At 32.5% G+C, this 144,179-nt stretch overlaps 4 protein-coding genes and 1 long non-coding RNA gene across 17 annotated transcripts; 4 read left to right on the top strand and 1 right to left on the bottom strand.

Moving 5' to 3' along the window:
- Positions 1–11,783: 11,783 nt before the first annotated feature.
- Positions 11,784–18,033, top strand: LOC127735717 (protein NATD1-like). The gene is made up of 3 exons (XM_052245989.1): positions 11,784–12,170; positions 14,562–14,692; positions 17,699–18,033. The coding sequence occupies exons 1-3, from the start codon at positions 11,900–11,902 to the stop codon at positions 17,816–17,818; spliced, it is 522 nt and encodes a 173-aa protein (XP_052101949.1). The 5' UTR covers positions 11,784–11,899; the 3' UTR covers positions 17,819–18,033.
- A 6,120-nt stretch (positions 18,034–24,153) lies between these two features.
- Positions 24,154–32,993, top strand: LOC127735716 (U6 snRNA-associated Sm-like protein LSm7). Its single transcript, XM_052245987.1, has 4 exons — positions 24,154–24,255; positions 30,395–30,503; positions 31,314–31,385; positions 32,064–32,993. The coding sequence occupies exons 1-4, from the start codon at positions 24,232–24,234 to the stop codon at positions 32,201–32,203; spliced, it is 345 nt and encodes a 114-aa protein (XP_052101947.1). The 5' UTR covers positions 24,154–24,231; the 3' UTR covers positions 32,204–32,993.
- A 20,367-nt stretch (positions 32,994–53,360) lies between these two features.
- On the top strand, positions 53,361–104,454 carry LOC127735708 (leucine-rich repeat-containing protein 71-like). Of its 13 annotated transcripts, none has more exons than XM_052245970.1 (19): positions 53,371–53,440; positions 73,309–73,412; positions 77,274–77,483; positions 81,070–81,192; positions 81,867–81,942; positions 86,364–86,438; positions 86,971–87,039; positions 87,760–87,919; positions 89,626–89,709; positions 90,491–90,580; positions 91,958–92,065; positions 92,533–92,620; positions 92,872–92,889; positions 95,388–95,426; positions 98,610–98,639; positions 100,124–100,206; positions 100,590–100,698; positions 102,558–102,673; positions 103,548–104,454. In XM_052245970.1, exons 1-19 carry the CDS (start codon positions 53,403–53,405, stop codon positions 103,662–103,664), a joined length of 1,737 nt encoding a protein of 578 aa, XP_052101930.1. In that variant the 5' UTR covers positions 53,371–53,402; the 3' UTR covers positions 103,665–104,454. The 13 variants fall into 13 exon arrangements, with proteins under 13 accessions (XP_052101941.1, XP_052101940.1, XP_052101930.1 ...); XM_052245978.1 differs by having other exon boundaries at positions 53,372–53,440; positions 77,274–77,417; positions 81,067–81,192; XM_052245969.1 differs by having other exon boundaries at positions 53,372–53,440; positions 81,067–81,192.
- A 4,028-nt stretch (positions 104,455–108,482) lies between these two features.
- On the bottom strand, positions 108,483–112,074 carry LOC127735715 (complement C1q-like protein 4). Its single transcript, XM_052245986.1, has 3 exons — positions 111,939–112,074; positions 110,815–110,829; positions 108,483–108,913 (listed from the first exon to the last, which is right to left on the bottom strand). Exons 1-3 carry the CDS (start codon positions 112,018–112,020, stop codon positions 108,519–108,521), a joined length of 492 nt encoding a protein of 163 aa, XP_052101946.1. The 5' UTR covers positions 112,021–112,074; the 3' UTR covers positions 108,483–108,518.
- Positions 112,075–127,674: 15,600 nt separating this feature from the next.
- Positions 127,675–132,576, top strand: LOC127735719 (uncharacterized). Its single transcript, XR_007998581.1, has 2 exons — positions 127,675–128,079; positions 130,258–132,576. It is a non-coding gene; the product is annotated as an uncharacterized LOC127735719 (long non-coding RNA).
- Positions 132,577–144,179: the final 11,603 nt, after the last annotated feature.

Here is a 144,179-nt window from a genome sequence, read left to right as displayed (position 1 = left end):
TTTTATTTACTGTTGTTTGTCTTTTCGTCGTTTTTCGTGGTTTTTTTGCCATGGCATTGTCAGTTTTTTCGACTCATGAGTTTGAATATCCCTTTGGTATCTTTCGCTTCTCTTTTGTAATATTTTCAAACAAACAATTTGTATTCAAATTGAAAATTTCATTGTTCAATTTATTAAGGTTTTCGTTAATAAAAATTGCATAACAATCAGTGATGATATCCAACATTTGGCAAGAATCATTATGAATTGAAAAGCCAGCAAGGTAATAAAATGGTAACTACATTAGAACGAAAAAGGTGATATAATATATTTTACCTTGATCCTCTATTTTGTCATCTAATGTAGACAAATCTAACTTTAGTTCTTCCTTTAACGCAAGCTGTTTATCATTGATATCTTTTGTTTGAGACTTGCTTCTCTGAAAAATAGAGAAAAATAAAGTGTTATCATGTTCTTTTAGGTCAATCATGATACGGAAATTGAGAGTTTCTTTTTTGAAAAACCACCTCAGTATTTCAACAAGAATAAGATATGCGTTTATTTAAAGTTATTTTGACATTTTGTTTCATCGTGACTTAGGCTACTCAACAGCACACACCAGTACATGTATATCAATATTGAAAAATTTCGTTTCTTCTTTTTTAGAAACAGTTGTACATTACAATATCAATTTAATTTACCTTCAATACTTTTTTGACTATCTGTTGAAGAGATCCTCTCTTACTGGTTACAGTTTCACTAATTACAGCTCTGTCCAGTTCTCCTGAAAAGCACAATAAGAATGTTCCTCAGTTATAAACTTGAAAATAAAATAACACACACTATTGAAACACTAGCAATTAGCAGGTGCCTTCTGACGAAGAACTTGCTATTTTCAGTATTTTTCGAATGACCTGTATTACGCATAAGATCCTTTTTTCGTTTTGTATTTTCAAATATGGTGGCCTTGAAAAACACTGAAGAGACATGAAGAGAAATGCGCATCTGGTGCAGTTTACTTGAATATTACTCGATGAAAACCTTTAGCTTAAATAGACCAGTCAAAAGGGAATCTTTTTTCTTAAAAAGAAGTAAGAATTAATAATTGAATAAAGACAATGTTGAGTAACTAACTGGTTTATGAAAATCATAAATTATTACATTTTATCATTAATAGCAAAAATTACGACAACAGGGTTAACAAAAACCAACTATTTGTTTTATTAAGGGTTTCCATGGAGAACAATCACCATGATTGGTTTGTTGTTTTTTTTCCCTTTAGGACAAGACAGTTGTTTATATTTGCATGTGTGTTCCTTGTCCTTGTTTAAATCCCACATTTTCATACAAGGAGATAATATTTATATGTGCTTACTGTCGGTCTCTGAATTCTTTATGTCTGTGCTTTGGAAGCTTTGATAATTGTAATGCTGGTCTCTCACAAATGATTTTATTCTTTCTTCTTTCACCGGTGAAAGAAAGGGTCCTGGCAGTTCTTTCTCTTCTCGTACTTCTTTAAGATGCAGTTCTTGTTGTGAAGTACAAGTCTTCTCGTTACTGGCACTTGGCTTCTTTAAAAATAAATATATGTAGGCAATAAAATTACGAAAAGTAGACAGTTTTGCTATCAACGCGCAACATCAAAACCGAGCATTTTTTTTATTAAAAAAAACCCTTATGAGCTACTGATAAGGCGCTTGCTTCTAGAAGAGTATGATTGTTCCTAATATTAACACTGATACTATATCATGGTGTACACAAGGATAAACACTGCTGCATTTTAAGTGAAAATACCACGTTCCTAAGCACCCAATAGTGGTAGAAGCGTAGAATTAAAAAAAAAGTAAATACCTCATGAAAAGCATGCCGCAGAGCATCAAGTTCAGTGGCTGGTTTCCAGAATTCTTCAAATTGTTTCTTTATCTTTTCTTGTTCTCTTGTTATCCTACGTCTCTCCTTTTCTTCTTTGATTATCTTTTCTCTGTAGTACGCTTCAACAAATTTATTGTATTCAGCATCTCTGACGGATTTGTAAAAAACAGCACATTCCTCATCGTCTGTCATTTCCTTGGATGATACGAATTCCGGTGCTTCTAAGGACTCTTTTTCTGTATTTATGCTTGCAATGGTACGCAACATGTTACACTCATCGTTATTGGCAGAATTGACCAGCGATATTACCTCAGCCTCAGCAGCTTTTATTTTTGCTAGATTTAACTCTGCGTTTGTTGTTTCATTTTTACCTTCACACAGATTCATTGTGTCAGTAAGCTTGTTACATTCCGTGTCTCTTACATCTTTCAAGAAAGCGAATACCACATGCTCGTTTGCCTCTTTTTCTCCTTCTATAATATTCTGTGGTATCACCATCTCGTTACAATTAACTATTTGTGCACCAGACAACATATTTGCATCTATTTCGCTGAAAATGACACTAAGGATTGATTCAGAATTAATGCAACACCTTTCCGGAAAATTATTCCCAATTTAAGAAAATCACGTTACTATGAAGAGGTCATCCGCAAAAAAGCAGAAAGACACACTGAATGATATACTTTTTTAATTAGAAAAGTTTTTGAAATGTTATAATATTATTAAGTTTATCTGACATTTTTTATTTTTTGAAGTTATACACATCTTTGTAGTAATACATCTTAAATTTCATTATGGCCAATATTCAATAGTTCTTAAATTCCAGAAAATAATATTCATCGAAGTATAACAGCAGTGCGGACATCTATCAAAAGTAATGGTACCTACCTAAAAGCAACGTGCAATAACGACAACAGTAAACTACGGATATTCCGTTCAATACTGCTACTACCGGTCTCCATTTCCATTCTGAAAAAAAAGAAAGGGGATATAATATGGTACAACTGGTTTATCAGTTTTTTTTTATTTTCCCTAATGTATTGTACTCTCTCTGTCTCTCTCTCTCTCTGTCTCTCTCGTGTGTGAACAAATGATCAGATAACACATTATTTGGTTCGTTCACTCAATATCTCTACAAACTTACCAAGTTAGTCTCGATAACTAAATCTTCTTCGATAACTAAATCTCCTAAGTTTTAAATGTTCAAAAAGCGTGTACACTCTCGCAGGCAAGTTAACAAACTGACGATGTTGCCAAAGAAATATCATGATTATGACGTTATGCCGTCAAAGGTCGTGTGACATAGTTTGTATCGGTCGAGGTTGAACGGTTGATGATCCCTGTTCTAAGAGTATTATGCGTGTATCAATAACTAAAAGTATTATTTCAAAAGCAGGTTCCAACTCCCTTCCTACAAAGTTGACATTAGAGAAAAGTTTGCCATTACTTAAGGTCCTTTTGGGTCATGTATCTCAAAACGTGTTCGAGCGGGACTCTGTCAAGGCGAGACAATAACTGATGCATAATTGAACATGACCAGTGCCATATAAATAAACCTGCATTTTTTTTTTGTCAAATATTATGACATTCTGAAGCATACAAAAGTTTTAAAATGTTTGATGATAAAGTTTGATGCTGGAACAGGCCATATGACGTCATACTGGTATGTGCAAAATCAATGATTCGCATAATTTTTAATTTAACACAATGAGAGTGTTCAGACCATAAGAGAAATAGGTTTAACAACTCTTGAGAATTGGATTTCTCTTAATATTACTTCTCGTTATTAAATTTAAATAGTAATAATAAATTCGCCAAAGGCTCGTTTATTATTGTATTGAAATTAAATAACTCGAGTTGATATCAAGCGATATCCAAATCTAACTCGTTATGAAACCTATGACTATAATTGTTGTTGTATTTTACTGTAGATTCATTATATGTGGGGGACTGATATTTGTAGATTTCCTTGGTATATATGAACCTTAAACTTTTAAAGTCTTCAGCAAAATACAAATTTCCTGGTGAATAGGATGTCAAAACCATGATATTCATGAAAACTCTTTATGTTAACCAACAAAAATTAGTTCTCACAAAAATAAATGAATCCATTAATCCACAGTAGTAACCAAATATTTGAAATTAAATGTCGCAGAAATTTTCTGTTAATTTGACAACCTAAAATACTTCCTTTGAATTTTCCAATAATTATATTTCTTAGATGAGAAGTAAAAATGTCGGCACATATGTGTAGAAAGGGTCTTCCTTTTCACAAGAGTTGGTCAGTACTGTTTATTCTTGACTAGCATAACAGTTAGAATATAGTAAACTGTTCATCTTTTACACAAGACTTGAAAATATTTTTTTTTCAAATTGCTATAGATGAATGAAGGTAGTTGACATAAAAATATTGTACTATTTCGTGGGGTCAGTTTTTCTTGGAGGTGGGAGTCAGAGTTCTCTTAGAGAACCACCGACCTTAGGTAGGAAAATTTACATTCATAGTCAATCTGCCCATACATGCCATGTGTGGGATTCTAACTCACATCCTTCTTAGACCACTCTGCCACCGAGGTCCCTGGTTTTAGAAATGCATATTCTATTTTTAAAAAGAGTGTTTTTGTTTACCTTATTTTAGTTTATTCCATTGTATGTAAAAGAAAAAAATGAAATTATATGGCTTTGAGAGACTTTTACACAGGCTTCTTGTACACAACTTCCACTGCTTTGTCACAATAAAGCTTTGTTTCTTTTTGCATTTTAATCATATCCTCTCGTAGCTCTTTTTGTCAAATTATGTTTTTTCTTCCAGAATAAATGAATATATACTGATTTCAGCACACACACTGAATGTTTCTGGAATAACCTTCATCAGGTGCACTCCAGACCAAAATTTTAGGAAAAGAATTGCATAAACATTTGGGAGCTTCAAAACCAAAAGGGCCTACACAGAAAAGTAAACAAAGTCATGGGTCAATTTTGCAACCGAATAATACCCCCACTTTAAAATGGTGTCTCTATTGTATTCCCCCTGTCTGTCTGTCTGTCTGTCTGTCTATTCAACAAATATTTTCGTCACACTTTTATAAGGTTCTGCTGTACAGAATGACTTAATATTTGGTTAGTAGCTTGACAGTGATGAAATGTAACATTGAGTAATTTGTGGATCTGTCAACCATAACTCCTTGTTTGCTGATACTTTGAATTTTCAAAATTTTGAATGAATTTAAAATTTTGTCAATTTTGATGAGGTAAAACTGAACAGAATGACTTTGTATTTAGTCAGCAGCTTGACAGTGAAGAGTTGCAATCTGTGAGCACTTTTCGAACCTTTTGGACACAAACATCCTGTTTGTCGATACTTTGAATATTTCAATATGTTTAATTAAATTTTAAAAAATTTGTCAAACTTTTCTCAAGTACTTTTTGTCTCGCCTTGACGGAGTCAAAAAGCGAGACATAGGTATGCTGTTTCAGGCGGCGGCGGCGTCAACAATGTATTAGTTTGTGATTAGGTCTAGTTCATGGTGAACCACTAGTGGTAGGTCAATGATATTTGGTATGCAGTTGTATTAGCATTGGCACATCTCATTACCATGAAGATTATTTGGCCCCGCCCCCTCAGTCAAGGTCTATTGACTTTGAAACTTTTCATAGTTTACATGTATTAGTTTGTGATTAGGTCAATTTATGGAAACCACTAGTGGTAGGTCAATGATATTTGGTATGCAGTTGTATAAGCATTGGCATATCTCATTTCCATGGAGATTATTTGGCTCCGTCCCCTTAGTCAAGGTCTATATATAGACTTTGAAAATTTTGCTAACTTAACATGTATTAGTTTGTGATTAGTTCAGTTTAGGGGGAACCATTAGTGGTAGGCCAATGTTAATTGGTGTTCAGTTGTATAAGCATTAGCACATCTCATTTCCATGGATAATATTTGGCCCCGCCCCCCTCAGTCATGGTCTATTTACTTTGAAACTTTTGCTTACTTTACATGTATTAGTTTGTGATTAGATCAGTTTAAGATGAACTGCTAATGTTAAGTCAATGATATTTGGTATGCAAATTTATTGGCATTTGCAAGTATCGTTTCCATGGAGATTATATAGCCCCTCCCCTGATCATGGTTCATTGACTTTGAAACTTTTACATAGTTTACAAGTTAATGTTTGTGTTTAGATTTGTTTAAAGGGAACGAATTATAATAAGTCAATGGTATTTGGTATGCAGTTGTATTAACATCCATGGAGATTGTTTAGCCATGTACCTTGAGTCATGGTTCATCGACTTTGAATATTTGCATAACTTACATGTTAAAGTATTGCTATTTTAATTTCAACATTTGCATTATCAAAATTACAAAAAGGCGAGACATATCTCTGTGATAACAGTTTATGAATAAAATGAATTTAAATTTGGTCAGCAGTCTTACTGATGAGTTGTTACCTGTGTGGACCTTTTGGATCTGTTTTACACCTTCTTCCTGTTTTCCTAGTTATGAATAGGGTATGCTTATTACAAAATTTTTAAATTTATATGAATTGTCTTTTATTGGTTTGCTTGTATTTTGGAAATATTTATTTCTTCATAATTTCCTCATAACAGGTGAAGCCAAAACTTCTGTTATAGTGTCTTTTTCTCATTGAAGGATGCATATTTTGGGTGAGCCTGCGTCTCAGAAAGCTTGAATTAGGGATAGTGATCTGGCAGCGGCGTTAACGAACTTCTTAAAAAACCTTAATATTTCAGAAGGTAGAAGACCTGGATGCTTCATACTTTGTATATAGATGCCTTATGATATGAAGTTTCCGTCTGTCATATGTCCATTGTCCTTGACCTCATTTTCATGGTTCAGTGACTACTTGAATAAAAAAGAAGATTTTTTGTAATGTTAATATCTCTCTTATTATGAGTAATAGGATAACTGTATTTGGTATGTGCGTATCTTGCAAGGTCCTCATGCCTGTCAGACAGTTTTCACTTGACCTCGACCTCATTTCATGGGTCAGTGAACATGATTAAGTTTTCGTGGTCAAGTCCATATCTCAGATACTATAGGCAATAGGTCTACTATATTTGGTGTATGTAATGATTGTAAGGTGTACATGTCCAACTGTTAGGTGTCATCTGACCTTGACCTCATTTTCATGGTTCAGTGGTAAAAGTTAATTTTTGTGTTTTGGTCTGTTTTTCTAATACTGTATGCAATATATCAACTATATTTGGTGTATGGAAATATTTTATGATGTTCATGTCAGTCTGGTATGTTTTATTAGACCTTGACCTCATTTTCATGGTTCATTGGTCTATGTTAAGGTTTTGTGTTTTGGTCTGTTTTTCTTAAACTTTAAGCAATAGGTCAACTATATTTGGTGTATGGAATGATTGTAAGGCATATATGTCTGTCTGGCAGGTATCATCAGACCTTTACCTCATTTTCATGGTTCATTGGTCAATGTTCAGTTTTCCTGGTTAACTTTGTTTCTTAGATACTACAAGCAATAGGTCAACTATATTTGATGCATGGAATGATTTTAAATTGTACATGTCTGTCTGACAGGGTTCATATGACATTGACCTCATTTTCATGTTTCATTGGTCAATATAGAATTTCCATGGTTTGGTCTGTTTCTTTTATACTATAAGCAGAATAGTTCATTTATATTCGGTGTATGGAATGATTGTATTAAAGGTGTACATGTATTTCAGGCTTGGTTTATCTGACCTTGACCTCATTTTCTTGGATCATAAATGTTAATGTGATACTTGTAGTAAAACTTTATATTTAGGACTATCAACATATTAAAATCAATGGTCAATATAGTAGGCAAGACATTTCAGCGTGTGCACTTTTGTGTAACATAAGTGCCTTGTCTATATAAGTAAAATTTTAGTATATAGGAATTTGTCATTTTGTGTACCAAATCAGTCAGTCGAAACTGAGTGAGTATAATGAAATTTACAAATAAAAAGAATTGAATAAAAACTATATTTAATAAATCCTTTTGAAGCTCGGATTTTGTGTGGATGATAGATACATTTAGTGGATGATAGATACATTTAAAGATCCATTTGTAGTATTATCTTTTTCAAACCTCCGTAAAATGATACGTAACTTTAACAAAACTCACTGCTATAATATTGTCCAGATGATGTATGTATTTTGTGTAATTGTATTATACAGAGCTTCATTTATGCTAATGATATTATTCAGAATGATGGAAATGCATGGTAAACTATTAATAAGGTGGATGAAATACTAAAATACAACACAAACTAAAATATGATGTTATAACAGTATTAAGTAAGAACAGATTTGTAACAAAATGATTTCTCCAATTCTTTGTCATTTAATTGTTTTTAACAAATTGGATTTTTTGTTATTTTAAAGTGAAACCACATGATTGTCACATAATTGTTCATTTAATCATTCTACCATTTTACCTCGTGAACTATGATATTATAGAAGGGTCATTGCTAATTTTTGGATTTCTGACATGAAAATGTAAATCAACTGATAAGTGGATCGACTTATAAAAGTACATGTATATACTGTAGATGTTATGAATATTTCATCTGAACAAAATCAAACGATGTTCAACTCTACTACTTGACATAGATTTAACAGTAAAAAGTCATCTCTTTTGAATTGTGCTTGGCACAGTCAACTTTATGAACCTTTTCAGTAATTATTTTCTATTATAGATATTGTCTCTAGAACTTAAAGTGTAAACAACATCAATCATTGTCATTGCAATTCCACAATTTTCTAAGCCAGTTTTGGTCATGTACATGTATTAGTAAATTAGTACTGTTGTAATCCTGTTTTGGGATAGTATCCCTATTATAAATATAGAATTATGCATATGGTATATGTGCAAAATGAGGGATGTAAGCCCTTTGGAAGCATTTTTGCTCATAAACATAATAAGTGTAGGGTGACATGGTCCAAAGTATCGGATTCTTAGTATGAAATAAAAGATTTCAAAGAATGATTTCTTTGACATGAGTTTGCCTTAAATGAAAATTATACCAGTAAATATTCTGCATGAACTGACAAAAAAAAAATTAAAAAAGCCAAAGCAGAAAATTGTTAATGTCTTTCATATTTCTTTTTCAGCACCAACAGTTTCTGTCCCTGAATTGTTACAGCTCCCTACTGCAACAGAAGTTATTGTCCCTAGTACACAAGTGAAAATTTCTCATGTTGACACAACTAAATACATTCATATACGTCAACAAAATGGTAAATATACAGGAGTATTTAGGGAGACATCTGTGTGACCAAGAATTCTAATTTATTTCATATTCATAGTAAATCAATCAGTTATTTTTTGAATTAAGATTTGCTGATAAATGTATCTATCAGCACCATGGAAAGGAAATATTCTGTTTGTAATACCACAATAAGACATATTTTACTAATGTGTCATGGTGACATGTTCTACTTTTTTTTTTTGTTAGATCTACGGGTCATGTGAGAGGATCTTGTTGGTGGGTATGTGTAAATTTTAAAGTTAGAGTGAGATGTAGCCAAATGATGTGGTACACAAGACTTTTGTCTGAATTAATCTCTTTATAAACTTGTTTCAGTGTTTCAGTACATAATTAGAACATATATTTGATTTCTAACTGATGCAATATTTGTTATTTGATTGATGCAAAGATTATTATGTTTAATAATCATACAAAATGTGTGCTGCATTATTTTACTCTGTAGACAAGGTTAGCTATAGATCTAGATATTATTGCAGACAAATTAGTTTAATTAGTGTGGTATGATATATGTGCCTCTCTAAGTAATCAACAACTTCATATGATACATACTAAAATGATTACTTTCATATACCATCATTTTTACAAGATATAGAGAAATTAAACTTCATAAAACTTGGTATACTTAATTTTCAAGGTCAGAGGTCTAATTGTCTGTTTAATGGGTAACAAAACCCTGATAACATGATATCAACTGAACTGCTTTGTTACATAGTCAAACATGGGTATGCCACAACTATGAAAAGGGTAATGTCAAAGTTCAAAGGGCAAACTCATAAATGTAAAAAAAAAATGTTCATTACAATTCAGAGTTAAAGGTTTATTCAGAGTCTATAAAACTTGATAAAGATACACAAGAAAAATATGACTTGTATTGATTAAGGTACAAATGTTGTGAAAATATGCTGATTTCAAAAACTTGCCCCAACATTTCATCCAGTCATTTTTGTTTGTTCAGTATGTCTTGGTACAGAAAGTACTGTAAATTTGGTAAGGAAAATGTACATGTATTTTATTTATTTATTTATACTAAAATAGTGTATTTGTTTGTTTCTCAGTTGATATTTTAATAACATCACTTATTAATAGTATAAAAAATGTAGCATCTCTAAATTATAAAATATAACTTCCTATATCATTAATGATGAGTAGTGAGAGTAGATTAATATTAGGTCAACAGGATCACTGAGGATCATGAATTTGTATGTCATTAATAACAATTTTAAAGTGTATGTGCATAGGTTGTGTAGAAAGAATGATTGGTTCACAAGTTTTGTGCAAGCATTAACAAATAAACAGTAGTGTTTGCAAAGTTATTGAAGAAGCGAAAATTTTCAGAATTCAATTCTTAAACGTCTATGTAGTGTATATATTTGAAATCCTAAACTGATTATGAAAAAAAAGGTTTTTATCTTTATCTTAATTTATCTTAAATGGGTACGTAATTTTCAAGTGAAATGGTTCAATCTTAAAATCATCCCAATAACCCTTCAATCATATAATTTCACTGTCAAATAAATGTACTCTAACTTTAGGCATAGACCGCAAATGAAAAAAATGACCTGATTAGTCTGAAAATTCTATCTTTCAAATTTATATTGATTTTGGCAAATTTACATATCCAAACACATTTATAGTGTTTTTTTTAAAAAAAAGAAAGTACTGCCTCTTTTGTAGTGAATATAGGTTCCTGGAGCAGAACAAAATAAGTGTTTTATCTACTAAAATTCTTAATATACAAATTTTTCAAAAATCAAAAACTGTAAAGATGCAACATGTTTGGAAGAATAGAGCTTTCAGTAGAATATACACCAATATTGACACTCATTTTTCCTTTTAAACCAGTTCTTTATAAGAATAAGTTACATTCTATACTGAATATGTCAGATCATTCTTGCATTTACTATGTTTGTTAGTTCATCCATTCCCAGAAATATACTAAATCAGTAGGAAAATTTTGCCAAAAAAGTCTTATAAAAAATTATACATATAATATATATGTTCAGTGTATTTAGTTGTGTGTCTGAATCAATCTCTCAAAATTTTACTTGTAAAACTTGCATTAAAAGTAATATATGTTATGATTATGATTGACCTATTTTAATTTTAGCAATAAATTTTAAAATGGCCGTATACTGTATATCAGGTAGGGAGGAAATGCTTCTAATGTTCACAGAAATGTTTATTTCAATATTAACACAAAAAAATGCAGCTAACAACAATATCAAAGAATAGAAAGCTTTCATTGTAGACCCCCCCCCCCCCCATTAGTGGACGTAACAGACGAACGTTTACCTTATCTGGCTCAGCCAATGGATGAGCATAATGGGTTAATGGATGGCCATTACTAATTTGTAATGGGTTCGATAATAATTATTAACACTTTTACTAATAAAGCTGATTTCGTTCCCTTTTATGCTTTTTATCTATCAAATAGTAAATAAATTTTTAAAAAAAGATAACATAACAGATATGATTTAACTGAAGGTGAAAATATCACAAACGTGTGACATTATAGAATTTAACATATAAAGGAAAGGATAGTTAGTGGTTTGTCATAACAACATTATTTTTGTACGTTGCTTTACTTATTTTGTAATATTTATAATAGGTTTTCGGCTATATTCTTTTTTGCTGTAAAGTACTATTCCTTAAACAGCATAACTTCCGGTGCTATCAGAAACTTCTGTTATCTTATCACAGTTATATTTATATATTAAAAGCTAATGGTGTGGTGTTGTTCTTAGGTCAATAGTGAAGAAATGAAATGAAATCCGTTCACGCTATTAGGAAATGCATTCAAATGACGTTAATTCCACGTAATCATATTCAGTCAATCCAAAAAGGACATTTATCAAATGTTGTCATCATGGAAAATGCAAACAATAATCTGGGAAACGATACGAATAGAATGATTACGAGAAGTTACAGTAAAAAGTTACACGAGAGGAAAGAAGACGTCAAGTCCAAATCTGAAATGCCTTTAAGTATTGGTCATGACAAAGATGGCAAGGAATTCTATATCAGAATGACTACAGGTGCGTTCAATTTTATCTGAATACAAAATACAAAACTCTGCTGTCTCATGGCTGAATTATATTCCTGCTTTTGGCTATATTTGTTTTAAATTTTTGCTACCTGTTTTATGATAATTGTTAACGTTATATATAATTGTTAAAATTACCCTCAAGTTCTGGATCATTTTGAATAATAATTGATATAGATCTAGGATCACTTGGTATACATGTAAGTAGTACGTTACATGTAATTGAACCAGCAATTAAAAAAGACAACATGTCATTAACTAGCCAAATCTTTTAACGATTTCTATAGATGAAAACAAAATTTTATAGTTTATTTTCTAAAGTAAAATAGCGAATGCCTTTTCTAATTTCTCATTAATAATTTGATATTTATTGTGACATATTTAAAACAAACGGATATTAATGAAAAATTATGTAGCTAAGAAAGTTCAGCTGATTGAAGCGAAAATTTATATGACAACTTTACTGAAGGGCGGACATGGCGGAAGGACCTTTTTCGGAACGATTGGGCCTTTATTTATTGCGGGAATTCGGGGTTTACACTTATTTGGACTCAGGAAATAATGATTGATTTTTTTTTCGGGATCAGGGAAATAATGCTTTATAAATTTTTTTTCGGGAATTCGGGATGACAACCCTTCTACTTTACTGAACACCCTCTTACTATTCATCCCTTTTCGGGGGAAATAAATTGAACATATGTAAAACAAAGGAAACAGTACCTTGTCTTTCGGTCAAATGCGAGAAAAGCTGAATAAATGAAACCCCATTCCGACATTGGCAGATAATTGTTAAATGAGCAACTTCCAGTCCCTTTTTTGTGCCATACGTAACCCCTTCCCGTTTTAGCTCACCTGGCCGTCGTCGTCGCCTGTTAACTTTTACAAAAAAAACGTCTCTTCTGAAACTAATGGGCCAAATTTAACCAAACTTGGGAACAATCATCATTGGAGTATCTGGTTTAAAAATGTATCTGATGACCCCGCCTGTCATTCAACATTGCTGATGAGATCTACATATTGTCCACTTACATGACGAATTTTACTATTTTTTTTTCTAAAAAACGATCTATTATAAGTCAACAGGGCTGAAATAGTCTAACGACTTCTCTCATGAGTTATTGCCCTTTAATGACGATTTTTACCCATTTTTTGCGATTTGCCTATTTTCCTGAAAACTATTGAAGATATAGTGTTAAATAAACACTTTAAACAGCAAAAATGATCAGAAAGACAATATCTACAAGTATATCAGCATAATCCAAATCGTCTGAAGACTCCTTATTGGAGTTATTGCTCTTTGTTGACGATTTTACATTTTTTTTGCGTTTTTGTCTAACATCTTAAATACACATGATAATAACTTATATAAGCAAAAAAGATCAGCAAGACAAGTTCATCAAAGACGACTATTGGTCGAAATCGTCAGTAGACTCTTTATTGGAGTAATTGCCCTTTAGTGACAATTTTTTCCCATTTTTTATGTTTTTGCCTAATAGCTTAAAAACTATAATAGAAAGATAAACTGTAATCTTAAAATATGAAAAAATGATAAGCGAGACAAGATCTACAAATAACTTATTATGGCCAAAATCGTCAGTCGACTTCTTATTTGAGTTATTGCTCTTTAATGACAGTTTATTTTGCATTTTTGCCTATTAACTTAAAAACTATAAATTTTTGCAGAAATGGTTGTTTGACTCTTGATAGGAGTGAGTGCCCTTAAATGAAGATTTTTTTACCCTTTTCTATGTTATGGGCAAAAACTAAGGAAGAGAGAGAGAAACTGTAAACAGAAAAATAATATCAGCAATAGAAGATCAATAAAAAAAGAGACTTTTGTCATGAATTCTTTTCTAGTCCACAATGATGGAGAGGGTCCATTGTTGAAGATGGACATAGACCTAGGTGAGTGAGACAGGCTTTTTAGAGCCTCTAGTTTGCATTGCACTGATCTTTCGAAAATATGAACTCTGAGAGTTGATCATGAAGTTGAATCATTAAGTGCTTATTGAGAGCACTTTACAGTTTTTGGTTGTATGGACCATGACCATGTTCGGTAAATGAACAGTTGCTAAAATACAAAACCAAAATAACATGGTGGTGTTTTCGTTAGCTGCAGTTTGTACTTGTAAGTGACATTGACCGATTACATTGTATGTCTATTTTTCATGTTTGATCGTAATCAGAGACATTGTTCCATACAAAGAAATACTGTAAGGAAGTACAGGCAGGCTTAATACTGTCTCCATTTTACTATTCAAATTAGTTGTTAGATTTAATTCCCTTTCTTTTCTTTGGTCTGGATTGAAATGATATCATATAGACTCTTATAGAAGTGAACGCAAGCCGCACAACACGAAGCCAATTTTGTTATGTATTTCAGATGAGCAAAACAAAAGCAACAAGAAAGCAATATTGACATATGAATGGGAGCGCCCGAACTTTGCCGATCTTCAGCATACTTTTGTACCGGAAGAATTTAGAGGTCATGGTGTAGCCAAATTATTAGCCGAGGTATTTTTGATTATATAGTGGGAATGAAATGTAGCAATGCAAGGTTGTGATTATGGTGACACAGGCTCGCTTTGATGTTGTGCTGTACGAGAAGCTACAACTTTTCATAACATGTTAATGAGTCTGTCCCAATTATAGAAATTCTCGTCGATGTGATTGTTGTTTACTTTTATTGGCGTTTTTGTCTTATTGGTGTCAGTTATTCGGCTGATTTTGTTAAATTCATTTACGTCTTGCCTAGACGTTTTAGAACTTTTCATATGTTGTTTAGGTTTTAGCGTTTAAGAACTTACAACTGCTAAGAAATAGAAGTTCCTTTATACTATTAATTCCAAAAGGAAGAAGTATTCTGAAATATTATTTTCACTGGACGATATATTCAACAGCATGTATTTTTTGATGGAATAAAGAATATAGCACAAAGTACACACACAAGTGTTGATATAGTGTTGATTTATGAGGGGCCTGATGGGTTATTTTCGTTCTTCGTGATCGGCGCATTTTCGCTATCGTGATCCGTTTTTCTACAGATTTATTTTTTTTTTATATTTTCGTGATCCGTGATCATGGAAATTTATTTTCTGTGAATCGTGATTGACAAAAAAATCAACTCGTGAATCGTGATGAGACCCCCCCTCCCCCCAATCAGGCCCCTCATTTATAAGGTGGGGGGGGGATTTGTAATTCTATCATATTGAATTGTTTTCATACACATTGGATGCATCTTTCAGCAGTAAAATTAAAAAGATCAACGTTTGTATGAATTGAACAACTATTGTAAATATTATAACGTGATTAGTGTAAAACCAAGACCGGGTTTTTAACTGCACAATAAGTTTCAGTTGTATTTTATTTTAACAATGCATCATGACAGTTCGTGTATCCTTTAAACATGAAGTTCCTAAGTACCGAATCAAATGTGTTTTATAGATATAAGAAGATGTGGTATGAGTGCCAATGAGACAACTCTCCATCCAAGTCAAAATTTATAAAAGTAAACCATTATAGGCCAAAGTACGGTCTTCAACACGGAGCCTTGGCTCACCCCGAACAGCAAGCTATAAAGGGCCCCCAAAATCACTAGTGTAAACAGGGGCGGATTCAGGATTTTGGAAAGGGGGGGGGGGGGGGGCGAAGTATGTAAAGATCGCCGAGCGGAACGAGGCGAACATTTTTTTGGCTAAAAAACATAAAATAAGTGTAAAATGCACTTTTTTAACGGTTCCTGACGTAAGGCATGTATATTTTATAGTTAAAGTGTAAGGGTTGGACATTTTTGATGCCGTATTCTCCCCATTAATTGTCTATTATAAAATGATTGGATGGATCCAAAGCTATGTACTAATATATTTGATGTGGGACTTGTCAGTAAAAAATTGACATGGAAAATTCTCGTTTGTTGTATGTTTAGTTAGCATAACGTCACAGATTTCTTGTTGTAAACAAGATATACGCCGGGCTATTCAATGAAATTTACAATACGACCGACACGAGTTAAGAAAGACAAATAAGCAATTTTTATCCAAATGTTTGATTGAAATGTTTCACCCAACAAGGGAAGTGAGGGATTTCAAATCAACCAAAGGCTACGAATGAGTCTGAAATGACATCGAATATATGAATGACGGTCGACAAATGGAGACATAAAGGCCACACCCAGCAGGCAGGTTGCAGTCGGGCCTTGAAAAAGTATTCATTTTATCAGTTCGACGAAACAGACATTCCGGTCAGATATGGGATTTACATGCAAACCTCTGGCCCCAAAAAAATTACGCCCGTTTTTTTATTCATCATGTTCATTTAATGCTAAATAATTCTGTTGGAAATTTTTGTTTCTAATAGCAAAAAAAGTGGACAAGATTATTGTTTTCAATCCAGATACGGCCAGAATTTTTGTTTAAGGCTAAAATCAGGGTCAGAATTTTTTCTCTCAAACATCTCAGACTGCCCCCTCAAATCAAATGGTCCGTACCTTAGACTTTAAATCTATCTAGAGCTTATTGACTGGGGATCATTATTCAGCTATGTTATTAATAGGCTGGGGCGTGTTGGGTTAAACATGTTTTCGTAGGTAAATAATATTGCTGTGGAACTTTTTTTGCATGAAAGTGTAATAGAGTAAAACTTTCTGTTCGGTGGAATTGTGAAATAGAAGTCAATAAATACGTTCTTGCTCAATCCTTTGTCGCTTTGAAGGTGTCATAGATATAGGAAGATGTGGTATGAGTGCAAATGAGACAACTCTCCATCCAAGCAACAATTTATAAAAGTAAACCATTATAGGTCAAGGTACGGCCTTCAACACGGAGCATTCTTGTCATCCTCAGCCTAAGCAATGTGTTACTGTAATTTGAATTTCAAAATGACTGAGTGACGTTTTATCGACGCACTGGTCAACTCCACCGTAGCGAATCACATGATTTTGACATAATCAATAATATATTACAGTAAATACGAGCGAAACTTATCTTTATAAGTAAAGAATTGCCGCATAAAAATTAAATACGCGGAAAATGGCAAAGTTCACGAAGTCTAGTCTGATTAATCATTTTACAAAAAAAAAAAAAGTGCAAGCAAAGGGGGGGGGGGGGGGGGGGGCGTACGCCCTCTACGCCCCCCTCTGGATCCGCCACTGGTAAAACCATTCAAACGGGAAAACCAACGGTCTAATCTATATAAAAAACGAGAAACGAGAAACACTTATGAACCACATTAACAAACGACAACTACTGAACATCATATTCCTTTGCCTAGTTACCATCATAAATGAAACCCGACTAGGAAGCTCGTGTCTGACCTGTTTTAAATTAAGATTTCATGGTACCCAGACTTTGGGCACAGAAATGAATATTATTGCTTTCATTGTGTAAATCCATTTCATTTGAAATTTGGTGGATAGTTGTCTCGTTAGCAATCAAACCACATCTCCTTATTTTAATATGTAATCTGTCTTACAATACTCAAACTGATATATCAATTTTAAAAAGTTTTTTTTTTATTTTGTAGACGGCTTTTGAGCATTTTGTCTCGGAAGGAGCTACAATGAGACTTTCGTGTACATATCTACAGAAGTACGCCTTAGACAATGAAAATCCAAGACATATGAGTAATATTTGTTGGGACTAACATGTAGCCTGGATGCATTGTATACACAGATCACCAATATAATCAGTTAAACTCTTTGGACATTGCCTTATCTTTTATTGGATTCACTGTTGTTTGAATCTTCATTTATTTTGTAATTCTATATGATCAGATTCTTTGGATTTATTTTATTTTGATTGTCATGTAGCAGTGGAGTATTGACAGAATTAAATTCAAACATTGTTTACCCTATACAATTTCGGCTTTTTCTTTCTTTATTTTTATACCACATACTGAACACTACTAAGCTGATATGACCTTGTTTTAGGTGAATTTATCCGCTCTGAAAATATCCTTTATTTTACTATCCATACTTAAAAACAACGTTGTTTTCAAGCATATTTTGAAATCCATTTCTTGTAGAAACATGTTATGTCCATGCCTAAATACCAATTTATGTATAGCATTTGTAAATTTTGTCCTTTACTCCACATTCCCCTATTTTTCAGATTGAGGGACAAAAACTCATATTAAATGGAAACGGTAGTATTAAGAATAAGCTTACGAATATTTATTATTTCAATTAACGGCCCTTGATGGGCAATATGACATTCACATAAACAAACTATGATATTATAACACAATTTGCACATATTTGATTTTAAACAGCATACATTTTGCAGTCATGACAAAGATTGGTAAAACAACTAGAATGAAAACAATGATAGTGTTGGTATACAAATGAAAGAAGATACCAAGGGGCAATACAAACCACTATGCAAAGAAGGATAGACAACACTGTAACACCATAGTCAAAATATCTCGACTCATATTTAAAGCAAAAATACATTACAGGACACGAAAAATAACTTAATAATACCTATCGGATAGAGGTGAACAAAGAACATTGCCAAACTACTTATGTATAATAAACGGGATTCTTTTATGCAGTATGCTATGAAAGGATTATCGTATCCTTCTCTGCATGCAGCATCCATCAAAGTGTCAATTATTCGGAATGTCAAAGCACTTCTCACGATGGCTACCATCAGTTTTCATATGATGATATGGCTCATCCAGTGTGTATGAAGTCTTCTGTTGAGAGTGTAGTTAATGTGACAGTATCCACGTGCTCCCTGCAATCGTTTTACAACTTTTTATCAATAAATTTAAACAACTAAATATTTATTCCTGTACAATTATTAACACTTACGGTTCTACATCCTGTCGATACTTATATTTTGGCATTGCACATGGTCATGTTTTCCTAAGCTGTTTATGACGTCTTTGCATAAATTGAGATATGTACCGATTGATATTTTTTCTTTGATGCATGATTTTTTTTATTGTTGTAATTTGCTTTGAATTAGCTTTCAGTAACTGCGAGTACTCTCAGGTCGATACTTTATGCCTTTATTGTTTTTATACGACCGCAAAAAATGTTTGCGGTCGTATATTGGTATCACGTCGTCGTCGTCGTCGGCGTCGTCGTCGTCCGAAGACAGTTGGTTTCCGGACAATAACTTTAGTATAAGTGAATAGAAATCCATGAAATTTTAACACAAGGTTTATAACCACAAAAGGAAGGTTGGGATTGATTTTGGGGGTTATGGTCCCAACGGTTTAGGAATTAAGGGCCAAAAAAGGGGCCCAAATAAGCATTTTTGTAGTTTCCAGACAATAACTTGTGTTTTGGTGTATGAATCTCTCTGAAATTATACCACAAGTTTCCATACAACAAAGGAATGGTTAGGATTTACTATTGGGGGTTATGGCTCAAACCATTTAGGAATTAGGAGCAAAAAAGGGGGAAAACAAGGGTTTCCTTGTTAATTGACAATTAATACAATTTTAAAGCAGTGTAAGGGAGGTAATCAAAATACATTAAAAGAACAATATTGTGTATGTTTTAGATTACCTCCCTTACACTGCTTGTAAATTATGTATAAAGAAATAATGTATTGTCTCTAGGTGATTAGCTGTCAATTTATCTTTAGAAGTTACTATTAATTAATATCAATTTTAGCTTTGGTTATGTATGTCATTTTCTATTTTAAGACTTTTATGATGTATTTAAATGGGTAATTATGGTTGCAAACTCCATTAGAAATTTGAAATGACCATATCTTGAGGGAAAGATTTTTTTTTGGAAAAAAGGGAAAGGAGGGAAGTGAAACAAAATGTGGGGTTCTCATTTCAGATTTCAGAAAATAAAAAGATAATTTCTTCAAATATATTTTTTTTTGTTAAAAAAAGGGCCGGGGGTGGGGGTTCAATACGCAACAGCATAGTGTATTGCACAAAAGCAAAAAAAAAGTGGGTAATTTTTTTTTGGGGGGTGGGTCAATTCGCAACAGCAAAGTGTATTGCACAAAAGCAAAAAATTGAATATAAATTCAAAATTATATAACAAATTATAAGTTCTTTGACTACAGTTATTCTGTGTCAGAAACCTATTATGTGTCAAATATTTAATTACAATCCAAATTCAGACATGTATCAAGCGCGAATAGTGTGTCCATTTTTGCCCCAACTGTTCATGGTTGGATCTCTGCGGTCGTATCCAGCTGCGCTCAGCGAAGCAATTTATTGTAAGTTGTTCTTGTTTATTTGTTGCTTTGGTATAGATCTGATGAGTCAAGCCCTTTTCAACTAGTTTTTAAAGTTTGTTCATATGTTGTCCTGTTACACCACTGTCCCATTCAGGTTGGAGTGAGGGTTGGGCGTCCGCAAACATGTTTAACCCCATTATGTATGTGCCTGTCCCAACTCAGGAGCCTGTAATTCAGTGGTCGTTTATTTGTTTTTCGTTTGTTGTTTTGTACGTAAGTCAGGCTTTGGTTTTCTTGTTAACCGGATTTTCGAAAGAAAAATCGGTTATTGATTTGGGGATGTACGGCGGCCGTCGGGTGCCAAACAGTGTCCGTTCATTAACATGAAAACGCTTTGACGAAATTTTTTCAAATTTAGATATGTTATTTCCTGTGACTAAATGAAGGTCAAATTCAATTTTTACGGCTTTAGCTTTTCTCGTTGTTGAGTTATATCCCTTTCCATTAGTCAAAAGTGGTACTTATTATGTGATTGAGTTATTTCCCTTTAAACTGAAATGGTTAATTATATATATATAAAGGTTGATTACACTTACAGATAAGTTTTATAGATTTTTAAAAGACATTGTATTAATGATAAATGACATTTTGGATTTTTTTTTCTTTGGTAAATTGTTTGAAGAATTTTGTGGTAGGTTTGTTTGTTATTCTGTATAAACTAATTTTCTGAATGCTATATATATATATATAATTTTTTTTATGAAGTGAACTCCTTTAAAAACTAAGCTTGTATTGTTTATTAATAAACATATATTTAGATTTCTGTTTTTGGGCCCAGTTTTCAAGTTGGTCCAAATCGGGGTCCAAAATTAAACTGTGTTTGATTTCAACATAAATTGAATATAATTAGGGTTCTTTGAAATGCCGAATATAAACCTGTATTTATTTTCATTATTTTAAAATTAGATAATACCACATTGAGGCCCAAAGGGTCCTAAATTAAAATTTTGTTTAATTTCATCAAAAATTGAATTCTTGGGGTTCTTTGATATGCTAATTCTAACAATGTTTTAGTGGTCAAATCATATCTAATTTTATTGATTATAATGATTTATTCAGTTTGAGTTATTTCCCTTTGAACAGAAAATTAATAAGTATAGGGATAAAATTAAACTGTGTTTCATTTCAACATAAATTAAATATATATAGGGTTCTTTCAAATGCTGAATCTAAACCTGTATTTAAATATTGGATTTTTGGGCCCAGTTTTCAAGTTGGTCCAAATCAGGGTCCAAAATTAAGCTTTGTTTGATTTCAACAAAAATTGAATTCTTGGGGTTCTTTGATATGCTGATTTTAACAATGTACTTAGATTTTGGATATTGGACCATAAAAGGTAAATGTCCAATTTCAAATTTTTCAGTTCTTTGACCACATTCATTTTGTGTCACAAACCTATGCTGTGTCAAATATTCAATCACAATCCAAATTTAGAGCTGTTTTAAGCTTAAATGTAGTGCCCATACTTGCTCAACTGTTCAGGGTTCGACCCCTGCAGGAAATCCGGTTTGCTGTCACTCTGACAGCCTCTTGTTTGGATATTTTTACATTTTCTCATGTCAAGGCTTTTTATAGCTTGTTATGCAGTATTGCTCTAGATTAAGGCCGTACGGAGGCAAACGTTGCTAACATTTATACGTCATTTTGTCTTTGGTGGTTAGTTGTCTCATTGACAATCGATCACAATCAAACCACATCTCCTTATTTTATATTACTTTTTGTTTTAAAGACGACGGTTATCAATTGAGATATGCAAACATGCTAAAACTTTGTTCTTATATAGTCTTTATGAAATTTTAGGGACCACTTCTGATAATAGATAAATCAAGTTAGCTTCTGCTTGAGACTAATGAGTTCAGCTTATTTAGCATAACTTGTAAGTGTCCAATCACTGATATATTAATCTGGTAATCACCCATAAAAACACAAGTCAGTGAAGGTAAATAAACAAAAACACAAAAACAAGTATTTTTTAAACAAGTTTTTAAAATTTTATTGTGCACAAAAAACTCCAAAACGACGAAAAAGAAAATCTGAAAAAAACTTATCAATTTTTTTCTTTTCCATGTTTAAAGAGGCGGATCCAGACAATTTTTCCGGGGTCGTCACAATGCGAATTGTCAAAAAGTTTTAAATGGTTTTATTGGTAGTATTTCATTGAGGTCACGAGGGAAGTTACTATGCAAGTGGTTTCACATGATTTCCGAAATATATTCCTATTTTATTTTCTTGGATTTTTGCAACTGAGCTAAAGTATCAACGATTACATCAATTGTAAATTATAATCAGTGCTTATCCACTGAATCTTTTCTGACCTATTGTTGCGCGAAAAAAAAAATCAGTAACCCGAGCCCACCATTTGAACTTTCACATTTGCAATTGTTTACACGCATCGGTCAGGCCAATCGGATTAACATACATATCCTTTGTCCATGCTTCTCTTACAAGCGGAGTGTGAACACATGATCTGTATTTCAATCAGATTGCGGTCAGACAATTTTAAGAATGACAAAGATGTTAAAATAATCAAGCTTGTCGCATTTCTCAATGTTTTCAGCTGCCGACTTTAGCCATTTTTTGTAGTTTTCCAGAAATGCAACCACCAGTGACAGTCCTTTCTACTTCGAGAGATCATAGTCCACTTGGACTAAGTAACTATGCGTTATAATAATCGGTTTTAGGTTTTCGTTAAACTTTAATTGTGTTTCAAAGTATTAATTGGAAAATCGATACTGAATCAAAACGTACAAGATATAAGGATTTTGCAAAAAAAATCTGCGCTACTTTGATTAAGCCAGATCATGGCACCGGGATACATACATGCCTGATTTTTGTTGAAAATTTGTTAAAAAATTAAAGATTTGGGCTTTATTTAAATAAACATGAGTCAGCTACCAAACGACAGAAAAAAAACAAAACAAAACGATATCTTTAGACTAGTTGATTAGATTGTTTGCCGTAAAAGCCGCGCATATTCATGATACCTGCCCATACCTCAGTGTACCTATAGAGGTGGTTGTGTTGGTTTGTTCATTTTTTTTTAATTTCCGTCAAAACACCTGAAAGATAAAGTGTAGGAAAATTCAGATAAACTTTTTTCTGACCCGGGCATATAATTTTTTCACTTGTAATTCTTTGTCATAAGAAAGGACATTTACAGGTCTTCACTGTGACAACTCTGTTGGCCAAGATGGTTGCCTCATTGGCAATCATACCACATTTCCTGATTTTATATTAACCCATATCTTTATTATTCTTACAAAAAACTCACGATTTCGGGGCCTTTATAGCTTATTATGCTGTATGGGTTTTGCTCATTGTTGAAAGCCGTAAGGTAACCAATATAGTTGTTAACTTTTACATTATTTAGTCTCTGGTGGAGAATTGTCTCATTGGCAATCATCACATCTTCTTATTTTTATATCATCAGGATTGAAATGTTGTATGCCAGACGCACGTTCCGTCTACAACTACAAAAGACTTATCAGTAACGCTCGAATCAAAAAAGTTATAATGAAGATCTGAGACTACAATAACCGACATATATATATAGTAGTCTCAGTAATGGTAAACAAAATTACTAAGTTGAATAGTATTAGGACCCAAAATTCCGAAAAGTTTTGCCAAATACAGCTAGGTGTATGTATCAATATATTGATCAACAACATAAGCATGAATACATGGAAAATTCAATGATGTCATCACGAGAAAGTGTCCGTTCGGTCTATATCTATACCATATTGTTTTCTGGTTTTTAGATTTTCCAACTGTTTCATTTACTTCCCTTGGTCGTATCCGGTTTTAATTTCATTTTGCCGGCAACGAAATTTGCACGTTTTGAAAATGTCACAAAAACCACAACAGCAGGTAATAAATGTTCATTAAGAATCCGAATTCACAGGGCAAAACACGAATGAGACAATTTGAAACCAGTAAGACAGGCATACCAACTTTACTGAATTTCGAAACGTGACGTTTTCACTTTTCGTGAAAAAATAATTATTTTACAAAAAAATATGAAATTCTTCAGGATTTGCGTGCAATATGTAGAGGGAAGGGGTCAATTGATTTATCAAACCATTGTTAGAAGATTGATTTAATAACAGTTAGGGGTAACAAGACACTTCGGCACCAAGACATTTCGGCACCTTTTCGGACATTTCAGAACTAAGACAATTCGACACCTCAATTTTTCTCTCTATATTTTCCTGTTATCATTAAAGGTTAAGAAAAATAAAAGAATTAAAACGAAATATCAAGAATTTTTATATTAATATTAAAATCCTTAAAGGGGCCTTAGCTGTCAAAATCATGCTCACCGATTTGACTGAAATTCTCATATTTGATTTATAACATACTAAAATGTATATCCAAATTATAAAAAGTCTTAAATAAACAATTTACAGTGCATGAATTCCATAATATGTATCAGCATTTCGAGTGTATTTTAGTCTAGACTCCATCTAATTAACTATGGAGGTGACCTCCGATGACTGCAGACGGTAATATAACCCGATATAGATATAAATAGATAGCGAATGTGTGCAATTGGGTTTTTCTAGGTCTGTTTGATTTCATATTATAGGTTAATAAAATATGTTAATCATCGTTTTTACCTGTATAAGAAGAGTTTTTGTGGATTGAATCAGTCAACCAAATGATTTACCCTTGTTTCACTTTCAATGTTGACAGTCTTTTCCTTTTAATAGCTAAACATGCCTAGTTCATGCGTAACCCATCTCTAGCTAAGGGGTTAGATAGAATGTCACATGTATACAGATTCAATGAGGTTGAATTATTCACTTGTAAGTGAATAATTCATCAGCGATGTTTCTTAGCTTATTTTGACAAAATTGAACCAAACTGGCTCCTTAAAGTGAATTATTATTTCACTATTTCACTTTCTGACATTAATGATTGAACAAAAAAAAATCATATCTTTTTTTTTATATCTCGTAGCTAATGCCCCTTTAAAAAAAATTTGCAATACAAAATTTAATGGTGTTTGAATAAACATTATTTAATTAAATCATAATAATTGATTGTAAAATTTGAAGATGCCAGAGTCTATGGACCACCACCAAAGGGACTTTTTTTAAACTTATAGTGCTGCCTGTATATATGTTATATTTACTGTTTACAGTATTTAAAATATTTCACAATTATCATGTGTTCCCCTTTCATGAAAAACTAGTGCTGTTATTGTATCTATAAACTGTTGAATATAATTAAAATAAATATTATAAGTATGATAAATATGCATTATGTGTTTTAATTTAATACTAGAATACCATCGGAATAGAACTATGCATTACATAAAAACTAGTATATGCATAGTGAATTCTATAATCTCTTTGAAATCAATATTCATGCATACACACGAATGAGACAGCAACCCAAATGACTAAGCTGCCATACAGTCCACCAATAAACAACAAAAAGAATAAACAATTTCAAGATATCATATACACTAATTTCGTAAATAGTGCAGGAATAACATTGGTAATTGTAAAAACAGTCCCAAATATTTGCTCTATTTAATATTTTACACTAAACTTGCAAATTGAGGTCATCCATACAAACCTACATTAGTCCCAGGTAATTTAAATTTTTGGTTCAACATATTTTGAACAAGGATTTATTAAGGTCTAAAAGCTAATAAGTGGAATAAACACATGGTTGATTCAATCAAGTGGAATAAACACATGGTTGATTCAATCAAGTGGAATAAACACATGGTTGATTTAATCTTTATGAGGTGCCGATTTGTCTATGTGACCAATCTCAAGATGTTTTTTATGAATGAATTACACTGGTTGACCCAGTCAATGGGCTTAAATTTAGTCTTAGATGCATGATGTTTTTTATTAGTTGTTATTGGCTTTGAACTAGCTGTCAGTAACTGCGAGTACTCTCAGATCTGTACTTAGTGTCTTTTTGTTGTTGGGATGTACAAGTACCCAGCCACGTCCACTCTGTGTTTTTGTTAGATGTATTTCTATTTGTATCCATCTGATGAGTTAAGCCTTTTTCAACTGATTTTTATACGACCGCAAAAAAAATTTTGTGGTCGTATATTGGTATGACGTTGGCGTCGTCCGAAGACACATTGGTTTTCGCACTCTAACTTTAGTTTAAGTGAATGGATCTCTATGAAATTTTACCACAAGGTTCAATACCACAAAAGGAAGGTTGGGATTGATTTTGGGGGTTATGGTACCAACAGTAAAGGAATTAGGGGCCAAAAATAAGCATTTTTGTAACTTCCAGACATAACTTGTGTGTTAGTGTATGGATCTCTCTGACATTGTACCACAAGGTTCCATATCACAAAAGGAATGCTGGGATTGATTTTGGGGGTAATTGCCTCAAAATATTAGGAATTAGGGGCCAAAAAAGGGGCAAAAAAACAAGCATTTTTCTAGTTTCATGACAATAACTTGTGTGTAAGTGCATGGATCTTTCTGAAATTGTACTACAAGGTTCCATATCACAAAGGAAAAGCTGGAATTGAGTTTGGGGGTAATTGCTGAAACGTTTAGGAATTGGGGGCCAAACAGGGGCCAAAAATAAGCATTTTTCTAGTTTCCAGACAATAACTTGTGTTCAAGTGTATGGATCTCTCTGAAATTGTACTGCAAGGTACCATACCACAAAGGGAAGGCTGGGATTGATGATGGGGGTAATTGCCTCAATATTTTAGGAATTAGGGGCCAAAAAGGGGCAAAAAACAAGCATTTTTCTAGTTTTAGGACAATAACTTGTGTGTAAGTGTATGGATCTTTCTGATATTGTACTACAAGGTTCCATATCACAAAGGAAAAGCTGGGTTTGAGTTTGGGGTTAATTGCCCTAATTGTTTAGGAATTTGGGGCCAAAAAACACATTTTTCTAGTTTCCAGACAATAGCTTGTGTTCAAGTGTATGGATCTCTCTGAAATTGTACTGCAAGGTACCATACCAAAAAGGGAAGGCTGGGATTGAGTTTGGGGGTGATGAATCATAAGGGGGTTCAAAAAATTTGGGGGGGGGGATTTATTTTTTTTTTCATTTTTTTTCTTTTTTTTTTCTTTTAAAATTTTCCATTTTAAGTTGGTTATTTCTGATTTATATTTAAAAGCAAATAATAATGATATGGTAGGAGATACACACCAAACAGGATGTGTAAATTATTATATAATAAGTATTGTGCAATAGCAAGAAATTTTCAATTGCACGGTATTGCACAATAGCAAGAAATCTTCAATTGCACAGTATTGCGCAATAGCAAGAAATCTTCAATTGCACAGTATTGCGCAATAGCAAGAAATATCCAATAGCACAATATTGCGCAATAGCAAGAAATTATCAATCGTACAGTATTGCGCAATAGCAAGAAATATTTAATTGCACAGTATTGTGCAAAAGAAGATACTTTGTATAAATTGCTTATTTCTTGACCAATTTCAATGGGGTTTTATTCTTGAATTCTTGGGGTTCTTTAATATGCTGAATCTAACCGTGTATTTAGTTTTTGGATTTTTGGCCCCGTTTTTAAATTGGTCCACATTGAGGTCCAAAGGGTCCAAAATTAAACTTTGTTTGATTTCATCAAAAATTGAATTATTGGGGTTCTTTGATATGCCGAATCTAACCATGTATTTAGATTCTTAATTTTTGGTTCCGTTTTCAAATTGGTCTACATTAAGGTCCAAAGGGTCCAAAATTAAACTTAGTTTGATTTTAACAGAAATTGAATTCTTAGGGTTCTTTGATATGCTGAATCTAAACATGTATTTAGATTTTTGATTATGGGCCCAGTTTTCAAGTTGGTCCAAATCGGGGTCCAAAATTAAACTTTGTTTGATTTCAACAAAAATTGAATATATGGGGTTCTTTGATATGCTGAATCTAACCATGTATTTAGATTTTTGATTTTTGGGCCCCGTTATCAACTTTGTCCACATTGAGGTCAAAAGGGTCCAAAATTAAACTTTGTTTGATTTCATCAAAAATTGAATTCTTGGGGTTCTTTGATATGCTGAATCTAACCATGTATTTAGATTTTGGATATTGGACCATAATAGGTGAATGTCCAATTTAAAATTTTTAAGTTCTTAGACCACATTCATTCTGTGTCAGAAACCTATGTTGTGTCAAATATTTAATCACAATCCAAATGCAAAGCTGTATCAAGCTTGAATGTTGTGTCCATACTTGCCCCAACTGTTCAGGGTTCGACCTCTGCGGTCGTGTCAAGCTGCGCCCTGCGGAGCATTTTATTTTCTTTAAAATTCTCCATTTTAAATTGGTTATTTCTGATTTATATATATAAAAGCAAATAATAATGATATGGTTTGAATAGATAAATTAAAAATTTTTAAGTTCTTAGACCACATTCATTCTGTGTCGGAAACCTATGCTGTGTCAAATATTTAATTACAATCCAAATTCAGTGCTGTATCAAGCTTGAATGTTGTGTCCATACTTGCCCCAACTGTTCAGGGTTCGACCTCTGCGGTCGTATCAAGCTGCGCCCCAGCGGAGCATTTTATTATAGTTCGTTCTTATGTTGTTCCGTTACACCACTGTCCCAGGTTAGGGGAGGGTTGGGATCCCGCTAACATGTTTAACCCCGCCACATTCTGTATGTATGTGCCTGTCCCAAGTCAGGAGCCTGTAATTCAGTGGTTGTCGTTTGTTGATGTGTTACATATTTGTTTTTCGTTCATTTTTTTGTACAAAAATTAGGCTGTTATTTTTCTCATTTGAATTGTTTTACATTTGTCATTTCGGGGCCTTTTATAGCTGACTATGCGGTATGGGCTTTGCTCATTGTTCATTTGTTGAAGGACGTACGGTGACCTATAGTTGTTAATTTCTGTGTCATTTTGTCTCTTGTGAAGAGTTGTCTCATTGGCAATCATACCACATCTTCTTTTTTTATATTAAACAATGTCATAGAACAATCAATTTGTCTAATCCATTTTTCTCTCCATGAAATACACCTTATCCCTATTTGTCTGCCATTACTGGACATCACAAAGGTTCAGGTCAAATTTTGACTTCAAAAACAAAATGTCTGATGCCAGAAAGGAAAAGTGATTGTTGTATGACTCTATAGTTAAAGTGTCGTAAATTCTCGGGTCCAGTGTTGCAGATTCCCAAATAGCGATAAGGTGTATAGCGTAATCATGATAACTACAGGTGTATTTTTTGTCAGGAAATATATATTATGGTATGTTTTTCTGTTATTTAAAAATAAGAAATGGGTGGGGTACTGGTTGTCTCAGCTGCTCATCCCTACCAAAAAACGATTGAAGTGCTATATATAATAAAGAGGAGTTCAGAAAGTAATTACTATATGGATGATCTTAATTCATGTACATGTATGTTTACGTTCTTTTGGTAAACAGTTAAATATATATAATGTTGATACCGGATAAAAAAATTTACTATCATTTCAATTAGTTCAGATAGTGCCATATTATCATAATTGATACTGTTAATCTTAACTAACATATCAGAATAGTATTTCTACAGGTACTATGTTTTTGTAATTATAGATATATGTAATTGAAACACATTACAGCCATTTACAATTATTTACAGGTAGTTAAATTACTCCATCCCTGATTTTGTTACCAAAAGCAAATTCAGTTGACTATTTACTACATATATCTCTTTGACATAAATGCATACAGATTACTTTTACCCAACCCAAAAATCATTATCCCATGTTCACTGTCCTTTTGTTTAGGAGGGATTTTCAGAGTATTGAATTCATATGAGGGATTCCATTAATCAAATTCTTTTAGTTCAATATTAAAAAAAAAAAATGAAATTGGGGATCAAAACAGATAACAAAGAATATGTGTTAGTACAATTATTTTTGAAAATATCTAGTGGTGTTACATTGAGTTGAATCTATAAACAGCATTTGTTATGTTATGGTCAGTATATACGTAGGACTTGTTTTTTATTTTGTTTGATTTATTTCATTGAAGATTTTTTCATTCCCTTATAGCTTACCGATAGAGACAGAGACAGAGAAAAGAAAAAGAAAGAAACTATTCTAGACTTATCTAAATACTTAGATAAACCCATTAGAGTGAAATTTAGTGGAGGAAGAGAAGGTAAAATTGTAAACTATTTTATGCATAAAATGTTTCAAATGCAGATCTATCACTATGAAAAGTGAAAACAACATTTAATACTTTCAATCTTATTTTAACTGTTAAATGTATATGTAAATGAGGAGATGTGGTATGGTTGCTAATGAGACCACTATCCATAAAGACCATAGGACACAGATGTGAACAATTAGTTACAGGTCTCCATACTGCCCTTTAAAATTGTCAAATCCATTGTCATATAGAAGCTATAAAGGCCATTGGATACATAATGTAAATCAATTCAAATTAGAAAACCAAAGGTCTGATTTGTATTAAATATATAACAATAAACGAAAAAAAGTATGGAGGACAGCATCCAACCACAACAACCAGATAACAGGATCCTGGCTTAGGACGGGCACATAAAGAAAATGAAGGGGTAGAACATGTTGTTAGACTTAGCACTCAATCTCTAAAAAAACCTGGGACAGGCATGTATCAGCACATTGTAAGAACAAAATCAGTTGGAAAGGGCTTGACTTATGACATTGGTAATTAGCACAAAATCATATAACAATACAAATGACACAAAATAAGTGAATAAAGTAATAGTGTATAAAAATATGGAAATGAGGTATGCTTGCCAATGAGGCAACTATCCATGAAAATTTAAATGAAGTGGATGTAAGCAATTATAGTCTCTATATGTACCAGACTGTCAAACTAGAGAGAACTATTGCAATTTATATGTACATGATACATGTGTATATATATATATATATATATATATATATATATATATATATATATCCTATATCAAATTTTTTGCAGCAAGTGGAGTTTTGAAAGGTTATGATCCACTGCTAAATTTAGTATTAGATGGTTGTACAGAGTATCTGAGAGGTAAGGACATTGTCAACGTCAAAACAAACAAACAAACAAAAAGATGTTTTCTTAGGGTTTCCTTTGTTAGAAAATAAAGGTAGGAACCATTTTTTTAAGGTTTTGAACCTTGAGTATTTGGGGACCACCTGCAATTTTATCTATTAACTATCAAAAATGCCAATAAAAACTATAGGGTAGGCAATTTGCCTTATTGTATAAGGAACCCATTAACACAAATATTTTTTTAATTTTATTTATACACTTTTGAGACATGCATTATTTTTTTATGTCAACACTTGATGTAAACACTTTTAGAGAAAAACAAATGTTGATAGTTTAATTTTGTATAGGGACTTTAGCTCTAAATCATACTTAATTGAGATACGATAGTTCGAAGAATTTAACAGAGAATATCAATTATTTACACCAATTCCTTGAAAGACGAAAAAACATTTAGATATTACGAAAGACAACAACAAAACTCTTATTTACAAGTACAAGTAACTTCAATTCTAGTTTTCTATACGAAAGAAGCTTAAAATAACCCCTCTTTTATATATTTCATAATTGAAAGGATGAGATGAAATTATAAAGGGGGAGGGCTTTTGTCCTAGACCATTACATCAACCCAATATCTTTATTTTAACTAAGCATTTAAATGGATAACTCAACTTTCAAAACCTATTTCTGTTATAGATCCTGATGATCCATACAAACTTACAGAAGACACCAGGCAGCTAGGTTTAGTGGTATGTCGAGGAACATCTGTAGTTTTAATTTGTCCTGCAGATGGCATGGAAGCCATTGCAAATCCTTTCATTCAGCAAGATGGATGAAAAATTTAGGAATTTTTTTAGCAAATATAATTAACATTTTGACAAGAAGCAGTGCTTAGATGGGGACCTTGAGAATGTACATATAGTGCACTGTGAACTTACTCAGACTCTGATGATCTGATATATAGTTTTTATAACTTGTTTGTTATTGTACAAATAGTACTGTAAATTGTGTTATGAATAATGCCTAGGTAAAACAGAACTGACAGAAAATAAAAGTCCTTTTAGTTATTATTGTATTACAGTAACTGTTAAAAATAAAGGTATCAGTTAAGTTACCAACTGTTTAGTAAATAAGTTTAAATCTGCATTTTTATATAAAAGAGTATCCCGTTATCCATTCTTAACCTTTCTGTTATTACCTCGTTTTTTCTATTTTTAATAGAATTATTTCCCCTTTTGTAACTGAATTTCAAATGACATTTTTTTTATATATTCTATATACTATTCAATTTCACACAAACATCTGATTTCTTCTTTCACTTTAAGATTCATATCAATGAAATACATAATTTTTCTAATACTGCTCTATTTATACCATGTAGAGGATACAAAATAGGGGAGATAACTTTGGAATTTTTTTATATATATATTCCAAAACATTGCTTATAAATGATGATTGCTCAGATACATGTATATAGGTGCAAAGGACAAAATCACATAACCTAAGACATGAAAATTCTGGTATTCATGAAATTGATTGAATCCTGTACTCTTATTCATTTCATACACATATGTTTCATTTCATATTTGGTGTTTTTACATGGATGCTGAATAAACTGAAAAGATATGATAGTTTTATATTACATAACACAGTACAACTCAACAGTTATATTCCCTTATGATTTGTGGTTTCTTTCGATGATTTGTTTGATATTAAACTTTAATACATGTTTCTACAGCCAAACAATATCTTAAACACATATACTTACAATTGACCTATCAATTATGTGTCGGAAAAAAAATCTTTTTAGGTCTCCGATGAGATCATTTCTGCAGGTCTTGCAATCAGTTGTAAGTCTATAGTGAACATGGAGAACATGGAAAATACTGTTGTCAGGTCTTTTAAGATTGCATATTTTGGAATTAATGTTGATTCACTCATAGGGTCTTTGCATCGGAAATAAACACATTAATTTTAAAACCAGTTGTTGGCATGATACGGGTTATGTTCTTCTCATATATTTTATGATGGTATGATACTAAATTCCTAAAGGGAGGGATTGTGCTTGATTTATATATGATGAAGACATCATCTTTCAATCAGTTTAATTGAGGTCTGGAGCTGGCATGTCAGTAACTGCTAGTAGTCCTTTGCTAATTATGTATCATTGTCATTTTGCTTAGTTTCTTCTGTTACCTGTTCTGACATCAGCCTCTGGCCTTTGTTAGTCTTTTATGTTTTTATGCCCCCGCCGTAGCGGTGGGGGCATTAAGTTTTACCCATGTCCGTCTGTACGTCCGTCCTTCCGTACGTCCCAAAATTGGTTTCCGTTCTCTAACTTGAGTTTGCCTCAACCAAATGGTATGAAACTTATACATAATGCTTAATTCCACAAAACACAGATCATTTATTTCAAGTTTGAATTTTGGTGGCGTCACTTTAACCGTTCTAGAGTTATGCCCCTTTATAAATGGAAAAATTGCAAAATTTTGGGTTTCCGTTCTCTAACTTAAGTTTGCCTCAACCAAATGTTATGAAACTTATACACAATGCTTATTACCACAAAACACAGATCAAGTTTGAATTTTGGTGGCGTCACTTTAACCGTTCTAGAGTTATGCCCCTTTATAAATGGAAAAATTGCAAAATTTTTATTTTCTTCTAAATATCAAGTTTTTTAAAATTGGAATTATCTTCCTTTATTCATGATTATAGTTGAATCAACTACAATCAATGCTTTATACAATGCAATGTTTAATTTTGACTTCCACTATTAAAACACAGATCAAGTTGAATTTGGGTAGTGTCACTTTAACCATTGAGTTATGCCCCTTTATAAATCGAAAGATTACTAAATTTTTGGTTTCTATTCTGTAATTTAAATTTGCCCCAACCAAACATTATGAAACCTATACACAATATTCATTACCACAAAACTAAGATCAAGTACAAATTTTTTGTTTCCGTTTTCTAACTTTAGTTTGCCTCAACCAAATGTTATGAAACTTATACACAATGCTTATTACTACATAATACAGATTAAGTACGAAATTTGGTGGCGACACTTTTACCATTCTAGAGTTATGTCCCTTTATAAACATAAAATTGCTGAATTTTTCGTTTCCGTTCTCTAACTTTTAGTTTGTCTCAACCAAATGTTTTAAAACTTATACACAACCGTTCTAGAGTTATTTGTGTTTACAAATAGAAAAATTGCTGATTTTTTAATTTCTGTTCTATACTTAAGTTAGCCTCAACCAAATGTTATGAGACTTACACACAATGCTTATTACCACAAAACTCAGATCAAGTTCAAATTTGGGTAGCGTCACTTTTACCGTTCTTCAGTTATGTTCCTTTATAACTATATGATATACAAGCGGGGGCATCATCTGTGTCCACATGTGGACACTATCCACATTTAATTATATTTAGTTCATTTATATGTTTCGGAGTTAAGTGTGACATCCATTTTCACTGAACTAGTACACATTTTTGTTTAGGGGCCAGCTGAAGCCCTCCTCTAGGTGCGGGATTTTGTCGCTGTGTTGAAGACCCATTAGTCGCCTTGGGTTGTTGTCTCTTTGACACATCCCCATTTCCATTCTCAATTTTACTAGAGCTGCAAATATAGTTTATAATATACCCTTTTATCAGATAAGGTTCTAATTCTGATAAAGAAACAAATATTTTGCAGCATCTTTCTGACCAAGTTGCTACATATAATTTTGTACCAAAAGTTTCATGGAAAAGAATTAGTTTTGTCTACTTTTGGTAATTATGTAAATATTGAGATCTTTGAAATTGCCAAATAGCAATCATTTTTTAAATATTATGTCCGTATATTATTTAGCAATTCACTCTTGTCATATTAGTTTTCAGGTGTCTTCCCGATTGTCCCACTTTTTGAAATTACAGGTAAAAAAGTTATGAAATTTTGTGGGACAATTGGGAAGTTTAAATGTGGGACAATCGGGAATTGTTTTGAAAGTGATTGGTTTGTTTTTAAAGTATGTCGCAGTTAATTATAGGTTACTAATCTATGTAACTTATAAAATATACAAATAACATGAACATATAATAATTTTTACATATCTTATTTTGCACGTAATAGTAGCAATTGAAGTATCATAAAAAAAAGAATATAATATGATGTCATAAAATAACACATATCAAGCAAAATTCGAACTTGATCTGTAACTTGTCATGATAAAACAATACACCAAATATCAAATCAATATCTTCAAGCACTACATTGGTAGGGGACTAAAAAGCACAAAAAGCACAAACTTCATCATTCTGCAAACGATCTTTGAGTTCTTGTAGGTGTTAATTGATGTGTGTGTATTGTCTTCTCAGCCTTAGAAAAACAGCCTTTAATACTGATTCTTGGAAAGGCTGATCTGACAGAATTCTGAATAGCAGCTTCATTATCAATAAAGAAAGTTGTTCGGATCTGGTGAATCTGACGTTGGGTGTAAGCAGACTTCAGAAGTGTAGAGAATGATGTGTTAATGTCCTTTGACCTTCATAGTAAAATTACAAAGACTAGGGGCGACATCTCTCCATCAACATGTGCGTGTAGAGCGTAGAGTGTAAATAATGTTATACTTTTTTTTAAAATGCATGCATTATTTCTAAATTTATTCAATAACTTAAGAGAAAGGTTAAGTAAAATTACGGTATTGACATTTTTTTTCATAAATAAAGGTAACATTGTAGATATATTTCATAAGTCAAAAATATTAATCAAATGATTTAAAAAAAAAAAATGTTTTACTTTTTATTTAAATTAATATTAAATAATAGTTTGAACATGCAATTATAAATTCTTGTTTATTTAGCAAAACAAACAACAGTTACCTTGTTTATCTAAGAACATTTTATTTCATAAAATAATGTGGGACAATCAGAACTTTTCATGTGGGACAATCAGAACTCTAAAATTTAAAAAAGTGGGACAATCGGGAATAAACCAGTTTTCAGGAGAAAAACTACTCAGTTGCACCAGTTTTGTCTCCCTGAAATATTTAAAAAATATTGATTTGCATGTCCTAGGAGTAATATTGAAGGAATTGTAAAAAGCTGGTTGCAATAGTTTCCCTTGTAAGAAAATGTAATTGTGTTGGTTTTTTGTTCATTCAACAAGTTCTAGAAAGAATTGTATATAGGGGGAAAACAATTATATGTACGGAATGAAAACTAAATAATAGAACTTTGAAATAAGATATGAAAAGAAAGCTTTTATTACATGTACAATACACATTAAGAGAATAAAAGAAGAAACAATGGATTTTCAAAACTGTGTTTCTTGCAAAATATGCAAAATATAACTGCATTATAACTTTATTATAATGTTGAATAATCAAGCTTTTCTTCCCTCAATTTAAATTCTTTTAAGTTTAAAATAAATAGAAGACTGCAGGAAATGGCTATCAATTGTATTACCAACCCATTAAGATAGAATTTGTAATTAAAAATGTATCCCCAAAATTTGTGTTTCCATGAAAGAATAGTATATTGAGAGAATAAGTATTACTAGTATACTTTATTTTAATGTGAAGTTATGTACACTGAGTGGCAACCTAATTAACCTACAACTTCAAGACTTAGGAAGAATACAAAAGGTGTGTCATTATGTAACAATTGGTAAAAAAGCGTGAAAGTCTAATAACTCCAGAAAAAATTAGTGTGTCAAAGTTGTGGTATAATGAGATCAACTTCACATGATGAAAAAATAATCCATCTACGGCAGCTAGGTATAAAAGCTTTTGGACATGTGGTCTTAAATGAATACTAATCATATGTGCCATTATTCTTTCACCAAAAATAACCAAAGTTCCATAACTCCTGCAAAAATTGTCACATCAGTATGTCACTGTACTATGGTTAACCTCAGATAATGACATACAATTCTAAAAATTATAAATTAGGCCGTTAGTTTTCTCAATTGAATTTTTTCATATTTTTCATGTCAGGGCCTTTTATAGCTGACCATATGGTATGGGGTTTTCTCATTGTTGAAGGCCGTATGGTTGCCTATAATTGCTTACATCCACTTCATTTGAACTTTGGTGGATAGTTGTCTCATTGGCAATCATACCACATCTTATTTTTATAATGAAAGCTTTTCTGCAAAAGGTCTTGGAAGGGTAGCATACAGAAGATGCCGATTGGCCATTAATAGTCAAAGTCCAATCATGTCAGTCACACAAACTGTGTGTAAGGAATGGTCAGATATACATCTTACCAAGTATGAAAGCTTTCAGGCAAAGGGTCTCAATTTGTTCATTAAGTTTTCATATGCTATAATAGGCAAAAAAAAGTAACTGATGTATGGATTGTGAGGTCAAAATAGTTGTATAGTTTAGTCAAATAAACTTGATGACAAACAATTCTACCAAGCATTAAAGCTTTTCAGCAATTGGTCCTGGAGGAATGAGCCCCTGGAGTAAGTTGTTGCATATCAACTCCGAAGCCCAGTTTTGATTTCTGGTAAAATAAATGTTAATAATAAAGAAAGGGAATTCGCAGAGCATCTTACAGACAAAGCAATTTAACCTTGCTAGTAATGGCACTTATGTAATTTGTGTATTCAGTGTATTGAAGAAAGGAGTAACACAGTGTGTGTCACTATTTGGAGCTTGACCACGGTTTTTGGTGAGTTTCTTGCTCAATCTTTAGTTTTAAGGGCGTTTTTTTCTTTTATTTTGGATTTAGTGACTTATTGTCTGAAATATTCCTTGGTTTCTTCTCCCCCACCCTTTTTTTGTGAACGCACTAAAACAAAATAAGATCTGTTAAGAGTACATACAATCTATCAAAATCACTCCTCTTACAAAAGTATAATATTTGATTTCTCAACCTTATATGCAATTATTTTTCATTCTTAACCTTATATGCAAGTATTTTTCATTCTTAACTTAAAGATAAATTGAAAGAATCAGTCCAACTTTGATTCATAAAAAAGAATGACCAACTTAGTTATAAATATCTTGTTACGGAAATTGACACTTGGTATAAAAAAAGTTATTAAAACAAAAGGTTCTCTGAATTTCACATCAATATGCTTGAATTTTTTATTGAAAATATAATTTTCTATTTGGAAGGCGTTTTACCCAACAGTTAAGTGGCATTCCTACGGGAACCAACTGTGGTCCTCCTGTCGATTTTATGAAGATGGTTTCATCTTACTTAACAAGCCAAAGTTTGGTGACGATGTTGAACCAAATTACCTTTTCGAACTGGAAATTAAGAAAATACCGCATATACCATTAAGTATGCACCATATCGTCACTTACTAGTACAATGAGGGTCTAACCTTGAAGACAAAAGAGATGATTTCGGCATTCCATTTGTGAAATTTCAATTTCCAATTTCTATGTAGCAACATTCCAGCAACGCCTGCTTATGCATGGAATACAAATTTCGAATTGCTCTTATATTCAATAGATTGCGTTTCCTAACATGATATCCTTAATAGAGGATTGCTTTTTACTAGGTTGGTTACCCCCGTAAAAGACTCAGAATGCCAGACTAGCTTAAGCTTTTTCAAGCCATTGAACCAAGTTTTGTTTATGGTATGGGTGACTGTTAATGGAATATCTGTGTCAAAGATTACATTTCGACTCGTCACCGGCTGTGTTTACCATTCCGGAGCACCTTATATCACTCCGGTTGTTTGGTAGTTCGTGTTGCTCAGTCTCAAGTTTTCTCTGTAGTGTTCTGTGTATGCTCTGTTGTTCTTCGGCTTATGACTTCTATTGTCCCTTGGTATATCCGTCTCTTTTTTTAAACACTTTGACAAGTCATTTCCGGAGATTAGGTAAGCTGGTTCTCGCCTGACTTTGAGTGTAACGTAAAAACAAGCGGATTCCAGTTAAGAGATTAGGTATCACTGAAAAGAGGAATGGACACTAAATACCTACATTTTGATCACGGAAGACGGTCAATATTGAAACTTCCTTTGCTAAAGGATTGCAAATTAAGCAGCAATGATATCAACATTTATATAGAAAAGCGCTTGAAAGAATCTACACATCTTTTGCTATCAGTTCTATGCCATGTATGCACCTCTATTTTTAGATTAAATTGTTCATCAAATTTAGTATTCAAGTGCTTTAAGATTTAAAAATAGAAAAGAAGTTTTCACATGGAAATTTTGGTTGTCATAGAAAAGATACATACAATTCCTGTAACGAATAACAACAGTATATAGACTTTGAAATATACTTTTTCACTTTTTTGGTCTTTTGGAAAATGTTGTTTGTGTTGTATTTAGACCCCTCTACCAAGAAATTTGTTTTGCATCCACACGTATACAAATTGCGGTTTTTATCCAACGCAATCATAGGTTTGAACGTTGTTTTCAATTTAGACTTGTTTATATTTTTTCGTTTGGGCTTGTATTATATTTGCCTTCGGGTTTATATGATCCGTTCATCCTATTTCGACTCTTTCAAAATTCAAGAGTCTATCCTAAATTGAGGTAAATTATATGGCCTTCCAAAATCCATTTCGAATCCTTACATCACTGAAGAGACATTAATTGTCGAAATCCGGATATGGTGTACAAATTTTTGCACCTCATGTTTGCGGTATAACATCTTTTCCGCAAGTTTATTGTTTTCTGTTTGGTAATAAATTAATAATAAGATCCATTTTTACATCTGGTGATCCGTTTATTTGGCAATCGCCAATGGCAGTCAGCAGGGTTTAAGAACATCAGTTGTTCGACCTGCTAGTCAAATGCGTTTTGTTAAAATATACTTTTTCACTTTTTGTGTCTTTTGGAAAATGTTGTTTGTGCTGTATTTAGACCCCTCTACCAAGAAATTTGTTTTGCATGCATGTATACATATTTGTTTAGGGGCCAGCTGAAAGACGCCTCCGGGTGCGGGATTTTCTCGATGCATTGAAGACCCATTGGTGGCCTTCGGCTGTTGTCTGCTCTATGGTCGGGTTGTTGTCTCTTTGACACATTCCCCATTTCCATTCTCAATTTTACACGTATAAAAATTGCGGTTTTTATCCAACGCAATCATAGGTTTGAACGTTGTTTTCAATTTAGACTTGTTTAGACTTTGAAATATTACAGCCTTTTCATCAAAATGTACTAAAAATTACAATTTTTCAACATAAGTATATGAAAATAATGAAATATAATTTATGATTGTGCTACCTAACCTTGCGTTCGCTTCTGATGCACTATTCGGGGTCTCGTTCCCGCCCCTTTTAGTGGTTGACCATTTTTGATTAACAGTGGCAAATATTTTATGTATATCCTGAAAGTCCAAAAAAAAATTACGCATTTGCTTTCAGAAAAATTATTTCGATACAGTTCAGTAGGAATCTATAGGTGGCATCATTCTACCATATATGATCACATCTGCCCCAAATAAGTTTAAGAGATGAGTATTTTTTTTATATTCGTAAAAACATATAGAGGATCTGATGACTTCGGTTCAGATTGGTCACATAGTTTCAGAACAACAAAAAAGATGAATGTGATTGCCTATGCGGTTTAATTAAAACCTATGTGGCATCGTTGCCACCATATGTGCCACCCGATCTGTACGAAAATATGATTTTTTTAAGATGGTCTTTAAATCACCGTTCCTACAAAATGTCTCAAAACATGCAAAAGGCTTGGCTTTGAAGAATTGACCATTCAATCAGAAACAACAACGGTTTTTGACGTATTCTCGTGGTCGTGATGATATGATGTTCTAGTTTATCACGAGTCCAGACATTACAGAGGCGGATTTAGGGGGGGGGGGGGGGGGGGGCAGGGGGCACGACCTCCCCTATTTTGGGAAAAATTTTGTTGATTATATAGGGAATCACTGAAGCATGACTGGAACATGCCCCCTCTTAGGCAGTCAGTGGGCCCCCACTTATGAAAATTTCTGGATCCGCCACTGCCATTATACGGCAAGTTTGGTGAAAATTAACAATGTAATAACAAAGTTTAAAGTTCTGCTTTGTTTGTCATCGAATAAACGGGGCCTCGGTGGCCGAGTGGTCTAAGTAGTTACTACTGTAATCACTAGCCAGTCAACACTGAGGTAGTCCGAGATTACTCTGACGTCCAACGGCTGTTTTGCCAGACAGGCCCAGCTTGTCTGGCAAAACAGCCGTTGGACGTCAGAGTAATCTCAGACTACACTGAGGTTGTGAGTTCGAACCCCGCTCGTGTGGGTGCACTCGACTGACTCCAATCAATTGACTAGGATTGTCAGTTTTCCTATCGAAGGTCGGTGGTTTTCTCCGGGCACTCCGGCTTCCTCCACCAATAAAAACTGGCCGCCACGAAATAGCCCAAAAGCGGTGCTTAAAAGTGGCGTTAAAACATCAAAAATAGGAAAATCGGGATTTTTGTTAAAAGGTCTCCCAATAATCAATAACTGCTTCTGGTGACCTTGATTTTTATACATTTGGATTGAAATAGGAAATTGAGAAAAAAAAAGAAATAGTTTATTCTTGACTCTCTTCTTTGCAATTTCACTCAGTAAGTAAAGTTTCACAGAAAATTCAAGCCTCATTAAGCTACCATGGTAGCTTACTGATGCCAAGTGATGATTTCATAGTAGACCGTTTTGGTGAAGTTAAAACTGAATAAAATATTTGTTAATGCCAGTTGAGATAATATTTACACAAATATGGAAAAATATATCAGTGAATGATAAGTTAGGTTTTTTTTAACATGAAGCTCTTTTCGTCTCTTATGAACTCATTTTAATCAGGTTTAGCAAACACATATTATATTTACTTATAGAAAGTGTGGTCCCTAGTGTAGACATACGATCTGTTTTTAAGGACCATATTACCATGACATTACTTAGAGTCTATTTTGATCTATGAATATTCTTATCTGACTCGATTAATTATCTAAAGCTCTTACAAAAGTTCTGTTATTAATTTTTGTTCGTTTGCAATGTTGACTATCTAGAAATAAAACAAACGCACATTACTGATATATCAATTTATCGAATTTCTTATGTACATAATTAGTTTCATTTTTCCGTATTTTATATATTAAACACGTTTAATTAAAATTAAATAGCTTAAGAAAACAAAAATTACAATGCTCTGTTGCGAGACTGGATCAATGAATATTAGTGCAACATTCTATTGTATCCTGGGTGGAACACTGAAAAATGGAAAAATCGATCTGGTATCGTGAAAACTCATTTGAAAATATTGTGGTATTTTTCATTATAAACAAAACACGACAATACAATTTGTACAAATTGGTTAAAAATATTGATCCTTTTAGGGGGAATTTATAAAATTCTATGCTTGTCTGATAGGGGCTCATTGGGAAGATGTCGACCTACTGAAGTTCGTTATGCCAACTTCTGGGAAAGGCAGTTCCGCTAAAACCGGATCCCGTCCAAATTCACATCGACTGACTCCTGCAACTAGAGCAAGTTTTGCCCGGTATGTTAAATTTATTTCTTTTATAAACTTATGATAACGCTATACACTGAGTGTCTCAATTAAAAAAGGGGGTGGGGGTTAAGCCTACTCACAGAATTGAATAATTTGTTACAAAGCCAGTTATTTATCTTTATATTTGATACTGACATTTCAAGTATATTTTGTTTTCTCTTGACATTAAGTTTGTTGGTTGAAAATAGAAATAGGAAAGTTGGTTTTTGTATCTTCGTTTGTTCCGCCGCCCCGTTCTGTTTATCAAAAACGACAGAATGACAAAAGAAAATCATAAATGAAGACGCCAGTGTTCTGTGTGCATTTGTTAGATAAAAAATGAAGACGCCAGTGTTCTGTGTGCATTTGTTAGATAAAAAAGACGAAAGAGTGAACATGTCCTGGAAAATTAAGGCCATTTTGTCTATCGAATCATTTACTCTGAATACCGCGTTTTCTTTTTCAGTTCCAGAGAAAATCAAATAACACTAAGTAAACGTATTTTTTTTCGTTAATTTTTCAAGATATCTTTTTAAAAAGCCAAGAATAAGAATGAGCAAGTGGATATTCATAATTTTATGAATGAAATCGTTGGATGAATCTTTAGAGGATAGCGTTTCATCAAATATTTTAGATTTTTTTATTGGAATTGATTGAAAAAAAGATATTTTTTGGTGGTGATGGATGTGAGGCATTTGGTTTTGCTTACATGATCATTTGAGTAAAAATGGTTTATTTTCAATATTTGCACGCTAGGTAAATGAGAAGGAAAAGTTCCGGTTAGTCATTTCAACCATAAAATGTTTATGTGCATATGGTAGAGACGCTTATTACTGTAACTATTTTGATATCTAAAACGGACAGGAAACATTTATAGAGGACTTTATTAGACTTCTGAATATTGGAACGGGTATAATGGGTATGGAGAGAATTGACAATCACTTCCGGATTGTTCCATTTTTCAGATTTCATGACCGTATAATCATTTATTACATTTTTCTAATATCCTTTCGTCATTGACAGGAAACCGCTATTATTTCTACATTATTAAAACTGTAAAATCATTGTTGTTGTAAATACATAAACTTTATCATGATTGAATTAGTTTGTTACGTAAGTAAAATATGGGCACAGGACCGATTTGAGCGAAAATAAAAAATGCACATAGGGTCTGACATTTGAGCGCTGACATCATGGGACATTTTAGCGCAGAAATATTAACCTTACCTGGATTTTCAAATAGGACGTTTGAGCGCATTTCCTGTGGTATTTTTAAGAAAATAATTTTTGTCAAAACGTACAAACAATGGACCCGAATCATTTCAAGCCCATTATAATGAGCAATTTTATCATAGTCACTCATCAATTTATACTTTTCTTGACACCTTTGTCAAATTACAATCTGTGACTTACATCAAAATTCGGAGTTTGAATATATTGATGCACCTCAGAGTCCAACAGACAAGAAAAAGCAGCATAATCTCCTGGACTTGCATTCGAAGTACTGCCAGCAGGAAATAACGAGGCATTTTTATGTCAGAAGCCTAGGATATAAATTTCAAGCCCGAACTGACTTGTAAATCATGCCATTGCTGAGGTTTAAGTTTTATGACAATGCTTTGGTTTTTTTTTTACAATTAAAAGATGTTTTAAACTTTGTGCTTTATAAACTCCGCATTTTATTAACTATATCCTGCTCGAAATCCTAATTTCATCTCGCCGTGGTGAGCAGGGGTAACAGATAATATCTGGCGAACGGAAGAGGTACTCCTTCATCATTCTTATTGTTTTTCGCTCAAATGTCCTATGCTGATTTATGTTTTCGCCCAAATGTCATAAAATTCCGGCGCTCAAATGTCCTTTACTTCGGCGCTCAAATGTCCTTTATTTATCGCTCAAATGTCCTGCCATTACGGTCAAATGTCCATTGCCGTAAAATTTCACATGCTAAGGGACAATAAACTCATAAGGAGGTAAAAAAGACAAGACAATAACATTACAAAAAGGAAGAAACCGTGACAGTGGAAAACAACAAAAGGCTACATAAAGGAAAGAAAAATTATGCAACACAAACCTCACTAGAAAACAGGTAGTAAACTATAGATAAAACATATTCGGTGTTAATGTATATCTTAAAAGGAAAGGCAACGTTGATTGGTATCATTATACTAAATACATAAACTAGTTAACCATGTTAGTTCTTCTACCCCAATACCGCACTTTATTTCATATAAAAAGTATATTGTTAATACAAACTTTACTTCAAGGGGCATGAGCTATGAGATATAAAAAAATAGAATACGATATTTTTTTGTTCAATCATTAATGAAAGTTATCAAAAGGAAAAGAATGTCAATATTGAAAGTGAAAGAAGGATGAACCATTTGGTTGACTGATTCGATCTACAAATAATAATTCTTATACAGGTAAAAACAATGATAGACATACTATTTAGCCTACCTTATGAAACCAAACACACCTAGAAAAATCCAATTGCACGTGGTCGCTCTCTATTTATATTTATGTTTATATCAGGTTATATGACCGTCGGCAGTCTTCGGAGGTCATCTCGATGGTTAATTAGATGATGTCTAGACAAAAATACACACGAAATGTTGATACACATTATTAAGTCCATGCATTGTTAATTGTTTATTTAAGACGATCACGTTTAGTAGTTTGGACATACATTTTAGTATGTTATAAATCAAATATGTGAATTTGAGTCAAATCGGTGAACATGAATTTGACAGCTATAATACCCCTTTAATTAAGATATTTTTTGTCCGTATTGGATACAATTTTGTTTCTTTTCAATACAGAAATGTTTGCAGTGTATGCGATAAATATGATATACATTTATGATTTAATCACTTTTTGAAGTTAAATTATGAATTTTGGCACGAGAAATATCATTTAGCTATAAACGAAAAAATACGCTTTTTTGAATATTTGTATATAAATAATGATTTCTCCGTAATTACATATCATCAAAAACTGTACACATTGATGAGTTGAACAATAAATCTTTTATCAAAATGGGACCTTAAATAAGTTTTTGACAATGTTAAAAAAAAGGAATTTCTGAGTGTTGAAACATTTTTGACCATAGACGTTGCAAAAATCGGACGAAAAATAAAGAAACAAATATAACTTTGGCCTTATCGATTTTCACAGGATATAAACATAAAAATACAAGTATACATTTAAGCAATAGAAAAACGTCCTTTTATGACTGGCAGACGTACTCTCAATGCAACGATTTAGATTCTTATTTCTTTCATTAGTATATTAGTATTCATTAAACACCAATAACGGTCTTTGCTTTTTGTTGAAGAAAAATACAATTACTTAATATGTATGTTTTCTTAACAGATTTTAATTGAGTACTTAAATCTCTATATCCGGTTATTTTAACTTTTTATGAAAACACGTTTTCAATTAGTTTAATTCTAAACAGTTACACACAAAGGATATTCCTAAATAAATAAAATAAATAGATAAAACTGTTATATCTGCCGTGAGACATCTGAAGAAATGGCCGGGATGTTAAGGTAAGAACCGTATTTGTTTACGAATTCTATGCTATCCTTTTTGAAATATATCTCAGCAATGTGATCAACATCGATGTATAATATCGCATTATATGTCTTTATATTTAAACCTTTTGTAAAGCATCTACCAATATATCTTGCGTTTTTATTTTATTGCAAAACGATTGATTTCTTTTATTTTTAAAAAAAAATATTTTTTTAATTTCCTAGATTTATATTGGATATAAAATCAATTCTATTGTATGTTGTTAATTTAACGAGAATTTATATGTGTGTATGTTTCTGATCAATATAACATAACGAAAAGAAATTAATAGACCAAGGTTGTCCACAAATTATTGCTATTGGTAACGAATAATTTCAATAAATCAAATAATTTGGACACAAAAGAATTTACATGACCCAAAAGATGTTTTTTTTTTTTTCACAGACATTTGATAATTAAACTTCTCTTTGGTGTCCACAGAAATATGAAATTTGTAATAAATCGCAGAAGCATATTCATTCATCCTACATTTCTTTTTATAAAAGGCACACTATTGGAATGCTAATTTAAAAGTATAGAGTCTATATATGGTCGATCAAGCTATTTAATTACGGTCAGATGTACCCCGGTATATGATTCAGAGGACCTATAGGGTGTACATCATTGCAACAATTGAAAGAGGAGAAACAAAAGTAACATTACAACACAATACATGAAAATTCATTTAGAAGTCTACGGTCTTCAACAATTGACTGGTGTCAAATTCTAAACGTTCTGAGTCGTGGCAGTCTGTTAGGAATTAAACAGTAGTCCCCATTGGAATGCCGACATCGCACAAATAAACACGTATATCTTCTGTCAAAAATAATGGCTTTAAATGTTTCTTTGCATTTCAAACTAGAGAAAAAAATGCAAAACAAAAATGACTAGAAATAGTTGCACCAAAGTTTTTAAAGCTCATTTTATCAAAAAGGAAGATTTCTGTTGTAACGATTATGTGTTGGTATAGTACGGAAGCCCATTTAGGACCTCCAATATATATTTGATTTCGAGTTCATATAACAGATTAAATTCGTGATAACGAATTTCCGGAATTAGTTATAACAGTTTTTTTAATTTGTTAATAATTGTATAAATCGTTATAACGGATTGAAATCACATTTTTTTTGTAATTCGTGATAACGGATTAAAATCGTAATAATGATTTTCATAAATAGTTGTAACGAATTAAATTCGTAATCACGAATTCGTAGAAATAGTTATCACGAATTATACAATTTGTTATAACGATTTTAAACCGTTGTCACAAATTACAAAAATCTGTTTTAACGAATTTAATCAGTAATCACGAATTACAAAAAAGAACCTGTGATAACAAATTACACACATTCGTGAGAACGAATTTAATCCGTGATTACGAATTATACAATTTGTTATAACAATTTTAATCCGTTATCGCGAATTACAAACACTGTTATAAATAATTCCATAAATTCGTGATAACGAATTTAACCTGTGATAACGAATTCTACAATTCGCGATAACGATTTTAATTCGTGGTATCGAATTCAAATTATATTTTTGGGAGGTCCTAAATGGGCTTCCGTAGTACATATAAAGATCAGCGCAGCTCGTCCAAGACTTCCATGACTGCTGAAATAGTTGATACCGCTATAATACAAGCCTTTCCACACATTAATCAAGAGCCCTTAAACGGATGTAAGAGCAATAGTCTGCAGAACAAAAATATTGGTAATTGACCATTTATTGGAAGCAACTATAAAGCAAAACTGGCAATGATTCATGGGTAATTTACGGATTCAAGACAAGACAATACTATATTCTTGTATTTTTAAGGTTTTTTCGTTGTAAAGGTGTTTTTATCTACGATCTTTTCGTAGCAGTAGAAGCGATAAGAATTTATTATCTCACTTTTTTTTAAGGTATATCGATACAATCGATCCATGAACTCTGACAAATAACGACGATATTGTTTACTGCCTTGTAAGCTGCCACTTACACACAACGCTTTTCGGGAGTATTCAAGTTTGTTTTCAAGTTTCAGTTGAAATACATTGACTTATCGACAAGTCACCTTCTTTTTCTCTTTTTGAAACCATATCGTGTTTCATCTTTTTTCTGCTAAATGTTGATACATTCATGTGACTGTAAATTCACAAGGAAACGATCTCCTTGGATCAACTTGGCAGAACTTATGAACAAATTTGCTGTACAAAAATAAAAATGCACCTTAGGCGATAGATTGATTGATCAAAATATTTTTTAAATTGACACTGGTTATATCAATTATTTATCAATAATAAAGTAATACACTATTTTTCAAAGTACGCCTTAAAGTCTCAAGTTGAGTTCACAAAACAAGATTATTCACGACCAACAAACATATTTAGAAGTTTTTAATTTACTTCTTAAACCTGTTGTTATTGTACCTTTTATGATATATCCACCCAGCATTAAATTCAATTTTGTACTGTTGATTAGTTACTTTTAATTCTGACTATAAGTATTGTTGGGATTTAAACGTACTTACTGACGTTGATTCATGTAAAATGCCAACAGCTGGAAAATTTTAAACTTTCCTCACAAAATTTTCTGTTCCATTCTTGAATTTGGGTAAAATTGCATGAATTACACTCGTTATACATGCTAATTGGTGGCCTTCGGCTGTTGTCTGCTCTATGGTCGGGTCGTTGTCTCTTTGACACATTCCCCATTTCCATTCTCAATTTTAAATAAGAAATAAAAAGAGATGCGACAATGAGTAATACAATCGTGTATATTTACATAGACAAGTACCGTTAAAAGTAATATGATATGCATTAAAAGGGTATTATATGCATGTCTCTGCTTATAGTATGTAGCGATAAAGAGTTGTTTGTGTTCAAAGTTCCAATTTGATCGCTAGGGGAAATAGCTTACTTTTTATACTGGTGAAAATCATTATCACACAAATGAGAGTCATAAATGGTAAAATTCTCTCCGAGCAATCCGGCTTCCTCCACCAATAAAAACTTAGCGCCACGAAATAGCACAATAGTGTTGAAAGTGGCGTTAAACACCAATCAATCAATCAATTATAAATGGTTAAAAGTTTCTGAGTAATTTTAAATTAACTATATAATTTGCGCATGTTTTGGTTTTGTTCTTCTCAGAGAGTAGTGATAATATATAACGGAGTAGCCTCTGTATCCACAATCATTAGATACTAAGTGAAATGCAGTCATATGATTTTGTTCGCCTTTGCACCGGAGATGAATTTGGCATGTTTTTTTGGACCCCTGTTCATGTCACATTGCTCCTCACGTTTCTACATATTCATACGCCTGACCGTTCTAACAAACAATTAGGACTGAGCATTTCTGATGAATGTAAATCAAGAAAACGTGCTTCGGGCGCACGAAATCCATAATGCGTTATTATCATTTACTACTAGCACTGGGTTGATACCACTGCTAGTGGAATGTTAGTCCCTCATGGAATCATCAGCTTACTAGCCAGTGCTTCGGTACATTTCTGGCATTCAAATGTTTGTGTTTAAGAAAAATCCAGAAAAGTGCTTCAGACGACGATAATTCAATAAGTTGTATTTTCATTAATTAACAGTCATTAGACTTTTGTCTGCAATATCATGTACAATCTTAAATCTATTGTACTAATAGGTGTGCCTCGATGCAGACTATGTGCAAGGCAAGTTATTCTTCTTGTCTAGGTGTTGCCCTCGATATTCTGATCTCGAACAATATATTGGTCTTCCGTTACTCCTCATTGCAGTCAGTAGCCGTGTGGTTTTATATCGTCATCATACTAAGAAGCAATGATTATATCATGGAAGCCTGGCATTTTGTCAAACCTCTTCATGTTAGCAGCTAGCCGGGATCCTCGGCTAATATCAGGTTGTCGCAACGATGTTTTAATGCTAGCATTTGTTCTAATTTTTGTTGTGTATTTTATACTAGCAATTATCTGCGAATAATGGTATTACAAATCGTTAATGGGTTTATTTTAATGTTTAAAATGATAATTTCAACACATAACCGATGCTATCCATACTACCTGAACAATATCGATTAGTTAATACCTTCTTATAATTATCTTACACCAGTCCTCAATCAAAGTTTTCCAATCTTTACTGAAATGTACAGTATCAAGACTTAATATTCATGTATGTATTTTAAGGTTCTAACAATATGATGGTTTATTTCTTAACAGAACACCAGCAAACCGCTTGACGAACAGCAACAATCTTAACAGATTTGTGCGAAATTTGAGTACTAGTTTTTATCAAAAAGATGTAGAACATCTTTAACTGAAAACAAAATTTTGTTGGAAATTGAGCAAAATATTTATTTCTGAAACAACTAAATTCATTTTCGTTAGAGACGTCCTTGGATGCAAAGTTTTACAATAACATATAAAGTTTACCATTTTGTATAAAATGTCTTCAATAGCAATATGTTGCCTTCAATTACATTTTGATTGACGTATGGAAATGTGTAAAATTGTTGAATTTTTTTTTAGGAATATGACATTGACCCTTTAATTTTCTTATTCTAAATGGATTTTACCCAGGGAGTGACTGAAAAAAACACAGATGAAATGGCCCTACTTCTTTGCAGAATAGAATTCACTTATATATATATATATATATATTGTTTCAGATAAGGGTGAATGTTTGGTACCATTAAAACGTTTAAACCCGCTGCAATTGTTTGCACCTGTCCTAAGTCAGGAATCTGATGTTCAGTAGTTTCGTTTGTTGATGTGGTTTATAAGTGTTTCTCGTTTATCGTTTTTTTATATAGATTAGACCGTTGGTTTTCCCGTTTGAATGGTTTTACACTAGTAATTTTTGGGGCCCTTTATAGCTTGCTGTTCGGTGTAAGCCAAGGCTCCGTGTTGAAGACCGTACTTTGACCTATAATGGTTTACTTTTATAAATGTTGACTTGGATGGAGAGTTGTCTCATTGGCACTCATACCACATCTTCTTATATCTATATATGTATACGATCATTTACAATGGTTTTATCAACGATTAATCTAAGGGAGCTACCATTTGATTTTTATGGGGGGGGGGGGGGGGGGGGGGGGGGGCTAGGATGAAATTTGAAAAAAATAGGCAGGACAGGAGTTTTGAGTAAAAAAAAAGGCAGGATGAGATTATTTGCAAAAAAAAAAAGGCAGGATGACAATTTACGTAAAAAAAAAGTCAGGATAAACTAAAAAAAAAAAAGGCAGGACCGAATAGAGTGAAAAATAAAAAGGCAGGACCGAATAGAGGGAAAAATAAAAAGGCAGGACAAAATTTTTCATCCTAGCCCCCCCATAAAAATCAAATGGTAGCTCCCTAACGCGATCTGTACTTTCATCATTGTCATTGAAAACTAACTAACATGTCTGTCTATCAAATTTTTTTTTATTAGTGTATTGTACATACATCAGGCCCTTGTTTTTTGTTTTGTTTTAATTGTTTTGCAATTTGTCATGTCGAGGACTTTTATTGCTTACTATACGTTATACGTGGTTTGCTCATTTTTAATGGCCGTTATTTGCTTACATCTGAGTTATTTGATCTTATTTCGTCTCTTGATAGTTGTCACATTGGCAATCAATTCACATATTCTTATTTTTATATTTTAACCACTGTTATGAAAATCCAACAGGCAAAATGCATGAAATGAAACGTTGCAATTGAATAAGTAGCTTAAAATTGCCGACATTGTTAATTTTCAATTCAGCTGTATATAAATTCAATTTACCAACACTTGAATTGTTTTTCTCTATATATATTGTTTTCAGCCCGTGCTATAGTAAATCACTGTTTTCATTCTATTTCAGTTTTAAATTAAGTAGATTTAATCTTTTCAAACAAATGTTTTGAAAATATTGATGTTGCTTAATTCACAAGAGACAAATTTACTGATTTGTGAAAATGTTATGAAATTGTTTTTAGTTTGACCAAATTACCAAATAATCTGGTTAGCGTTTCCTGGGCCTTCCAGGCTAATTGTTCATTAATTGTAACTTCTGTGATACTAGATTTTCATTGACCGTAGTCGTACATAATTTGCTATATCAATATCAAAACTTACATAAAAATCAAAACTGCACTACACATAAGGATGAATAGTTAGGAAAGAAGATTTTATTTTCAAAAAACAAACATTACTTGGAAGTCATTTGTCTAGTGAACTATTATTGCTCAGCAAGGATGTATACATTATGAACGTTTTTTTTCCCAAAAGACTGACATCATCAAACCGTAGTAGCCTAAAGAAAAATCTATGAATTTCGATAAACTCCTATAATTCTCCAGTGAGATTACGAGGCATTTCTTTACTAATGATCCGTTTGGAATATCATTAAACGGGATGTATTTATAATTAATGTGAACTTAAATTTTAAACAATATTATATTGTCAAGAAAAAGTGTCAAGGGTGTATTGAAGAAACATTATTGGATGTGAGCAAGTTCTAATTATACAATATTACAAAACATTCTGGATACAGTAATTTAGTTCATGCACTTAAAATTGTAATACATTAATAAAACATTCATAAATTGATACGTATGGTGTGAATGGACCGAACAGTATTTCTTGTTATAAATCTAAAATTGTTCATTTGATAACCGACGTGAGCAGCTAAGGAACTAAAGTACATAGCATTTTAACAAGATGGATTTTAAACATTTTGTTGAGACGATTATTTGTAATTGATGATTTTAATTTTAAATCTTTAAATATCATAAGTAGACGATTTTATAAGGACAATTATATTATATAAAAATATATTTATATAAAAACTGTTCTAACTTGTGATATCACAGAGACAGAAAAAATAGCGGACAAAACGCAAATACTGCGCTTTTATGTCCGTCTATCCTGATTTAACAGCTGTCAAATATGATTTGAAATGAGAAGTTTCTAATTGATAGACAAGAGATAGTTATTCATAGACAGTGTTCTGTTTCAAAAATAACATAGCGAAAATTAAATTAAATCTTCCGTTTAATAACAGAATACACTAGAACCATTCAGTCATGAAGGGAATGGCAAACGCCAAGTTGTCATTTCAAAGGTAAGATTTATTTTTTTATAATAATAATTTTGTTCATGAAATATTAACTCTTTTTAACCGTGTCTTCCCCGGTTATTTTGATAGTAAATCAGTCCGAGCTTGTATTAACATTTTTTCGCCAAGCGTGAAAAAGAGATAGGGTTCATTTTTACTGAGAACCCTGAAGATAACTATAGTGACTATTTTTTTAACTATAGTCTATACTGTTAAAACAATTATTAAAACGAACCACAAGGATGCATGTCATCAAACTGTACCTCTTTTTAAAAAGAAATATTAAGGTTGTCCATAATTGCCACTTAAGCAGCTTTTGTAATGTGTATTACGTAATTATGATGTTAAAACGACAAATAGTGTCTCAAACTTTATAACAAAATCTGATTTGAAAATTTATTGAGAAAATTTAGTAGTCTATTATATGGGTCGTTTTCAAACTCCGTCCATGTTTTAGATAGAAATTGAAAAAATATTTTTATCAATTTAGTTCAATTTTAATTAATCAAATAAACTCTGAATTATTTATATGCACAAAATCTTAAAAATGCAGTCTTAATGATCATTTTGAAAGCATAATGAGATTACAGAAATTACGGAATTTGTCAACTGCATACCGATAGCAATTATGTTGATATCTTAATGTTTGGTACTAATGATGACCTGTTGCTTAAATATTATAAGATAAATTAACTTTTTTCTAATTACTTCGGTTACTACAGTGTTCAACGACCGATTTTGACTTTTGCTTTTTGTCACCTACATAACGATATTGTCAACCACACAACAAAAATGTCTACTACATAACAAAATTAGGTCAATAGTTATGTAGTTCACCGTTATGTAGTGGAAGAATTCACATTTTGGGGCATTATTTAATACCACTGATACTTCGACATCATATAAAACGTGATTTTTCTATAAAACACAGAAAATTGATTATAATGATATAGATGTGGACGTGATGTTCCATTGTTATATTGAAAAAATATACCGTTACCAAGTGGACAAGTGAAACAATACAAGTATCTTGTCTTAGGGAGGAATAAATCCTACTTTGTAAAAAATTACTCTGATTCTAACAAAAAATTCTCTGAAACTGACATTATCAAGATGTTTGATTTCTTGAACGTGTTTTTCAACAAACAATCGGCATTCCCATGGGAACCAACTGTGCCCCTCTTCGGGCCGATTTGTTCCTTTATTCATATGAGACTGACTTCATAATGAACTTTTTAGGAAGAAAAAAAGAAGTTAGCAGTATCCTTTAACTTTACTTTCCGCTACATAGATGATGTTCTCTCATTAAATAATTAAAAATTTGGTGACTATGTTGAACGTATCTATCCCATCGAACTTGAGATAAAGGATACAACAGATACAGTTAAGTCTGCCTCATATCTTGACTTACATCTAGAAATTGACAATTAGAGTCGGTTGAAAACAAAACTGTATGACAAAAGAGATGATTTCAGCTTCTCAATTGTGAACTTTCCATTTATATGTAGCGCCTGTGTACGGAGTATATATCTCCCAGTTGATACGATACTCCAAGGCTTGTATTTCCTATCATGATTTCCTTGATAGAGGGTTGCTGCTCACACAGAAGCTATTAAACCAAGAGTTCCAAGCGGTGAGGTTGAAATCATCCCTTCGAAAATTTTACGGACGCCATGCATCACCAGTTGGTTGACCGTTACGGAATATCCATTTCACAGATGATTGCGGATATGTTCCTAATGTCATAACTACAATCCAGTCCCCTTTTCCCGAATGTAACCTACCGAATTAGACTTATTAAGGTTTGTACTAACATGAGCAACACGACGGATGCCACATGTGGCGCAGGATCTGCTTACCCTTCCGGAGCACCTGAGATCACCCCCAGTTTTTGGTGGAGTCCGTGTTGCTCAGTCTTTAGTTTCCTATGTTGTGTTTTGTGTACTATTGTTTGTCTGTTGGTCTTTTTCTTTTTTTGCCCATGGTGTTGTCAGTTTATTTTCGACTTATGAGTTTCAATGTCCCTTTGGTATCTTTCGCCTCTCTTTTAAAAAAATACAGGGCTACCTCTACTTACTTAAATGCCAATAACTGTTGACACCATTTACAGAGTTATCTTTTTATGCTTCTATTGTTATAATGATATATGGAGTTAGTGCTGAGGAACTTTCAAGTTAAAGAGGGGTGTCAGAAGTTATATTATAGGAAGCAAAAACGTTTTCGTTATGTAGTTGACAAAATATCAAGGACATTATGATGAATTAAAATAAATCTGAAACCATAGCCAGTTACTATATAAAGCCTTTATAATATCATTCTGCATTGTATTTTCTATCTTAAAATAGAAAATTGTAAGATTTGTGTAACTATAAAGATGTCTATTTTGATACGATATTTGGTATTTTTGGAGTGGGGACATGTAGATCGGGGTAATTGTATAGCTTTGAGCACGATTTCCAAGAAAATCCATGTACCTATTCCTTATTTTTTTCTGCAAGTAGTAGACCTTACGTTGCACTGTGCAGGACACCAACATTCAAATAATGATAAAGCCATATTTTCCTCACAGGTCAGCCGGACAAGAACTTTGACGAATTTTGAAAATGACCCATATATACGTTAAAGATTTGGGCATATTGTTACATATAGTACACTTAACCCCATGTTTTGATAGTTTCGAAATATTGGTTAACTCTGATCTTGTGCTAATGGTATTGGAATACGCAAAAAGCTTCTGTCATGTTGAAAATAAAAAAAAAATAATCAACAATCCACAATCTCCCTCATCGGAAAGTCTTTTAAAATCACATAAAAATCGACGAAAACTGCTCTGAAACATCATCAAACTCCCCTTTTATAAAAATGTGAGTTAGTTTCTTTGTCTGTTTGAATTCCTTGGTGTTTTCGGACATTGCATATGTTCAACATTACAATTATATACCCATAAACTATACTATTCAATCCTTTCAAAGATATATATGTAAATAAATACAATAATGCATACTTGAACAAAGAGATAATTAACCTTGGGTTTGGGTGTTATTATATATATTTTTAGCCAAAAAGTAGACCTATAGCTATATCACACTATTTTAAAGAGTTAAACATCTTAAGCATTTACGGCTATGGTTTTGATCACATCTGTAATGAATAATAACACATGATTCAGTAGTTTTATATATTAATGATATAATCAATAACCTTTTAAATCTAATTTCACGCCCTTGATAATTAAGAGCGAGAAATGAGCCTTATATAGTATTTAGGTATAAATGGCGACCTGTTCCAGCGGCTCATGCCTACCAGTCCGTAAATAGTAAGTGGTCCCCCGAATAATTAACAAGTAAAACATATGAATTTTCAAGCACATGTTGTATCAATACACTCATTTTAAACGGTCTTGAAGCTTGGTTTGTGAAGACACAGATTCTTGCTAGGGATACTGATAAACAGACAAAATAACCATCATCTACCCTCTTTTACAAGTTGTTAACGTTCATGTTATTTAATAATACAATATCATATTCTAAAAACAAATCCCGGTGTCCATTGATCACCAGGCAAAGTATTACATGTTAGAGTTAAAGAATCTGTAAAGTTTACTATGCTCAATCGACAAACAACCACAAACACGCTACTAAACGGTATTATACATGAATACATGCAGCCTATATACATGTATTAAGAATATCTCCTATTTGAAAATATGAGAATAATGATTTGTTGTCGAATACGTTAGTATTGATTGTTATGTTTGTTTTCATTTAATCTGTCTATTTATATTCGATAGCTTGTAGATAAATATTTACTGTGAAATAGGCACCGTATGGCACATTGTAGTTGTTTGTAGTTCCAATAAAATGTTATGTTTGTTTCATAACAAAACATGTATCCCTGAAATACTATTAAAGGCCATAAATTATAATGTTTGGTTCAACATCTATATTGTCGAAATTGAGTAAAGATGTCGTGGATAAGAAAACATATGCAGGATTCTGAGTGGTCACATTGAAATTTGTAATATTTTTTTGTTTGATATAAGATGTTGGACGTCTAATACCAATACGTTAGAAAAAAATCAGAAAGGGAAATTACTGATGACCGACAGACTAATTAATGTCTTAAAAACATCTGAAGGATATTATTTGGTAATTATAACTTATATCTAGACTATAGGTATCATAGGGCCTAATACTTTTTGATTTTTCACCAGTTATGCTCGTGACCATTTGGAAATCAGATATGACGTCATTCTTTTTGACGTCATTTCAACGACAAGCTTTCCAGAAATTTAGAAAAAAAAAAATAATGAAGACTGCCTTACGTACAGCAGTTTTAGATAGGTATGCTGAATAATTGATTTAGTAATGTGTTTGGTTTTTTCCTTCCTCTTTTCTATTGTTCCATAGAGTACGTAGTATGACCGTGGTCACTATGGTTTTGAAGGGTTTAGTAATACATATCAAAGTACTGAAGTACCGAACATCGGATGACCGCAAGTTCTTGAGTGGGTATTCATATTTTCCCGCAAAACGTTCAATCTCCCATGCAGAGTTATCGGTCCATGAGAGAGCAAGGACCGATAACTCTGCATGGGAGCCATGATTGCAAACTTTCTTCAGATATTCTTCCGCATGCGTTAACATAATTTTTTCTGTACGTGTGCATAGTTATAAATGATTTTTTACTTATATATATATATAACAAAACATTTTCATATTATTAATTTATGTTCTAAAAAAAATATTTTATGAGTATTCATTGCAGAAATGAACTTTTATAACAAGCGATAAGGAATGTTATTTTGCACTCGATGATGTCCGCGTATTTATAGATTATAGATCGGTTACCAGTCAAACACGAAAGTTAGGTAATGGAAATCTCTCTGGCAACAATACATCGGAATGCCCTCACGGTCATCGCGATGTAAAAACCCTAGGGATATAACAGATACCATAACAAAAATAGAGTGACGGCGCACATGTAGTACAAGTTACATACGAGTGTTTCTGATATATTGAAGAATAAAGTATTCAACTAATTAGCGACCCTTTCGATTGAATCAGTATACCGTAATGGAATTTTGCAATGTTTGAAATTAAAGCCGGATAATAAAGCGCCGGATTTTTGTCTGTACATCTACTAATCTGTAGACGGACGATTGCTGTCCCCTTGCTTTATACCTACGTTTAAGGTCTATATTGATTAGATGCGAGACAGATTTATCAGTATACTCTAATTGACAGCAAAGAATAATTACGAGGAAGGCAAATTTTGCAAGCTTTTATTTAAATTAAATTAAAATGGAAAATAAGTATTTTTCCCGCGGAAGTTTCTACCAATATTTCCCCCTTAATGCACGGAACATTCTTTGTGTTTATTCGCCTGAAAAAAAATATATATATAACAAAACACAAAAGATGTAAAAGAAGTACAATACGTTACGCATAACACAATGAGCATCTATTTTGAAGAAATGTTATGAATATCAATGTGTTTGTGTAATTTGTTTATGTTCACAATTCTTCGAAACACGACTTTTGTTTGAAGTCATTTCTATATTCACGTGTTAGAATGTGCATTAAATTGATCAATGCATGGTGTTAAAAGGGTGTCAGATTAAAAGGATTAGGTTAAGTCAAGTTTATCAACAAAAGATCATACAAGCTTCAGAGATATGTAAAGGCCTGATACACTTCATGTAACGAGCGATCTTTTGATCGATAACCCTCAGTCCAGTGATCGCTTCTGACTTAGGTAAATCTGACTATAGATATATCTGAGTGAATGCATGTATGTAAACTTTAAAATACGGAATAATGTCGACAAGCAGAGCAACTTTTAACAGGTTAGTTAATATTTATGCATTGAAAATCAATAGCTTTGGTATTTCACGATGTATTAGCATCCAAGTGTCTATAATATACATACAGTTGCATATAAGGTTGATGTATGTTATAAAAAAAAACCTAAAACAAAACTTGCTAGGCTACATATACTGTATATGTATCTACAATGCACTACGTACCATTTCGGAAGACAAACATTTGATATGCAAGAGCTCATGCAAGAAATAGGAGGGAAAGCTAGGTTCGCCAAGTATTTCTCCTGTTTCTTGTTTCTTCAAGTTTGACTTGAGAGTATGAACGAAAAATTGTAGTTTTATATGTATGATGCTTTTTTTCAAATTTGCCATGAATAGTATGTTGCCGAATTTTTACTACCTGTAGCTTGTTTTACACGCTACAGGTATTGCAAAATTATGAGTATGTTAGGATTCATATACTAGCTTAATTGTTGTTTGCTTGATGTCCAGTGGCCAACACCTCATACATGTTCAGGACAATTACAAATTAGCAATTAATACAATAGGTACAAAAGGGTGGGGTTTGGAATGCCACTGGAAAATGAGGATATATTGGATAGGGACAGAAATAAAGCTTCCGACAGGCCACCTACGGACCCCTCAAAGAGTTGTTGCAAGGGTTCTTAACGTGTAGAGAGCGTAGTACTCTACTCTACACGGTGTTTTTGGATTTAACGTCCCCATTCTGACCGGACAGAGCAAAGCTGCGAATACAACCAAACGGACGCCCACTTTTGCCAGGGTTTCACTACCGGTCGGAAAAGACCAGGGGATGACCACATTTCCAATTCTTTTTAACGTTTAAATTTTGTATAATTAAATCATAGCTTATACGTATATTACTGTCGTAAGATTTATGGAGTGTCGTAAAATTTATGGGTGTTTGTTTAATGTCCATGGGCTAATATTTCATGTATATTTTGAACAAAAGTTACCATAAGATACATTAATATAAGCGGAAGGTAAAGGGTTATTTTCGTGCAACATGATTGCAATTTTATGTGAAGTGTTTTTGTGATAATATCTCGTTATACACCGTGTTTCGTGTAAATTGGTAAAAAGGCAACGTGTAAGCTATTTTGTTTTTCGTTCATCGTGAAATAATTGATTTCCCATTCGTCCGTGCATATAACCACGCCCCTTTTCTACGACCCTCATGATAATATCTTTTCTTAATCGAAATTCATACACATCATATATCTATATTTAAGTTCGTACAAGCAAGAAGAATGTTTAGTTTTAACTGCCAAAACAATCCTGCTAAAATAACATAACTTGAATCTCTGAATATTCGTTCTTATCATAAAACAGAATATGGTCACATTCGAGGCAAAAAGAGAAGGAGAATAATCATCCATCCACTTGCCTTGATATTGTAATCGTTATTAGTAAACAAAATATATAAATATATATATATATATATATATATATATGACGAGGAAAGGTAACACTAGGCCACCGAAAGCTGAATTATATAGTCAGTCTAGGTGTCCGAGTGATCTAGAGCGATGGACACAGAGCAGGTGGTGTTGTCTCGATATTCCAATAGCATGAGTTCGAATCTCGACGAGGGAAGAACAAAAAAATTTGCTTCTGCAAATTTGCAGATTTAACATTGTTGTGCTGATATTTAGAGTAGTTATAAATATAAAATGTGTTTTCAGCCGTGTATCACCTTCACTGGTGATCCAATGGATGGATCTGTCCTAGAATTGTCACTTGTTTAGACGTACCTATATATATAAATAAAAATATAAAATGCCCAAAATTATCCAAGATCTTTCCCAAACCTCCTGTATTAGCTTTTCATACAGTCCGAAAGACTTATTTGTGAGAGCTGATATCTCCTCTAATAAAAGCTCGTCAACTGCAGGATGGTGCAAGCCGTGTGGTAACAGACGATGTCTGACTTGCCAACAAATACTGAATACTCAAACATTTACTTGCCACTCCACTGGGTCAGTATACACTATATATTGCAATGTTACTAGCAAAACCCAGAATGTTGTATACCTTCTTCAGTGTCGATGTCAGTGTGGCATGCAGTATGTTGGAACAGCCATTCAACAAACGCATTAATGGTCATCGAAGTGACTACACCTGCAAGCCCAACCTCCCCGTAAGTCGTCATATGAGATCACCTGGGAACGACCAAGCTGATCTCAAAAACCTTAACATCACTATCATAGACCACAACGAGGGTTGGTCAAGGGCCGACAGACTTGCTCGGGAAAGTTTTTGGATAAGAAAGTTAAGGACAGTTTCCCCAGAGGACATTAATGAAAAAAAGAAAAAAAAAAACAGAATGAGTCCCTACCATCACATGTTTCCTGTAACTCAAGCTTCCATACAAGACTCTCACAGTTTTAAGGAATTAATTCCTCCTCCCAAACATCAATATTGAAAAATTTACCAGCGTATTGATTCGTGATAATTTGTTTAACGAATAAGATAAGAATCATTTGACATCTTACTGATGAAGGATATTAGTTACCCGAAATATTTAACATTTGTTCATGATTTTACTTTTTTGGTGATGTTGTACCCTTTAAGACTTGCTTATTACATATATATAAACAAGCCTAAATTGAAAACAACGTTCAAACCTATGATTGCGTTGGATAAAAACCGCAATTTTTATACGTGTGCATGCAAAAACAAATTTCTTGTTAGAGGGGTCTAAATACAGCACAAACAACATTTTCCAAAAGACCAAAAAAGTGAAAAAGTATATTTTAACAAAACGCATTTGACTAACAGGTCGAACAACAAATGTTCTTAAACCCTGCTGACTGCCATTGGCGATTGCCAAATAAACGGATCACAAGGTGTAATAAATGGATCTAAATTAAAAATTTAATACCAAACAGAAAACAATAAACTTGCGGCAAAGATGGTATACCGCAAACAAAGGTGCAAAGATTTTTGTACACCATATCCGGATTTCGACAATTAATGTCTCTTCAGTGATGTTAGGAATCGAAACAGTATTTGGAAGGCCATGTAATTTACCTCAATTTAGGATATACTCTCGAATTTTGAGGAGTCAAATTAGGATGAACGGATCATATAAACCCGAAGGCAAATATAATACAAGCCCAAACGAAAAAATATAAACAAGCCTAAATTGAAAACAACGTTCAAACCTATGATTGCGTTGGATAAAACCGCAATTTTTATACGTGTGCATGCAAAAACAAATTTCTTGTTAGAGGGGTCTAAATACAGCACAAACAACATTTTCCAAAAGACCAAAAAAGTGAAAAAGTATATTTTAACAAAACGCATTTGACTAACAGGTCGAACAACAAATGTTCTTAAACCCTGCTGACTGCCATTGGCGATTGCCAAATAAACGGATCACAAGGTGTAATAAATGGATCTGAATTAAAAATTTAATACCAAACAGAAAACAATAAACTTGCGGCAAAGATGGTATACCGCAAACAAAGGTGCAAAGATTTTTGTACACCATATCCGGATTTCGACAATTAATGTCTCTTCAGTGATGTTAGGAATCGAAACAGTATTTGGAAGGCCATGTAATTTACCTCAATTTAGGATATACTCTCGAATTTTGAGGAGTCAAATTAGGATGAACGGATCATATAAACCCGAAGGCAAATATAACACAAGCCCAAACGAAAAAATATAAACAAGCCTAAATTGAAAACAACGTTCAAACCTATGATTGCGTTGGATAAAAACCGCAATTTTTATACGTGTGCATGCAAAAACAAATTTCTTGTTAGAGGGGTCTAAATACAGCACAAACAACATTTTCCAAAAGACCAAAAAAGTGAAAAAGTATATTTTAACAAAACGCATTTGACTAACAGGTCGAACAACAAATGTTCTTAAACCCTGCTGACTGCCATTGGCGATTGCCAAATAAACGGATCACAAGGTGTAATAAATGGATGCATATATATATACGCTAAAGTCCAATGGTCCGCGAAAGTATAGACGTATGAAACGTAGTTGGATTATGACGTTAACAGTCGTTTATACAAACCAAAAATGAACATGCCGGAATGTAAATTAAGAATATTTGATTAACAACTTTTAAACCAAATGTCCATGACTTAATTTCAGACCTAACCGTGCTTTGTCGGCTGAAGCAAATGTGTTGTTTTTTCGTGTGCTAGAAGAATGACTTGTGTCCTGCAGTCGACCATTTTACTATATAACTACAAAATAGCATACGCATATGTATCCTGTATCCTACTTCTATTGGAAGCGGACGGATACATTTAAATCATTGTTTACGTTGCAGTTTACTTTGCGGTCCCCGTTAAAATATTGTCGATTTTATTGAAAAGTAGCGTCGGTAGAATTATAAATTGTCGGCTAAAACATTAGTTTGTACATTGTAGGAAAATATAACATGTGTTTGTACTCGCTACGAAAAAGGAGAAAGCTCTGAGAACATCGCCTTTCTCTCTCATTTAAATTAAAGCTTAAACAAATAAATGTTACATATTCCGACAATGAACAAATTTTGTATTTGTAATTTACAACGACGACTGTAAGGGGAGGTGTTCACATTAGTGATAGACGGTGTGAACGGCAAGCTACACCAATTATCCAAATACTTAATACGCCCGAACTGTTAAAAATTCATTTACATGAAATATAGTATTTTGTGACACCTAAATTACCGTTTTAGCAATTTTTACGTGGTCGGTATTCTAAATTTAGAAACACACACTTAAGCCTACCGGTAAATTATAAAGCCTATCACATATGTTATACCATACTAGCTTTTGCAAAAAGAGTATTTTTTAACATCCATGTACTATAACGTGTTAACCCCTCTAACCTTACCCTTTTGGTCCATCGCACTTTAGCGTGATATACCATCGTTCTTTAGAAAACAATTAACCATCGTACTTTAGCGTGAGACACCATCGTAATTTAGCGTAGACCATCGCACTTTAGCGTGACCATCGCACTTTAGAGTACCATCGCACTTTAGAGTCCTACATATATATTATGGGAATGTATTTACACGCAGTTGTTGTAACATCTTAACTGACGTCATTTTGGAATTTTCGAGTTGTGCCAGTTCATATCTCTAATTACTATTTTCATTTTAGGCATGTCTTTGAGTCGTTTTTTGGAAATTTTAAAAATTTATTAGCGTCTCTACATACGATGTTCGGGTGAAACTGTTTCACTTTTTTTATCGTATAGAATTCAAGATTGCTATAGTTTAATAATCAGAATAGATTGATCTGATTCATTTTACACCGTGCTCATACTGATGAAGGATATCTGTTATCCGAAATATTTATAGTTACATTTGCTCGTTTATTGTCATTTTTTGGTGATGTTGTACCCTTTTAGACTGGTTATATATTATATTTTGTTGTGTACTGTGTCATATTTATATGATCCATCGCCCCGTAAGATTTATCGTTGGCTATTATTCAGTCATTTTATATATATATATATATATATACAAGTCTAAATTGAATACAACGTTCAAACCTATGATTGCGTTGGATAAAAACCGCAATTGTTATACGTGTGCATGCAAAGAAAATTTCTTGGGAGGGGGGTCTAAATACAGCACAAACAACATTTTCCAACAGACCAAATGTGTGAAAAAATATATTTTAACAAAACGCATTTAACTAGCAGGTCGAACAACTGATGTTCTTAAACCCTGCTGACTGCCATTGGCGATTGCCAAATAAACGGATCACAAGATGTAGCAAAATAGATCTTATTATTGATTTATTACCAAACAGAAAACAATAGACTTACGGAAAAGATGGTATACCGCAAAAAAAATTGTACACAATATCCGGATTTCGACAATTAATGTCTCTTCAGTGATGTTAGGAATCGAAACGGTATTTGGAAGGCCATATAATTTACCTCAATTTAGGATAGACTCTTGAATTTTGAAAGAGTCAAAATAGGATGAACGGATCATATAAACCCGAAGGCAAATATAATACAAGCCCAAACGAAAAAATATAAACAAGTCTAAATTGAAAACAACGTTCAAACCTATGATTGCGTTGGATAAAAACCGCAATTTTTATACGTGTGCATGCAAAACACATTTATTGGTAGAGGGACATAACACACACATATATATATATGTGTGTGTTATGGCAACACTTTCTGAATTTTCGTTGCCTTAATTATTAGTATAGGAAATTGTTTCTGCATGTAATGGTACATAAATATGAAACTATAATATTCTAACTTTTATTACATTAACGCATAAGTTACAAATAATTTCATATGCTATATTAGTTACATTATTTTCTTGTTTAAATTTACAAAGCCAAATCCGTGAAATTGATATGAAATCCTTCTGGGCTATCGCCATCTACATTATATACCTATTTACTTAAGAAATAACAGCGAATAATCGATCAGAACGACATGGAATGAAGTTTGTGACAGTTCATATACGTGATTCATTAATTCACAAATCCCGTTAAAAACAAACTTTAAATGTTGACATTGACTTAATTTTTTTCTAAAAACGATTTGGATAATCTAAAATCATGGAGGAATCTCAGTCTAGTCAGTCAGCATGGAAACGAAGCATGATAACTCGGTAAGTCCTAAAATTATATATTACAAAAGATATATTATTAAAAAAACGAGAGAAAAACACAAATAACCCAAAATCTGCCGATCCTACATAGGAAGACGAAGATATGGGTATAATAATTCAGTAAAAATTAACTTGTTGCTTGTTAAACTAATATGGAATAAGATGGGATTTCGTCTATTCATTATTTTTCATTTCGTCGATTTTTATGGGAGGGGGGGTTTTGCTTTACTATGATCTGTTAGCAGCATTTTGTTTCATTCACACGCACTAGCATAAAATCACTGATTATGGCCCGCATATAAAACCAATTATTGGAATAACATGACGGCTTTATAATATAAATTAATGGTACAACATCAAATTATATATAAAGGTTTCACTTTTTTCAGGATTCGTCCTGGAAAAATGACATGGCGAAATGTCAGGTATCACTATTAAAAGAATTGTTATCCGAGTAGGGGACACTTATAAAATAAATCCGACTGTAATTCTATTCGAAGACCAAAAGCATTCCATTGCTACGGCAGATAGAAAACGCATTTACATTCAGGTTTCAAACCCGTTTTTGTTTTCGCAACGAATTGTGAATTCCGGTATATTTGGGACATATATGTTCTAGGGAAAATCGTCAGTCGTATGTAAATTTGACTGTAGCAGTTTATAATATCATTGTATATAAAGCAAGATACCTATTCGTAGCTGAGCTTTTCGTCTTATTTTAAATAGACGTTGAAATATTGTATTTAGTTAATAATGTATAGATCATGAAGCTTTATAATAGACGAAGTTCTTTGCAATGACCTAATCGTATAGTCTCTGATAATTCTGTCTAAAATGGCGAATGTGTATTATTGAAAGATCAGACTTAAATGATACAATGAATTGAATTGCATGTACACTTTATATTATAAGCAGTATAATTACTGTAAATTTACACCGTTCAGCTAGAACTGGTCTACACAGGAAAGTTATTGCTTAATTTAATGTAAGTAAAGAGTAATTAAATGAAAATAAAATTTTATGATCTTGAAATCGTTTAATCAGCCGACACATTGTATTATTTTCTTCCACTGTCATTCTTAACTGAAATACATTTTATGGTCTAATTCAAACTGTGACGGGATATTTATTGTTTTGTAAAAGATCTCCCACAGCCCACTTTTATTCTACATGGATTATTTTTTTCTCATCAAAGCTGAATAGCACCTCCCCGTTTTTTCTTCTTCAAAATTAAGAAATAAATAACAGTATTTGATTTATTCAAAATTCTAATATGCCGTGGTTTTGTCTTAAATACAAATGACATAAATTTAGAAGTACAGTCCTCAAAAACTTTGATCGTTTTCAGGATATTTCTGTAATGCGATCTCGTTTAGGTTAACCGTTTTCACTTTTTAAAAACACGTATAATTAATAGGTACTTTATATCCTATAAACAAAACATAACTATGATGTTTACACAGGGAACATAGGATTGTATAGTACCTCTACTAAATTCTATGACACGTATGTATATATCCGTATCACTTACAGCAAATAGACCATGAAAAGGCCGCAAGTATGTGTATTCCTTGCTATTTTAATTTGTTTTTTGTTGGTACACATGTCGTTTGGTCGTATTTTTGACTAAATTGTCCATTTTAAGGTAAACTGTCATTAAACATGACTGCATTTCCGTGTAAAAAACTCTGACAGAACAATCGTGCCAAGTACTTATCCGATGGACTATGATCAGTTAGTTCCTGAATTTGAGGACCACGAAGTAACATTATATGATCCATTTTTACATTATGATAACTTTATTTTCCAAATTCTTCAGAAATTATGCACCAAGCATCATGATGTCATCATGGTGTTCCCATTATGTTGAAACAAGGATTTGTATAGTGAGGTATACAAATCCTTTGTTGAAACATTAATAATGTGATGGAAGTAAGTGCACCCATGATTAAGGAAGACCTATTATACACACCTTCAAAACATTAAAGGCTGAAGTTTTATAGATTGATGTGATAATTACCAGAACAGATCCTTGTAGGAAAACAGTAGTTTATATATGATACCCATATTCTTATTTGTAGAAAAAATTAATACAGGAGCATCATATATAAACTAATTCTATTGTAATATCGAATGGATATTATCCATACGATATTACAGTACCAGTATAGTTTATACGATGTCCCTCTATTCTTATTTAAGGACAATCGATATAAGAAGATGTGGTATGAGTGCCAATGAGACAACTCTCCATCCAAGTCACAATTTGTAAAAGTAAACCATTATAGGTCAAAGTACGGCCTTCAACTCGGAGCCTTGGCTCACACCGAACAGCAAGCTATAATTAAAGGGCCCCAAAAATGACTAGTGTAAAACCATTCAAACAGGAAAACCAAAGGTCTAATCTATATAAAAAACGAGAAACGAGAAACACTTATGAACCACATCAACAAACGACAACCACTGAACATCAGGTTGCTATTAAATAAGTTAAAATATAAAAAAGTATTTCTTACAAAGATCAATACACACAAAAAATACTTCGGAAAAGGGTGTCCATTCCACAAGCGCCTGTGAGCGTGGACACAGGATCCGTACTTTAATGAGATCGTTTTTCATCCTTCGAAATTACCCCTTAACTTACCGCCTACAAAAGACTGACAACTAATGCAAATGGTCACTCCTTTATGTTCAATATCTTTGTATAAAAATAAGAAGATGTGGTATGATTGCCAATGAGACAACTCTCCACCAGAGACCAAATGACATAGAAGTTTACAACTATATGTAACCGTATGGCCTTCAACAACGACCAAAACCAATACCGCATAGTCAGCTGTGAAAGCTAGTACCACGCCTTGAATTTGTCCACAAATCTGGATAGTGTACATTTGCTTGTCAAATAATGAGTATAGATTCTGTCCTAATTTTGGTGTTATAGTGTTGAGGTTATAGTGCACTGTTTTTAACTGGTGGTCTGTCGGATGAGTTGATGATACCCTTTATCAGAATATTTTTTCCTTCTTAAAACGTAGATATAATATATTATTTTGTGATTTTTCTATTTTGTATGTATGCGTCAAATTGGTAATTTTTTAAACGAATAAAAAATCTGTTAAAGGCCAGATATTGCAGCATACATTCTTCCTGTTATACATTAAACAGTATTTTGTCGATATTCATTCACGATGTAAAATATAAAACGAAATTGATTTATTTTTTTTCAAATCTTTCAAGAAGTTTTTCAAATGTCAAGCAATAATACTCTATAAAGAGTAGGTAAAATCGAGTTTCGACATTACCTTTCGGTGTTTTGTTTTGGAAACCACTTATATTAACTAGCTGGAAAGAAGCTGATCTGTATTTTTGTCGAAGTCTTCTTTAGCGGAGGACCATTTGATATTCTGAGGTGGGAGAGCAGGGGAATTTTTTTCTGGCGGAATATTCATTTTCGTAACCTTTTGCGATGCTCGCATATTTTTGTTCGTCATGCTAGAATTAATTTTCTATTTTGTACACAATTATTTCCTGCAAATAGCTGTATCTAGCGTTGCCGAATATTAATTTTTCTTCATCCCGTCCTGGGCAAGATTATTCATTTGCAGTTCTTACCAGGTCAGAATATTCGTTTGTTAAAATCATCCTGTCCTGTCAAAATGGTATGGTTCTACGGTTTTCTCTGCAATTATATAACAGTCTTATGTCGAAAGTGAATAAAATAATCTTGCAAGGTTCTTTAACTACTCTTTTAGATACGTTGATGATGTCCTGTCACTTTATAACCCACATTTCAATAATTGCATCCATCTCATAAAACCACTTGAGATTAAGATACTACCGAAACTAAATGCTTCATATCTTGATCTTTTCCTCTGCGTATAGCGTTTAAACATCTCTCAATTAATATGTCAACGGTTCTTGCATGTTCACACTATACGGACTACATTAGCAGGGGTGAGCTCTGAACGCAAAAACTGCTTAAACAGAGTAATAAGGAAGAACGACTGAAATCGACACAATACATAAGATACCGAAATACGATATGTCTGGGTCTCAACTCGCTATACAACGACATGTTTTCGCAGTCTTAAAAAGTCTTGTATGATTGTATGGTGGTCGGATAAGGCCATTTTGCGTTTTCGCTATCAATCGTCTCGTATCTTTGATCTGATTGGATAATTATTAACAATTTGAAGATAACCTGGCTGGATAGTATTATTTTCAAGTACTATCAATACTTCAGATGGGGGAGAGGAAGGGAAGGGGGGGGGGGGGGGGCATCGAAATTTTTTTACAAGATTTGAGATGTTCTGTATTTCAAACATGCAAATTATAGCTAATTTGATGAATACTCTAAATCAGTATCTGATTATTCATTAGAAGTGTTTAACACTTGATTCTGATGTCATATCTATATTTCTTGAGTCATAATTTTTGGCTACAAACTTCATTTCAATGTTTTATTCATGTGAGTCATGATCATCTTTTGTTTGTTTATTGGACATGAAGAATGACAATAATACGAAATTATAGTTTGACCTGGAGATGTGGAGTCAGACGACCCACACCCAATGCTTCCACTTAAAATTAAAAAAAATTGTTAAGGCAGGAAAGACTTCATTTTTTTTGCCTCGCTCTGCTTGGTTATATCATTAATATAAAAATTCCAAGTTTCAAAATGTTCTCCCAGGAACGTTTCAATGATAATTTACTAACTTCTTTAATAAAAGAAAGGAATCATGTGCTGTAATTGAGCGAATGTGTATTAAATGTCAATAAACCATAACAGGCATATCTATTAAAATAAACATTATATATATGTGCCTGTCCCAAGTCAGGAGCCTGTAATTGAGTGGTTGTCGTCTATTGCTGTTTCTCATATTTGTTTTTTTGTTTATTGTTTTGTATAGTTTGTTCTTGTGTTGTGCCGTTGCACCATTGTCCTGGGTTAGGAGAGGGTTGGCGCCTTCAACCATGTTTAACTCCGCCATATTCTTTATGTGCCTGTCCCAAGTTAGGAGCCTGTAGTTCAGTGGTTGTTGTTGGTTCATGTCTGTCATATTTGTTTTTCGTTAATTGTTTTGTTATAAAATATGCTGTTAGTTTTCTCAATTGAATTGTTTCACATTTTTCATGTCAGGGCCATTTATAGTCGACTTTACGACATGGGTTTTTCTCATTGTTGAAGGACGTACTGTTGCCTATTATTGTCTTAAATGATCCACCAAATTTGAACTTTGGTGGATAGTAGTCTCATTGGCAATCATACCACATCTCCTTATCTTTACATATCTAAAATTATAATAATATAAATAGAAATTGTATGCATGCCCTTTTTGTTTTAAATAATAAAAATATTGAAAAGTGCCGTTGGACTGAGGGGAGGGTGTTGAAATTTTCATGTCTTTAGAAGGGGGCCGTCTTGAATTTATTTTCCTTCTTCAAGGTAGGGACTTGAAAAAAAAGAGAAATTCAGGTGTTTCCTCCGGTTTCCTCCCATCCCCCGAATGAAAAAAAAATGACTGTTCCTAAATCTAATTTCCGATTTTCGATTTAAACTTATGATATCCTTTAAATACAGAGACGATGAATGACCTTTAAATTATTTGTGTAACGAAGTGGGCAAAACATAAATTCTTTATTCGCCGCGGAATAACTATCGTATAATATGTGTCTCTGCTATCAAGCTGGAAAACTAAATATTTGCTTTTCCCGCCAATATTAACTTTTTGTACGGGGAAAAGTTGTCATTGGAAACGGAAGTTGTTAGCGTAATGATATCAGTCGCGTATTAAGTATATGTATAGATTGTCGAAGAAAATAATTAACTTAATAAAACAATAAATTGATATGTTATATACCAGTAATTTCCTTACTACATTAATATAGAATTTTCAACTGATTAAAATATATACATATAACAAGAACTCTATTATACGGAGGTACTTCCGATAATGCACTTCGGTCAAGGTTGATAATAAACAGCTGAAAATCGAATGTTAGTTCAAGGTATCAGGCTTGAAAAGCCGTATTAGACTCTGATATAGATATCTACATTGTGTGATCAACAGTTTCAATTTAATAATTATTCATTTGAATACAATGTAAATAGTACCACCACATTAAACGATTATTTATCGAACAGTTGCGTGTACCCTAAACTTTTAACTATCACTTTTGCTTAAATAATAAATCACCAGATCACATAGATGTTTTTGGGTCAGAAATATGTGCCAGTCGGATGGTATGCGTTCTAGATTGTGTATATAGCGGACCAGTCGCCTAGAATGCGTTCTACATTGTGTATATAGGGGATGCTATATACACAAACTAGAATGCATATCCTCGATGACGATGATTGGAAGTACGTTACCCTAACTCGAAACGGAAGAAAAAAAGCACAACCTTGGAGCAAATGTTATCCACTGTGAATTTAAATATTCTTTACTTATTTGCAAACAGTCTGATACACTTTATTGGTGAATAGCTTCAGAAACATTGTCAATCTGTCTATGTTTCGTATTGTGACCCGATTCCGTAAAATAAGTAGACATGCTTGTAAGTTTGTAACCTTAGTCTTGGACGATGGCTTTTGGGCATGTGCAACAATATATAGTTCAGGTATATTGTATTATGATTTGAAAATTACAGAATAAATTTGAGATCAAATAACAAATGAATATCTTGATAAAAAGAGAAATTGGGACATACTGACTTTTTAATTCTCCCTACAACAGTTATTCTAATTTTTTCACATGACTTTCAATGGTCAATTGGAAAGTCCAGAATTAACACTTTAAACACGTTTAAGATAACTCGTGTTAAGATGTCACAATGTCATTAATGCATCAAAGTATTTTTTCATTTAATTTGCATTCAATGGCACAGGATTAAATCACTTTTACGAGGCAATAATCAGCATATTTTGTTTGATTAAAATACTACATCAAATCATTTTCTGATCTTAAGAAATCCGCTCACATACAGAATTTAAAAAATAATACTCTTGGCCTTAAAAAAAGGAAAATGAGCACCACATAACCTAGAATACAGATGATGACTCATTGTTGAGATGTCAATAATATTGCTGAAAGGATTTTCCCAAGAATTCAACGAAATCTAGGAGAGGAAAACAGTAATAGTGGAAATAGACGTTTAAACTAATAATATGCAAGAACATGCACATATTTCAGACCCCAAAATAGCTATGATATGAGCCCCTGTTCTTTAAAAAAATCAGATAATGGTTTTTTTTGATATGGGACAATAGACTTTTACAGTTAAATGGTATCCTTTAGCCCCCTTCAAATGACCATTACCTCAAAACAGTCACTGTTTGGATTTATCATACATGTACATATTAATTGCATGTGTTCCGAGCTTAATAGAAGGACTTCTAATGAAGAATATAATTTTTTTTAACAGTGTAGCAAACAAGATCAAGATGGGCAAGAAGCTAGAAAAGGGACTGAAAGAAAAAAATGCTTCTGCTGTCAGCCAAGATGAAGAAAATCCAAATAAAACTCCAGGTATGTAAACTGCTTGTACATGGTTATGTTGCATTGGACATTCACCTGAATTAACAGTCCCAGACTCTCAACTACTTAAATGCATCTATAGTTGTTACTTAGGTTTTGTTCTTTCTATTGTTAATAAAAGGTCCAATTTTTTCTCATAAAATAATATACTGGTGAAATATAAATTGAATTTTTAACCCTTTTTCATGCTCTTCTAGAAACAAATATTTTTTTAATTATTTGGAATAGAATCTTCAGTTGCAGTCATAATATCAGAGAGAGATAAAAATATGATATCTGCTTAAAAATGATTAAAAAAATCTAAAGATTTTTTAGACATTTGGTCAATCCTGTATATAACAGGTAATTACAGACTTTCACAGAAATATTTAATTTGGTACAGTAATGAATCACATTTTACAAATTAAACCCAACTATATTTTACTGGAACTGACCAACTGACTTTCAGAATTTACACCCTAAATGTTTGTTTTAAAATTATCAAGATATCAAGGTAATATCAGGTTTAAAATTAAAGTTTTCTATTAACTTAGTCATGTAAGTTGATGAAAGTTTCCATTCTCTTTTCCTTTAACCTGACTGAGATGAAAAATAATTGGTACAGTAGTATGAGAATAAGAAGTTTGTCACAATAATTTCTATTCCAATTTGAAAAACAAATACAAAAGGAAAAGAAAATATTAACAGAATACCCAAAACATGCATGCTTCTGATTCAGTAGTTTTATTAGTTTCATTAAATACAACAATACCATGAATACCTGATACAACATGTACAAACATTTAATATGATAAAAAATGATACAGATATAATACATATGTTGAAATCTACTGACTGTTCTCTGCAAAATTAGATACAGGGAGATTATCTCTTTGTCAACAGTTTATTTTTACACTATATTTATGTTTGTTGAAAGTATTAATTTCATGGTTAAATTAAGTTTAGTTCTGTGAATCTGTAGAAGTGAACTATCTTTAACAAGCTGGACACTGTTCAAGTTTCAACTTACTCAAAAACTATATCTGTGGACTCTTGAAATTTTTATTCAATTTTTGTAAGATCAATTTAGATCATATATAGTAAGTTGTGTCAGTCATATATTTACATCTTGTAAGTTGTGTCAATCATAGACAAAACTAAAGTTCAGTTTTCATTGTAAGTTTGTGCAATTTCCAAATCTGCCCATTGCGTTGACCCACTCTCCAAATATATTTCAAGTTAAGTGCTACAAATATATAATTTCCTAATTTTTCTAACAACTACATTGAATCAATGCCTTTAAATATCCCAAAAAAATTTCAGGAACAGCCTTTCAACAACTTTATGCATTTATTTTTTTATTTACAGTTAAAGAACTCGTTTTGGCAAATATAGACATGAATAGTATGAAATTTAATTTTGTTCAACAAGTTTTTGTTCTTCATGTTTTTTATGATTGTATTGAGCATGAAATGTAAGACAGAAGTTCAAATTTTGTCTTTTGATAAATGGTATCAGATCTTCCAACTTTATTCTAAAACAAATAATTTTCAAGTGATTTTATAACACTTCAATCTCATTAACAGAACATTGCATCAAAATTGTTTTACTTAAGATATGAAGTCTATGAAAGAATTTTACATGACATTTTAAAATAATATATGAGGATGTTCTGAAACTCAAAATGCACATTTTTGAACTTCTGAAATATGATAGTTTATAATTGTTTCAGTATTTTACATGACAAATCAATGATTTTAGACACTATTGAGTTGTAGACTGTTTATCTCAATAAAATTTGAATTGAAAATTTAAAAGACCAAAATAAATACAGCCCCATAGAGATTTTCATTAGTCTCTATTCTCTGGGCCTGTAGAATAATACTTATTTCAAAGACTGTTATCTTTTTTGTTTTGAGTGGATTACGTGTACATGTCTATTTCAAGAAAGGTAACTGAAATTGTCATATATCATTAATATTAAGACAATCATGTAATGTTAATCTACTATAGTTACTGCACAGTTGTAAAAAACTGTATCTTTGAGCATGCTTACCATTACCATTGAAGACAGGTTGTTACTGAAAACAAGGCTTAATCTGTTTCAAATCACCTTATTATACCCCATCCAATGAAGTTGCAGAGGGTATAATGTTTTTCACCCGTTCGTCTGTCTGTCCGTCCGTTAGTCCTGTTCTTGTCATCACAACTCCTCTGAATCCGCACAACAGAATTTTATGAAACTTTGTAGATAATAAGGACAAACTATGTAGATGTGCATATCGACAGAAAATTACAATTCAATTTTTAGCTCACCTGACCCAAAGGGTCAAGTGAGCTTTTCTCATCACTTGTCGTCCGTCGTTGTCTGTTGTCGTTAGCTTTTTACAAAAATCTTCTCCTCTGAAACCACTGGGCCAAATTTAACCAAACTTGGCCACAATCATCATTAGGGTATCTAGTTTAAAAAATGTGTCCGATGACCCCGCCAACCAACCAAGATGGCCGCCATGGCTAAAAATAGAACATAGGGGTAAAATGTAGATTTTGGCTTATATCTCTGAAACCAAAGCATTTAGAGTAAATCTGACAGGGTAAAACTGATTATCAGGTCAAGATCTATCTGCCCTGAAATTTTCAGACAAATCTGACAACTTGTTGTTGGGTTGCTGCCCCTGAATTGGTAATTTTAAGGAAATTTTGCAGTTTTTGGTTATTATCTTGAATATTATTATAGATAGAGATAAACTGTAAACAGCAATAGTGTTTAGCAAAGTAAGATCTACAAATAAGTTGCCATGACCAAAATTGTCAGTCGACCCCTTTAGGAGTTAATGCCCTTAATAGTCAATTTTTAACAATTTTTCGTAAATTTTTGTAATCTTTTACAAAAATCTTCTTCTCTGAAACTACTGATACAAATTTAACCATACTTGGCCATAATCATTATTAGGGTATCTAGTTTAAAAAATTTGTCCGATGACCCCGCCTTTCAACCATCATGGCCAACTTAGTTAAAAATAGAACATAGGGGTAAAATGCAGTTTTTGGTTTATATCTCTGAAACTAAAGCATTTAGAGCAAATCTGACAGGTGGCAAAAATGTTCATCAGATTTAGATTTATCTGCCCTGAAATTTTCAGACAAATCCGATGACCCGTTGTTGGGTTGCTGCCCCTGAGTTAGTAATTTTACAAAAATTATGCAGTTTTTTGTAATTATCCTAGATATCATTATAATATCTAATATCTTATACTATTAATTATGATTTTAACCTTATTTTACATGATTTCCAAAGCATCAGTAAATACAGGTGAGCGACACAGGCTCTTGAGAGCCTCTAGTTTTTCTAGGAGTTATGCCCCTTTAACTTAGAATTTTAGCCAAAATATACTACTGCAAGAGTTTGTCATCGCAACTCCTCTGAAACCACACAACAGAATTTCATGAAACTTTGTAGATAATAAGGACATACTATGTAGATGTGCCTATCAACAGGAAAATACAATGGATTTTTTTTTCTAGGAGTTATGCCCCTTTGAACTTAGAATTTTAGCCCAATTATACTACTGCAACAGTTTGTCATCGCAACTTCTCTGAAACCACACAACAGAATTTCATGAAACTTTGTAGATAATAAGGACATACTATGTAGATGTGCATATCCACAAGATCGATCAGTTGACTTTTGTAGAGTTATGAGTCTTTGAACTTAGAAATCTGGTGAGATTTGTTTGTCCAGTGACAATGTGGGGGTGTGGGGTATGTGAGCGTGCTCACAAAGGTTCTTTCATTAAAATTTCATATAGAACAAAGCAGATATTTTGCATTTGAAAGTTTGATGTTTACAAATGACATTTTTTATACTTGTAGAGCCCTACAGTTGTACAGGGAATTTTCAGGCAGATTTTACAGAATTATGCCGACGCAACAGCATGACATATATACCACCAATAATTCCGAGAGCTCGTCCTCCAACAGTAATGGGCCATACAGAAAGTGGAAAACCAGATAAAGGCAAGGGGAAAGCTCCACAGGCTCCTGTTGAGCCTGATCCTGATCCGGAGCAAGATTTGGATGGTGGTGTGTAGTTTGTTGTGCATTGAAATAAACTCTGTAAAAATGTTATCATTCATGAGGTATCAGTTCTAGTAGTTGTAGTGGCACATTCAAATCTGGAAATTTATTCAAAATTTCATACTTGAAATGTATCTAGTGTTAAACTACTAGCCACTCAATATTGACGAAAAAATATCGAAAATTGTCATCCATGATTGAAAGCACTTTTACAGTATACACTAATGATACAAAAATATGAACAAAAACCATATTTTATAACTGATAATCATAAAAAATTACCTTTTTATTGTTCAATTACAAGATATTGAAAATGTTATTTTGTAATCGTTTTCATAAATTAATTTATGTCCAAATATTATGCAGTTATTCTTTACACTGCATACTTCTTTTTTGTGGCTAAATATGGTTTAAGTAATTTAACCTAGTATTTTTTTTGGGGAAAAAATCGAAATTTCAATTTGTGAATGGTGGCAAGAGAAAAAGGGAAATTAGGTGCATTGTAGATTTTAGATGGCAAATTATATATCTTTTTTAATGAAAATGTAGATGTTTTGCCATGAATTTTTCAGCATATATGGAGTAGTTTTTAAAATGACTAGCAAATCAGTTATGTAATAAAATCAATTGTTTTATATAATCTGTATAACAATTTTGATTTAAATCTGTTACAGTCATAATTTTAGATACAAATCTGTATTTTGTGGATGTTTCCTTAATATAATCCTTATTCCTTGGCAGATTTTATTACATTACAGCATTAATTTTTCACTATGAACAACATTCAGTAACTATAGAAATAAGAACTTTTAACAAGCATTACTGTAAATAATACAAATCAAATGGAAAGAGGTGATAGTTGTAGTGTAGTTTCACTAATTGGGTAAATTTTGGGCATGATCATGTAGGTGCATATATATGCTTATAGATTGACTAACTAAATTAATATCATATTTTTGAATATCAAAGTATCTTGAAGTTAACATATATTTAAGTCCAAGTATACATGCATGTGCAACATTTCAGACTTTTTTTATAATTTTTTGTATGCATAAAAAAAATGTTGGACTGCATCTGAATATTCAGCTTATTTATAGAATAATGATATATGCATCAATTATACTTCCTGAGAAACAATGAATTAAAATTTGTCTAACAGATAAATTTATAGAATGTATGTAAAAAGCATAAACCTATGGATCTACAGAATTTTGATTAAAATATAATATGTTCTTGCTATGAAAATTTGTGTTTAAATGAGATAGAATTTATATGGGGTCACTGTATTCCTTTTTTCGGTATACTATATATCAATTAGTTTTGATATGTAGAGTGAAAATTGTGTTAAAAAAACAAAAAAATTGTAATGGCTTCACACTGCAAAATCTTATTTTTGCCTGTTTTTCATACATCACTTAATCTTAAATGATTTAGACATCAATAACAATTGCAGTGAACCCCTTAAATTATCACATCATTGAAACAGAAATGTTCACAGCAAATTGAGCAATAACATATTATTTTAAAGTGAAATTCATTCTTCTTTTACTTCAGAGTTCCAAACTCATCAGTACCCATATGAGCTAAACTAAACTTGATCTAACCTAAAATGAACCCTAAGCTTAAACAAACCATAACTTAACACTTATGTGCAGGGAACCTTAAGTTAAAAGAAGGCCCAAAATTCGGTGGATGGAAATTGAGAAATAGCAGTTTAGATTTTTTTAAATGCATTTTTTGGTCAATTTTTACAAGCAGTCTATACATTTATAGATTTATTTCACAAATTTAAACTATAAATACAACATGTATCCATTTTTCGATAACCAGATGTAGCTTAACAATTTCTAAATGCATGCAAAACTTCATAACAATCTGAAATACCACTAAATGTTTAGCTCACCGTTCCGAAGGAACTGTGAGCTTTTGCCATCACCCGGCGCCGTCATCCGTCCGGTGTAAACTATTTCAAACATCTTCTCTTCTGAAACTACTGAATCAATTCCAACCAAACTTAAGTTGAATGATCCTTAGGGTATCTAGAATAAAGTTTGTCTGTTTCGTCAAAAAACATGGCCGCCATGGCTAAAAGTAGAACATAGGGGTAAAATGCAGTTTTTGGTTTATATCTCAAAAACCAAAGCATTTAGAGCAAATCTGACAGGGTAAAAATGTTCATTAGGTCAAGTTCTATCAGCCCTGAATCAGATGAATCTAACAACCCATTGTTGGGTTGCTGCCACTAAATTGGTAATTATAAGGAAATTTTGCAGCTTTTGGTTATTATCTTGAATATTATCATAGATAAAGATAAACTGTAAACAGCAAAAATGTTCAGCAAGGTAAGATCTACAAATAAATTTTTATTTGACCAAAATTGTCAATTGACCTATTAAGGAGTAATTGCCCTTTAAGGACAATTTTACACAATTTGCTTATCATGTTTTCTAACTTTAAAAAATCTCCTCTGAAACTACTGAACCAATTCCAATTAAACTTAAATTGAATGATCCTTAGGGTATCTAGAATAAAGTTTGTGTTTTATTTTCTGTTTCGTCAAAAAACATGGCCGCCATGGCTAAAAATAGAACATAGGGGTAAAATGCAATTTTTGGCTTATATCTCAAAAACTAAAGCATTTAGAGCAAATCAGACAAGAATGTTAAAGTATTCATTACGTCAATGTCTACCTACCCTGAAATTATCAGCCAAATCAGGTATCTGATTTTTAGGGTTATTGCCCCTGAATTGATGATTTTAAGGAAATTTTGCAGTTTTCGATTATTATCTTGAATATTATTATAGATAAAGATAAACTGTAAACAGCAAAAATGTTCAGCAAAGTAAGATCTACAAATAAATTTCATATGACAAAAATTGTCAATTGACCCCTTAAGGAGTTATTGTCCTTTAAAGACAATTTTTCACAATTTGTTCATCTAATCTAGTTTGCTTACTTTAGAAAATCTTCTCCTTTGAAACTGCTAAATCAATTTCAGCCAAACTTGGGCTGAATGAGTTTCAGAGTATCTTGTATAAATTTTGTATTTTATTTCTTTGTACGTCAAGAAATATAGCCACTATGGCTAAAATGAAACATAGGGGTAAAATGCATTTTTTTTGCTTTTGAAGAAAATATGACAGATACAAAGAACATTTAAATGGCATTTTTAAACCACTCATTAATATATATTGAAAAGCAAAAAATAATCATTGATGAAATATTTAAGCCAAAAATTACAGGTGAACGATTCAGGCTCTTGAGAGCCTCTTGTTTTCTTTGCCTTTAATAATAAATACATTACTCTTTCTATTAGAGGTTTTGTTATCTTAAAGCTTTTAAAAATTTATCTAAATCTAAATCAAAATGACAAAAGTAAGAGAGACTTGATAGGATATTTTATTTACATTGAATCACACATATACATAGCTTAAGCATACATTTATTAAAAGTTTTAGAATTTTATTTTTAAAAAATGTGAAAATGTTGCAAAGCATCTAGAAAGATGCTAGAATTCATCATGTATTTAGAATTTATAATTCATTAGAATATTAAGATTTATTACAACAAAGTTCGTCTATTTAACAGAAGGAGTGGAAGCTCCACCAAAGACATTTACAATGAAAGACAAATTTGAATACTTCAGACCTAGTGTACAAGTAGAAATGGAAAACTTTGATAAACCAGACACAGTGACTGAAATTTACATTAGAGGTAAATTTTAGTATACATTATAAAAACTAGCATATCTTCGCCTGCGTATTAGAGGGCATAATGTTTTCTGGTCTGTGTCCATTCGTCTGTCCCTTATCAGGTTATAGTTTTGGTTTAAGGTAAGTTTGATGTGAAGTTGAAGTCACGTTACAAAATTTATATGCAAAATGAGGGTTTTGACCCAGATTTTGTTGTTCACTTAACATTGAAATGTGATAGTCTGAATTCAGAACACCTCAGATTTAAATTTGGTTTACGGTAGTTTACTATGAGGTTGTGGTCACATCATCCTGAAACTTAGCACACATGTTCATTATGATGTGAATATGATATGAATAATACATAGCTGAGAGGGTGATAGAGCAGATTGTTACCCCAAGAAATTATTGTTGCCCTGTAGTAAAGGTTGCAGTATCATGTCGAGGAGAATGAATAAACTCTTGAGAAAAGAAAAAAAATTCTTGGAATAAGATTAACTTGTACTTAGTAAAGGTAGCATATTGAAAAAAAATGTTATAATAAAGAACATCTAGATCATTGAACATCATCATGAAACGATTCACATGAATGGACTTCTTAAACTGACAACTATATTTTTTCTGAGACCTTTTAGTGTTTTATATTGATCACTTGATCAGTTTATGATACACTTTCCTTAATATTGTTTATTTTAGGTTGGAAAATAGTTGAACCCATAATGGAGATATTTAAGCAGTGCTGGCCCAAGATGGCAAAATTACATACCATCAAGTAAGTCACATCGGTTTACGGTTATTTAAATAATTCCGTATATATATAAAGAGTTCAAATTACAGATACGGAAACATGATCAAACAATCAGTTAAAATAGATAGAAAAAACCATGGCTGATAGAAACAATATGTAGTCAGCTACTTCACAACCATTTTTAGCTCGCCTGGCCTGAAGGGGCAAGTGAGCTTTTCTCATTACTTGGCGTCTGTCGTCCGTCGTCGTCGTTAACTTTTACAAAAATCTTCTACTCTGAAACTACTGAGACAAATTTTAAAAAATAGCTAAAAATAGAACATAGGGGTAAAATGCAGTTTTTGGCTAAAGCATTTAGAGCAAATCTGACATGGGGAAAAAATGTCCATCAGGTTAAGATCTATCTGCAATCAAATTTTCAGATGAATCAGACAACCCGTTATTGGGTTACTGCACCTGAATTAGTAATTTTAAGGAAATTTTGCAGTTTTTATAAGACCGCAAAAAAATTTGTATATTGGTATGACGTTGGCGTCGTCGACGTCCGAAGACACATTGGTTTTCGCACTCTTAACTTTAGTTTAAGTGAATGGATCTCTATGAAATTTTACCATAAGGTTCAATACCACAAAAGGAAGGTTGGGATTGATTTTGGGGGTTATGGTACCAACAGTTAAGGAATTAGGGGCCAAAAATAAGCATTTTTGTAACTTCCAGACATAACTTGTGTGTTAGTGTATGGATCTCTCTGACATTGTACCACAAGGTTCCATATCACAAAGGGAATGCTGGGATTGATTTTGGGGGTAATTGCCTTAAAATTTTAGGAATTAGGGGCCTAAAAAGGGGCAAAAAACAAGCATTTTTCTAGTTTCATGACAATAACTTGTGTGTTAGTGTATGGATCTTTCTGAAATTGTACTACAAGGTTCCATATCACAAAGGGAAAGCTGGAATTGAGTTTGGGGGTAATTGCCCAAAACGTTAAGGAATAAGGGGACAAAAAGGGGCCAACATTTAGCATTTTTCTAGTTTCCAGACAATAACTGTGTTCAAGTGTATGGATCTCTCTGAAATTGTACTGCAAGGTACCAAACCACAGAGGGAAGTCTGGGATTGATTTTGGGGGTAATTGCCTAAAATTTTAGGGATTAGGGGCAAAAAAGGGGCAAAAAACAAGCATTTTTCTAGTTTCAGGACAATAACTTGTGTGTAAGTGTATGGATCTTTATGAAATTGTACTTCAAGGTTCCATATCACAAAGGGAAAGCTGGGTTTGAGTTTGGGGGTAAATGCCCTAAACGTTAAGGAATTGGGGGCCAAAATGGGGCCAAAAAACAAGCATTTTTCTAGTTTCCAGACAATAACTTGTGTTCAAGTGTATGGATCTCCCTGAAATTGCACTGCAAGGTACCATACCACAAAGGGAAGGCTGGGATTGAGTTTGGGGGTGATGAATCATAAGGGGGTTGAACGAATTGGAGGGGGGGGGGATTTGTTTTTCCTTTTTTTCCTTTTTTTTTGTTTAAAATGTTCCATTTTAAATTGGTTATTTCTGATTTATATATGAAAGCAAATAATAATGATATGGTTTGAATAGATAAATTAAATTTTTTTAAGTTCTTAGACCACATTCATTCTGTGTCAGAAACCTATGCTGTGTCAAATATTTAATCACAATCCAAATTCAGAGCTGTATCAAGCTTGAATATTGTGTCCATACTTGTCCCAACTGTTCAGTGTTCGACCTCTGCGGTCGTATCAAGCTGCGCTCAGCGAAGCATTTTATTGATTATTATCTTGAATATTATTATAGATAGAGATAAACTGTAAACTGCAATAATGTTCAGCAAATTAAGATCTACAAATAAGTCAAACATGACCAAAATTGTCAATTGATCCCTTAAGGAGTTATTGCCCTTTAAAGTCAATTTTTAACAATTTTTATACGACCGCAAAAAAATTTTGTGGTATATTGATATGGCGTTGTCGTCATAGTCGTCCGAAGACGCATTGGTTTTCGCATTCTAACTATAGATTAAGTGAATGGATCTCTATGAAATTTTACCACAGGGTTCAATATCACAAAAGGAAGGTGGGGATTGATTTTGGGGGTTATGGTACCAACAGTTAAGGAATTAGGGGCCAAAAATAAGCATTTTTGTAACTTCCAGACATAACTTGTGTGTTAGTGTATAGATCTCTCTGACATTGTACCACAAGGTTCCATATCACAAAGGGAATGCTGGGATTGATTTGGGGGGTAATTGCCTCCAAATTTTAGGAATTAGGGGCCAAAAAGGGGCAAAAACAAGCATTTTTCTAGTTTCATGACAATAACTTGTGTGTAAGTGTATGGATCTCTCTGACATTGTACCACAAGGTTCCATATCACAAAAAGAATGCTGGGATTGATTTTGGGGGTAATTGCCTCAAAATTTTAGGAATTAGGGGCCAAAAAGGGGCAAAAAACAAGCATTTTTCTAGTTTCATTACAATAACTTGTGTGTAAGTGTATGGATCTTTATGAAATTGTACTACAAGGTTCCATATCACAAAGGAAAAGCTGGAATTGAATTTTTGGGGTAATTGCCCAAAACGTTTAGGAATAAGGGGCCAAAAAGGGGCAAAAAATAAGCATTTTCTAGTTTCCAGACAATAACTTGTGTTCAAGTGTGTGGATCTCTCTGAAATTGTATTGCAAGGTACCATACCACAAAGGGAAGGCTGGGATTGATTTTGGTGGTATTCCCTCAAAATTTGAGCAATAAGGGGCCATAAAGGGGCAAAAAAACAAGCATTTTTCTAGTTTGAGGACAATAACTTGTGTGTAAGTGTATGGATCTTTATGAAATTGTACTGCAAGGTTCCATATCACAAAGGGAAAGCTGGTTTTGAGTTTGGGGGTAATTGCCCTAAACGTTTAGGAATTTGGGGCAAAAAAAGGGGCAAAAAAAACAAGCATTTTTCTAGTTTCCAGACAATAACTTGTGTTCAAGTGTATGGATCTCTCTGAAATTGTACTGCAAGGTACCATACTACCAAGGGAAGGCTGGGATTGAGTTTTGGAGTGATGAATCATAAGGGGGTTCAAAAAATTTGGGGGGGGGGATTTTTTTCCCTTTTTTTTCTTTAGAATTTTCCATTTTAAATTGGTTATTTCTGATTTATATAAAAAAGCAAATAATAATGATATGGTTTGAATAGGTAAATTAAAAATTTTTAAGTTCTTAGACCACTTTCATTCTGTGTCAGAAACCTATGCTGTGTCAAATATTTAATTACAATCCAAATTCAGTGCTGTATCAAGCTTGAATGTTGTGTCCATACTTGCCCCAACTGTTCAGGGTTCGACCTCTGCGGTCGTATCAAGCTGCGCCCCAGCGGAGCATTTTATTTCAAATTAATTAGTTATCACTTATTGTTTGTTTAAAATTTCTATTTCGGTGTCTCATTAATTGTTTTAGTTTTTTGCAAGCATTGGACAATATACATCTAAAACATGAGCTCTCTCCTCAGAGACCCTCACTATAAGAAGTTTGTCAACTATGTATACCTAGTTAGTACTATCAACTCCTCCTACAGTTTTCAACTCAGAGCCCTAAAACTTCACAGTAAGATTACTTATATGTTGAAGTTGTGTTCCTGTTGTTATGGACTTGTTTAAGGAATTTTTTTCTCATTTTTCCAGACTTGGGAACTTCAGTCATTTTTCAGCAAAATTTTTGAAAGAGGGTACAAGTTTTGTGTAATCAACTCCTCCTACAGTTTTCAACCAGATCCATGAAACTTGACAGGAAGGTTGCATATATGTTGAAATTGTACACCTGTGGAATTGTTTAAGGATTTTTTTCTCATTTTTCATGACTTGGGAACTTAGTCATTCTTCAAATATTTAATTGTTCAAATATTCTCCATTGTTCAAAAAACATTCTGCACAACCTGCCGATTTGATTCTTTGATCTATTTTTTGTTGTACTATGACTCTTTAATCCCATGGGAATCACTTTTTTCAAAACCCAGCACTCATGATACAAATTTTTTATTTCGCTTATAATTCTTACAAATTTATAAGAAAAATGCAACCACCCACAATTAATTAATTTGAGTGCCTTCCATTCCCCCCACCATGACTGATTTTGGAACAACCCTGATTCAGAACTGCCAAGAATTCATGAAGCAAATGAGTGAGATTTGGCCAAAATTGTAAAGATCAAAGAGAAAAAAACAATAGATCAAAGGAAAATGCAGCCAAATAAGCATGAAAATGTGTGAGTCTCACGCTAATTGCATGAGACTTGGCAGCCCTGCTGATTATTGAAGGATTATTAAACACAGTTACAAACATAAAGAAAAACGAATTTTAAATATACAGACACATTTAACAATAGTACACAGAAATATAGATGTATGGAAATAATGTTTAAATTCGGTTCTTTTTTCAGTTTGTGGAATTGTGGGCTGTCAGGGGAAGTAATTACGATTCTTGCTTCTACAATTACAGAGATACCAGAAATGAGGTAACATTCATAAAAAAATTCTTTCTTACTGTTCACGTCAAACCTGATTCTTAAATAATATAAATGTGGGGAGTGAGATAAAACAAAGACATTTATCAGTTCAATAATTTTGCATGGTTTGGTTATATATGATGTCTTCAGATATCACTACATGTATGTCTTTATCAGTAAGACACCCAAGCCACAAACATTGAGCAAAAAGGTTTTACTGCTCTTAGATATGGAAAGGATTTCAGTGAAACAACAACCCATATTAGGTAGCTTGAAAAGAAAAGTAAACATCTGAATATTATTTGATTGCCTTCAAAAGAGTACAAACAACAACCACAAATTAAGGTATCATGAAAAGTGCTGACAATAATCATGAAATAATTCAAATAAATTGTTCAGCAGTCTAAATTTGTTTGAATTACAAACTTATATCAACTCACGGGAGGATTTTAAAAGCCATTGGACTACAGGTTTTCTTGTGCATGTTATTTGCTTGATAGTTGTATTAAGTAGAAATATAAAAATAATTATGTTATTTCAGAAACCTTGTTTTAGACGGTAATACTGTTGTAGAAGAAAATTGGCATGAATTAATGGGAGAAGAAAGTCCGTAAGTTTACTTCTTTCTGTAACATTAAGCATGCAATACAGGTTATCATAAATATTGAAAATAATATCATATGTGAGAATTTAAATTTCATTAAGAATTTTAAAAGTTACTAGTGAACTAAAATCTAAATAATAGCTAACTTTTTGGAACTTTTAGCCTGAGTTGTGTTAATAATTCACTTGTGGACATTTATTTGTACAGAGTACAATACTCTATCACCAATACATTATGTAAGTTTTATTCTGATCATGTATGGATTTATTCCATGTCAGATCTGGAAACTGTTATTGGACTACGATACGTGATATTTTTTCTGTAAAATTTTTATTGCATTTTGTTCTAAATAATATAATATTTTACTCTTGATAAATGAATTTATATAGCATATCACAGTGATTAAAATCGTCATTTCACTGATCACAAGAGCTGGAAGAATTCAATATTTAATCAAAATGCATGAAAATGAGAGAGTTTTTATAGCCTTTGTGTGATATCTTAAAAAGTTTTTCTTGATATATAATGATTTTTTGTGGGTTCCTCATGCCATATTCATCACTTATGAGAGTTTTTTTTTCTGAGCGTGGTTTAGAATTAAATGAAAAATGTCTTATTACTATTTGTTAGAATTTATAGTGGTAATGTATTGTGAAAATTTTGTTGTTGATTGGTTGCTGTTAAGTGTTTTCTGTTTAATAATTTTATTGCATTATGCCATTCCAGTATACAGAATTTGTCATTGCGTCACTGTGGGATTACAGATAAAGGAGCAGAACAGATTGGTCAAGCTTTAGGAAGTACAAAGAGATGTAATACGAAGCTTATCTCTCTGAACCTGTCAGGAAATAGAATTACAGATGTTGGTGCTGAACATCTGGCTTTAGTAAGTTATTGGAAATGTTTTGGTCTAAAATGAGAAGATGTAGTATGGATACCAATGAAACAACGATCCACCAGAGTCACCAGGACATAGATATAAACAACTATAGGCACTGTACTGCCTTCAACAATAAACAAAACCATGCCCTATAGTAAGCTAATAAAGATGTGAATCAATCAAAAAGAAAAAACCAAATGCCTGATCTATGATTAATTAAGTTCTGTTTGCATCAAGGCCTTTTTATCGTCATAATTAATGTATTAACTGATAAAAATCAACATATAAATATATAGATAGTCAGATGCAGATATTTTTTTTTTCCTATCAGACATTGGGTCCTACATGTAAGACAGTTTTGCCAGTCCTATCAACTGTTTGCCAGACCTACTTATTTTTTAAAATAATAACTAGTTCCCAGTTGGATTAAGATACCCCTTAAAAACCTTGACTAGAACGACTATGTTAAATAAGGATATGACCATGGGATGGTTTAATGACTGAGACCACATTTAATTTAAATTATCCTGCAAAATCAAATAAATAAATGAGAATGTTGTTCTACACTTGCCAATGAGAAAACTATCCATTAACTTTATGGATAGTTTTATATCAAAAACAAAGATAGTGGCAAGCTACATTTACAACAAAACGATTATATGTGTTCACACATTAACTAAAATGAATAAGAACACTCTTAGAAAACTAAAATAATACTTGTTTTTGTTTAATTTAATTTACTTAAATCTGGTCGTTACAACATTAGTTGTTCCTTAATAGAACTTTTGGTTTTCAATGCTTTTCAACTACATAAACTGATTTGGCCATCTATTGTTCCAACTGTTTTAATTCATGCACCACTGGTTTGTCATATGGAGATGAAACTTGTGTTTTTCGTACTAACAATGTTCTAGTTAAGGTAATGTATTCGCACCATGGATGCATGGAAGCTGAAAACATGCTTCTATTCAATTTTTTTTTTGGAAATATACTTTCGTTTTCATTCATTGCTGTGTGTAATGATAAGTTCAGAGAAATAGGAAAATAATTATGATCACATGACTTACGCTAATTGGATAAATGCAGAGAAGATCGAAGTCGGTTTACATCAGCACGTTTACCTATTACCGGCAATAAATGTGTCACTGTATCTAGAGAACTGTTATAATTTCATACTTTATACTTGACATGTATATTAACCAACACCAGAGGGTGTGTCATAATGTTTGTACAACTTCCTAGGTGAAAGTTCAAGGTCAGCAGGCCCACAGAGATGGATCCCATCTCAATGATGTCTAGGTTATTTCGAAGCCAAGGTTACCAGGACCAACAAAAATTTCAATTTCGACGGCCCCAAACATTAAAAATATTTGCCAACCTTGGGTCTGACACAAAGAAGTCATTTGCCAGACCATCTAAAATTCTGCCCCCTACATCCGACAGGTCCAACGATTAGCTGCATCACTGGACAGTGGCCAAAACAAAATACTTTTTTGGTAAAAGAAAAATGGAACCACTATGAAAATTGATGTCACAAAAAGTTATTTAATAAATGAATTTATAAATGAATTAGTATGATTTAATTTTTTAGAAAATAAATTTATGTATTCAAAAATATAATTCAAGTTTTTAGGAAAAGGCTGTATGACAAAATTACTTTTAGGAAATTTCAAATTACAGGATTAAGCAGTAATAATGTTCTTGTTTTTCAGGGTTTACGTATGAACAGAAATCTAATGTCTCTGTCATTAGCATCCAATTTCATTGGAGATAAAGGTGCTTCTAAAATTGCAGAGGTAAATATTTGCACATCTACTATTTCTTCTAGATGAATATTTTGCTAGTTATTGAGTATGTCATAGCGATGTCAAATTGTGTGACGTTATCTTCTACATCTGTTCAGGATATATATATATAGTACCATCAAACATTTCTGTTAAATCAAATGTGAAGTTGATAATTCAAACTGCAGGTGTAATCTTTGGAAACAGTTTTATATCAACACCTTTCAAATAAATATTCCTAATAATGCAATGCACTGGGTTTTGCCATTAGATTTTAAAATGTACAGATCAACTCATCCTGCCATTATGATTAATACTTTATGGTATTTATTTGTTCTGTCCACAAATGGCTATGCGACTGGCTCACTGAATTGTGTCAAAATTTCTCAGGATAGTAAGTGTGTATTCCAGAATACTGTAAAATCAAAAAATTTTGTGATGTTTTTTTTATTGTGAAAATTCTGACAAAAATATAAACTGGTTTCGCAAAAATATAAACTAGCATTTAAAAATTTTGATAGCATTATTTGTATGCATTATTTTCTGAAATTTTAAAATTCATCTCACATTTTGATTCATTGTTCAACAATGCCAATAAATGAATGTACTTAAAAATTTCTGAATTAACAGTAGTTGATATAATTGACCATTATGATTGTTGCTTTTTTTTAGAAAAAAAAATGTTGGAAAATCTCATCAACATATAAAACAGGAAAGTCTAGTAGTAATTAAATAAGATATTTTATTATTCTGTAGATATGAATAAAGATTTTTAATTTTTGTATATTTACAGATTTTATCACGATTTCCTCTAACACATGAAGAAGTGGTAGAAAGAAGAAAACACTTTTCTGAAAAAGATTTCCCAGAAAGGAATAAATCTGTAAGTAAGCATGAGTGTCCCTACAGTACATTAATGCTGTTAGTCACTAGTATCTGTATCTCATTATTATTGAAGCATGCAGCTGTAACAAGTGACACATATGGATCACTTCTTGTTGTCACTCTTGGTCTTGCATCATCATCTGGGTTACACTTTGTTAATACTAAATTTCTTGAAAATCGTTTCAACAGAATTCAACCTAACTTGCAACATATTCTTCTAGAGGACATGAAGATATCCACCTGCTAATATAACTGTTGATCTAAGTGATTTTTGGTTTTTACAGAACCAAAAAATGAACTTACCCATTTCTGCTTACTGTGGATTCATTATTATTCGTTGGATACCAATTTTCATGGATTTCGTGATTATAGGTTAACCACGAAATTGAATGTTCAACGAATGGCAAATTTACTATAGGTTTGTATGCAGACATTGTCAAAAACCACGAAATTAAATATCCACGAAAATGTAAGTTTTCCTTAATCCACGAAAATTGGTACCCACGAAAATAAATGAATCCACAGTATATCAGTTTGTTACACCACAAATCCTTGAAAATGGCTTGAAAGAATTCCACCAAACTTGTACAGATTCTTCTCAAGGACATGAAGAAGTATACCTACTATTTCATTTTTTTATCTGAGCGATTTATGGGGTACTTATAATGAATCATGGACTTTACAATTTCTGCTTGTAGTATTCAGAGACAGCAGGTGACACACGTCTTCCTTGGAGAACTCATACAATTTAATTATAAAAGAAGACATTTTGTTTTTGGTCATGTCTTTGTCCATTTACGTATTTGTCAAAATAAATGTTCTCCAAGTTACATTAGATTTAATGGAACCAAAGTGGACTGAATTTTAGTCATACCATGTGTAGTTAAGCACCTCCTGTATTTATTTATTGATTAGTCTTGTCCAGTTAATAGAACAAAATGTCAGGTTTCCTCAAACCTGCTCAAAAAGACACTTTTGTTCAGGGAGAAAATAAGTTTTTTCCTCTTTAAAATGAATGCCTATGATAATAAAGGCTTGATTTTATCGTCTTAAAAAGGAATGTCTATTCTAAACATTGTTTTGTTCTCATATAACTAAGAAGCAAATATGTTTATTGAGCTACTTATTTTATTTATTAATTGGGCAAGGTGCTTCTCCGGTCAAAAAACAATATAAAAATAAGAAGATGTGCGATGATTGTTGTGTAATTACATTTAACTGTCAACTTATTCCTAAAAATACATTATATATTTTATTAATACAAATTTTAGTTTGTACTTCAATCATTTCTCAAAAAAAAATATCTGTTTTTCTGGTTAAACATTGAAATAAGTTTATACAAATGTGACTCAATATCCCCCTATTTTTGAAACAGCCACCAGGAAGTAGGAGAGATGGTTCCAAAGATAGACCAGCAAGTGTCAGAAGTCAATCACATATGGATAAAGATAAGAAAGGAAGCAAAGCATCAGCTAAGAAAAAGGTAAAAAAGTATAACAAAAATACTGAACTCCAAGGCAAATTCAAAAAAGGGGAAGTCCATAAAAACTGACAAAATCTAACCCTATCAATCAATGAAAAAAGTGAAAAACAAGTGCCTTGTTCCTGACTTGGTACATGTATAATCACCAAGAGAAGTTTTTAAGTTGATAAATAGTCAGTTTTATGTTTTTGAAAAAGGTTAGAAAATCCAAAAATGAAAATAGCTAATGTGTGTATTGTTGCAAATTTCATAACCTTAATTCATATAAAACAAGTCCTTGTAGTAATGATGTGAAAAAAAATTTCCAAGAGACCCAACAAAACAATAATGCGAGTTAATTTTTTTTCTAATCATACAATTTCTTGTAATTTCATAGTAAATTGAATTTCAACAGCTTACTTGCAATTGAAACCAAATTAGAATTGTTATTTTATGTCAAAGTCAATAAAAGAAATATTATTTAATAGGATCCTAAGGGTAAAGATGCTAAAGAGGAAGAGAAACATGACAAGACCAAAAAGAAAGAAAAGGAAGACAAGACACTAACAAAGAAAGGTAGGTTGTCATGACAACAAAAGTCATGTTAACGTTGGAAGTTGACTTTATGAAGTTTATAATTGTGAAACTGAATTTAATTAAATCACATTGTCTTTAGTTCGTGTGTGTGGCACTTTAATAGAACAGGAGAAAATTAGCTCACAATTTACAAATTGTTTTTTTTTGTGTATTTTTGACACTTTAATAGAAATTCGAAATGTTTGATTTGTTTTTTTAATACTAAATAGTTACTGTATCTTTTTCTTCAGAATCACGAGGAACAAAAGGTTAATCTCAACAACTATATATATCTTTGCTATATACAGAATGAAATACCAAAAGCTTTCTTTCAGCCTATTTTTGTAGATGCCAGAAGAAATACTGTGTGCATTATTTTCTAGTCTGTGATTTTCTCTGGAATTTTTTGTTCCTGTAGAGTTGAATTTTCCTTTTAGATTTTGGAATTAAATTCCTTTTTGTTCTGTGTTGAATTTAAAGAAATACATTTAATATCTTTTCCATTGTAAAAAGAAAGAATATAGTTTCATGCATTTCTATTTAGTAAGAATTAACTAAATAGCTTGAGATAAATAATGAATGTGTATATAAGGGATTTCTTAATGATGCTCTCAGATATGTAATTTACAAAAAAGGATTAGTCTACACAATACCAGTAACATTTTGTTGATTTTTGTAAAAACATATAAAATCTGTATAAAAACAGTTTCAACCAAATAAGAAGATAAGTAATTTGAATACCACAAAATTAAATGCTCCTTTTTCTCACAGTTAAACTGATTACTTTGTTGATTACATTTGGTTAAGGTTTTTATATCACTGTAAATTACAAATATAACTATAAATGATACAGATTCTATGAGCAAAAAAGTTAAAGATTTGATAACAGTTGTTCCCCTTTGACTGGTAGCCATAAAACTAACATTACAGACACAATCAACCTTTTGATTCTCAAAAACCTAGGTATATTTTTATTTGAAAACCATGAAAAGGTATTTTCATAGTCTCAATAATTTTGTAATCACAGACTAGTCAATCAATACTTGGGGTTACAAATTTCAACAGTTTACTAAACATGTGCTCACTACTTTAGCATTAGTGGTAGATACAGGGAGGTCATTAAGAATGCTGTGTAATTCACCTTTTCTAAGATATAAATGCAAATGCCCTATGCAGGTACCCTATCACTTCTCTAGGATATGCCCTTAGTATAGAAATGGAAGAAAAAATTCATGAAATAATAGCTTAAAAGAACAAGCTGAAGGTGAAATAACTGACTTGTGAAATATTGAACAGAAATAAGATTTATTTGATGTGTTGAAATTTGTAACTCTGGTATTTTCCTCCTGCTTTGATTAATGAGAACTTCTTTTCTTTTTAATACTTGCAATTATATTCAGTTATTTATAACCAGAAAATATTTCAGAATTATATATGTTTAGAAAGCACAATGTTGAAACTGGTTTCTTGTAGTTGTTATTTTACTATACAAAATCAACAAAAATGGAACCAGAAAAAGCACATTTTGATTATGGTTGCATTTTTCCACAAGTTTAATACAATCTAAACTTCATTGGATTATTAATTTTCTTTGTTTAAATCATGATAATTTCTCTTTCTGTTGTTACAAAGCCAACAATATATCACTATCTTTCATATCTTGTAAGTCAATACCAATTTAAATTTCAGTTCATTTTGAAGTGAACAATAATTCAATGCAATTTTTAAACAATTATATTCCTCATGCTAGAATACTTCTATTACATTTTGATAGTTAATCTGCATTTCAGCATTTTATTTGATATCCATTAATTTAAAGTCTGGTCCATTTAAACATTCATGGTACTCAGGGAAGGCACTTTCAAAATGGGGTAACCACTTAGTAAGAGATATTTAGAATATCTCTTACTTTTCACTGTACTCCACACCTACCCATAGAAATGTGACATTTCAAAGTTCCTTTATTTGACCCTATGTTTGTTTTATTGGAACAGCAATAACATGTTTAATAATATTTATAGTTAAATTTCAATTGTTTTAGTCAAGTCCTATATTTTTCATTTGAAAAGAAATGCAACCAAAAACAACTACATCTACATGTATAAATAGTTCCTTTAGCTTTATATATTATCCCAGGTGATGTTTGTTTTAAAATATAAAAAATTGAACTCTTCCTTGCTATAAAACATCCATGAAGTAAGTAAGAATTCTATTTCAGATATTTCATATGCAGATTAAAAATTCATTATTAAAGGCTTCTTTAAGCCTAATTATGTGCCTAGTCTTTTGATATAACCTGGCAGTCCTTTGAAAAAAATGTCAAAATACATTATTGTGCATATTATATTGAAGTTTCATATTTATGTTTGGGTGTCAGATTTAGAACAATGAAATTTATAGTTCTACATCTGATCAAATCTGAAATTGAATAAACTTGCTTGTAATTTATCAGATATGTTATGAAATAATCTGATTTAAAAAAAAAATAAAATTGATACTTACTGAGATCAAGATTTCTCACATACTTTTCGAATATCAAGACACTGTGTTAAAATGACCTGAAGCTCACCTGAAAAATTTTGATCTCAGCACCCATCAGTTTGTTTTTTAATCAAAATATACTATTGTAAATAAAGTTGACTGTTTGCAAGAACATTTGTACATAATATATCTAAAGTAAGACTGACCAGAAAGGTAAGGAGCATCCAATTACCAGTATTTAAATCATCAAATTTTCAATTAACATAATTTCATAAATTTTATGAAGGCGATAAAAGTGGAACTGTCGGAGGTCGCAGTTCAGGAGGTGAGTTGTGCATGTACAGGGGAGATAACTTGGTAGAACTAATTGAACAGTCATTCTTTAAACAATTTTACACTGAGGCCATTGCCAAAGATAGTTTGTAAAGAATTGTTCATCAAGCATAAAAAATTTACCGGTATAGATCTATATAAATTTGGGTATTCTCAGTATAAGATTATGAAGTTTTAACTAAACAATTCTAAGAACGGAACTTATTAGCTTAAAGGATCATTGTAAAGAATTGTTCATCAAGCATAAAAAATTTACCGGTATAGATCTATATAAATTTGGGTATTCTCAGTATAAGATTATGAAGTTTTAACTAAACAATTCTAAGAACGGAACTTATTAGCTTAAAGGATCATTGTTATCCATTAGGAGTTCATGCTAACCTGAAATTATCAAACAAAAGGATCAGATATGGGAAAATTTCTGTAGTTTGAAGAATGACTTATTCTGAAATGATACCAATGTATGCAGCTTAACTTCTATTCTAGCTAACAGTACAATGTACGTACATCTAAAGAAAATGCATGGTCTATAATTGATCCTTTTCACATCTTTTCTTCAATCTGTCTATTCATGAAATCAAAGACCCTTAGTCCTGTTTCTATAGGAATGACATGGCGATTCTCTGAAAATTTAAAAATATTTTTGTTTTTTGGGTGGGTGGGGGAACTATTTGATGCAACAAGCAGAGTTTTATGTTTTATTTTTGTTTTTTGTTATTTATGGGTCTGCTTGGTGGCCTTTTTTGGTGGAAATGGACTGAACTTTTTATGATGACACATGAAGGGTAAGCAAGTGAGAAGTCAATAATTGTTCTTGACATAATGAAATACATTTCAATTACATCTGTTATAAGTGTTTGGAATGACTACTTTCGGTTTTAATGACAAAGTTAAGTATAAAATCTTTAAAAACTTGTAGCCATTTTTTACCAAAATGGCCTCCTTAGACTAGTGAAGAGTGGGTCTATTTCTTTTAGTGATAGCTCTTAGGTGGACAGATACTACCCAAGGTCCATTCTCTGGGCGTCACGACTTAAAAAGATTGTACCATCAGGTTTTATATCAGAAATCAGAGAAAACAACTGTTTTCCATTAGATACTTATCTTTTAGGATACGATCCTATCAACCTACTCCTCTTCCTCACCACTTCCCACCTTATTCTGGATAACCTCTGACCTTAATATAATTACCATTATGCTGCAGCAGCAAGGTATAGCTGATTTGCATATAATTTGCATATTTTTGCAAACTTATTTTGGGTAAACAATTCAACATTGTAAGGGTTAATATGATTGAGAGAAAATAAAAAGAAATAATAGTAATTCCAATTCTAAACACTTAATGGTACTCAGCTCACGGCTATGCATGTCATTTTCAAGCCCTCAATGATGACCCATGTTAATTGCATGCTTAAAGTACTCATGTAGTGTTGTAAAATTGATAAAGGAATAGCATGTTGTCTTTCTTCTCTCATTCTTTCATAATTTTCCTGTCACTTTACTTCTGCATGTGAGGTATCTGTATATCTTGTATCTCTTCAATACAGAATTATGTGTAAGTTTGTGTATTATATTACTTGAAAGATTAATTGTGCAATTTGCATATGTTTTTTCTTTCAGCCACTACAAGTTAAATAAATATCTTTTACTTTTAATTTTAAGAGGAATGTTAATGTTAATGATTGTGTTTGCATTCAGTTTTTACCATGAGAAACACAGTGTGAGAAAATTGTCAATAAACTTTCAGACTGACTGTCAGTGTTATACCATATATTGGAAATTATTTTTGCTACAAGGTATTTTTCACAGTAAACATTTTACCGCAATATTTACCTTACTTAACATTTGACTGTTCATTCAAATACAATGTATAAAGACATAAAGCACAATTTATGAACACAGCAAAGATTAAGCTGCCCCATCTAAGGCCCAAACTGCAAACAAAACCAGATGCCAAAAAAACCTGTTTAAAGTAATAAGACAGTGAAATAGTTGAAAATAATTTCAGTGTTTATCAGAAGTTGTTCATGAAAATCATGTTTTTTTTGTAATTGTTCATCTAATTCATGTTTATCTGTGACATTTTGTTTATGAGCTTGCTGCCTGATATACTTTGTATCACAGTATTGGAATTATGGGCAAAAATGTTAAGACTTTGAAAATAGTTTATTGCATCAGATGAAGGACGTCTTTACAGATTATTCTAAATAATAATGGCAGTTTTCATGGTCTTGACAGAAATGTTTTCAATTTTTTCTACAATCCTTCTGTTGGACTTTCTTTTATACTTTTAATGAATTTATTTTTTTATTTTCATTCTTGAACCATTCTCCTAGTTGACTCAGCACAGTTTACAGAAATCAGATCAACCACAAAAACCTGTCGATTTGCTGTGTTACAAGTTTTATAAATAGTTTTAATTTTTGTTTTTCACTACAGCTTCACTGCTATTTATGGCAGCCATCAGCGGTTCCACTGGTAATAAGTTATCTCCTTTGCACATTTAAGTCTCTTCAGGATCTTCTCCAAGATGCTCTGAGATTATGAATTTAATTTATTTTGCAAAGTCATTTTCATTGGTGCATTTATGACTTAAAATTTGGTTAATTGCAATACAGGAAAATTGTAGTTGTAATCATGGATATGTATCATATATTTACTTTATGATGTGCATGATACATTTATTTTTATATTTAAAATGTTATGTATAGAATAGAGAGTACATTTTAAGCCTCAAACAGCACTATGGTCTATTTTTATGAATACTTCAATACAAAAAAGTATTCAGCATTTTGAAAGTGGCTTTGTACTATGGAAAGATAATAAATTTATTTAACATTTATATATGTTTTCCATGAATTATTTCACAATTTTTTTACATTCTTTCACAACAGCAGCATTGCGATTTGTGTCAACACTCAGTGGTAAATTATCTCCCATTCCTGTACACAGTTACCCCCCTTTACCTTTTAAGATCACTTTATTTATTATTTGGTTTTAATGTGTAAAATGAAAAATTTTGGGATAAATAGTGAAATCAAAACACAGACACTTTTTTTATAAAGAGTTGCATACTATTCTTTCCTTTTCATGCTTTTGGAGAATCAAAATATGAATGTACAAACAAATTTAAAAAATTACTTTGGTTATCAGACTTTTTTCTTCAATTTTATAGTTTTCAACATAAATAGACCATTGATCATGGGTAAGATTAGATTAATAAATTTATTAACTATTATAGATCACAAAATATTAGACAATTACTGTGGGTTAGGTTTATAGAATACAATTATTAGATGGGAAATTGCTTGTTAATGGTAAATGAGTTATGGGTATATAAAATATGAAAAGACAATTAATACATTTAAAAATTGGAACCAACTAGTAAAAAGTGGTCAGTCTCATTTTTGCCTGTAACATTATAATAAAGCTTAAAACCTATGTTCATTTTTGTTGGTTATATTGGTAATTAAGGCATGACCAATGTTGTTTCCAGAACAGAGCTTTTTATGCAGGAATTTGGAGAAAATCTGAATGGGGCACTCATTTATCTGTTTACTATGAATTTTTTGAAATCTTGCCTTAAGTGACAATATGACTTGTGATAAAAACTGTGATAAGACATGAAAATAAGTGAATTTAAATGGTTAGTTTGTTTTAAATGCAATGGGATTTAAAAGAGAGAGAGAAATGGTAGACAAAATACCAGTCAGAGTTACAGTAGAAATGAGTCCTTCCCATTTAGATTTATGGAGCTTTAATCTTGGATTTTACAGCTTTTACGGAAATTGGATTGAAGTATATATATATATATATAGTGTATTCAACAATCAGTATTTCAGTCTTTGTGGCGGAAGAGCAAATAACATTATTGATCCAATACAAATGAATAACTTAAAATTGATTTGCAAAGAAAATGGAGTTTAGGAATTAAAATCAGATAATTTGATACAACCTTTTCTGAGTAGTTGAAAGATTCATATGAAATTTATAATTTATATTACCAGTAGGTTTTTTTTGTAATATAGAATTTGTTGGGTTTTTCAGGTGAAAAAGAAGTATAAAGTTATGTTGTTTTTGTCAGTGTTAGGTAGAACATATATACCTACATATAGATGTCTATATAATCATAAGTATCAGTATTTTTGTCATAGATTTTCAAACCGGGTTATTACTATTGCCAATACATTTTAGGAAGAAATAAGATAAAAGTTTTTGTGATTGAAAAACTCTCCAGCTATTTCACTTTTCATCAATCAAAATGGTAAATTAACAACAAAGACAAATAGCTTTCATATTAAAATTCAAAATAAATATTGACAAAGTAATTCACTCATCTATTTCATACTTCAGTTTTTTAAAGAATATTTAATAGGATGTTAGTTTTATAAAAGTTAGACAAGTTATAGTCATGTTACAAAGAAAATAGTACACATTTTATTTGTTGTAGGAAATGATATTAAAAGTTTAATAGTCTTCACTCTAAACTAGAACAGTTTTGAATTACACATCCTTTTAAGTATAAGTATTTTGGAATATGAGTTATGCTAACAGGATTTCAAAAGAATCTGTTCCAATCATTTGAAAAATTTATATAATTTCTATTTATTTTGTTTATCTTATTTGTTATGTGTTATTCTGAAATTGAATTATTTGAAATTGAAATAAATGGTTATGGTCTATTTTTAGCATCAATAGCAGCAGATACTAAAGGTAATAAGGGTAAAGGTAAAGGTAAAGACAAAACCAAACAAGCTGCACAGGAAGTCGAGGTATGTTGACAAGAGGTGGGAGTAACCTATAATTTTTTAATAATAATAAAGTATATCTTTAAATTATGTTGTTCAACTTGTTGACAGTGGTGCTCTTGGTACAGATATCATCCACCATTTTGTTCTACCATTGCTTACAACTACCATGATTAACCTGCCTAATTTCTTGAAATCTAGTGAAATTATTATTTGTTTTCTTCATAGCTTTTGTAACCTAGTCAGTTTAAAACAGAAGATATGGGGGAATCTATGCATATAATATTATATATTTTAGTTTGATTCTTTGTTTTTATGAATTAAAGGAAATGTTTTTTTTATGTGTTGGGTTTTTTCTGTACAATTATTAGTTTATTAACTGTTAACAAAATATTGTTACCTTGAAGGACTTGAGTGGTGGAGAAGTTGTTAATCCCTTGACTGATGTAGCAGACTTTATTGACGGTCAATTATGGGTATCAGGAAACAGAGTCCTTATTAACTTAAATTTATCTCGTAAGTAAAAATTAGTTTATTTTAACCTTGTTTTGTTTACAAGTTTGAACAGTTATGTTAGCCCCAGATTTATGATGGAAAAAACCTTATCAAAGATACCAGGCTTAAAATTTTATGCCAGATGCAGGTTTGGTCTTCGAAAGACCGTTCTCTAACTTTAGTTTGTCTCAACCAAATGTTATGAAAATTATACACAATGCTTATTACCACAAAACTCCGATCACTTTCAAATTTGGGTGGTGTCACTTTTACAATTCACAAGTTATGCTTCTTCATAACATTATATCTTGCTCATTATCTTAATATTAATGACAAGATCGAACTAGAGGCTCTAAACTTGACTAAAGAGCCTGTGTCGCTCACCTTGGTCTATGTGCATATTAAACAAAGGACACAGATGGATTCATGACAAAATTGTGTTTTGGTGATGGTGATGTGTTTGTAGATCTTACTTTACTGAACATTCTTGCTGCTTACAATTATCTCTATCTATAATGAACTTGGCCCAGTAGATACAGTGGAAAATATTTTGTAAAGATTTACAAAAATTTACAAAATTTATGAAAATTGTAAAAAAAATTGACTATAAAGGGCAATAACTCCTTAAGGGGTCAATTGACAATTTTGGTCATGTTGACTTAGTTGTAGATCTTACTTTGCTGTACATTATTGCTGTTTACAGTTTATCTCTATCTATAATAATATTCAAGATAATAACCAAAAGCTGCAAAATTTTCTTAAAATTACCAATTCAGGGGCAGCAACCCAACAACGTGTTGCCTGATTGGTCTGAAAATTTCAGGGCAGATAGATCTTGACCTAATGAACAATTTTATCCTCGTCAGATTTGCTCTAAATGCTTTGGTTTCAGAGATATGAGCCAGAAACTGCATTTTATCCTTGTACTATTTTTTAGCCATGTCGGCCATCTTGGTTTGCGGGCGGGGTCATTGGACACCATTTAAACTAGATATCCTAAAGATGATTGTGGACAAGTTTGGTTAAATTTGTCTTAGTAGTTTCAGAGGAGAAGATTTTTGTAAAAGATTACAAAAATTTACGAAAAATGGTTAAAAATTGACTATAAAAGGCAATAACTCCATAAGTGGTCAACTGACCATTTTGGTCATGTTGACTTATTTGTAGATCTTACTTTGCTGAACATTATTGCTGTTTACAGTTTATCTCTATCTATAATAATATTCAAGATAATAACCAAAAACGGCAAAATTTCCTTAAAATTACCAATTCAGGGGCAGCAACCCAACAATGGGTTGTCTGATTCATCTGAAAATTTCAGGGCAGATAGATCTTGACCTGATAAACAATTTTACCCCTATCAAATTTGCTCTAAATGCTTTGGTTTCAGAGATATAAGCCAAAATCTACATTTTACCCCTATGTTCTATTTTTAGCCATGGCAGCCATCTTGGTTGGTTGGCCGTGTCACCAGACAAATTTTTTAAACTAGATACCCCAATGATGATTGTGGCCAAGTTTGGTTAAATTTGGCCAGGTAGTTTCAGAGGAGAAGATTTTTGTAAAAGTTAACGGACGACGGACGCCAAGTGATGAGAAAAGCTCACTTGGCCCTGTGGGCCAGGTGAGCTAAAAATGAGACTATTTTGGCAGTTTTTGTTGTTTTGCACTAAATGTAAGAAGTTTGAAAGCCAATACCCGGTATGTTATACATTATTCAAAAATATAAATATTGGTATTCCAAAGAATGTCTGAAGGATTTTATTTGTTAGATTTATATCACTATTTGGTTTTCAATTTCAAGGAGCAAAAAAATGGCCCATACCTTCTTTTATATCCTCCATATTTTAAAGCTATTATTATTGATCATTTTGTAACAGGTAACAAAATAGCGGAGTCAGGAATGAATAATTTATTAAAAGCGATGCAATACCAGACCACTATACTAATGGACAACAAAAGTGGAGGAACAGGGCTAATGAGAATAGCATTATTAGTAAGTTTGATTATTCAGAACATTAAGTGGTTACACAGGTCAAAGAAAATAGAATTAGTGTAGGCATTAATTTTGATTTATTTATGAGGAGTTACTAAAAGTTTGTATGTATACAGCTGGTTAGACATTTGTCTGAATTCATTATCTGACAATTGCATGATCAATTTATATACAGTCAAACCTGCTTTAGTGGTCACCTGCCTGTAACAGTCACTTTCAGACCCTCCCAAATGTTTTCTCTATATAATTTAACTCATTTCAGCAGTCACCTGTCTGAAGTTAACAACCAAAATATAATCATGACGAAAAAATATATATGTTCAGTTTCGAGATAAAAATGAAAATCGGAATACGTCTGTAATCGAGATCTCGCAATAGGATGTGAATTTGTGAATTTCTCATGTTCCACTCCTTTCAGTTTCCATTGAAGACTGTATCATTGGACTTAATTTTCCACGAATATTAACTATTTTGAATGTTTTCTTCAAATAGGAGTACTGGAATCCACATTTTTTATTTGTCTGCTCGCACGAATGATAACTCTACCACTTGAAAACACTAAATAATTTGCCATTTGCAATGTTGTAATCAAATTTTTTTTTCAGAACCTCATTTAGTATTGTCACCTCTCTTTTAAGAGGTCACTTTTGATACTGTTCATGAGTGACTGCTTAATACAGATATAAAAATGGGTAAAAAATTATGATCAGAAATATTTTCAATATCTTTTACAATTTTTAAAATATTCGCTTATTGTATCACTAAAATAAATTATCAAACTAACAAGGATTGTTTATGATTATACAAAATTATATTCATTTGCTAAACTTTTCATTATTGTTCTTTAATTCAAATTTTCTTATTTTAATTGTAGAAAAACAAGATATCACCAGAACATGATGTTATGAGAAAGTTAAATGATATTATGTTACACAAAGATCCTTATTACAAACAACCACCACAGACACCTGATGGACAGTCAACAACATAAACAGTTGCCATGGAGATCAAGTGTGCCAACATATGAAGGATTATTATGTACAGCAGTGTGATAAACTTGTCTACTGTTACAGATGATTTGTACAAATACATCTAACTATGAACTTGAACATGCTTATGTTGACTTGTACAATATTTGTCCATCTTTAGAATATCAAAGCCATGAACACTGCTGAGAGTAAATTGTACATCCGTCCAAACTCTTTACATGTAAATTACAAATATTACAAACCTTCTTTGTGTATTGAATAATAATACTCCAATTCAAATCTTTATTAATATTTAATTTTTCAAACTGTTTGTGACTAAAGAAAAATATAGAACATAGATAATAATTGAATTTCCTTGTCTTTATATCTGATTTTGAGACAACTAAATATAAAAATGATTTGTTTTGTAATTTTTTATTGGGACAAAATTTAGACTTTAAAATCTGTGTAAATTTAAAAAAATCAGTTTCAGGGATTTTTGTTAAACTTGGAAGGAACCAAAATAAGTGTCATCATTTTTGATAATTAAAAATATTTATGTAGATTTTTTAACATTAACGAAAATTTAATTGGTCAATGATTCTGTTCTCGATTTTTTTTCTGGAAATAAAATATACATTTAAGAAATTTTTAATGTTTGAAATCAATGTTCAAAAATGATTTTGTAAAGTACATATGTACTGCCAACTGTGATATGTTTTAACTATTTTATATTGTATTTATTTTTTTTATGAAAATTATACTTTCTTTTTAACTATGTTGATGAGTGTAATAAAAATAAATTCAAAAGGAGTTTGTAGTAGTGTAATTTTTGTATCGCCCTGTTTGAGAGACATAGGGATTACTATCCGTTGGCAGCAGGGTGATAACTATTTGTATAAAGCTTTATTTATCAGATGGAAGAAGACCTGGATGCTTCATACCTTGTATGCAGATACCTTATGTTACAAAGTTTCTGTCTGTCATATGTCCATTGTCCTTGACCTCATTTTCATGATTCAGCTACTGCTTGAAAATTAAAAAAAAAAAATTTTGTCATGTGAATTTCTCACTTACTATATTTGGTATACGGGTTCCTTCCAATGTCTACATATCTGTCAGACTAGTTTCACCTGACCTCGACCCCATTTGTCGATCAGTGATCAAGGTTTAAGTTACATGATTAGGTCCATTTCTCAGATACCTTAAGCAGTAGGTCAACTATATGTGGTGTATGGAATGATTGTAAGGGGTACATGTCAGTCTGGCAGGTTTCATCTGAACTTGACCTCATTGTTATGGTTCATTGGTAATGTTAAGTTTTTGTGTTTTGGTCTGTTTTTCTAGTACTATAAGCAATAGGTCAACTATATTTGGTGTTTAGAATGATTGTAAGGTGTACATGTCTGTCCACCAGGTATCATCTGACCTTGACCTCATTTTTTATGGTTCATTGGTCAACGTTAGGTTTTTGTGTTTTGGTCTTTTTTTTAAAATACTAATAGCAACATGTCAGCTATATTTAGTGTACTGAATAATTGTAATGTGTACATGTCTGTCTGGCAGGTATCATCTGACCTTGACCTCATTTTCATGGGTCATTGGTCAATGTTAAGTTTTTGTGTTTTGGTCTGTTTTTCAAATACCATAAGCAATAGGTCAACTATATTTGTTGTATGGAATTATTGTAAGTTGTTCATGTCTGTCCGACAGAATTTATCGTACCTTGACCTTATTGTCATGGATCTTAAAAAATGTTAAGTTTATGTGATTCTTGTAGTAAAACCTTTATCTTTAAGACTTTCAACATAAAATCAATGGTCAGTTAAGTAGGCAAGACATTTCAGCGTGTGCACTCTTCTTAAAGAAATAATTTTGAGGGTCAAATGAATAGCATAATAAACTAGGTACTGTGAGCATAAATTACAAAAATACCCCATATCGATTCACCTGTGAAATAAATACATTATTCTAACAACTAGAATTTATCAAATAAGAATAACAAAATAGAACTTAACAGTTTCAATAAAGGAAATGCATGACAGATATGGATTAATTTGATTTTTACAAGCTGCAGACAATAGAAGGGGGCATAAGGTTTTTCAATCTGTGTGCCTGTTCATTTATAAATTCATCCATTTATCTCTTGGTCTGTAGACTAGTGATCCATTTGTTCATCCTATATTAGGTTAAATATTTGGTTTAAGGTTTTCCATGAAATTGTGATCACATCAACTTAAAACTGAATATACATGTTCATTATAATGTGAATTTAATGACGTGAATGCCAAATTAGGGTTTTGATCCAAATTTTTCAGTTCACTGAACAAGCAAAATTCAGAACATTTTCAGTTTTAAATTTTGGATTGAGGTGGTTTACAAAGAACTTGTAGTCACATCAACTTAAGAAACTTTTTACACATGTTCAGTATGATGTGAACTATTTAAACTGTATGCCAAATTACAGTTTTGATCACTATTTCAAAGCTCATTGAACATGGAAATGTTGCATTGTGAAATGAGTACATTTTCTAGTTAAAATTTGAGTTCAGGTAAATAACCATCAGCTATTGTCATATCAACAAGACACTAAGTAAACTTGTTAATTATTATATTTTTGACGGCTCACTAAACATGGAAATATAAAAGTGTAAGTGAGGCATGGTGTCCTGTGTTCACATGGTTCAATTGCCAATCAGCTCCTTATAGGAATTAAAGTAACTGAAGATTTTTTTACCAAATTTAGTGTTTTTACCTTAGATTTTAAAAACTATAATAGATAGGCTGAAAATTAGTCCAGCAAAAATTATCAGCAAAACAAGACTTGGGCCCCTACAGTTTCCATTCAACACAAGTGACTTAATTTTATACAAAAATACCCAATTGAGCAAGACATATTCCCTAATTGAAGCCTCTAGTTTGATAGTGTATAGTTATTATAACAGCTTATTCTGTGTCCTTAAGTTTCATTATAATTACAACAGGGTTGTGAAAAGATTATTTCTGTACATATTCATGAGTATTAGTGGAGTTTGTTGTTTAGCTACGAAAGTCAAATGCTATTTAGAAAAATAGTGTTTCCAGGTCGTAAATTTTGTATGAGAATAGTTTGATTTAGCTTTTCTGTAAATTGAATGTTTGTAATTCCTGCTCACTGCCAGAACATGTTATCAGTCCATTGTCCCTTCCTAAAAGAGATATTTTGAATCCTTTGTACATTTGGACTAGTCTTTATTAGTCCCCTACCGACGAAGTCAAAGGGGACTGTAGGTTGCACTCCGTCTGTCTGTCTGTCTGTCCATCCGTCAGTCCAGCAACTCAGTTTTCCACACTTTTTTCTTCGTTCTTGAAGATATTGATTTGATATTTGGTATATAGTTTTATCATGACAAGTTATAGATCAAGATGGAATTTTGTCCCGGTCTGATGATTTAGTCCAGAGTTATGGTCCATAAAAAAACTCCATAACTAATGTTAGAGTACTATGTTAAACCATATATCTGTACAAAGGGAGATAACTCATTTTTTAAAAGACATTCTTTGGTAAATTGTTTGAGGAATTTTGTGGCAGGTATATATGTTATTTTGTATAAACTAGTTTTCTGAATGCTACATGTATATATATATATATATATATATTTTTATTAAGTGAAATTCTTTAATTAGACAATAATCTATTTTTATTAAGGTATATATTTCATTGCATTACATTGTGTAGATAAAAGTTGTTGACATTTTATAGATAAGTTACAAATCTATATTAGTTTGTGACAAATGAAAGAAAAAATATTTGGAACTATTAATTATATTTGATGGTAATTTGAAAATAGATATACATTGTATTACATCATATCTAATTTTAGAGAACTAATAATCATATCTAATGTTAGAGTGTTATAGGTTTTCCACACTTTTTATCAGCATGCTTGAAGATATTGATTGACAATTGGTATATAGTTTTATGATGACAAGTTACAGATCAAGTTCAAATTTTTGTTTCGGTCTGATAATTTTGTGCAGAGTTATGGTCCTTGGACTTGAAAAAATTCACTCATATATTCAGTTTTCCACACTGTTTTTAGTAATGCTTGAAGACATTGACTTGATATTTTCTTTTTGTTTACACCATGACAATGTATAGAACACCTCATTGAATGGTAATACCTTTCAATTGGGGTAAGTTTAAAACTCATCTTTGGAAAATATCATTTCGAAGAAAGGTAGTCAGTCATAGCTGACAAAGAACAAGTTTTGATAAAGGCAATAAGCTCAAACACCTATTACAGTTTCATTGAATTAATTTATTCGAAAAACGTCTCTATTAAAACCGAAGGTCAAGTTATGCCGAAAACAAAATTAAATGTGCATATATTATATATATATATATATAGTAGTAGTATAAAAGTACCTTAATCCCTATGTAATATAAAACAATAATGAGGTATGGTATTGCATCATTGCCAATTATGACTAATATCCACCAGAGACCATATGAAATAACCGTACGGCCTATAACAGAATTGCATCCTAACTATAATAAGTATCACATTCCCATGCTTGTACTTTATTGGGTTCTTACAGCACATATTTGCCACTTGAGATTTAAATGAAATGGACTTAGAGTCCTCAAATTTTTATTTGCTTTTCGAAGGATGGGGCATGCAAACAAAATTATGAATTTAAATTCACTCTTCCAATAATAAAAAAATACAGGTTCCTACTATTACTCCCGGTTTGGGTTTGAAATCATTTTGCCTAAACCTTTAATGATTTAAGCTTTTGTTGTGCATATACTTTTTGATCTTTTTTGTTCGTTTTGGTAAATTAAAAATAAAGATACATTTATTGATTCAACAAATTTTATATCAAATTGAATTTTATTGCAAAAGACGTCCAGAGAAATATGAATGTCGATTTCCAGCAACAGTCTCTTTTCTGTGTGGTACTCTGTGTTGGACGAACACTTTATCTCCATCCTTTAATTGCATCAGTAGAACACGAGTTACAGCATGCCAGTCCCTACCTCCCGCATAACCAAGATCAAATCTATCATTATTTTTCTGTATTTGGAAGGTGACACCAGATGTCCGATATCCTTGTATGGTACATGCAATTTGGTACAATCCTGTTTTAGGTGCAGTGAACTGACCCGTTGAAGAGTCGTAGTTGTTCCCTATGTTCGTAAGGACTTCGTCAAATTTCAAGATGTCATCTCCACTAAAAGGACGATTACCTTTTACGTATGCATGAAATGCAGGCTTTTCATTGTAGCCTAAAATGCAAACCAACAAGTTAAGCCATTTCCTCTTATTTGTATCATTTATATAAGAATAAAACATTTAAACTAGTAACAGTGATTTATTTTAATAGGTTACATATTGATTATTTAAAATATGCCACAATAGAAAATTCGGAGCACATTCTTTGCAAACAAGTCGAATGGAGCTATAAATAATGTAAGGAATATATCTTTAATGAAGAGCAACTGAAACGGTAAAATAATTGTTCCAACTATTACATATTCGTCTATCCCTATAATTAGTTGCTATCGAGTGACGATGTTACAGGCACTGTGAAGATACCCCACGAATCAGTAGCTACCGAGTGACGATGTTACAAGCACTGTGAAGATATGTGTGTACAGCTACCTCACGAATCAGTAGCTACCGAGTGACTATGTTACAAGCACTGTGAAGATATGTGTGTTCAACTAACTCACGAATCACCCCGGCCTAGCTACCGAGTGACGAAGTTACAAGCAATGGGAAGATGTCTGTGTATAGCTACCTCACGAATATGTAGCTACCGAGTGACCATGTTACAAGCACTGTGAAGATATGTGTGTTCAGCTAACTCACGAATCTGTAGCTACCGAGTGACGATGTTATAAGCACTGTGAAGATATGTGTGTTCAGCTAACTCACGAATCTGTAGCTACGAGTGACGATGTTATAAGCACTGTGAAGATATGTGTGTTCAGCTAACTCACGAATCTGTAGCTACCGAGTGACGATGTTATAGGCACTGTGAAGATATGTGTGTTCAGCTAACTCACGAATCTGTAGCTACCGAGTGACGATGTTATAAGCACTGTGAAGATATGTGTGTTCAGCTAACTCACGAATCTGTAGCTACCGAGTGACGATGTTATAAGCACTGTGAAGATATGTGTGTTCAGCTAACTCACGAATCTGTAGCTACCGAGTGACGATGAAGCACTGTGAAGATATGTGACTGAGTAAAGTTACCGTGTCCGTTCTTTTATTTAAACTTTATATTTTCGAAATAGAAGAAATATGTAGTAAATTGATGTATTGTAAAGAAGCATAATATTTTTCACAGAACGTAACGAAGAGTTAGCGTGCAATATTCTATGATATACTAGTGCAAATGTAGCTTCAAAGTGTCGACGTCATCAGAGACACAAATGTTTTAAAACGTTTTTCAATCTTTACTATATATTAAAGGTATTGTTTCATGACTATTGGTGAACATTATGCATCTTAATATATAGTGCACTCGAAAGCCCATGCAACAATTCTTCTCTGGACAATATTCATAAAATAGACTACGTTATGATTAAAATTTAATTTCATTTTCAAAGTTTATATCTATATAATATAACTGATTTGATTTTTCAAATAGTTGAAATGCATCTTATATTACTTAGAGCATTGACTGAAATTTTAAAGGCTTACATATAGACCAAGTTTAACATAATAGATTGAAAGCTTTCAGCAGCAATCGGAGGCAAGCTAGCACATAAAAGTATATACAAGGGACCGACCATTCATGCATGTTTTGCTGGGCATCATGGGTTTTTACCTTAAGTTTATACAAAGTTCTTTTATTTTACTTTAAGAAAAAACAAACCATTTTTTTCTTTTAATAACAAACAGGAACAAGATTTTGTTAAGGAAATCAATGTATTGCACCTCCCCTTATAATTTCAATAGAATAATCAAATCAAATCATTTTATTTCCTAATTTTAAAAAGGGCCCTTAAAGGTATACAAACCAAATTAGCTATTGTGTGTACTTTTCTTCTGAAACAAACTGTTTTTTTTCTTCAAGAAAAGTTGAATCAAACAATTTATTAACAAAACGACATGCCCAATCCTCCTCCCCTACGAAACCTACCAAAAAGGTGCCAAATAAAACACATATACTTACTGTCATAGAAATATTCTGAAATTTACGAGATTTAAGAAAATACAATATGCCGATAAAGTAAAATGTACAAAATAAAGATATGAAATGTATTGCATGCATATATTCAGCCGAAAAAGAGAAATGTATGGTTTGTATCATAAGTGTTTTGCAAAGAGTTTCGACCTTAAAGGCGTTGATGTACGAGGCTATCAGCTTTAACAGCAATATTTTTTGAGAACCTGTTACTTTGTGTTCGTGCGTGTTTAAAGGACTCTTCATCTTGAAATAGCTCCGGAGGGAAAAAAACAACGTGTATTGAGTATCATCTGTTCTAATTTTATTGGCAATATTTGCAACTTCATTTTTGCTTCTGTCATGCATGGACACAAATCGTCAACAATAAGAATCTGTTCTTCCCCTGAGAGGTTAGAACCTTTTGAGAAGAAAAATATACGTCAGCATATTGCACGAATCTCACATAATCATTAATTGTAGTTGTTCGAGTATATTCTGATTAGCTGTGTACTTGACATTTTTTTTTCTGGGGGTAACAATCTGCATGTTCTATCATCCTCTCACCTATGTGTTATTTATAAAATGATCTATTAAGTCAAGCAAAAAATCTTTAAGCAATCAGAACTGCATAACTATGGAAACGCAAAGCTTCAAAGGATCGAATCCCCTAAATAAACACACTACACAATGGCAACATTCGATACCGAAACATAGGGAAGTGGGATTGCCAGTGAAGTGGAAGAAAGCAACTATAATTCATCGTACGGCCCTCAACAATAATTATTGACAAACCCCATACCGTATCGTAATTTATAGCTACTAGTATTAATAACCCGCCGTGACAAAATGTATAGCTATTCAAAAGAGAAAACCAACGGCCAGATAAATGATAAAACAATGAATGATAAACAAATATGATAGACAGCAACTGACGGTTACCACTGAATTACATGCAGGCTCCTAGCTGACTGGGTACAGGCACGTTTTTACCTAATCAAATGATGCTCACCTATAATGTGTAAAAAAAACCCAAAATAACCAAACAATCAAACCATTTTAATAAAAAAAAATTATGCAAATACTTGAATTATTCAATGGCTATTTATAAAAATCATAATTAATTAACTCACCTTCTCCCTCGTCATAATGAGTTTTGACCTCTCCAAAGGTCGCACACAAAACGCCTATTAAAAACGGATGAAATAAAAACATTTAAGTTGTAAACAAGACCTACAGCAGAATACACATGTAAAGTTGGTACCTTAATTTTACTATGGTAAAAGCTGTTACGTTATTTTCTCATTCAACTGAAATGTGATACTTTTAATGAATGTTTTACACGTAATGACTGAAATTGCGTTTATCATTTCTTGGAATTTTTTTTTAAAAAGTATACATTTGGTATGAAAGATACCTTTATATTTCAAGTAGTTATGAAGCTGTTATCGTCAATAAAAAAAACAGTCATAGATGCAGTTGAAATAAAAGGATTGATAATTTCAGAGAAGCTTCGATTTTTTAATCAAGTACTTTGGTTGCATAGCTTATAGACACTGAATGATCATATCTCACTTTTCCTTACAGTAAAAAAAAAAGTTATTCTCTATGAAGACGATTACCTGTATTTCAAATATGCCACGAATAAACCACTGATTCGATAATTTCCATTCTAGTTCAATGGTGATACAAATTCCCGGGAAAATTCCTAAGAAGTAACAGATTATTTTTTCCTTGTCGTCTTTTGGTTAGTAACATTAACACTTTGTTTCGAAATTTCAAATATGTATCAAAGCCAAGCTTAATGAAGATGACATGATAAATCTACCTCCTAAACCACTTATAACTGAACATGTGCTTTGGAAATACACAATGACGTTATCACAAGTAGTGTAAATATTGATGAAATCTCATTTGGGTGTCCAAATACTCACCAGTCAGAAAGCTCATTGTAAAAAGAGAAAAGAATAAAGGCATCCAAATTGCAAGTTACTAAAATCCGATAGTTTTACGTTGAGACGGTAAACACGTTTTACAGACTGATTTCACCCAGGGACAGGTTAATTTATAGTTGGCACACTTGTCTCCTTTCAAAATATCTCAAAAAGTCGTTAAAGTTAAGAAAAGAATGAGCAAAGTTAAGAATGTTATAAAAAGCAAAAATATAACGAAAATGTAGCGAATAAGGAACAAGGAATACGTAACGAATAAGGAATAAGGAATAGCCAATTTGACGACCCTATACATGTACTAAACAGTATCATATTCCTGTTGATATGCTAATGCTAAATGCCATCACCATATGGATACTTCCAAAGTACATACATGCATAAAAAAAGATACCATGCAAGATCATTTTCCAAAATGAACAAACTGTTCGTATAACTTCCATCTGAGAAGTGAATCGTTGTAGAGCACAAGATAGACTGAAACCTATGGCCATCCCAAATCCGTCGCGCAGCGAACCAAAAAGTAATAAACCAGAAAATGCCATCGATATCATTAGCATTATTGCAAATCATGGGTATGTGGACGCACGTGAAGTATATAACACCATGAGATATATCAATATAGTTACTTTTATGAATAATTATATTACTGCTATATACTTGTTTTGGTTCATGTCGCCCATTTAGCCGTCTGCTCACATGCGAACATTCATCAACACTAGCTGTTTGAAGATCAACGTGAGTAAAAAAAGATTCGTTGTTCGGTGTAGTGGCCAGGCTTTCCACTAACTCATGTTCAGTGCCGCAGTACTGTGTTCGGTTTCTGATAGACGACATAGACTTGTTTTTTTTCCCTTGACAGATTTCTCCAACAATATTCACATCGAGACGGTAAGATTTATGTTTATCACTTTTAAAAGCGTCTATGTGTGTCCTCCTCCTTCTGATCCAAAGATAGACGTTCCAATGGTAAGCTTCATTTTATAAAGTGCGTGCAATCTGCATATTGGCAGTGTTCTGTAATCAGAAATACACTGAAAACCTCATAACATCGATACAGAATATATTGCATGCTAACAAAACAAATTAGGTACGCTACGTAACAGATTGTTTTGTGTTAATTTTGGAGCATCCCGTCTCTGGACTTCTAGGAGATAATTATACAGATTTCAAGAAATAAAGTTATGTGCTTTAAAATTTACAGGTATTTGCATTCAAACTCTTACAAAAGTAATAGCATTTTGTCTGAAATTTTTTTTATTAGGAATGCTTTGACATTCACTGCAACAAGCTAGGCCTCTTTTTAGTTGAAATCGCCTGGAACACAAAAGTCTAAATGAAAATAAATAAAACAGCTGCAACAGACTGAGGTCTCCTTACCAAATTTCCGTAAGCTGAAATAATTAATCTTGTTTGATTCACTTTCATCGGAAAATCTTTCATGCAAATGAAGGACAAATATAAAATAACTATTTATGCAGTTTTTGTTGTCCATTCTAACTTTTTTTTACACATGTCTTGAAATGTGCTCTTCGATTGTGTGTTTGCATATAGATGTTTTAATGTTAAAGTTCTTGTCGAGTAAATATTGATAAAAAAAAGATTCGGAATTTTTGGTCCTCAATGCTCTTCAACTTTCGTACTTATTTGGCTTGTTTAACTTTTTTTATTCGAGCGTCACTGATGAGTCTTTTGTAGACAAAACGCGCCTCTGGCGTACAAACTTTAATCCTGGTATCTATGATTAGTTTATTTAGATCAACAACAAGAAGGCCTATTTGATCATGCTGTAAGCTATAAGCTCTTTAATTCGTCATTGATATCCGCCAGCAAGTTAAAGTGTGAAGGACAGTAGAAAAACATATGTTCCTTGAATACTTGAATATTTTCTAGTATTCCTTAATGTTTTGTCTCTTATACATCAACACAGTACTTCCCTTTGCAATTGGAGTATATTTTCAGTTCAGTGGTTGTCGTTGGTTCATGTCTGTCATATTTGTTTTTCGTATTTTGTTTTGTTATAAATTAGTCTTCTCAATTGAATTGTTTCGTGTTTTTCATGTCGGGGCCTTTTATAGCCGACTATAGGGTATGGATTTTTCCCATTGTTGAAGGCCGTACAGTTGCCTATAATTGCTTACATCCACTTCATTTTAACTTTGGTAGATAGTTGTCTCATTGGCAATCATACCACATTTCCGTATTTTTGTATTAGACGGATTTGCCTTTTCTTTTCATTGTCTTTTCGGTCATGTAGCACCTCGCGTTTTCAAGTACCTATTCATTCTGGGCTTTCAGTTTTTGGCTGTGAACGTTCCCGATAAAGGTAAATTCAGAAAACCCTTCGTATGCAACTTACATATAAAGATTTATTTTCATTTTTAGAGTATAAAAATCCTAAAATGTCCAAACAGAACAACAGCCAAACCGTCTTAGGTTAACCTTTCCTGAGGGAGTTGAACAGAACAACAACCAAAACCGTCTTAAGTTAACCTTTCCCGGTAAAGTTGAACAGAACAACAGCCAAACCGTCTTAGGTTAACCTTTCCTGAGGGAGTTGAACAGAACAACAACCAAAACCGTCATAGGTTAACCTTTCTTGAGGGAGTTGAAACCTTAGTTTATAACAATTACATAATTTTATGAGCTGGAATTTACATATAAAACCTTTTATCAACCTATTGAATAATTAAACACGACATACAGTTGAATGCAAAATATGTGTACTAACATGTAGATGTATCACAACCTTGATTTTGATAATATTTAATACTGTATAAATTCCATTCATACATTTTAAATGAAATGAATAATACCAATTTTATGCAAATAATATAGTAACTGTTGCATATCACAATTTTACAAACATATGCATGTGAATAAATACCCAGTGTTATTGTAAGGATTCAAATACTAGTAAAACAATTTTCATTTATTGTCAGTCGTTGCAATTTGCAATTTGAAATATATAACAAAGGTTTCTTTCAATAAGCCTCAGATATAATGTAAATTGCAGGAGGTTATTATCGATGCTCTGTCTTGCAATTTTTAAAGATTTGATCCTTTTTATGGTACATTTAAAAACGACCCGAACTCGTGATAAATTACAAGTTGGCATATTCGTTAACCTTTTTGAGAGAAACGGAAGGTAGATATCGACAGCACATTTAGATTCATTGAATGTAATCCTCTAATCTTCTAGCAACGTCAAATCTTTCCATTCGAGTAAGCTTTTCCAGCAAGCGTTCCACTGTAGCCTCAGTTGTTGACGCTGCCCAGTCTTATAAAAGAGCATCACAGGGGTCCCGTGGTGATCGCATTTTCAGTAACTCTCTTTGACGTTTGCTTTTTCCTAGTGTTTTTGTGAAAATATGTAAATTCAGAAAAGCGCTTCGGTCGCTGGAATTTATAAAGTGTCATTTTAATTTTTTTAAAGCACTGGGTCGATAACGCTGCTCTTGGACTATCAGACCCCAGGGTATCATCATCTCTGTAGTCAGTACTTCGGTACCGACATGATTAATAAAAAACTTTCTTAAAATGTTCGTTTATAAATTTATAAATTATTAAGAAATAAGGTTTCAATCCCCTAAGGCAAAGTTGGCCTTAGATAGATTTTGGATTTTTATCTTTAGGACCCGTTTTGGTCAGATAGCTCTTCAACTGTTTCAGTTCTTACACACCCTTAGCTTTTACAAAAAAATGGCTTTGAACGTTCCTGGTGAATGTAAATAAAAAAAATAAACGCGCTTCATTTATAAAGTGTTGTTTTCATTTTTTAGCATACAGAAAGTACAAAAATTTATCATGTAAAACATTACCTGCTAATAACTTCCAATCTCGTCGAAGTGCATTGAAGATGTTAAGATCGTCACAAATATCAGAAAATAGCCGAGGAGTCAGATCGAGGATATTAACGTCCGAAATAATAACCTTTTGACGTTTAGACGTTAGAAACAATGAATTGCTCTGAATTTAATAGCAAATGTAATGTTACTGATAAAAAAATTAAACATATTTGTTATTCGTTCATTTTTTTGTACATAAATTAGGCCGTTAGTTTTCTCGTTTGAATTGTTTTACATTGTCATTTCGGGGCCTTTTATAGCTGACTGTGCGGTATGGGCTTTCTTCATTGTTGAAGGCCGTACGGTGATCTATAGTTGTTAATTTCTGTGTCATTTGGTCTCTTGTGGAGAGTTGTCTCATTGGCAATTATACCACATCTTCTTTTTTATATTTAGAAAAAAAGCTTAGCGTATATAAAAGTGTGATTATATTATATATATATCCGGTAATTCCTGTATGAGTATCGTGTACGGTTTGATCCAATTTACTAAAAATATGACCCCAAAAAAATACAAGAACTGGATGACGCGGGGTTTAATATATGTCAATGAGACAGAAACATGACGACAAAAGCAAAACAAAACACATCATGAATTTGCATTGATCTTCGGGAGTTTATACATAATAATAGACTCATGTGGATATCATTTATATCAAATTTCATAAAGTTCTCCAACAAAAGGTTACTTTGTATTTGATAAGACGCTCTTTTCATCACTTTTGGTTTAAACAAAGAATATTTTCATTAACATTGACAGTGAAGGCGGTCATATAAGTTGAAAGTTGAAATATCAGTATTGTTGAGTTTGAAAGGAATGAGCTCTGGTGATACTTGTGGAAGGGGAACTGCATCACGAGCACCTTAGTGGGGTTTGTTTGTGTTGCTAAATCTTATGTCTTCTGTGTAATGCTTTATAGATTGATTGATTTATGTTTTTCTTTTCTTTTGGTCATGGTGTTATTTATGATATAAGATGTGAGATACATGTATACCTCAATAAGACAGCCTTCAACTACAAAAATACTTTAAAGGCATCCAAAGGTGTGAAAAGTGGTAGAAAACTAGTTTTTATCTTAAAATTAACCAAATATTCATTTCATTTTTGAATGCTGGGACTTCAACAATGATTTATATTTAGGTATAATATGTAATTCTAGATCAATTCCCAGTGTCAAATTTTCGATTAAAAACAGTTTTGAATAAAAAATAGAATTATAAATTTAAAGAAATTCCTTCTGTTCTAGAGTCTTGATCAAAATTGAATAAGGTGTATTATGCAACTCTAAATTGATAACGGTGTATGGAACGCGGAAACCAGATTAATATACAATAATAGATTTACGGCGTAAATGATAGTTTTAAGGTCGACAATTATACATGTTATGGATGGACGGCGTTTATATAAAAAATTTACTCTAACATTGTTGGGTTAAAATTTAGACGAATTATATATATATATAAAGTGCATAGAAAATCAACCTAACAATTTTAGAGTATATCTGATTATATATATATAAATCATTTTGTTATTTAGGAGAAGAAGTCTCCAAAACTATTTATATCCTATGAGTGGGGGGAAAGGAACAAGGTAAGGCACTGTATCAGAGTTTGACGGGATTAGATCTGCACTGTTAAATGGGTATCTCCCAAGTGGGTGGTGGAGACTCATTGTATGAGAAAATACATTCTGGTATACGAGGATGCAAAGAAGTTGACATAAGTGACATAAACATATTCAATCTCGACAACAGTTAAGTTAGTTTGGCCGATTCTCTAAGGAAGTCGAGCATTCCATTACTGATAGACAAAATGAATTGGCCACCTTCTGGACCAACGAGTAAGGTTTTTAAAAAGTTACTGTATATAAATTTTCATCGTAATGAAGAGGTACAAATGAGAAGGACCGGGTCAACATGTACAGTTGATGAATAAATGGACAAAAATGTTGCACACTGTCCGGTAGTCGCATCTGGAGAAGAAAGCAATGTAAAGGTAATTGCGGGTAAACGACATACTAGAAATGGTAACCTCAGAACAATTCACAGTGAGTAGAAAAAGGAAAAACCTTTCGGTCATATACCAGTAAGTTTTAGGTCAGGTCAAGGACGGTAACACGGTAAAGAGCATTTGCCTAAAATTGTCAGTCAGAGACCTGTTAGTGTGAAATCCGGCCAACGGCCCTAACGCCCAAAATCAAAACCATACACCAGATACTAAAAATATTAACCAGAAACCTGTCAGAAAAATGCAAGAGAAGGGGGAGGTCCCCATCCTACAGAAACAAAACCGTCTCCTATAAACAGACAAAACCAAATGTGATTCTTATTGAAAACCCACCTATAGAAGAAGCAACCAAAACTCAAAGAAAAATACAACTATTAGTTGATAAACATTAAATGTTGTTTTGTAAATACTTGAGACATGACTTTTCAAATTAATACTTTTTGGTTAGAATTTGATACGATTTTGCACTGGGTCGACACCTCTGCTGGTCGACTATCAGTCCTCGAGGGTATCATCAGCTCAGTAGTCATAATTTCGGTACTGACATGATTTATAACAAACCTTTCTAAAATTGTCCGTTAATAAATTTTGAAATTATTAGAAATTAAGGTTTCAACTTCCTCATGCATAGTTGACCTTAGATGGATTTGGCTATTTTTGTAGGTCCTTTTTGGTAATATAGCTCTTCAACTGTTTATGTACTTGTACGTCCTTGGCTTTCAAATATTCGGAACGTTCTGGATGAAGGTAAATCCAGAAAAGCGCTTCGGACGCATGCAATTTATAACGTGTTGTTTCCATTTGTTAAAATTTTGTTCTTCTTATTTTGAACCATTATTTAAAACATATGAATTGGATTCTACTTGTAATTATATAAACTTGGTTTTTTTTTTGTATTATAATTTATAAATACTAATTGTTATCTTAAATATATTTTTTATTATTTTTTGGAAAGAAGTTTCAATCATGTGTATTGTAACAATTGTGTAAGCCCCGTAAGATATATTCCAATGAATATTATATGGGTTGTCAGTTTCTTACGTAGATAGACCCTTTTCACATAATATAAATTTTTATCTTCAGACATAAACGTTTCATATAATTGTGTGCAGCATTTTCCAATCATACTCCAAAGGTGATATATAAATATGGAATTGATCATTTGATACCGTTTTTATTAGGTAACATTTCGGCCTCGAGCATCACAGAAGAGACATTTATTGTCGAAATGCGCATCAGGTGCATAAAAATTGGTACCATTAATGTTATTGATAAATGCTTCACGCCGAGCGTAAAATATTTCATTGAAATTTAAGATGATATTATGTTTATGGCATGCGTATATATATACGATTGTCCGTCTGCGAAGAAAAACGGAGAAAGTATGACTTTGACCTGCTGTTTTGAATTGTCAGCGTTAGAAACTGTTGAATTTAGCTTTAAGGTTACACAGGCGAGACATAATCATGTATATCGCCTTGTGAAGAGGTTATTTTTTTCATCTGACATAGTTAATCGGATTTATATTCAAGTTCGGATGTGTAACAGTTTTCAAAATGACATCCCTTTAATATACAAAAATGTTACTTCATACTGGACATTTTATGCTCATGTTTACATGTTATCCATGCAGTGCAGTGGTAAATTCAGAAAACAAATCCCATTCACTTCAATGCAAACCTATTTCTTGAGATACTTGTGTTCCAGGTTTACTTTTAGAAATCAGAAGCTTCCATATATCATTAATTAAAGTACAAATGCAGTCCCATTTTTGGCAACAATCAAAACATAACACAGGTTCATGCGGCATATTGGGCCATTCAGATGACCTTGTGTACAAACACAGTAGATTCGAACTAAATTCCTACACTGTGCTCCCTTACTTTTCAATCCAGTAGTAAACAATTCAAGTGTATTCAGCATTAATTTCTTGATTTTGTTTAACTCTAGTTTTGATCCATCTAAAACATAATACAGCTTATTAATGGAAACAAATTGTGGAAAAAATTAAGATTTTACTATTATACAATTTTCAGCTGCCAAATAATGACGGGCATTTATCCTAAAGAGTGACTGTCAAACACAGAGAATAGCCTCTGGCAGCCATATTAATTAGAAACATAGGGGAAATCTTTTGTACTTTCAATTATATTGGAATTTTACGAAACGGAATTTAACGAAACGGAATGAACAAAACCTGGAGTACCAAGTAAGGATGAGTACCAAGTGAGGATGATCTAGAAATCCCAAAACAATTTTAAAAGTACAAGAACGTAGACTGAGCTGGTGTTAATACTTTGTATTACAGATGAACATTAAGTTAAACTGCCCACTAAATAGATTCATGTGCATACACTTCCAAATCAGTGTGTCTTGCGATAGAATTTATTATACAGGAAACACGTCATTTCAAACTATCAATCTGACAATTTGAATTATTCCGTTCCGCGAAATACTGATTCTTCTGAGGAAATGGTGTGTTCAAAAGTTGTATGTTTAGTATGAATTATGAAGTATCTTGAATTATTCGAAACACTAAGGTTTTTCTATCTCCAGGCATATATATAAACAAATATTGCCATTAGCGTCTATAGTACAATTTTTCAGAAATGTTTTTGTTTATGCTCTTCAGATTCGTATGTGATTTGACCTTCTTGTTGTTTGGATACGAGGGCCACATGTTAGTCTTCTGAAGTCGAAACGAGGGTCTGGGTTTCAAATTATAAGCCCGGTATCTTTGATGAGGTGTTACAACCACTGGGTTAATGCCACTGCTGGTGGACGTTTCGTCCGGTGGTTATTAGCAGTCAAGTATAGCCAACACTTGTGCGGTGACATGAAATATTATTAATTCGTTAATTTTCTGTAAATTATTTTTTTTAATTTTTAATTATTCGAAACCCTATATATATATAAATATTTTTGTCTACCCCCTGAGATACATAACCTTATCCGTATTTGCTATCGTTTGCATATCTATTGATGTGATAGCTCGTGCGACTACCTAATAAAATTGAGAGTGGAAATGGGGAATGTGTCAAAGAGACAACAAACCGACCATAGAGCAGACAACAGCCGAAGGCCACCAATGGGTCTTCAATGCAGCGAGAAACTCCCGCACCCGGAGGCGTCCTTCAGCTGGCCCCTAAACAAATATGTATACTAGTTCAGTGATAATGGACGTCATACTCAACTCCAAATTATACACAAGAAACTAAAATTAAAAATGATACAAGACTAACAAAGGCCAGAGGCTCCTGACTTGGACAGGCGCAAAATGCGGCGGGGTTAAACATGTTTTTTGAGATCTCAACCCTCAATGTTTTCCAATGACATAAGATAAAAATAGAAAAAAAAAAAAAAAAAAAAAAAACTGTATGCCTTAGAAAACTAATTTACAGTGTGATATTACTACAAAATTCTTATAAGCAAATCAACATAATTACTTATTTAACTTGAAGAACAAAAATAATCCGAGATTGATAACAAATTAATTTTAATTTTGCACTATTTTTGGAAACAGAATTCATTTGGGCAAAACAAGACTAGAAATGGTTTCTGAATTCTGTTCAAACATTTTGATCTAAAAATATTTGCTTTTAAAAGAATGCTTTTCGTTTAATGATTCTCATTATCGTTAAATTGTTCTATCCTCAATAGATTTTGTGTTAGAGCTATGAAGGTTGAATGGGCTTATCCACTGAAGGAGTGGGTTCCCGATGCTAGATGACAATAGCATATTTTGCACCTACCCAACACACCCATGTATTTTCTACATTGGCGTAGTTCAGTTTTTCTGCCCTTCTTTCCAGTCAACCAAACTTGTAGAATCTGTCTGATTGATGTATTAATAAATTTGTTATCACCTGAATATTGCTGGAATATTTGTCCTCACAGAGTCCGTTTGTTTATGATTCCCATTTTCTTTTAATTGTGCTAGCCTTACTTCTTTTTTGGAACTATTAACATGATTAATGCTGACTGAGCTTATCCACTGAAGGAGTAGGTTCCCAATGCTGAGGCGGTGGACAGGGGGCGGGAACCTGTGAGTAAGAGAGGCGGGAAGCGGGAGTAAGGGGGTCGGGAAGCGGTAATTAGGGGTGCGGGACCGGGAGTAAAGGGAGTGGAATTTTTCAAAATGAGAATGAAACTAAACAGATATAAATGGCCTAAATGGACCTAAATGCTTCTAAGACCTTCTAAGGTAGTCAACAACAACAATTTCAAATCTTAAATAAGTCTAAATTGGCTAAAATGATCTAAAATTGTCCGGTGCCGGATTTCGACGGAATCTGTTTCCGTTTCCGTTTTCTATTTAGATAGCAGGACGTGTTTTTCAACAAACAATCGGCATTCCCATGGGAACCAACTGTGCCCCTCTTCTTGGCGACTGGTTCCTTTAGTCATATGAGACTGACTTCATACAGAAACTTCTTAGGAAGAAAGAAAAAAGTTAGCAGTATCCTTTAACTTCACTTTCCGCTATATAGGTGATGTTCTCTCACTATAATTCAAAATTTGGTGACTATGTTGAACGCATCTATCCCATCGAACTTGAGATAAAGGATACAACAGATATAGTTAAGTCGGCCTCATATCTTGACTTATATCTAGAAATTGACAATGAGGGTCGGTTGAAAACAAAACTTTACGACAAAAGAGATGATTTCAGCTTCCCAATTGTGAACTTTTGATTTCTATGTAGCAACATTCCAGCAGCACCTGCATTCGGAGTATATATCTCCCAGTTGATACGATATTCCAGGGCTTGTATTTCCTATCATGATTTTCTTGATAGAGAGTTGCTGCTCACAAAGAAGCTATTAAACCAAGAGTTCCAAGTTGTGAAGTTGAAATCGTCCCTTCGTAAATTTTACTGTCGCCATCACGAGTTGGTTGACCGTTATGAAATATCCGTTTCACAGATGACAACGGATATGTTCCAATTGTCGTAACTACAATCCCGTCCCCTTTCCCCGAATGTGACCTACCGAATTAGGCTTATCACCGGGTTTTTACTTACATGAGCAACAAGATGGATGCCACATGTGGAACAGGATCTGCTTACCCTTCCGGAGCACCTGAAATCAACCCCAGTTTTTGGTCAGGTTCGTGTTGCTCAGTCTTTAGTTTTCTATGTTGTGTTTTGTGTACTATTGTTTGTCTGCTTGTCTTTTTATTTTTTAGCCATTGCGTTGTCAGTTTATTTTTGACTTGTGAGTTTGAATGTCCCTTTAGTATCTTTCGCCTCTCTTATACAGATACTTACGTCATGGCTCCGATTGTCGCAGGGGTACACATTTACCGAAAAAATGAGAGGACTGCAGGTGATAATTATTACATCTATCTCATTGCAACAGGGAACACTTTTTCAGAAATTCAAAACAAACCTCAAGCATGGGCATTAATGATCAGATCGTTGTTCTAAGCACGGCATATCTTTTTACGAGCTTGAAGTTTGTGTGTTTGAAAAAAAGATTCAACGTATGATTATTACAGTGAAGAAGGATGGTGGCTTACCAACAGCTCGTCGAAGAGGAAGCTGATTTGCATGGTATTATTTACAAAACAAACCATATCACCTAAACACTTAACAGTCTGCAAGAAATACTTCAGCTGACCTTAGCTACTAGCCCCAACGTCCACTTTTGATCACTTTTATCAATATCATAGATATAGGAAGATGTGGTATGAGTGCCAATGAGACAACTCTCCATCCAAGTTACAATTTATAAAAGTAAACCATTATAGGTCAAGGTACGGCCTTCAACACGGAGCATTGGCTCACACCGAACAGCAAGCTAAAAAGGGCCCCAAAAAATTACTAGTGTAAAACCATTCAAACGAAAAACAAACGGTCTAATCTATATAAAAACGAGAAACGAGAAACACGTATGAACTACATAAACAGACGACAACTACTGTAATCAGATTCCTGACTTAGGACAGGTGCAAACATTTGCAGCGGGATTAAACGTTTTAATGGTACCAAACCTTCTCCCTTTTCTGAAACAATAGTATAACATCACAACATAGAAAAACACACTATAAAATATCAATTAGAAGGCTTAACTCAATCAAAAAACGTAAATTAACACACAATGAACGAATAAATTTGACCTGTGACACCTGAATGCAAATACACAGTTAATAAAAAATTACAAGGGATAAATAATTAAAGTCAAAAGTAAATAAACAGGTTTAAACAAAGTTAAAGTATGATATCACTGTTAAATTTCAAACAATTTATAGAAAATCATCACATGTTTAACCCAACCACAGATTTTTGTGTGCCTGTCCAAAGTGGAAACCAAATAAAATTGAGAATGGAAACGGGGAATGCGTCAAAGAGACAACAACCCGACCAAGGAGCAGAAAACAGCCAAAGGCCACCAATGGGTCTTCAACACAGCGAGAAAATCCCGCACCCAGAGGCGGGCTTCAGCTGGCCCCTAAACAATAATGTATACTTGTTCAGCGAAAATGGACGTCACACTAAACTCCGAAACATATAAATGAACCAAAATAAAAAAAAAACATACAAGACTAACAAAGGCCAGAGGTTCCTGACTTGGGACAGGCGCAAAAATGCGGCGGGGTTAAACATGTCCTGTGAGATCTCAACCCTCCCACTATACCTCTAGCCAATGTGGAATAAGCAAACACACAGCAATACGCACAGTAAAATTCAGTTTAAAAGAAGTCCGAGTCCGATGATAGAATGGGTAACTGAAGAAACTAAGCAAAATGACAATAATCAACATAAATTAACAAAGCACTACTCGCAAGTTACTGACATGCCAGCTCCAGACCTCAATTAAACTGATTGAAAGATTATGTCTTCATCATATGAAAATCAAGCACAATCCCTCCCGTTAGGGATTTTGTATCATACTATCATAAAATATACGATATAAGAACACAACCCGTATATCATGCCAGCAACTGGTTTTAGAATAAATGTGTTTATTTCCGATGCAAAGACCCTATGAGTGAATCAATATTAATTCCAAATAATGACATCTTAAATGACCTGACAATAGTATCGTAACTATATTCCTTCTTTATAAGTCTGTTTAAAGGTTTTGGTTAGCTTTTGAGGTGAATGACGACATTTTTGTGCTTTGTATAGAATATTACCATAAAAGATGGGATGTGAAATACCTGAACGTATAAGATGTCTGCACGTTGATTTATATTTACGACAGATGCCCTTGTACCGAAGATACAATTTAGTAAATGTTTTGACAAGTTTGTGATATCGAAAACCCCGGTGTAATAGTTTTTCAGTAATGCAGAGATTTCTTTCGTTAAATTCAAATACTTTGTTACATACACGAGCGAATCGAACAAGTTGAGATATATAGAATAAACACAAAGTCAGGAACTGTTGGTCATTAATATATCCTGTGTGGTTAGCAGTTTTAGTTAACTATATGACCAGTTTTCAACATTTACTGATTTTGGCTTATCCAATTAAGGCATTTTTCGGTTCCTCGTGCTCTACATTGTTTTGAGTATGTTTATTTGGTTTTCCAACGTTTCGACCTCAACCACTACTGAAGATATTTTAGTAATCAAAATATGCACATATCTAGTGCAGCAAAATTGGTACCCTGTCGAATATTACACTGATAATTATGTACGACTACAAAAATTGTTAAATGAATTTTCACTTTTTGGTCTTTTGGAAATTGTTGTTTGTGTTGTTTAAACCCAATAGTTCATAAATTATTTTTGCATGAACATGTATAAATTTGTGTTTTTTAATAATCCAATGCATATACATGTATACACTGAAGGTTTGTACATTGTTTTTATTTTGAACTGAATATATATATTACATGGTTACAGAACGATGGTAATTCGTCATATAGTAAACTAAAACTTTTAATGACACATAATAAATGACCAACGGTTCTTGACTTTGGACAGGCGCATAAAAAACATCACACCTAAGAAACAAGTAAATGACAACTGTCATATTGCGGAATTGGAACAAGCAAGTGGAGGTGGTAGGTTAATCCTGGTCTGTTTGGTCATTCCCAACCCATCTATAGGTACTTTTGGTCAGTGTTCCCTGAAGATTCTCTGCATTTGCTCGCTTATTTTTGGCTTTATGTGCACTTTCTTTTTTGGTTATTTTTATGTTGTTTGTGGTATTTGTCTCTGTTGGCCTTGGTTTTAATTGGTTTTACACTTTATTTACCTTTTTCTGACATGAAGACTATGTACATTTTACAAAATTAGGGAGGGAAGTTGGAATATAGGGGAGGGAAGTGGGAGTATAGGGGGAGGGAAGTGGGAATTAGGGGGAGGGAAGTGGAAATAAGGTGGGAGGGAAGTGCGAATTGCTACCCCTGTCCATCCCCTCAATGCTAGACTTACCCAATTGGCACACCGATGCACTTTTTACATTGGCGTAGTCCAGTTTTTCTGCCCTTCATCTCAGTCGACCAAATTCCTAGAATCTGTCCGATTAATGAATTATAAAATTTGTTATCGTCCTGAATTTTGACGGAATAATCGACACCGGACGCCATTCAAACATCATCCAAAAAATTTAAAGAAAAATGTTTAAATAAATGCAATACTTGTTGTAGTGATTTTTATTCTTTTCAAAGACAATTTAAAGTTTTATATGTATATCTTTAAGTTAAAGTAGCATATTTCCATGGTACATTTTAATTTTTTAGGGGGGGGGGAGTTATGGTTTTTTTCCTAAAAAAATATTCTGATCCCCAATTTGATGAGAAAAATAATTGTGGTCAAGCAGATGAAGAAAAAAAATATTCTGAATCCAGATTTTCCCCATACCTTATAGTGTTAAATTTGAAAAAAATAAGTTGATTGATAGCGCCGAAAAACTGAAAAAAAATGTTAAAAATTTTCTGACTCAGACAAAAAACCATACCCCCCTTTGAAGTTAAATTGTTGCTTCCTAATATAAAAATACAGTTTTGTCTATTTATACGCACATAGGTATTTTTATATCTAAATATATATAATTATATTATAGTCGTCTAATGAACACATAATGTTACATGTTCCGTTATAGACAAAGAAACAGATGAAGTGGTTGCTGACTTGTTTATGTATGACCGTTAAAAAAACTGTATATAAACATACTTGATGTAATTTAGGATTAACAATATTGACAAACTCACCATATAATGTTATAAATAGATTGGGATTTTCTTATGACATGTAACATTGAAAGGAAAACACCATTTAAGTTTCTATTTTATTTTTATACACTGCCTTGAACTTCACATATATATCAACGTTTAATGTAAATTGGTTCATTGGAGAGCGATTATTTAATGCAGACAGGACGAACAAATTTATCTCAGATTATGGATGGAAACAACCCTGTTGCTTTTACTAGACATGGAAGTACCAGGCCAATTGATGAAGATGAATTTAACATAGAAAACAGATGTGGCGCCTCGTGTGGCGCACGTATAATTGGTAAATTATATATTTTTGTTTTATCACTATTTTAAGTATAATTATGTTCCTTTGAATTTTTCAGATTTACTTAGAGAATTACGCTCATGAAACGTATAATTATTTCATGTGCGTCCGATCTGAAATGTCATTTTCTATGTGTTTAGCACAAATAAGGAAATCACGCCATTCAAGTCTAAATATTATTTTCGTTCATCCTGATTTCCTATTCCACATTTATTAACGTGTTCATGATCACACCATTACCCATCCCTTATTATATTCGTTCATATATATCTAAACTCAAACCGTCTTCATACGTTCCGAAAGTGGGTATATCTAAAGTTTTTAAATTGTGCTTTTTCGTTACATGCCGCATCAATCAAATTGTCACAGCAGGAAATAGTTCCCACCGGTAAATCATATCAGATGACTATTCTGATACAGACAAGAACATTATATAACTTTTCACTTTTTCTCTTCTTTTGAGCATTTAAACCGTTCCTTACCTTGCAGTTTCAGAAACTTTTAACCGATTATCACACGTTGATTGAATTGTCGCGTGTGTTATTTCCCATCATGTTAGTCTATTTCCAGTAGTTTTTGGGGAGTTCATCATAAATTCATTAGAAAACAGATTTATTATTTAATTCCTTATAATTGATGGTGATTGATACCCACAGGCGGTTAGGTTATAAGATGTATCCATCTAGAGTGGATTATCAATAGGGTATTGTGGTAGAATATATAGATAACTTTGCGTCGCATTTGCCAATGAAACTTATATTAGTTAGAAGTTACACAATATCACCAGGGCCGGTTCCAAGAATTTCCCCGGGGGACGTGAAAAATACCCGAGAGGTTTTTGATCTGTCAAGGTCCCCAACAGGTTCAACGCATATGAGGGGGTCAATTGGGCGTACACGCCCTCCTCACTACCGCGTAAATCCGCCCCTGTAAACCAATTCTTTCTATTTCAAGGTTGAATTTTAAAAAAGTATATTTATATTCAATTGCATTGCTTATATTGCATACATTTTATTCTTTTGCGATGAAATGGTAACACACGGTGTCCGTCTGTGTGCTGCCGTAAATTGGAATATTACGGCTGTAGCTACGGGGCGCCGAATGGGACTTGAACTTTTTGTAATCAAAATCAATTTTGTGTATACAAAATTCAATTCTGTCATAACAAAATCATTTTTGTCTTACAAAACTATGTGATACAGACTTGTTTTATGAGAACTTCAATTTTTTTGTCAAATAGGTATGCAAATATAAACTAATTTGCATACAAAATTGAATTTTGTGACACAAAATGGACTTTTGTGACACAAAATGGACTTTTGTGACACAAAATGGACTTTTGTGGCACAAAATTGACTTTTGTGTTAAATTTTCACTTCTGTTTAACAAAACTCAATTTTGTCTACACAAAAATAAACACAAAATTGAATTTTGTGACAAAATCTCAGTTTTGTATGCAAATTAGGTCACAGAATCCAAACTAAACTAAATTGCATACAAAATTGACTTTTGTCGCCCAATTTTCAAATTAGGTAACAAAAGTAAAGTCTGTGATACAAAAATGAATTTTGTCATGACAAAAGTAACTTTTGTCCACTGAAAGATAATTTTGTATGACAAAATTTAAATTTGTAGTATGCTACAAATTTTGTTAAACTGAACTCATTTTTGTTGAACAAACTCACTTTTGTCCGTACAAAATTGAATTTCGAGTACAAAACCACAAGAGTCCCGTTCGGCGCCCCGTAGTAGCCATATTTCGATTAATTTAGTGCCCAAGATGAAAGTTTAAAATTTTAATGTATTTAAACAACGAATTGCTATTTAAATTTGTCGATTTTCAAATATCCAGATTTTTGGCAAACCTTTCCCATATATTTCCTCAGTAAAAAAAATCAGGGAAAATATAACATGGAAACTACTGCCTACTTTCGGTGATATAACACTTATACTATTAAATAAAAAAGACACCTCCCAGTTTGGAATTTACTAGTATCAATGATTTTTGTTAATCTTCATCCATTTTTGCCAACAAGGATCTGTTTCTTGCTTACAAAGGATCCGCATACCGAATAGCGTAAACAACTAAAACATAGTTTGTCTATATAAATATTGTATTTTTTATTCTTTAACGTTATATATATTGATGACTAATTAATTTTTATTTTCCAGATTCTGATGACAGCGACGAAAACATCAATCTATTGCAAAAACAACAACCAACGTCAGAAACGACAGCAAATACGAATCTTTCCAAGAATGCTGGAATGACACATGGTACAAGTTGTCAGAATCACTCCGCTAAAAGTCTTAAAGTCCTCAACCCGCGAGATGATATTGATAGTGAAACACATGTAAGCACTAACATTCACGTCAAGTCAAATAGCTCAGACGAAAACAGTAGTGACGAAAAAGAGCTATCTTCGAAAAAACAAAGTATTGCAAAACGATGCAAAGGATTGTCTCTTTATATATTTGTAGTTCTACTAAATGCAATAGTTAGTGTTGCAGTAAGTGTTGGACTGTATTACTTTATAGATTATGTAAATGGCACACGCCATGTTTCAGCACAGGAACCTTTGTTTGTCAATTTGAAGGTCAACTTCGATTCATACAATCAAAATATTCAAAACACGTCCGGTAAAATTCCACGGACATTCCTCGCCGCATCATTTCTCATATTAGACAAAACCGGCACAAATATAACGGTGCTCCAGCCTGGATCCTATTCAATCGATGTATCGTTGAATTTTGATAACAGACGAAATAAAGACCCAAACCCTATATCTATGTGTATTTTAAACAGTATAGACAGTTCTTACGAACGGTGCACCCCTGAAGTTATTCCAGCATGCATACAAAGGTCTGTGACTGTTAGTGTCGATCTGAACTTAAAAAAAAGGCGGTAGTATCTGGGTCAATGTTAAGGGAGTAAATCTTGTCTATCAACGTTCTAATGTAAACCACATGACGATTAGAAAATATGACTAGTAGAAAGAATAACTATATTAATGCTGGTAGGTCGATGTATATAGGCTAACCTGTCATGGCGGTGTCGTGGACTTACAATAACAATCAAAGTTGTTTCAGAGAAGAGTCAAGGAGTAGAATTACAGTTTACATGAATTGACTTGATGACGAATTGCTGTCGAAACGTTGTTTCGTTGCTTTGTACCACCAGTATAATAGTCATTGGTACAACGAAAACCATTTCAGAGAAGAGTCCAGGAGTAGAATTTCAGGATACATGAATTGACTTTATGGCGAATATCAGTAGAAACGTTGTTCCGTTGCTTTGCGTTTTGTGGAGTGCGTGAATGATTTAAGAGTCTTGTATTAATACACCAACTGGTTGTTTTAGACGTTTCAAAAATACTGCATTTATAGTCATTGGTCTAATTTCACATCCCCAAAACTTGTCCAAAAATTAATTACTTCGCTCAAACGTGTCCGATTTTTTCATCTCACAAACGTTTCCGACAGTTGTTATCCACCGAAACTTGTTCACTTTTTAAAAGACGCAAAAAGGTCTCTAATCTTTTTAGCGCTAATATGTTCATTTTGACGACAGTAACGTCTACGGCAAATTTAAAGATGAAGTGTTGTCGGAAAAAAGCTCTTGAGAGCTTGTGTTTTATATGTTTTGAAAACCCGATTTTAAATAAAATATTTTTTTTCTATCTTATCTTAGCCAGGTTTCAGCTTGGGTCCAAACACAAAAAAAGTATGAAAACTGCTATTCAATGACATTAACACAGAGGTATTTAGGGCACAACTCCCGGGGATTAAAAGAGTTTCTGAGTTAAAAAAGAAATCAATTAGATTGCAGAGACATTCAGCAGGTGCATACACTAAAGGTTATGAAAAAAAAAATACAAAATTTAGTTTTTGACAAGAAATTCAGACATGTATACAGTGAAAATTTTTAATGTTGGTCACAGTTGTAAAAATATTTCATCCATATCCATGACGAATATAGAAATTAAAAACTGCAAAAATATTGTTCATTGCCGTAGGCATTCATCATACAGATGAGTTATTATACTAGTATTTTATTTTTGTACAGTTGATATCAATGTTTATTGATGCTATTCGTGTGTGCTAATATATTAATAGTTTGGACTCGAGCATCACTGAAGATACTTTTATCGTCGAAATGCCCATCTAATTCAACAGTAGAAGGTGGTGGTGTTAAACGTTCTTAACAGCAAGCAATGCAATGCTGTAAGTCGGACTACACAAAAACTTCTTTCTATTAAGAAGGGGTTAAATTCCCTACGTAATCCTACGTAATCGAACTGTTTGGTACAAAGTGAAGGAAAATTGGTACATTTGGTGTTTTAAAACAGTATAAGTGTTAAAGATGTTTTTTTTAAATAAATATTTAACTTTACAATATAAAATTTGTGTATTTCTTAAAATAATAAGAATTAAAAACCAATTGTTCAGAGAACAATTGAAGGTCTTTCCACATTAAATATCTAAATAATTGATTAGAAGCTACCTGCAGTTTACTCAAAGTCGTATCAAATCAGAGGTTTCTTCATACTATCATCCAAAAATATATGGTTTTTATGTACTTTTGTCTGAAATAAGGGAGATAATTTGCTACTTCCGGTTTAGAAAATGTCACTTCCGGTCTCATATGATAGATTTAGTCTCACTGATTCCAAAAATATCTGGTTTCTATATACTTTTGCTTGAAATAAGGGAGATAAATTGTAACCTCCGGTTTACAAATTTCACTTCCTTTACCACCTGATAGGTTACTTCACACTGATTCCAAACATATATGGTTCTAGGTGCTTTTGAATGAAATCAGTGCAGGAAATGTCTATTTCCGGTCTACAAAAGGTCACTTCCGTCTGACATTTTCATCGTCATATGTCTACTAACCTAATGCAAAAGACCCTATAGCTTTATCAAATTCCGTTTGACCTTGACCTAAATGTCAAGGTCATAAAGCAAGGACCTCAAATCAAATGACCTTAAGTCCCTTTTGTATATAGTCAATGAGTTATATCCCAATACAGCTTATTTTAAACATGAGAGTGCAGGAAACTCCCATTAAATGTTGACACACCATTTTAACTAAAATATATATGTTACGACATGTCGCAGCTAACAGTTTTTTGTCGCTATCTTATACGCTTTCTGAGGAGAAGCATCAATTAGCCAAAATCAAAATTTAGAACATGATCTTGACCTTTGACCTTGACCTCATTTTCTTTTTGGTGGACCCTGGACCTCATATCTTATGACCCTAGGTGTCTATCACTTATGGGTTACTAGTTGCCAATACATTTCAATTACATCAAATACATAAGGGGAAATAACTCTTATATGGAGTCTCCGGATCGCTTCGATCAAATTTTTTTCGACATCCTGATGATATAACGAGTAATTCGGAAAAATAAATTTGTAGGTTTCTTTACGGTTGCGAAGGAGTAGAGATAACAAGTAAAACAGTGTTCGGGGAGATAACTCTTAAAAGGAAAAGTGATCGGGGAGATAACTCTTAAAAGGAAAAGTGTTCGGTTAAACGGTGTCAGTTTCAAAAGCGTATAAACTGTTCGATATCATGTACCAAATATCTAAGGGACATCTTGCGAAACAAAATCTTCTCGCAAGAATTAAAAGTGGCGGAAGAAAAAAAAATAATCAGAACAAAATCAATAGGTCTTTCCACGGAAAAGTGGAAAGACCTAATTATCGGAGGAAACTATTTTTCATCAGTTTGTATTGAATCAATATCTATATAAATAGAATACACTTAATATAGTGTGAGTGGATTTCCTTCTCTCAAAAAACCTATGTGATAACGAATCACTTTTTTATAAAGTGGCGTTTTTACTATAGACATAATTGGATTTTTATAAAAAGGACACGTTTTATTGTCTTTCAGCAACTAGACATGTTTGGGAGTTCAGTGACGTCAAATGGACACGTTAATGATATAGGACACGTTTGGGGGGATGGACACGTTTCTTCGTGTTACACTCCAAAAGCAAAAATATAAGACCGCGAAGAATGGACTAAATAGCTTCCATAAAATTGATATTGACTTTATTCTTACTTTGGAAGAGTAGGCAATTCTATTTCAACATGTACCTTGTGTCGAGTACTTGTAGTTGATGTCAATCTAAAATTAAGAAATTAAGTGCAACAGTTGAAAAGCCGAATATTTATAAGCAAGTTGAAGTAACGGAGTGCGGGATTTTCTCGCTGGGTGGAAGACCAATTTGTGGCCTTGGGCTGTTTTCTGCCGTTTTTTTGTTTTGTTTTGTCTTGGTCGAGTTGTTTTCTCTTTGACACATTCCTTACTTCCATTCTCTATTCTATTGATTTCTTTTTTCTTTTCTTTCTTAACCTACTTTAATCTACAGCGTTCAATTGGGAGCTCTTTTTGACTGCAAAATTTATCATGTTTGAACCACAGTTCATACCCCTATCAGAATAACCCAGATCTTACCAAGTTCCATACTCAAACAATTTTAGGGATGCCGTACAAAATTTCCCATGTCTAGAAATTCCTTTTATTACACATGTAAAGACAGGGATATAATGCCACGCTGAAGATATATTCCAATACCGATACAAGATTTAAATGGGGACTTCCTCAAAGACAAACGCATAGAAGGTATTCAGGCGAAGCATATCCAACCTTAAGTTTGTGGTGTTTTTTTTATAATAAACAATAAAATATAGATGTCTTGCAAATTACAAAATGTAATTCTGTCAAGTTGCATTCAATTGCAGTGTAACTTTCGGGATAATTTAAATAATGTTGAAATAGTACATTATTTTGCTCAGGGAAACCCCAAAAATTAAATCTGATATGAATTGGTAGAATGCCATTCTGTCGATTTCCATATTCCAATCTAATTAATATTTATCTTGCAACTCGCTTTTTCTTGCGTGTGCAACCCCCCCTCCCCCTCCTTCCAAAGCAAAATAGCGAGATGTGTGATATGGTCGGGCTGTGGTTTACATTATTATCAGCCAACTATAGCACTTGTGTGGTGACATGAAATATTATTAATTCGTTTATTTTCTGTAAATTAATATCTTTTTTTTAAATTTTGAATTATTCGAAACCCTATATATATATATATATATATATAAATATATATATAAATATTGTTGTCTACCCCCTGAGATACATAACCTTAGCCGTATTTGCTAACGTTTGCACATCTATTGATGTGACAGCTCGTGCGACTACTTTCAATGTTTATCAATGACATAAGATAAAAAAGAAAGAAAAAAAAACCTGTAATGCCTTAGAAAATTGATTTCCAATGTGATATTAGTTCAAAGTTCTTATAAGCATATCAACATATGTACGCTTTTAACTTGAAGAAAATAATTGCCGAGATTGATAACAAATAAATTTCAATTTTGCATTATTTTTGGAAACAGAGTAAATTCGGGCAAAACAAGAACAGAAATGGTTTTTGAATTCTTTTCAATCATCTTGATCTAAAATTTTCGCTTTTAAAAGAATGCATTTCGTTTAACGATTCTCATTATCGTTTAGTTGTTCTATCCTCAATAGATTTTGTGTTAGAGCTATAAAATATTATTAATTCGTTTATTTTATGTAAATTAATTGTTTATTTTTTTTTATTTTGAATTATTCGAAATCCTATATATATATAAATATTAGTGTCTACCCCCTGAAATACATAACCTTAGCCGTATTTGCTAACATTTGCATATCTATTGATGTGACAGCTCGTGCGACTACTTTCAATGTTTATCAATGACATAAGATAAAAAAGAAAGAAAAAAAAATGTATGCCTTAGAAAATTAATTTCCAATGTGATATTAGTTCAAAGTTCTTATAAACATGTCAACATATGTACGTTTTTAACTTGAAGAAAATAATTTCCGAGATTGATAACAAATTAATTTCAATTTTGCACTTTTTTTGGAAACAGAGTTCATTTGGGCAAAACAAGAATAGAAATGGTTTCTGAATTCTTTTCAAACATCTTGATCTAAAATTTTCGCTTTTAAAAGAATGCTTTTCGTTTAATGATTCTCATTATCGTTTAATTGTTCTATCCTCAATAGATTTTGTGTTAGAGCTATGAAAGTTGAATGGGTTTATCAACTGAAGGAATGGGTTCCCGATGCTAGATGACATAATTTGTACCTACCCAACACACCCATGTATTTTCTACATTGGCGTAGTTCCGTTTTTCTGCCCTTCATCCCAGTCAACCAACTTTGTAGAATCTGTCTGATGTTAAATTATTTGAATATATAGCATATAATTTGGTTTATAATTGTTTCGACAGCTGCATTTTATTGCTCGTTTGAGAAGTTCTTCTCTTAATGATCCATAACGCCTTTCGGGTGTTTGTTTTTGTTTCTGTGTCTCGTCGAGAATTGCATAGCTTAGCAGTCAGATAGCGGTCAGACCATAGCCGTTAAAATAATTATTATTGAAATTATTTTGATAGATAACGCTGTCTTCTTGTTTCGATCAGTTTCGTTAGCAGTTCTTGTCTTACAAAAAATATCCCCTCCAACCTGTCCCCTGACAGCCAGCCTTCATTCCGCATGTGACGGGGAGATCTCAGCTACGAAGCAATACCTCTGCATTGCCATTCATTGCATTTTTTATCACTGGTCAGTCTTTTAAATGACAATTTTTTATCCCCCAAGTTCTATCAACTTACAACTCACATTTCATTATTTCTCCTCACAGAGTCTGTTTGTTTATGATTATCATTATCTTTTAATTGTGCTAGTCATAATTCTTTTTTGGAGCTATTTTTCAACGTGATTAAAGTTGACTGGGCATACCCGCCGAAGGAGTAGGTTCCCTAATGCTAGACTTACCCAACATACCGATGCACTTTTTACATTGGCGTAGTCCATTATTTCTGCCCTTCACCCCAGTCAACCAAACTTTGTAGAATCCGTCTGATTGATGTATTATTAAATTTGTTATCACTTGAATATTGCTGGAATGTTTGTCCTCACAGAGTCCGTTTGTTTATGATTCTCATTTTCTTTTAATTGTGCTAGCCTTACTTCTTTTTTTTGGAACTATTAACATGATTAATGGTGACTGAGCTTACCCACTGGAGGAGTAGGTTCCCAATGCTAGACTTACCCAACACACGGATGCACTTTTTACATTGGCGTAGTCCAGTTTTTCTGCCCTTCATCTCAGTCGACCAAATTCCTAGAATCTGTCCGATTAATGAATTATCAAATTTGTTATCGTCCTGAATTTTGACGGAATAATCGAATCCGGACGCTTTTCAAACATCATCCAAAAAATTTTTAAAAAAATGTATAAATAATTGCAATACTTGTAGTGATTTTTATTCTTTTCGAAGACAATTTAAAGAATTACATGTATATCTTTAAGTTAAAGTAGCATATTTCTATGATACATTTTAATTTATAGTGAAAAAGGCCAAAAATCAATGATAGTTCTAAAAATAAATTTTGAACATTGTCAAGGTAAACAATACAGATTTATCTATTTATACGCATATAGGTATATTTATATCTAAATATACATTATATCCATATATATATATAGTCGTCTTATGAACACATACTTTAACATGTTCCAATACAGACAAAGAAACAGATGAGGTTGTTGTTGACTTGTTCTTGTATGACCGTTAACAACTGTAAAAAGACATACTATATGAGGTAATATAGGGCGGGATTAACAATATTGATAAACTCCCATATAATGTAAAAAAAATAGCGTGAGATGTATTATTGGTAAATTTTATATTTTTGTTTATCACTATTTTCAGTATAATTATCGATGTTCTTTGATTTTTTTTTTACTTTACTTAAAGAAGTCTACGTGTAATTATTTTGTGCGCGTCCGAACTGTAATTCCATTTTCTTTGTGCTTAGCGCAAATGCAGAAATCACGCCATTCAAAAATTATTTTCGTTCATCCTGATTTCTTATTCCACATTTATTAACGTGATCATGACCTCTCTCTTATTATATTCGTTCATATATTTCTAAACACAAACCGTCTTCATACGTTCCGAAAGTGTGTAGATCTAAAGTTCTAAAACTGTGTTTTTCCGTTGCATGCCGCATTAGTCAAATTGTTAAAGCAGGGAATAGGTCACGCCGGTAAATCATATCAGATGACTATTCTGATGTCTTTTAAAGGTGGCCCATAGGGATAATGAAGTAAATTTGAATATGTATGATGACCGTTTACTTCTTCTGATGTCTTTTAAAGGTGGCCCATAGGGATAATGAAGTAAATTTGAATATGTATGATGACCGTTTACTTCTTCTGTTATCTTTATAAACCTAAGGCCACTAGTAATTTTAGGTCTTTTATCATGCAGAGACATCGTAAAAGAGGCGAAAGATACCAGAGGGAAATTCATACTCACAAGTCGAAAACAAACTGACAACGCCATGGCTATAAAAGAAAAAGAATAACAGACAAACAAAAGTACACAAAACACAACATAGAAAACCAAAGACTAAGCAACACGAACCCCACCAAAAACTGGGGGTGATCTCAGGTGCTCCGGAAGGGTAAGCAGATCCTGCTCCACATGTGGCACCCGTCGTGTTGCTCATGTTAGTACAAACCCGGTAATAAAATAAGATGCTGGTAGCATTTACCGTATCACATTTACGCCGTTTTATTTTCTAGTTACGTTGAGAACAGATTTTCTGCAGAAAGTTTGTTTAACATTTCCTTCTCTTAATATAGTAATTGTATAATATTTGAATTATGATATGTTTTTAAGGCTTTTGGTTGTGATCTACATGTAATCATCGAGACTTTCTAAAGTGTCTAAATGTTATGATTCTGGTAAAAAAAAATGTTATTGTTTAGCTTTAATTTCGGGACAGATAAAAGCAACAGATGCAGCAAATGGCCGTTTTACTTGTTACAAATTTGCCTTTAAGGCAAACTCGTCAGTAAACACGGAAACTAAAGAATCAACGGACACTCGGGAATTCAACGATGGAGCTGCTACTTCTATTAGCTCATTTCAAGATCACCGTCATTGCTTACCGGCCTTCCCATCGTATGAATACGAATTATACAAACTTTGAATTGATTTAAGCATACTCCACGGTTGTTTCGACACAAACATCACATTCATGTAAAACATGAAAATGGTTTTAAAAGTTGAGACATTGTTTTAATTTTCCTGAACTTAGGATCATTTATTTGTATAAACACCAGTGTGTTATGTATATTCAAGTGTCTCGACGTTGAAAACGTTCAAAATGAGCCCGGGGGACATTGGATCGAACACAACTGTTGATAGATTTCTTTTTTATTCTGTAGCGCACTATCAACATACATGTACCAATACTTACTTGAGCATGTGTACTTTTCAAATCTTGTGCAAATTTGAATCTTAAATATATATTTTTATTATTTTTTGGAAAGAAGTTTCAATCATGTGTATTGTAACAATTGTGTAAGCCCCGTAAGATATTTTCCAATGAATATTATATGGGTTGTTAGTTTTCTTACGTAGATAGACCCTTTTCACATAATAAATTTTTATTTTGAGACATAAACGTTTCATATAATTTTTTGCAGCATTTTTTAATCTTATTCCAAAGGTGACATTTAAATATGGAATTGATCATTTGATACCGTTTTTATTAGGTTTTGGATTATTATTTTTGAAATATTTCGGCCTCGAGCATCACAGAATAGACATTTATTGTTGAAATGCGCATAGGGTGCATGAAAATTGGTACCGTTAATGTTATTTTTAAATGCTTCACGTCTTGCATAAATCATTTCATTGAAATTTAATATGATATTATGTTTATGGCATGCGTATACGATTGTCCCTCTGCGAAGAAAAACGGAGAAAGTGAGACTTAGACCTGCTGTTTTGAATTGTCAGCGTTAGAAACTGTTGACGTTAGCTTTTAGGTTACACAGGCGAGACCTATATCATGTATTTCTCCTTGTGTAAAGGTTATTTTTTTCAGCTGACATAGTTAATCATATTTATATTCAGGTTTTTATGCTCATATTTATATGTTATCCATGCAGTGCAGTGGTAAATTCAGTAACAAATTTCCCATTGACTTCAACGCAAACCTATTTCTTGAGATAATTGTGTTCCAGGTTTCCTTTTAGAAATCAGAAGCTTCCATATATCATTTATTAAAGTACAAATGAAGTCCCATTTTTGGCAACAATCAAAACATAACACGGGTTCATGCGGCATATTTGGGCCATTTAGATGACCTTGTTTACAAACACAGTAGATTCGAACTAAATTCCTACACTGTGCTTCTTTTCTTTTCAATCCAGAAGTAAACAATTCAAGTGTATTCAGCATCAATTTCTTGATCTCGTTGATGTCCTGTACCAAGTCAGGAATATGGTCCGTTTCTATGTATGTTGGCGTTTGTTTTTGTTGCAGTTCAGTGTTTCTGTTGTTCCGTTGTTCTTCTTCTTCCGAATATAGTTGATGTGTTTCCCTCGGTTTTGGTTTGTGACCCGGATTGGTTTTCGCTTAATCAGTTTATGACTATTGAACAGCGGTATACTACTGTTGCCTTTATTTAACCATTTAAAACAAAATATATTCATCACAAACACTATCTACCATTCAGTGGAGCACAAGTTTTGCAGTGTTATCTAGAAAGCTTTGCCCCAAATAGGTGATCCTATGAGATATATATTTATTTATTGAATTTTACCCCTATATGAGACATTTTTTCCTCATTTCCTTCTTTGTTTTGTATTGATCATGTAATTTTGGCAATTTTCAAGTCAGTTTCAATACAAAATTCACAAGTGCTGAATTTGTAATTTGTACGATACCCTATCTTGCAGTCAATGTTTATTCTGTATATAAATTACATTAACTGTTGAGAACGATGATAAATGAAATGCTCAATAAACATGAATTGTTGTCTTTGTTTGCTTCGACCAATATTGCAAGATAATCTAGGAACTAAAATCATGATATATTTTGAGTAAAATTTCTCCACATATGGAATTTTGGTTTATATGCCATAACAATACAAGTACTAAAAGACTTTTTAATGAGTTTTATACAAAGACAACAATAATGTTTCACTCGACTAAATATGTGCTTTAAATTACTCTTTTAGTTCAAAAACTGTCAATAACAAACACTCTGCATAAATTCTGTCCAATCCAATTTCAGGGCGGTTTCTTGACCAAAAACAGGGCAGCCAAAACTGAAATAGAAAAATGGCAAAAAAATGAAAATAAGACTTGATATGACCAAACTTTGCATTTAAATGATGAAATCAACAATTTGGAATATTTAAAAGCAAACATTTAATATAGTTATTCAAATAAATGAAGGTTATCTAATCCTGAAAATTTTTTTCTATAATTTTTTAATCACTGTTACTTGATTAAAAGAGTTTCTCTCCACCTATTGCACTTCATTAAAAAATCTGACCAAATTGCAATTTGTTTCATCAAATAAAACTGTTCAACTGGTTAAAAGAATTTAAACCAACTGCTGTAGAAGAATACAAGAACCACAGTCAAGTTATCCAAGTGCAAAGTGATAAAATAAAGCATACTGTCGATCCATTAAGGATAGAATTTCACTTCATTGCTATTATGAAAGTGTTGCCTAAAATTTCTGTACATATTTTTATTGTAATGAGTCATTTGTAAGATAGAGGTAGTATTTTTCTAATTGTTATACAAAATATCCAAACTATTCCTTTTTGACACCAGATTTCTATGATCTCAACTCGATCGATAACCAAAATTTAATCAACATTGAAGTCTAGATAAACACATAATAGATACCAGGATTAGAATTAAAAATATTGACATACTCACTTCAAAATTGTAGGAAAAATATGCTCACTAAGACGTTAATGTTCAAGTTGTTAAGATTTATTTGTGAAGCGGGCGATGACCTAATTCTGTCTTCAGCTCATGTTGCTCCAAATATGCATTCAATGCATTCCAAAAAGTGAAAACATGTCCAATCATTGAGCTTTTAATTTAACAGATGAGGATTTCGCGTTCTTAAATCGAAATTATACAAAAATGGGATAATTTTTGAAAAGAAAGAGTTGAAAATGTTACATTTTAGCAAAATGTGGCTTGGTTGGGGTTTTTGTGGTTTAATATTATTTATATATTACTTTACTCTTAGGAAAAGTCGGGCTATTTTCCGAACTATTTGGCTCGGCAAAACAATATTTTTATATATAGTTTAGTAAATAAAAATAATAAACTGATGACACAGATATATGTCTCGACTTTTTGTAATACTGATAGTATATACTTATGGTGAAATTAAAATGGCAATTTTTAATCATATAAACTATGCACAACATTCAAAATCACATGAACTATGACTGAAGGTGCAGGGCCAAATAACCTGTGAGAAAAAGAGAAATACCAATGCTTATAAAACTGCATACCAAATACCATTGACTTATCATAAGTAATTCCCCTTAAATTAACTTAAACACAAACTTTAACTTGTAACCTATGCAAAAGTATCCTTTCAATCTCCATTGAAATAAGCCTTGCAAGTGCTAATACAAATACCTAATATCACTTACTTAACATAATAAATGAAAACAATTCTATAAAAATTGCATGCGTCCGAAGCGCTCTTCTGGATTTACCTCATCAGGAACGCTCAACCCGAATATTTAAAAGCCAAAGGTGTACAAGAAACGGAACAGTTGAAGAGCTTTATAACCAAAAAGGACATAAAACAATACCCAAATCATTTTAAGGTAAACTTTGCCTGAGGGGGTTGAGGCCTTTGTTTCTTGATAACTGGTAAATTCATAAATGGACAATAAAAGCTGAAAGTGTCGTTTCGCATCAACAATCAATCAATCAATCAATCATGATAATCCAAGCTACAGGAATTTTTCACTGGATTTTTTTTTTTAGAAAAGTCAATTCCTCAAGAATATTTATTTTATCTTCATTGAAATATGATATCACGTGTAAGAACTAAATTTCATTCAGATCCAAGAAATATTATGTGAGAATTTGAAAACACAATAAATAATAACAGATGGACAGACTCATAAAGTAATAGTAAATTATAATACATCTCATAATGAATGTGTGAAAGTGTAGGTCGTAATGATAAGACCCCTAACCACAAGTGTTATATACCGTATACCATTTGCAGAAGACATTTCATTGACATTTTTGTTCTAATGTTTGTGGTTTTATTTCTTTAATGTGTTATGTCATCTTTGTTCAAAATGACAGTTTTCCTTTAAAACATGACCAGAAATTGAAGTTTTTTCAAAGAAATTTTATTGATCAATATTATTATTAAATTCTTTTAAATATCAAGCTTGCCAGAGGTTTGTTATCAATCATGTCAGTACCGAATGAAGTCGTTCATTTTAAACTGATCTAATCACACACTTGAACATGTAAACTATGCAAAACATTAAAAATCAATAGACCATGGCAATGAAATGAGATGCACGAATGCTAATGAAACTGCATACCAACCATTAGTAGTTCCCCATAAACTGACAGTATCACAAACTAATACATGTTTGGATTATAATAAAACAATTGAGCAGCATGATTGATTGATTGATTGATTGTTGATGTGAAACTTTTAGCTTCAATTGTTCGTTTATAAAATTATTGAGTTTGAATATCCCTCCGGTATATTTCGCCTCTCTTTTTTGACGTCTAAGTCTCATTTTTTCGACTTAGTCAAAGAGAAAAAAATAATCTTTTCTTGTCCTTCAACAGTCTATGTTATGCTAATCATATCTTATGCTGACAAATACTTGGAACTTTCTATTTCTATGTAGCAACATTCCAGCAGCGCCTGCATACGGAGTATATATCTCACAATTGATACGATATTCCAGGGCTTGTATTTCCTATCATGATTTCCTTGATAGAGGGTTGCTGTTCACAAGAAAGCTATTAAACCAAGAGTTCCAAGTTGTGAAGTTGAAATCATCCCTTCTTTAGTTTTACGGACGCCATCACGAGTTGGTTGACCGTTATGATATATCCGTTTCACAGATGATAGCGGATATGTTCCTAATGTCGTAACTACGATCACGTTCCCCTTTTCCCGAATGT

This window comes from Mytilus californianus, unplaced genomic scaffold (assembly GCF_021869535.1).
Source record: "Mytilus californianus isolate M0D057914Y unplaced genomic scaffold, xbMytCali1.0.p SCAF_3, whole genome shotgun sequence".
Lineage (NCBI taxonomy): Eukaryota > Metazoa > Mollusca > Bivalvia > Mytilida > Mytilidae > Mytilus > Mytilus californianus.
This window is presented reverse-complemented; position numbering and strand designations above follow the sequence as displayed.

Excerpts from the sequence above, each read along its gene's own strand:
- LOC127735717 (XM_052245989.1), top strand. The coding sequence starts at position 11,900 with ATGAAATCCGTTCACGCTATTAGGAAATGCATTCAAATGACGTTAATT. Across the intron at positions 12,171-14,561 it reads CTATATCAGAATGACTACAG|ATGAGCAAAACAAAAGCAAC; the intron begins GTGCGTTCAATT and ends TATGTATTTCAG. Across the intron at positions 14,693-17,698 it reads TAGCCAAATTATTAGCCGAG|ACGGCTTTTGAGCATTTTGT; the intron begins GTATTTTTGATT and ends TTTATTTTGTAG.
- LOC127735716 (XM_052245987.1), top strand. The coding sequence starts at position 24,232 with ATGTCACAAAAACCACAACAGCAG. Across the intron at positions 30,504-31,313 it reads ATTTAGTGGAGGAAGAGAAG|CAAGTGGAGTTTTGAAAGGT; the intron begins GTAAAATTGTAA and ends AATTTTTTGCAG. Across the intron at positions 31,386-32,063 it reads TTGTACAGAGTATCTGAGAG|ATCCTGATGATCCATACAAA; the intron begins GTAAGGACATTG and ends TTTCTGTTATAG.
- LOC127735708 (XM_052245969.1), top strand. The coding sequence starts at position 53,403 with ATGAAGGGAATGGCAAACGCCAAGTTGTCATTTCAAAG. Across the intron at positions 86,439-86,970 it reads ACAGAGATACCAGAAATGAG|AAACCTTGTTTTAGACGGTA; the intron begins GTAACATTCATA and ends ATGTTATTTCAG. Across the intron at positions 98,640-100,123 it reads AAATAGACCATTGATCATGG|CATCAATAGCAGCAGATACT; the intron begins GTAAGATTAGAT and ends GTCTATTTTTAG.
- LOC127735715 (XM_052245986.1), bottom strand. The coding sequence starts at position 112,020 with ATGTTTTTATTTCATCCGTTTTTAATAGGCGTTTTGTGTGCGACCTTT.